At 40.5% G+C, this 106,032-nt stretch overlaps 11 protein-coding genes across 13 annotated transcripts; 5 read left to right on the top strand and 6 right to left on the bottom strand.

Moving 5' to 3' along the window:
- Positions 1-2,566: 2,566 nt before the first annotated feature.
- On the top strand, positions 2,567-6,686 carry dhrs1 (dehydrogenase/reductase (SDR family) member 1). Its single transcript, XM_063884972.1, has 9 exons — positions 2,567-2,792; positions 3,437-3,585; positions 4,382-4,525; positions 4,981-5,060; positions 5,278-5,410; positions 5,491-5,634; positions 5,716-5,785; positions 5,946-6,026; positions 6,120-6,686. Exons 2-9 carry the CDS (start codon positions 3,442-3,444, stop codon positions 6,254-6,256), a joined length of 933 nt encoding a protein of 310 aa, XP_063741042.1. The 5' UTR covers positions 2,567-2,792; positions 3,437-3,441; the 3' UTR covers positions 6,257-6,686.
- A 1,288-nt stretch (positions 6,687-7,974) lies between these two features.
- homeza (homeobox and leucine zipper encoding a) lies at positions 7,975-12,922 on the top strand. The gene is made up of 3 exons (XM_063885923.1): positions 7,975-8,401; positions 9,176-9,268; positions 9,663-12,922. The coding sequence occupies exon 3, from the start codon at positions 9,689-9,691 to the stop codon at positions 11,642-11,644; it is 1,956 nt and encodes a 651-aa protein (XP_063741993.1). The 5' UTR covers positions 7,975-8,401; positions 9,176-9,268; positions 9,663-9,688; the 3' UTR covers positions 11,645-12,922.
- A 208-nt stretch (positions 12,923-13,130) lies between these two features.
- LOC134866031 (RING finger protein 212B-like) lies at positions 13,131-17,757 on the bottom strand. Its single transcript, XM_063885924.1, has 13 exons — positions 17,628-17,757; positions 16,631-16,744; positions 16,195-16,247; positions 16,019-16,093; positions 15,693-15,799; positions 15,508-15,610; positions 15,401-15,429; positions 15,264-15,304; positions 15,131-15,155; positions 14,962-15,022; positions 13,578-13,635; positions 13,417-13,447; positions 13,131-13,309 (listed from the first exon to the last, which is right to left on the bottom strand). The coding sequence occupies exons 2-13, from the start codon at positions 16,728-16,730 to the stop codon at positions 13,234-13,236; spliced, it is 759 nt and encodes a 252-aa protein (XP_063741994.1). The 5' UTR covers positions 16,731-16,744; positions 17,628-17,757; the 3' UTR covers positions 13,131-13,233.
- Positions 17,758-19,368: 1,611 nt separating this feature from the next.
- Positions 19,369-21,863, bottom strand: LOC134865650 (zona pellucida sperm-binding protein 3-like). Its single transcript, XM_063885312.1, has 10 exons — positions 21,762-21,863; positions 21,504-21,670; positions 21,314-21,417; positions 20,674-20,762; positions 20,402-20,582; positions 20,187-20,292; positions 19,986-20,071; positions 19,707-19,798; positions 19,574-19,640; positions 19,369-19,506 (listed from the first exon to the last, which is right to left on the bottom strand). Exons 1-9 carry the CDS (start codon positions 21,856-21,858, stop codon positions 19,576-19,578), a joined length of 987 nt encoding a protein of 328 aa, XP_063741382.1. The 5' UTR covers positions 21,859-21,863; the 3' UTR covers positions 19,369-19,506; positions 19,574-19,575.
- Positions 21,864-22,832: 969 nt separating this feature from the next.
- On the bottom strand, positions 22,833-25,255 carry LOC134866638 (zona pellucida sperm-binding protein 3-like). 2 transcript variants are annotated; one of them, XM_063886896.1, is made up of 10 exons: positions 25,118-25,255; positions 24,856-25,040; positions 24,676-24,779; positions 24,511-24,602; positions 24,253-24,433; positions 24,073-24,178; positions 23,910-23,998; positions 23,226-23,317; positions 23,022-23,138; positions 22,833-22,940 (listed from the first exon to the last, which is right to left on the bottom strand). In XM_063886896.1, exons 1-9 carry the CDS (start codon positions 25,182-25,184, stop codon positions 23,035-23,037), a joined length of 1,020 nt encoding a protein of 339 aa, XP_063742966.1. In that variant the 5' UTR covers positions 25,185-25,255; the 3' UTR covers positions 22,833-22,940; positions 23,022-23,034. The 2 variants fall into 2 exon arrangements, with proteins under 2 accessions (XP_063742966.1, XP_063742965.1); XM_063886895.1 differs by having other exon boundaries at positions 23,034-23,138.
- Positions 25,256-25,781: 526 nt separating this feature from the next.
- nedd8l (NEDD8 ubiquitin like modifier, like) lies at positions 25,782-27,452 on the top strand. The gene is made up of 4 exons (XM_063886898.1): positions 25,782-25,968; positions 26,752-26,799; positions 26,891-26,973; positions 27,059-27,452. The coding sequence occupies exons 1-4, from the start codon at positions 25,951-25,953 to the stop codon at positions 27,177-27,179; spliced, it is 270 nt and encodes an 89-aa protein (XP_063742968.1). The 5' UTR covers positions 25,782-25,950; the 3' UTR covers positions 27,180-27,452.
- A 46-nt stretch (positions 27,453-27,498) lies between these two features.
- Positions 27,499-48,045, bottom strand: ap1g2 (adaptor related protein complex 1 subunit gamma 2). The gene is made up of 22 exons (XM_063886892.1): positions 47,913-48,045; positions 47,065-47,267; positions 45,501-45,625; positions 43,719-43,860; positions 43,436-43,532; positions 43,269-43,345; positions 42,581-42,676; positions 42,128-42,208; positions 41,705-41,803; positions 41,546-41,601; positions 40,130-40,243; positions 39,591-39,731; positions 38,802-38,856; positions 37,222-37,344; positions 36,643-36,732; positions 35,438-35,565; positions 34,651-34,755; positions 34,346-34,493; positions 32,198-32,351; positions 30,778-30,929; positions 29,707-29,805; positions 27,499-28,732 (listed from the first exon to the last, which is right to left on the bottom strand). Exons 2-22 carry the CDS (start codon positions 47,263-47,265, stop codon positions 28,640-28,642), a joined length of 2,376 nt encoding a protein of 791 aa, XP_063742962.1. The 5' UTR covers positions 47,266-47,267; positions 47,913-48,045; the 3' UTR covers positions 27,499-28,639.
- A 1,669-nt stretch (positions 48,046-49,714) lies between these two features.
- On the bottom strand, positions 49,715-61,536 carry slc7a8b (solute carrier family 7 member 8b). 2 transcript variants are annotated; one of them, XM_063886893.1, is made up of 12 exons: positions 61,359-61,536; positions 60,787-60,992; positions 57,337-57,541; positions 56,534-56,685; positions 55,464-55,589; positions 54,562-54,715; positions 54,080-54,203; positions 53,231-53,334; positions 52,023-52,119; positions 51,779-51,928; positions 50,838-51,015; positions 49,715-50,488 (listed from the first exon to the last, which is right to left on the bottom strand). In XM_063886893.1, exons 2-12 carry the CDS (start codon positions 60,944-60,946, stop codon positions 50,352-50,354), a joined length of 1,587 nt encoding a protein of 528 aa, XP_063742963.1. In that variant the 5' UTR covers positions 60,947-60,992; positions 61,359-61,536; the 3' UTR covers positions 49,715-50,351. The 2 variants fall into 2 exon arrangements, with proteins under 2 accessions (XP_063742963.1, XP_063742964.1); XM_063886894.1 differs by having other exon boundaries at positions 60,787-61,015; positions 61,359-61,452.
- Positions 61,537-62,634: 1,098 nt separating this feature from the next.
- Positions 62,635-68,460, bottom strand: prmt5 (protein arginine methyltransferase 5). Its single transcript, XM_063886925.1, has 16 exons — positions 68,305-68,460; positions 67,879-67,997; positions 67,159-67,244; positions 66,662-66,796; positions 66,460-66,572; positions 66,313-66,362; positions 66,035-66,198; positions 65,788-65,949; positions 65,626-65,703; positions 65,252-65,310; positions 64,490-64,612; positions 64,233-64,408; positions 63,925-64,128; positions 63,716-63,826; positions 63,575-63,639; positions 62,635-63,299 (listed from the first exon to the last, which is right to left on the bottom strand). Exons 1-16 carry the CDS (start codon positions 68,400-68,402, stop codon positions 63,147-63,149), a joined length of 1,896 nt encoding a protein of 631 aa, XP_063742995.1. The 5' UTR covers positions 68,403-68,460; the 3' UTR covers positions 62,635-63,146.
- Positions 68,461-69,844: 1,384 nt separating this feature from the next.
- psmb11a (proteasome 20S subunit beta 11a) lies at positions 69,845-70,645 on the top strand. The gene is made up of 2 exons (XM_063885886.1): positions 69,845-70,198; positions 70,301-70,645. Exons 1-2 carry the CDS (start codon positions 69,845-69,847, stop codon positions 70,643-70,645), a joined length of 699 nt encoding a protein of 232 aa, XP_063741956.1.
- An 835-nt stretch (positions 70,646-71,480) lies between these two features.
- On the top strand, positions 71,481-79,239 carry psmb5 (proteasome 20S subunit beta 5). The gene is made up of 3 exons (XM_063886618.1): positions 71,481-71,739; positions 73,982-74,288; positions 78,582-79,239. The coding sequence occupies exons 1-3, from the start codon at positions 71,515-71,517 to the stop codon at positions 78,863-78,865; spliced, it is 816 nt and encodes a 271-aa protein (XP_063742688.1). The 5' UTR covers positions 71,481-71,514; the 3' UTR covers positions 78,866-79,239.
- Positions 79,240-106,032: the final 26,793 nt, after the last annotated feature.

Raw genomic sequence — 106,032 nt, 5'->3', positions numbered from 1 at the left:
GTGCCATCTTCTTTGGTGTCGTGTGCTGGGGCAGCAGACGCCACCAAGATCAGCAGGATCATCAGGAAGGCTGGCTCCGTCGTGGGGGTCCAACAGGACTCTTTATTGGTGGTGTCTGAGAGAAGGATGCTGAGTAAACTGCATAGTATCCTGGACAACAACGCTCACCCTCTCCAGCAGGTGCTAACCTCGTACAGAAGCACCTTCAGCAACAGACCCATTCCCCCCCGGTGTAAGACAGAACGCCAAAAGAAGTCCTTCCTTCCTGTGGCCATCAGACTGTTTAACTTATCTACCTCAGGTCAGAGGGACAGTGGAGACACTGCGTCCTGAGGCCAAAATGTCCACTGTATCACTTTATTAAGTTTATACTTATTTTATTCCCATTTGCATAGTGTTCTTTTATGGTTATACAACAAAGGTTCAAAGGTTTTATTTGTGATATGCACAGCAGATACAGCGTATATGTTGGCAATTAAAATCTTATATCCCAGGCTCCTCCAACAACTCAACATACACAGTGCAAATAAGATAAATAAAATAATGCAACAATTAGACAAGAAAAAAATATATAATATATAGATATATATATATATATATATGTATATGTATGTGTGTACTATAAACAGATGTGAGTAGACATTCACACAGCTCAGGAGTTCAGCAGTCTTATAGCCTGTGGTATAAAACTGTCCCTGAGTCCGGTGGTCCGGATGCTGCGGTACCGTCTGCCAGACGGCAGCAGACAGAACAGATTGTTGCTGGGGTGATGGGGGTCCTTTATTATCCTACTGGCCTTCTTCCTACACCGCTGGGTGTAGAGGTCCTCCATGGATGGCAGCTCCGTCCTGGTGATGTGCTGAGCAGTTTTCACCACCCTCTGTAGAGTCTTACGGTTGAGGGCGGTGCAACTGCCATACCAGGCGGTGATGCAGCCAGTCAGGATACTCTCGATGGTGCACCTGTAGAAGTTGCAGAGTATCCTGGAGTCCATGTTGAACTTCCGCAGCCTGCGGAGGAAGAAGAGCCGCTGTCGAGCCGTCTTGGATATGACCCTGGTGTGATGTGTCCATGTCAGGTCCACACTGATGTTTACCCCGAGGAACCTGAAGCTGCTGACTCTCTCCAGGAGTCCCGTCGATGGTGATGGGTGTGTGTGCCTCTCTCTGCCTCTTCCTGTAGTCCACAATCAGCTTCTTTGTATGCTGACGTTGAGATGGAGGTTGTTGTCCTGGCACCAAGATGTCAGGGCTCTGACCTCCTCTCTGTACGCCGTCTCGTCGCCGTCTGTGATCAGGCCGATGACGGTCGTGTCGTCAGCAAACTTGATGATGGTGTTGGAGCTGTGTGTGGCCACGCAGGCGTGCATGAACAGGGAGTAGATGAGAGGGCTGAGAACACAACCCTGAGAGGCTCTTGTGTTGAGGGTCAAGGTGGAGGATGTGATGTTCCCCATCCGCACTGCCTGGGATCTGCCTGTCAGGAAGCTCAGGATCCAGTCACAGAGGGCGCTGTTGAGCCCGAGGTCCCTGAGCTTAATGATGAGCTTGGCGGGCACAATGGTGTTGAATGCTGAACTGTAGTCAATGAACAGCATTCTCACATAAGTGTTCCTCCGGTCCAGGCTGGAGAGGGCAGTGTGGAGGGTGAGGGAGATGGCATCATCCGTGGACCTGTTTGCTCTGTAGGCAAACTGCAGGGGGTCCAGTGAGTCAGGGAGGGAGGAGGTGATAAAAGGTTTGACTAACCGCTCAAAGCACTTCATGATGATGGAGGTGAGTGCAACTGGGCGGGAGTCATTGAGGCAGATGGGTTTTGTCTCTTTGGGGACAGGGACAATGATGGACTATTTAAAACATGTGGGGACTACAGACTGGAGAAGTGACCTATTGAAAATGTTTGCCAGCTGAACTGCACACACCTTGAGAGCACGGCCAGGGACGCCATCAGGTCCAGGAGCCCTGTGTGTGTTGATGCTTTTCAGAGATCTACACACATCTGCACTGGTTAAAACCAGTGAGCAGGGATCCTGGGCCTTCTGTGCCTCCACAGCCGGGGGCCTCTCAAAGCGTGCATAAAATGAAGCAATATGCAGGGTAGATCCCAAAACGGCAGCTTTTCTTATGTATTAAAGGCGTATAACATGAAACAATCAATATATTCCAAAACAAATACCCTTATTTATTCTTTCTACTTGGCTACTGTTTTCTGCATTAAACAAATAGGCCCTGAACTACAAAAGATGTCTTTTTTGCAAAGACTCTAGCGCCATCGTGTGTTGAATGTTTTAAATTAAACCAAAGACAACCTCAAACATAAGATACCTCACGTTCAAGTATTCAAAACTACACCACAACAGCCTAAAACAGCCTATGAGTTCAAATTTGAGTTTTACTTATCAGGACAGTAGATTGTGTGTAAAACACGACGACAACAATAGTTTATTTTAACGAAATAGTTGCAAAACTCAGGTTTAACACCGTAGTTGCCTAAACTCCAGGCAAACCGTAGCAGGAAGTTAGCGTAAGTGAGTCCTCAGATACCTTCTCCACTCTCTGCTCATTCTTGCGTCTTCTCGCGATACTATACTAGATATTGAGCACGTCTTGGTAGCTGTAACTGTCCCATAACATCGCTCACATAGTTGCAGCCTGAGACACTATTAGTAGGAGGCAAAAACAGCAACACACAACAGCCGTGATATTTGTATCGTCACGTTTCCTTGTAACTTTGCTCCGAATAATATAATTGGAACTTGACTATCTATAGCCGGCGCTTTTCTGTGGAATAAGGTAGATCTTTCTGATGTATTTTATGCAATTTTGTGAATTCAAGTGATTTGTAAGTGTATATATGTGTGGAGAATACAGTCTATGGTGTTTTATAACAGCCACTCTTATTAATTATATCAACGAGACGTCAGTTTCTCCGAAAATAATTGGGATTCGAGTCACGTTACAAAATTATGTTTGTTATAATAGCTTAAGCACAAAAACGTCCTAATGACAATAGCAAGCTTGTTATAAGAGATTGTTGTATAATATTTTTCAGGTTATATATGAAACGTATACCTTCTTTAACATGTATGTCATTTCCTACTGTGCATGCATACATTTTTTTGTGATTTAGGCAATTTATAATCGTTGAACCTGTTGCCTATAAGCCATGATCACTTTTGTCATATCTGGGTCACTGCACACATAATGCTGAGTAAGAGTGACTAGATCAAATGCACTTGTGAAATAGCTCCTTTAGATCTCAAGTGAACTCTGGACAGTGGGAGGCGTTAACTCCCACTAACCATGTTGTAACTGTTCAAAGCTCCAGTTGACCTTTGGTCATATTTAAATGAGCTCTATTAACCTTATACAGTCCTAGATTACATAGTGTATTTGAGCTTAGTGCTTATTTTATGTCATGGTGTTATTTCCCACAGGGAAAATGTCCTTGTCTGGCTGGGTGTGTTTGGTAACTGGTGCCTCCAGAGGCATTGGCCGGGGCATTGCCCTCCAGCTGTCCGAGGCAGGAGCCACTGTCTACATCACAGGGCGGCAGGAGGAGACTCTGAAACAAACCGCTGCACAGGTGACAACTTGAGCACACATTTTCAATAAATGGCTAAATTAGAAAGCTAGGCAGCAAGGCAAAAGTAATAGGCATTAACCTAACTCTTGCTGACATATATATCCATCAATGTTTGACCCATAGGTCAAACCTTCCCTAAATGATTGGTCCCTATACTAATGTACACTCTGATGTAAACCAGTGGTGCCGCGAGCACTTTCCAGGTGTGCCGTAGAATCTTTTTTTTTATGTTCTAAATTTCCTTTAATCCTCTCTCATTAATATCAGCCACTATTTTAAACAGCAGAGCTCAGGATGAACTCGCAGAGCTATCTATGGACCGTTCCCTGAAACTGAAGCACGGTGACTTACGTCTGGATATCTTTTTGCTGCTTGTGAGACACTAGTATCCATCCCTCTCAGCCATTATGTGCTTTTACAGTTTCCTACCTCCTACTTGTGCTCTGCATTACCATTGTTAATCTTCAGGGCAACAGTATTTAGTAAGTCCACACTGTCTAAGGTAGCTATGATTTGGATGGTGCACTTGTCATAAACTTTGTGTATGCATTTAATTGCTTTATTCTAAGTTCATGTAGTTTGTTGGAGTTTGCATCTTTTTTCACTCTCTGTCTGAAACCAGAGCCAACTCTGCTCTTATTGGTAAGCTGGCCGGATCTGTTGTGTTGGTCAACCGCTTAGAGATGTCTCGCTCCTTAGCCTATTATCCGCTACCTTATGCTGGCAGATGACCTGAAATGTTACAATCAGGATTTGTCTCCAATGTTCATAACGGATGTGTTTGTTGTCGATACAGGTTAAGGAGAGGGGTGGAGACTGTGTGCCGGTAATCTGCGATTCCACGAATGACAAAGAAATTGAAGACCTGTTCGAGCGGATCAAACGTGAGCAGAATGGCAGGCTGGATATCCTGGTCAACAATGCCTACGCTGGAGTGCAGGTAGATATAAAGAACTGACATGAAACACAACTCAATGTATCGTATACTTGAGCAATATTGCAATCTGGAATGGGATCACACCAAATTGAACCACGGTTGTAAGATAGTGGAAGCCTATGGCCTCTTTCTACTCCGTATTTCTGGCATCCTTGCTGGATCTGTTTCAAACAAATCTTCCATTTTGATCCCAACATTACACCTGGAAATTTCCGAAACTGCATCATTCATGGTTATGACGACATTAGGGTGACAAACCTGCTCACAGACAGACGGAAAAACATCTGGCAAAGTCACAAGACCATATTGTGGTTGTTCCCGCTACACTCGTTGTCACCATGACCACATTTTGCCTTGATGACACACACAATAATAGCGTTGTTGTTGTTGCAGCTGCTACGACTTTAAAGAGCACCAACCATAAAAAGCCAGAATTCTAAAATGATGTGTTATTCCAGGCTATCTTTGGGAACATGGGGAAGAAATTTTGGGAAACCGATCCAACCATTTGGGATTCCATAAACAATACAGGCCTCAGGTAAACTTTTTTTTCTTACTGTATGTCTGATGTGTCAAATGAGTCATATCTTCGTGTCTAGTTACGATTTCACGGACATCAGCTGTTACTTAATATGTTTGTGTCTCTGATTAGGTATGAGTTCAGCATGAATGTATTGCCAGTAGAAGCTCAGAAAATATACAAAGTTTGATTCAAAAATGTTTTGACTTATATTTATTCATTATTTATCTGGCAGAGGACACTATTTCTTCTCAGTTCATGCATCCCGGATGATGGTGGCTCGAGGTCAGGGTTTGATCGTCACCATTTCTTCTATGGGGGGACTGCGGTATCTATTCAATGTGCCATACGGTGTCGGTAAAGCAGCAGTAAGTTCTCATTTTATGTTCACATTAATACATCTGCTGTGTAAATAGGTCAGTGTCATAAAAAACGGTTTTAATTCCAGTGTGACAGGCTGGCAGCAGACATGGCTGTTGAGCTGAAAAGAAGGGGAGTAGCTTCTGTCAGTCTGTGGCCCGGAGCGGTTCAAACAGAGTTGATTTCTCAGCTCGTATTGGAGAAAGGAACCCTAGAGGGTGAAGAATCCAAGGTAAACGCAAATCATTGGTATGCTAAACCATATTGGCTTCTTTGAGATTTTCACAATATCTGTATTCTCTTTTGCTCAAAGATGAAAGATGTATTTACCAACGGGGAAACTACAGAACTGAGTGGGATGTGCATTGTCAACCTGGCAAAAGGTAGGATAATGTCAGATGGTACATATGAGGTTAGGGATGCTGTGCATAAATCCTATTTGCACATGCTGTAACATGCATTCTTGAAAAAATGTCCTGGTTCGACAGATTTCGTTTGAGTTTTCTACATTTGCGTACTTTTGGTTTCTTTCCTTCCTGAAAGATAAAAACCTGATGTCGCTGAGTGGGAAAGTACTCCTCACTTGTGACCTGGCAAGACGCTATGGGTTTCAAGATGTTGATGGTAAGTTTTTATCAGCTGTTTTGTTTTTGATTTGAACTTACCGTGACGTAAAGCCCCATGATTATAATAATTTGGTCTTCTGTTTATTTCCAGGGCGGAGTGTAACTGATTACACTTCCCTAAAATTCCTCCTGACCCAGGTCCCATATCTCTCCTGGCTGTCAGTCGTTACGCCTTCATTCCTACGCCTGCCACGCTTTGTGCTCACCCTGGCTAGTAACCGGTTCTAAACATTTCCTATATCTGCACTAAAGATGCAGTATAATGTTTCCACTACAAACAACTGACAACCGACAACAATATTTTTGAAGGAGTTTTTTCTAATCACTAGGTAGAAATATACATGAACTCTTAATTGATTATGTAATGAAGGCATTTATATGACGTTTGAGGTAGATATGAAGGATACTCAATTAACACTATTTTCAACTTTGGGGAAGGCAAAAAATCCAATAAATGTGAAATCATTATCATTTCTAAGTATGTATTTTATTATGCAAAGGTATACAATTCCCAACTATCTAAAGATGATATCTACTATATACAACTATAAATGTCTTGTTTTTATACTGACACGCACATATTTTGTAGCATTTGATTTAAATTCAATGTTTATTCATTTAACACTACTTTTATTAATAAACATATTTGACCAACTAAGTCATTTCCCATTGTTTTCTCTTTATTCATTATTGTGAAATATCAGAACAATAGCATTTTCAAACTGTTGACCCTACAAAAAATACATCTTTCATAAAAAGGGTTAAACCAGGCAGAAATAATGAATGAAATTTGCTACCTCCGACTCTGAAAATGAAGAGACCACTGCAGCATTATCAGTTTATCTGGTTTTACAATTTATAGGTGTTTGAAAAATAAGGTTTTATTGTATTCTACAAACTACTGACAACATTTCTCTGCGTTGGAATACAACAGACACTGGAATGGCTGCCATAAATGTAGAGATTGAGATTTAAGAAAAATGTGGAGTTCTTCATTTTTCCGGAGCTGTATTTATAATACAGCTGACTTGTTTTCCCTGGTAGAACATCATGTCTGAAGCATCTTGCTCAAGGACACACGATCACTGGAAGTGGGTTGATTGTTTGCTTCTTATATGTGCATAATATAAAAAAATCCAAAAGGCCGTAAAGGATTTATTGTTATAACTTTGGTATATCAGCACTTCCTTATCTTTGTTTTGGTTATACATTATGAATTGATGCTGGGCAATAACCACAGTTACAATATACAGATTACAAGTGACCCAGTACAATTTAAAATGGTTCTAATGATTTTAATGTTTACATTATGTTTATTTATTGACTAAACTATCATTTCAGTTTCCAAAAGGTGTATTTCTCAATCATTTAAATACTGTCTCAAAGTCTTTTATAAACTTCCTGCAAAAAAAGGAGGTGGGAAAATAGTCTCCTTATTTAATGGTTGTTGGCTAAAAAGTAGCTACTGTCTAAACTACAAGAATATGTCTAAATACCATGATCTTTTTTTAATGTAAATTGTAACGTCTTAATTATTGCAAAAAAAAAAACTTATTTCCAGAATATTTGGAGTCTTCAGTGGGGTCAATGGCACTGGGCGAATAACTTAAAAGCACTTTAAGTTTGGTCCAAGAGCCCCAAGAAATCTTGGCTACAATGATTTAAAACTAGTGTTTTTTATTTAACTAGTGTTATCAATGCTCTAAGCTACGACAGCAGTAGATGGATTAATGTAACGTTTGAATTTCAAAACTATAATGAGAGTCGGTGGTGAAAAATCACTAAACGTTTGGGGCCTTATTTTTGTGGGACTCGTGGGTGGTTGACGTGCAATTGTTTAGCCTACTGCCACGGACTTATTATACAGGCGCCTCCTCCCTCCAATCCACGCTCTGCTATCCCAGACTGGCACACCCACCCCGCCGTCACTGTGGGAGAGTCAGTTGGGCCTTTCTGGGCTTCCTGGTCCTCAGCTCCGCCTCGCCTCGATCTGGCCGGACAGCGAAAACACTTCTCAGTTAAAGAACAAAAGCAACAACGGATGGACCGAGGAGGACGAAGTAACGGCGACTCAAATTGAGACCTGAATCTCCCGGATTGAGGGATTTGTGCGCCTTACGACCGACGACTGAACTCCTGCGAAAAGGAGACAAACTTGGTCGCCTCGCATCTTTGTATCCCGACAGTAATCCATCGAGGCGCTTGATAAATAAGACAAGGGTCAAACCGACAGACGGACGGCATTGTTTCCCAGGTCTTCCCCTAAACTTCGGCCATAAAGGAGCGGAGTGGCAGAGGGGAAACTCCGGGTTTCTTCTCCTGTCTTTGCGCTGAACCGGACCAACGGGATAACGGGTTATTTTGGCATTTTCGGTAAGTTTATTTTTATGTTTCAGTGAAGCGTGTCTGACGGCGAAGTGCGCCTGTGCAGTGTGAAGCGTTTTAGTTAGTACGCCATAAAGGGGGAGACACTGGGCTGCTATTGTGATGGACACCGAAAGCAACTTTTATAGCTTTTTTCTTAACGCTAAAACAAAGATAATATGTTTAAACCCTTACAGTGCTGTGAGGAAATACATGAGACACGGAGAAGGCCACCCCATGATCTCACCCCCGTGGGTTTCAATGTGTCACGAATGACTAATACAGTGGTTTCATAATTGTTTTGCTAATGTTTTTTTGTAAGTTTCGAACATTTCTTGCGTGGCTCAAGCGACCCTAATCGTCAGCCATGGCGTAACCCAACTTAAAAGGCATTTTCCTCTGCTGTTTCAACTAAAGAAACTCACAAAATAAAGCCAATGCTACATAGCTACTTGTAAGAGACTGTCCAATAAGTAGTTAGAAACTCCTATTCATATCATAAAGTAATGACTGAAATGGGACACAAAGGTTATTTAAAGTGTCTGAATCACAATTCCCTTTTATTGATCCTTTTAAGTATAAAAGTGACATCTCACTGCATAATGTGATAGCTTAAAACCTGTTGCTGAAGAAATACATACATTTATATTAATTTAGTATTTCAAATAATACTTAATAATGAAAACAAACAAATGAACTTGGTGTTTGATAATGTTGAAGTACTTTGAGTGGCTAGACTTGGACTTGAGTGTGACTAATCCAACTCATTTTCTCCTTCCACAGGTTTCTCTTGTGGTATCTTGCCATTGTGAAGGGGCTACATTCGTATTTCGGGACTGAGAACTTGGGAGTGGAACAAAGGCAGACTGGGAAGGGGTGAGAAAGTAGACTGTGATGGATTTCTCATAGATCCCCACGCACCCACCCTTTGCGACCAATCCCCCCACTCACACAAAACAAAAGTCAGGCACTACACTTTGGGGGAGGGGAACCCAGTCTCGACAGAGTATACGACAAGTTTCGCTGGGAATTCAGAATAAGAAGTGCAAAGTAGGGGGGAGGGGGGATCCAGCTGTCAGATAATTGACTTTGAGAATGAATGAGACCTAACATTTCTGATAACACCATAGTCTTTACTTTCTGCTACACTTCTTAGAAGAACTGTTTAATCTCTCCGCAGGGATCTTATCTATGAAGTAAAAACAGTTTTGCAGCGGAGACAACTATAAAACATCAAAGACTAAATCAGTGTTTTGTTTTGTTTTTCTAGGTGAAGAACCTATTTTGATATCCCAGATGGCGACCTACAGTGAACATAATGGCAAAAATGGACTACTCATGGGCATGAAGGGGCCTTTTGAAGGAAAAGTAACAAAGACAGAATGTGAAGTAAAACTTGAACCCAAACGCCTCTCCAAAGATCTGCGCCACTCTGCCAGCTCAGCTGAAAACGAGAGTGGCGTGGCTAGTTTCACCACAAACCACAACTCTGTTGTGTGCCTGCCTCTAGTGTCAGAGGGACTGAAACTGGTGTGGACTCAGTCGGATCAAACCCGTGAACTTGACACAATCCCAGAGCTGGTCCAAGCCTTTAACTTATTTCCATACCCATCATCCTGTGAGGTAACCACCCTGGCCCGGGTATGTGCCTTGCCACTGGACAAAGTAAAGGTGTGGTTCATGGTGCAGCGCATTAAATATGGTATCAGCTGGTCTTCAGAAGAAATTGAGGAGACACGTCAAAAGCTGGCAGTGCCTGAACTAGGTGATGACCTTACTGAAACAAATGAGGATGCCAAAATGAAGAGCAAGAGCAGCAGTTGTGAGGAATTGGTAATTGAGGATAAAGATATCAATGAAGTAAAGGGGGCCATCGGTATCCCCCAGAAGAAGAAACCAAAGTGCGAGTCCCCAGATTCCTATAAACCAGCCAAACCTAATGTCCCGTTTTTCAGCTCCAGCCTCCCACCTCCTCAGGATTCATACTTCTACCGCCCACCAGCAGGCACGCCAGCAAGTATAGCAGCTGATGTCTCCCTTGACCTTTCAGAGTCATCTTCACGACAGCACCGCCATGGGCGCTACAAAAAGTCTAAAGTTCAGCTCGCTGCGCTTCGAAAAAGCTTTTTGAGAGAGAATTGGCCTGCAGAGGTAGAGCTTAGACGTTTGCAGGAAGAAACAGGGCTGAGCCGTAACGACATTCGGAAATGGTTCAGTGACAGCCGGTACCAGCTACGGGTCGGTAGAGGAAGCCTAGCTGCAGCCCAGAATCACTCTCAAAACACTGGAGGTAAACAAGATCAAGAAATTCAACCTATCCCACTTATCACGGAAAAGACTAGTCAGCTGAACGGTGTGAAGGGCCAGGACGGAGCCCGTAGCAATGGAGTGAGAAATTCACATTTCTTTCAGACCTTCTTAACAAACAGCCTTGAATCATTTGGGGAGAGGGTCCTTAAGGCAGAAGGGTATGAAGTTATGCAGGAGCTTTCTGGTGATGGGGACAGTTTGAAAGACGAGGAACAAAGTGAAGAGCAACCATTACAGCTGACAAAGACCTGCAAGGTTGAGCCAGATGTTCCACAGGAACCATCAGGTATATTAAAATGCTCTCCCTACTCTTCCCCCTCTGGAAGCCCACCACTGACTGCCTCGCCTCATAAACCGCCTTCAAACAGCAACGGCACATCAAAGAAGTCAGCCAACTCAGCCAAAGCCAGTCCTGCACAAACACCTTCAAAGGCTCCCTCATCCACATCCCCTGCTCTCACTCCAGCTGGGCGACCAAGAAAGACCAAGGAGCAGTTGGATATGTTAAAGGAGCACTTCTTACGCTGCCAGTGGCCCAAGAGTGAAGATTATACAGAACTTGTGAAGCTTACAGGTTTACCCCGGGCAGATGTCATTCAGTGGTTTGGGGACACACGGTATGCCGTTAAAAACGGCCAACTGCGCTGGGTGAAGGGAGTCCGCGACCAGTTCTTGGCAGAACTTGCAGCCCAGCAAAGTAGCAGTGGTTTAAGTAACGGAAATGGCTCTGGGACCTCTGCTCGGGCTGGGGGTGGCCGCAAACGAAAATCACAAGCAAATGCAACAATTGCAGATTCCCCTGATATCCAGCCGTTGCTGACATATTACCTTTCAACAGGAAAACTATACGAAAAAGACCTTGACACTCTATGCAAGAAATCTAAAATGAGCTACCAGCAAGTGCGAGACTGGTTTGCAGGTCAGGAAATTGGGAGGGACTGAACAAGAACCCGTGGTTGCTGATTTAAGACCATGGAACCAGACATTTCTAAAAGGTGTTGGTGTGCTCCTTGCATCCTTTGCACCAACAAGCATAGACACTACTTTGGTTTAAATTGCTTTATTTTGGCAGATTTGTAACATCCCATCTTCCCAGCACAAGCCCAAAGTGAGGTTTGACTTTTTTTATATGCTGCATTTCCTGCTTTTCATAATATATTTGGACATGAGTTATAATTGTGCTGCCTGTGTTGCTGTAAATAGGACAGTAACTTGTACACTGGTTAGCTATATTTCTTTTGAGCTACTTATTTTTTGTTTAGATATCACTACTGCAGATTTGTTTAGTATGCTATTGTAGCAGTTTAATTTAAACTGGTGTACTTCTGGTGTCTGACTAAAGCAGATAAGTTAGTGCTCCAGAAAAATGTATATGTTGATAAATTGGTCAAAAGTTTTATCATTCCTTTACAGCCAATAATTCCTTGTCGTGAAAAGCACACTGGACATGATCACTTTAAAATTGACATGTTGCACTTTGGTTTTAGAGGCTGCTGCCATATTCATAACATGCAATTTGTTCACAAACCCTTAACACTGAAAGTAATAATCATGCCTTTTACAAAACAGCATGGTATATCTAATTCTACTAATGTCTGACACACATTCCCTGATTCTCCTTTACACTGCTATAAAACCTGATTTACTATTTATAAACTGTCATTTGCGTTCAACTGCACATTTCAACAGTCCTTCGAAAGCAACAATCACATCAACATTATTCAGAATTGCCAACTACAATTCAGTTTTTTCTCACTAATTTATCAGTCAGTATTTTTTTGTCTATTTTGTCTTAATAGCTGTAGGGGAGTTATACTTGATGGACAGATATAATAATAGATGGGGGGTCCACGTACTGTATAAGTAGCAATGGGTTTGAATCCAAAGAAAAACACCTACAAATACTATACATTTTGGTTATCAGTTCAGTAAACACAACGTTCTATCTTAGTAGCCCTCCAGTGGTTGAAGCGGGTTATTAATGAAGTCAGTTCATTAGAAATATCTGGTTAACGTTTAGCTTCCAATAAAGTCGATGAAGCGGTGTCACTTTGTCATTGTATTAGTAATGAAGCATTAAGGCAAGTTTCGTGCTGATGGAAAATGTCCACGATGCGTAGTGTCTTCCTTTGCAGATGTCTTCCATGTATTTTACCCCGTTTAAAATGTCTCATTTGCACAATTGTGTCACTGGAAACCAGTAAAGGATTTGCCTTTCTATTGATGTGTGCCAGCAATGTTTTTTTGTGTGCTGTAATGACGCTAACTGATTCTGTTGGATCACATATATTTTTTCATCAGTGTAAAATCTAAGCAAAAGCAATTGGTAGAAACACACACAATTGTACTGCCATAAATGGAACATTTGTCGACCTATGATAATCTTGAACCACAAGCTAACGTCAATAACACAATCCATTTCAGCGGAACAATTATAAATTCTCAGTGATATTAAATCAACATTCAACTGTTACTGGGGGAAACGTGTTTGTCTCTAACTAAGAAAAAAGTGCTGACGTGGGCCAGCTTCATCAGTGCCTGGGAGACTGTAAAGATAATCCACTCATAAACGGGAACTGGAAGACATTCGGAGTCTGACGGTGAGTTCTGGGAAGGACAGAAGTGAACTGACTCACAAATACACGAGAAAACCTGCCCTTTTTGAAAATGTGATTCAAAGATTCATAACAAGCTATTCGGAGAGCCTTTCCTACCTTGTAGGAGTGTTGTAGGATGCAGGAGTTCCTTTTTTCAAAGACGGAGGTGAAGGGATAAGGATTAGAGAGGGAATGCATGTTAGGTGATTAAGCGTAGTGTATGCAGGTCCGTTGCAGAATCTATGGTTACACTACAAAAGCGTCTCTACAACACTTACTGTGTACATGTCCATGAAGTGAACTGTGGCTGGAAATAGAGGTAGCTGATCCAGGAGTCTGAAAGAAAGAGGAACCAGCAACATTTTAATAGATAGCTGAACATTAATTAGTAATGTCCAGGGTTCGGAGGATTACTTATACAAATGTATTCCGTTACAAATAAGTTTGTTAGCTATAATCACATTTAATCAGTAACCTGAGTATCAAAATATAGAAGCAATGTAACTTTAATACCTTCTGTTACTTTGGATGATCTCAAGCAAAGCAAATAAATGCAAGAGAAAATAAATATCAATAAGATGTTTTTTACTCGAGACAACTGTAAACTTATATTAACCTAGAAAATAAGAAACCAAAATATTTAGTCTCAAAAAGGTACGGTGGTGTATTGCTATCACACTAAAAAAAAAAATAAGGCTCAGTATCAAGTAATTACGTGAAAGTTTCTTGTTATAACAAGATCTTTTTCACGTTTAAACAAGATAAGTATCATGTTATTACATGAAATTATCACGTTATTTCATGATAATTATATTTTCACGTTATAACGTGATAATATCATGTTATTTCAAGATAATGACATGGACGAAACAGCGTTCGCTTCAAAGAAATAGCCTATAAAGGAAGTGAAACGGCCCGACGCGCAACCGAATTGCCCGAGATGGATGTTTCTGATAATATATGCTTTTATTTCCTACTTGCCCTGAGACACTGGGAGATATTGGCATTTCTTAGGATGGACGGAATTATAATAAGCATGCCAACGCTAAGGAGGCGACTGAAGTTCTTGGGGTTGTTCAGGAGGAAAGCCCAGTCAGACTTGGTGGATTTCTTATGTCAGAATAACGTGATAGTTGCATATCTTGTAAAAACGTGAAAATATCATATCTTGAAATAACATGATATTTTCACGTTATAACGTGATAATTTCATGTAATAACATGATACTTATCTTGTTTAAACGTGAAAAAGATCTTGTTATAACAAGAAACTTTCACGTAATTACTTGATACTGAGCCTTATTTTTTTTTTTAGTGTGATAGCAATACACCACCGTAAAAAGGTGCCCTCTGCTTAGAGATTTTATTTATAGGGAAACCTCCCTTTGATTAAGCATATTCAGGAAGTAGCCTATTCACCAACAATGAAACACATGAGCACATACTACAGTTTAAAAAATCTAATCTGACAGCAAGTACTTTAATAGTTTAATACACACAGTTAAGCTCACACACACTACTTTATACACATATAGGTTCAGCTGGTGAATACAAAAAAAAGAACAAATGAAGCAAAAAAATTGAAATCCGTAAAGCAGATTCAGGCAGTAGGTGCATTAAATACATTCAGTACATTTACCAATACTATAATTAGGAGACTTACTGTGAGTGAGGATAGACTGGGAACTCTGGCCCACACCTGAGACTCCGCTGAGCCGATGTAGCTGAGGACAACATGTTTGAGCATTACATATTTAGACTATTAAGTGTAGATTTGTTATTAAATTGCAAAAAGAGAGGGAAATCCGCCCGTATAATGATGCAATACAGACCTCATGGTTCTTGGACGAGGGGTAACTAGCAAAAGGAAGCACATGCACTCTGCTTATTACCTTGAAAGTCATTGAGATATAGAAACAGCAAAAGCATGAACCGTAAAGATTCAACTTAAATCATAAAGCTTACCTGGGGAGGTGACAGCCACAGGGAGTGACATTCTTTGATGTCTATATGTGAGATAAAACATGATTACTCAACTGTTTTTCAAACATTTGAATAGTAGAAATTAATGAGGATAGTCCTGATGTGAGCGTTAGTTTTACCCATCTATTTGAAAATGTCCTGGAGAAACCTGTGGAAGATAAAAAGCATGCAGGCTATATTAGATATTTTACTTTTCCTGAACATTCTGACAACTTGGAACACTTACCCGCCGCTGAGAAAGTGGCTTTTTTAAATCAGCAGTCTCCCTTTTCAGTTCTGAAAGCTGCTTTTTTAAGTCAGCGTTCTCTCTTTTCAGCTCCGAGAGTTGCCTTGGGATGGGAAGAATAGCGTTGCGATCGGGGTTTTTATTTTTCACAGCCACAGAGGAACAATAATAGGTTCTGAAATCACCTGTAACCCTGCTCACTGACTTCCTTCAGATGCCTTTCCAGCTCCACAGACTTATGCTTGAAGTGTGCCGTGACCCTTTCCATCTGTGTCCGCTGAAAGAGTGCAATCTGAGGAGCATGAAGACCTCACTATTAGGTCATCTTTCAGTAAAAAATGATGGATTATAGCTCAAGGACACTTTTAATCTGTCTCCTCTAACTCTAAATGAAGTCATCTCTTGTTGAACTGACTGACTATTAATTGACTGACATTGAACATGATTCTTTAGCAATTAAAAAGGAGATGAGCAAGGGCTCTTGGGGGATCTCTGCACAGAGGAGACAGACCTGTGAGATGTGCTCCAGCCTGGACTGGATGAGCTTCACAGGATCTTTGAAAAACACCCTTTCTTGAGGCTTCATCTGAAAAAGACAAGGTAAAATAAGCTGGCTGGATAAAATAAGGTCTTCTCTGTTGGTGGTTTCAGACAGTAGGCTGCAGTGGAGATGTTAAACTCACCAACCTGGTCTGTGATGGGCAGATAACTGCAGGTGGCTCGACATACACCGCACTGCTCTGTGGGTAAATACATAATTACAGGGGGCTGGAAACTGTCTAATTCAAGCCATGATGTTAAATAATTGTACTTAAAAAGTGAAAGCAAATTGGTTTAGCATTTATAGCGTTCTAATAAAAATCAATATACACTATTAACTTTAACATTTATTGTAAAAAATGTATCAAGTAATATTTTAATAGCTTATTGTGTGTAGAAATTAATGTAAGCTTTTTTGCATGGGACTGTGATATAGTGTCATATCGATGGCCTGCAACTTATTTTAATCAATTGAAAATCCTGTTGTGGCAGACTTTGTGATAGCAGCAAATATTGTATAGTTTTCCAAAGAAAGATACAATATCTGATCATGTTGACACTTTTGATTCACACCCCTACTTACTAGATTTAATGCATGCTTCACAGCAGATGTGGCCACAGCTGGACACGGCAAACTTGGACCCACTCCTTGTGAAGCACTGATTACAGTGGAACCAGTCCATTTTAGATTACTCCTCTGCAAACACAAGATGACAATACACAAATGTATTGCACACTGTATAGGACTATTAGAATAGTGATTTTTTCCCCCTTTTGTGGACTTCCTGTTAAGTCCTTTTCCTGTTAAACGACAATAACCACCTGAAAAAAAGTCAAGTCTATTAAGAAATGGTTTTCCCTGTTTGGTTTGAAAGAACCTGACTATATTAGAGCCATGACATCACCCATGTACACCGCAAAACAACAACAACCCAGACCTTGCTCCCCAGCAGTAGTTATTCACCCCTTAAAGACTCTTGAGGCTGAATGGAAGCAAATCAATGCAGGCCGGTTGCACAATCTTGTGGAAAGTCTGCTAAGATAATTAGAGCATATGAATGCCAATGCTTTTGACATGACAACTTGCAATGTAGTAAACCAGTATGTAAATAGATTAAATTTGACCTATTTATTGGTATTTTTACTGATTTTAACCGGTTGGATTTTTGAATACAATGTATATATTTCTCTGCACAGCACTTTGGTCTGGATGTTTTAAAGTCTTTTAAAAATAAAGCCGAATTGTATTGATTTATTTTTTACTCAATATTTTTACATTAGGGCTTTACAATGTGTTTTTTTGCCAACAATTATCACACACACACACACACACACACACACACACACACACACACACACACACACACACACACACACACACACACACACACACACACACACACACACACACACACACACACACACACAGAGTTTGGTACGGCAGCTTAAAGTTAAGACAATGTTAGCTTCTCATTAACCATGCTAACAGGTTAATTAATACTGTTAGCCACCAAAGTGTAAACTAGCATTAACATTTGCTACTGACAAATATTTTGGTATGAAACTGACTCAAAACTTACATTAAATATTACTGAGAAGATAGTTGCTCTCTTACGTTGTTATTTTGCGTCTAAACATCACCTGTCGCCCTGTTTAGAAGTCGTTGAAGTTGTATGCTAACAGAGGGTGTTAGCCGGCCTCAAAGTCCCGCCCTACGCGCAAATAGCGGTTTTCTGTTCTGATTGGCCGAGAGACGTTTGCTGATTTATGATCGGCAGCGTGTTAAAATATGAATACGGGTCTGCTACCAGGCTACAGTGAGCATAGTGCTAATTTTTTATCATAGTATGATTGTTAATTTGAGCAATTTTGGCTCTGGAAACACTCCAGTTATACTGTTCAACATATTAAATATGCTTGGATAAAGTAGGCCTATTTTATTAAGGGGGGGGGGGGGGGGGGGGTCCCAGAGTTTGTATTTATAGGTGAACTTAATCTGTTTTAGTCTTAATCTCAAGTGCTCGTTTTTCTGAATACATAGTTTTCATTAACAGTTCAATACATATTGGGATAAATCATAGTCTCTTTAGTCATGAACAAAACAGCAACATAGTTCAATTAAGGTGGATAGGGGTGATAGAGTGTATTATTTACCAAGAGTCAGTCTGCAATTTAGAGTAAAAATGACATGTTGAACCTTATGGAACAAGTAAAACTTTTTTTTTTTTAAAGGGCCAACTGAGTGCTGAAAAGCTTGGATGATCCAGAAAAGGATTGGGAGAATGTCATATGGTCAGATGAAACCAAAATAGAACTTTTTGGTAAAAACTCAACTCGTCGTGTTTGGAGGAGAAAGAATGCAGAGTTGCATCCAAAGAACACCATACCTACTGTGAAGCATGGGGGTGGAAACATCAAGCTTTGGGGCTGTTTTTCTGCAAAGGGACCAGGACGACTGATCCGTGTAAAGGAAAGAATGGGGCCATGTATCGTGAGATTTTGAGTGAAAACCTCCTTCCATCAGCAAGGGCACTGAAGATGAAGCGCGGCTGGGTCTTTCAGCATGACAATGATCCCAAACACACCGCCAGGGCAACGAAGGAGTGGCTTCGTAAGAAGCATTTCAAGGTCCTGGAGTGGCCTAGCCAGTCTCCAGATCTCAACCCCATAGAAAATCTTTGGAGGGAGTTGAAAGTCCGTGTTGCCCAGCGACAGCCCCAAAACATCACTGCTTTAGAGGAGATCTGCATGGAGGAATGGGCCAAAATACCAGCAACAGTGTGTGAAAACCTTGTGAAGACTTACAGAAAACGTTTGACCTCTGTCATTGCCAACAAAGGGTATATAACAAAGTATTGAGATGAACTTTTGTTATTGACCAAATACTTATTTTCCACAATCATTTGAAAATACTTTTTTTTTAAATCCTACAATGTGATTTTCTTTTCTCATTCTGTCTCTCATAGTTGAGGTATACCTATGATAAAAATGACAGGCCTCTCATCTTTTTAAATGAGAGAACTTGCACAAGTGGTGGCTGACTAAATACTTTTTTGCCCCACTGTACTGTGTTAAGGATTAAGATTTGAGTGGAAACTTAATAAAATAACGGAATTCAGTTCTTGTCAACATGTTGTGAATATTTTTGGGAAATTGGCACACAAGTTCATGACAAATGTTCCCAAAATAAACTCCATTGTTTATTGAATGTGTGCATCTTTGTTTTATCCAGGAATAAGGTAATTAAGGGTCAGTAATACAACTCGCATTAAACCAGAACGCACAAAAGGCAAGTCAAATTCAATCATTTGTGGACTTCAATTAAGTGTTTCAGATACATTTTTTTATTGGCCACAGACAATCTGAAATGCAAAGAGACAGTCTCGCACTAAGCTTAGGAAACCAAGAATAAAATCCCAATTCAGATTGAAGAAACCAGTCAGAAAGATGGATCCATTCCTGTTGGGAGAACAAAGTTTAATGTAGCCGTTTAGAATAAATGTGTATTGCAATACGAAACCCTTACCTTCAGGAATTCACATCTGTGATGGTAAGTGGTCCAAGGACTGCTTTTTGTACCATTCCATGTTTCCCTGAAAGATATATTTTAGTACAAGTTTACCAAAAAAAGTGTATTACCGCAGCAGTTGTGTACCTACCTGAGGCAATGCTCCTCTGCCTTCTTGACTTGCATTTCGATTCACAGCAGTCACAAAGACTGTTATGGGCTAAATTGTCCAGCAGCTCCCAACTGCGTTCATGAAGATTGGATGAAAACAGAATCATTAAATGCATCTCAACTCTTCCAAATAACGAACACAAAGTTTTAATGGGATCTGACTAACATCAGAAGACTGGGCAAAAGCTGAATAAGTAATTTCATGCAAGAAAAGTAAACCTACAATTCAAATTCTGATATATTGAAGTGATAATCTTACCCACGCCCTTTGACATAGTGGCATGCTTTCTTAGTGCTGTCAAGACCATTGGGATCCCAAGCCAAAAGTTTGCAGTGGATAAAGACCTGTTTAGTACAGGACAAATATAGGAGTCGTGGCATAGATCAAGCTCAGTTTCCACAATACCTTAAATCTTTAAAAAAATTAACATGTACAACTTAGAGAATGAGGTTAATTTACCTCTTCTCCCAGCGCAAACTTAAAGGTTTGAAGTGATAGGCGGATCTCTGATGACTTTTGCCTTGGTTCGAATTTTGTTCGTGATGTCATACTTTCCAAAAGACATCTGTTGGGTTGAACAAAATTCATTAGGGTTACTACCAATGTCTCAACCAAAGACCGTTTAAAAAAAAATAAATGTTTTTTTAAGTCAATGCTTGTTGCCATGAAAGTACCCTTTATTGGATATTATTGGGTACATGGTGCTTTCAGGATGCAGCTCTGGTGTGGTAGCTGCTACGCATTCATCAAGAAGCAGCAACAAGGGCTGATGGGTCTTCTGGTCCACACTAGCCATGATGGGGATAATGGAGCCCAGAGGAAAGCGTGTAGATTCAGCGGGGCCTGAGAAGTCATCTAGGGCAGTAAACAGGAGACGAGTAATTAAGTTACAAGAGTCAATGTGAGAGCTGCCATTTGTAGAGAGTTCCTCAAATTGTATACCCACCATTCATAAGCCCAATGTTAAACAGCAGATCTCCTAGACCGTAGGTTTTAAACACTGGGTCATATATCGAAGGGTACCAGTCTTTAGGCCTGCACAAAATAAAGCAGATTGGGTACAGAAAAATGCTGCCACGTGAAACTGTAGAACTTATCCCAGTCGCTTGAAGCGCATAATGAAATGTTACTCTTATGGTCTATGACAGTCGAAAATAAGTAGACATCTAATTTGTCCAAAATGAGTGATGAAACTTACATTTGTGATGTCAAATCAAAACTATTTGAACAACTCAATAGACAATTAATTGGGAAAAACACAGAGTGCACCTTGGGGAATCTTCTCCGTAAATGGTAAAGTAAAAAACGTTTTTTTTTTGAGAACACTACAACAGATAGAACCCATTTGGGAATAAAACCTTAACTTGCTGTAGATTCACTAAATCAGTCTCCCATTCATTATCCATGTAGCAGCTTCATACCCGATGCTGTCACAAGTTTGGGATGGAGTTCCATGGTTTTTGGCTTGGAGAGGGAGAGGCTTATTTTCAAATTGAACTTTTCCAGGCCAAGGACATTACAAATTGAAATTGCTAGTTAAGGTGGTTTCACCCTTTAGCACTTAATGTTGTAGTAAGAACACCAACCTCTCATATGCACAGACAACTGGGTGAGTGAAGGCCAAATTGTGAGAGCCGGGAGCGGGAACGTAGGACAGATCATTGGTGTAGAACAGTGCATCCCCAGTAACCTGTTAGAGAGACAAAGGTCCCTGTGAGAGCTGTAGGAAATATAGCAGACTCACAGCTTGCAGGTTTGAAATATATATAGACTTACCACTCTCCTAAAGTTACAGTCAGTGAGGTCCACGTAGAAATAGGCCTCTCTTGCCGAGAAGCTGGTGGGGAAACAGCTACCCAAACGGAGAAGCGACGTGTCGGCCTGGGGTCGGCTTTCTGTCCAAACCAGCGTCATGAAATCTGGCCCACAGTCCAGTTTCATATCTGTAACACAAACAACTCAAGTTTAGACTCAACCGTTTGAGTTTAAGATAATACAATTACATAAGAACACTGTAATTGTTTCCAGTAATACCTGCAAATACCGCAACGGCAGATGCAAGGCTCAAAAGGAGTGCACATTGCCAAAAGGAAGCCATTTTGACTGAATGCTCACTACTGACACAGTGCATGTTTTTATCCCTTGTTCCTGAGAGGCATTAATCAAGATAACGTCTTTCACCTGGGAACTGGCAACAGTCCCAGCTGCGGCAACTAGAACACTGATTACAGCATGGGGAGCATCCATTCACGTCAGTCATTACCCCCAATTCATTTTCATTTAGCTTCATCAGCAGCACAAAACTACCATTTGTTCATTTATTGTCCTGTGTTACTGCCTTTGATTCTTATTTGAAACACTTGATCAGTTGTGTTAAAGTTTGTAAAGTAATGTTTTGATTTAGTTTTGCTGTTATATAACATTAATATATCTATAGGCCTACTTTGGGATGCTTTGTTCTACCTCAAGGCATGCAAGAAAATATAGGAAACCCATGTAATGGAAACTTAAGGTGAGGGGGAAAGGTCTATCCATTTCTCACTTCGTGTAGGTTAAGTTGTAACTGTGTGAGAAAATATCCACACACACCTGAATACGAGTTTTGTTGCTATGATGTTTTCTTTTATCTCCATAAACACTTTCCCATGTAGTTCATGCCTTTTGATTTTATATTCATTTCCAGGAAGTAAACTATGCTACATTCAACTGCAGGCAATAGTGCCCAGAAAATAAATTCAGATCAGAATTCTCTTTTAAATGAGGTGCAACAAAATGCGATGCCAGATGATCACTTTAACAGGTTTAACATTTAGTGGAGTGTGTAAGAAATGCCTGAATGTGTATCATCTGCAGAGTAAAATGGAAAGTGAAAGATAAAGTCAGGGGCTATATACACTCAATCTCACATGGCCATTACAACTTGTCTGAACCTGAAGGATTCCTTGATAATTGACAGCATCCTCATTGCCAAAAGTTGCACCCAATTGGAACAATTCTACTGATGACATGACATATTCCACATTGACCGATACTAATGTCTCAGGATAAATCTCAGATGGACACAATTGACCGTAGGGCTTTAATATGAAGTCAGGATACTCAACATGAGTTTGTAACAGTTTTATTGATACAGAGATTTTAGAATGTTCATATGCATATGGATGTCATCCGCTTCTGTGCCCTACTGCAGTCTCCAAGCTTATACTGGACTTCCTGTTGAGAAAATGTTTAGCAACATTAGTCCTTATGGCAAGTGTTGAACCAAACTTCAAGACAAATCCCTTGAATATTTACTCATTATTAAACCTTAGGCAGCAATGGAAACATCTGATGCATTGTGGGCATATTGTTGAGATGGATCTATTATGATCAGGGGTCCCAACACAGAAGTGTGCCTGAAGCCATGGGATTCTGACAGGTGGAAATAAAACAATAAAGACTTTATGATGAGAGAGACAAAACTATATATATATTTTTAAGTTAGCATAAACGCGATACCCCATTCGACTCCTCTCTTGGAGCGGGTGTTGCAGGTATTAGAGCAGCAGTCACACATGGAGCTCTGCAGGGGGTCATCCAGGAGTTCCCATCTGAGGACACAGCAATAGTAGAGGCTCTAAAATATTTGTTTACGCAGAGAAAGAGACCATAATAATGATATTTTCTATCAAAAAGAGGTAAAACATTACTAGAAATATCATGTTAATAACATTTGCTAAACGGGCCAAAAGATATATTTCCATTTACAGTGCAGAAAAAGGAGTCACACATTTTACAAAAGCTCAGGGCTTTTTAAACATTTTTTAAAAATGTTTTAATAAGTTTCATTAGGTTGGCAAGTCATTCCATTTCTCCCCTCCTTTTAAAAATATATTGTTATTCTTAAACTTTTTACAATCATCATTTGTGTCACAATTTTGTTTTTATACCACCACTGCACATTTTGGGAAATATGAAAAGTAATTTTGTACTCCAAAGAAAAGGTTAGTAAGCGGGAACTCATTTTTTATATACATTAAAAAAAGCAGGATACTGATCAAAGTAGACCACTTCAAGTGGGATATGTTAAGCTAAAATAAGCTAGCCGCTTCTTGGTACACATAGCATTAATCTTATCAAACTGTTGGCAAGAAAATGTTCACATAATTCCAAAATATCAACAGTCCCTTAATCTGGCATTACCTCTCATTTTTCTTTATATAGTGGCAGGCTTTCTTGCTCTCATCCAGAAGTTCAGGATCCCATGCGACCAGTTTGCAGTGAATGTACATCTGACGAGCACATGAAATGGCAATTTTTGTTAGGAACAAAATATTCTTTAGAGCACTTTCCATTTAGCCCTCACCTCCTCTCCGAGACCAAACTTGAAGGATTGCATGTTGAGGATGATTGCAGACGAGTGGTACCGAGGGAGAAACATAGAGTTTCCCTTCACACTGTCCAAGAGACACCTGAAAAAAATTCAGATAAGCAATAAGAACCTAAATCCAGAAAACAATTAAAGAACTCCGAGAGTTGATCTCACCCCTTGTTGCTAATGATTGGGTACACATTGCTGTTAGCCTGCAGCTCAGGTAAAGTCGCTGCCACACATTCCTCCATGAGCAGCAGCAATGGCTGATGGGACTTCTGCTCCACTGCTGCCCATATTGGCATGAACGAGCCCAAAGGGATGACATTTGTAGCCGCCGCTGCTGTTAATTTTTCTGTAAGGGGGAAAAGTTAAAAAACTGCTTAGCATTTGTCTTTTGAGTAGTTTGCCTTTGGAAGCATGACCCTTCACCATTTAGGAGCAGCATGTTGAACTTCAGCCCTCCTCGACCTTCGGTAACACCTGACCCCGGGTTCAGGAAAGGAGGGACCCACCCCTCAGGCCTGAAAAATATTAGGAACATTTATCCCACATATCAGCTTTAAACTAGAATTTAATTAACAAAGAAACTCCTACCTTGGATAAACACACTCGATCGGATACAAATAAGCTGCAGGACTCGACTTTGGTCGTGGCCTGAAAGTTAGTTCATTTGTGAAGAGGAGATGTTTCCCTTTCATCTGTAGAAAATAAAAAGCTCATTATGACATGGAACAGGCTGAGAGGTATTTTGGTGAAACATGGCAGTTACATTACCAGTCTTTTAAACTTGCAGTCATGTAGTTGGTAGTTGAACTCAGCTTTCCCCTCTCCGCTGGGCAGAACATTAAACCGAGATGGCATGCAGTTTCCGAGGAAAAGACGAGCTGCATATGGCACCACCTTCGGGGGGATCGTCCATGTGATGCTTATGGAGCCTTTTTCACAGGTAACTTTGATTTCTGCAAACAAATCATTGTGATATATTTCCCTACATTCCCCATCAAAGGCAGATTTGACATGCATGTGCTAAGAATACCTGCGTTAACAACAGTTGTTGCAAGAAGAGCCAGGACTATCACACATAGGTAGAGTTGAGTCCCCATGACTGAATGATGTAGATCACACAGGAAGTGACACAATTTGTAGACTTCCTGCCAAATTAGCTGAATGAGCAACAACTGTGTGAGAGTAGGGCAGCACTTGGTCATCTGGTTACTTATACTGGGGTGTAGTGTGCATACTTGCAATTTCATTGTAGAATGGTTATTTGGACAAGTTCTACCTTATTCAAGTACTGTGCTTATGTACATTTTATTTATCTGCCTAATTGATTTTCTTTTTACTGTACTGAATTTATTTGTCAGCAATTAACTCATTATTTTACATACAACACTATTTAACAATACAACAATTCAGATGAAACCACCGAAAAGCAATTTTCTAAAACCAGCCCAACCGTAACAAGCTTTCTAATTAATATACTTGCATGTTATAATAGTTCTCAAATAATTATAAGTGTTATTTTATTTAATCAATGACATTATTTTACTTTATTAAATTTGTATTGTAATGCATTATTTATTATGAGCCTGCATTGCAACATATGTGTAGTATCTAAAAAGATATATCTATTGGTAAGTTAGTTGAGTTTAGAAAAAAATACAAACCAATTCTTTTGTTTAATGCTTGTTTACCAAAGCGGAACCACCTTTCCTTGTGTCTGACTCCATCGTGTCCGGAACGTTTAGCTTGGTACACGGGAAGTAAATTCAGTTTAGCCAGACAAGTAGGTTGTAATTCGCTGGCATATCAAGTGTTTTGGTCCGTAAACAATTATCATTAAAAACTGTAGTATTTTGATTATTCAAGATGCTGATTAAAGTAAAGGTAAGACCATGTTATTTTAAAATCTACGCTTACTTTTGTTCGCTAGCTCCTAGCTGCTGTTGTTAGCCCGCTAACATCAAAGACCGGTCCGCTAGTTTATTTTTGGGGCAGTCATTTAATATCATAAGTCTCACGTTTCTCCTTCTGTTTTAAAACAGTTTTATTGTTTGTCTTGTGTTTGGCCTGGTGTTTTCTAGGGCTACCAACTAGCTTATATAGCAACATGCAGCTCTTTGGTTAATATCATTCAATCGCTATTTAGTAGCTGTTATTTGATAGCTTGCTAACTTAAATACACTCTTCTAGCAGGTTAGCTAACTCTTTCGTACATTTGTGACCTTAATCAACAAGAATAGTTGGGGCCGTACAGATAAAAACACCTTAATGTGATTGCTAGGGCTGGACTTATTTTAATCTAACCGAGGCCTAATAGTTAATTGACAAATAATAGAAAAATAATTGTTCAGACATTTAGGGTAACTATAAGGGAGTGCAACACACTCTCTGGACCATTGGTCGGTCAAAAAAAAGAGGTTTGAAGACGTCACAAAACTGAATAGTAGATAGATTTATCAATAAAGAGAATTATCATTAATTGCAGCCTTGGTATTGCAGTTCTCCCCATCAAAATATGCCATATTGTTAACTATTATTGAAAACAGATTTTTGTTTTTGGTAGCCACATGTGAAATTCCCCCTTGTGTGATTTAAAAATGATGTTGCAGAATATGTTTGCATGTTTAGCAAACATAGCTTCTACTAATGTGATGTACTACCTTTCAGACACTCACTGGAAAGGAAATAGAGATCGATATCGAGCCCACAGACAAGGTAAAATATAAATCCCGTTATAAGATAGAAAGCCTGTATTTGCTTCACTCTCAAGGCACCGTATCATTTGTTGTTTTTGTGTTATTAAAAGGTGGAGCGAATTAAAGAAAGGGTGGAAGAGAAGGAAGGGATCCCCCCTCAGCAACAGAGACTCATCTACAGTGGAAAACAGATGTAAGTGCCTCCATTGGATCTATCTCCACTCTTCGCTGCGAGATGCTCTTATTTATTTTCTCTAAATCATCTCTCATGTTCCCAGGAATGATGAGAAGACGGCAGCAGACTACAAGATCCAGGGAGGCTCTGTGCTCCATCTTGTGTTGGCGCTAAGAGGCGGCTCGACGCTCCACAGGCGCACACACTTCCCCTCCTTGTCATGAATCGCTGTTGTCGTCAGTGCCAACGCTTAAGGTGCCCGTCAACGTCTCACCATATTTCAGCAGAGAGAATCCCATGCTCCCGGGCCGACGCAAACAAAATTTAAAAAACCAACAAGAAGCAAGAAGAGAGAAAAAAAAGGACGTCCTTATTTCTTTGTAGATGTTTTTTTTTGTAAACCCACATATGACCCGTTGATGCAGGCACCCATGCAGTACAAAAGACAGTTGGAAAACACTGTGGTCTTTTTGCTTGTGAATAAATGCTGAAATTGATTTGAGTGTTGTCCTGAATACACTCACACAAAGACAAGTCGCTATGGACGGTACTGAAAACAGATTTTTATTAGAAAATGCCAAGAAACAGATTTTAACCACCGGCGAAAACAAGAATACTCATCCTGGTCTTTCTTTTACATTTGTATGTTAAGGTAGTGATCTGTCAGGTACACTGAAATCCATTTAGAGCACCTTTGTTGACGTCCAGTATCCAGAGTGTTTTTTTAATTAGAGATCCATGATTATGAGATGAGTCATCAAATTACTGAGGTGATTCAAGATTTTCCAAAAACTCTTCTTATTGTGCTAATATAATGAAAATCTAAAATATACATCTCGTAGACGGTATCATGCCCATTCTTCTGTCACTGTACACAGTCTTCAGAAAAATAAAATAACCTCTGTAAACAATAGACGAGGAGATACTGGTCAGGAAAAGCATGCTCGGGTTGGAATGATAGACACATGTTAAATGACTACATCACTCACATTTAAACCATTTCTTTGCCACCAAAAACCAAATATAATTGCATTATTTTTGTACATGAGATAAGGAAACCTTGTTGAGGGGATGAAAGGCACAGGGGGATTAATGAGGTGGATTTTCCGAGCTGAATGAGGCATGATAAATCTGCAACACCTAAGGTTGTTTTACGATCCTAAACCCTTCCATCTGTAATTTATGTCCCTGCGTTTAACCGTTAAATCAAGTGTCCTGGATCAGAGCGTTTCATGGTGATGCGTCATTAGTACAGCAAAGTTAAAATGGTAAAAGGCAAATACTTCATAGGAAAAATCACTTCAAACGTGAGGACAATAGATCTAGTGTTGCAAACTGACAGGAACCGCATGAAGGGACATATTTATGGAGTGAAACAGTTTTAAAAAACGTGAGACTTTTTTCCGGACAGATTTGTTTGCAAATATCCCAGAAAAATCTACTCCTATTTTAGTATTACACGGGCAAATTCTAAAGCTTGTGCCATATTAAATAATGCCAATCGGACACATTTGCACGTGGATTCTAGGAGATATGGTGAGTTCAGGCTCATGTGGGATTCATCAGCTGTAAAAACACTTAAGAAAATCAGGCATTCTTAGAAACAGCAGCTTTAGGCGGTAGTGCGCCATCTGTGAGGTTCCTGCTGAGTTTTGTCGTCGTCCTGTTCAGTGACTGGCTGCTGTCAGAGTCCGGGGAAGCTGTCGATCTGCACCGTGTCCTGAAAGGTCGACCCTCGGCTGCTGTAGGATATGCGGACCTTCATCTTCAGGTTCACCTGCAGCACGAGGAAGGAGTTATCGGTGGGATTAGTACGTCGGCCGACAGGTGCAAACGCGCTTCAACACTTCCATTAGGAGAAACACGCTGCATATTCAAAAACCTAGAAAATATATAGATATATAATTCCCAAACGACTGTTGTAATAAGTTTGCACCTGTGGGCCACCGTAGATAGTGCTGCTAAAAGTACAAGTGTTACAAAACAACATTAACGACTGCTAAATGGCACATTCACTCACAATATGTTGTTCTTGCCAAATATAACAGGTTTGTGGGAGTTATGTGAACATTCGGAGATAAGGTGTAAAAATGTAATCTAATGTTCAGATTTTTTAAAATATATTTTTCTATGCTAATAGGAATTTGGATTTGCAGGGGTTTTCTTCTCTTGTTGAGAAATCAGAACGTTCCGTTACCGTTTTATCCATCCTGATAACTTAAAGGGATAAGACATGACGTTTAAATTTGCTAAAAGTAATTAAAACATAAAATGAATAAATAGTTAAAGCGACAATCGTGTTGTATTGAAAATATAAACATCTAAAATACCCAAATGTACCAGGTTAGATTTTGTTTGTTAACCGGGCACCTTATACTTTTACCCTCTTGCTCCTAAATTCTGGCTTGCATAGTCCAAAACACGACCAAATGCTTGTCGTCCTGGTGTTTGACGGTTTACTGCGCTGATATATTATGCTCTAGTACATATGAATTTATTTCTGGTATACTAAACTAAAGTATATGGGCATTAACACAGGCGCTGTATTCACATGTAAATCAGTTAGCTAATAGCGAGTGACTTGTTGTTGTTGGTAACGTGATATTGGATTGGCGCTTAGACTTACACACTTGTAGATACATCTCCGATAATGAACATCTGTATCGATACAGCGTGATCACACTTCAGATTAAGATCACTGTGCTCTTTTTGACAAACATGAGTCATCATTTTCGTGCTTGTCATACTGACCTTGTTTGGGTTGTTCAGGACGACCATCTGGGTCACCTTAGCTGCGCCTCGTGCAGGAAGAGAGTCCCCGCTGGGAGCCTTCATGTGTAACTGGACACTCTGAAAGGCAGGGAGGGGGGGGGGGGGGCGGGGTGGAATAGCTTAGACCAAAACACATGCCAGTGGTACGGGAGCAAAACAGGAAGTAACAACCGACAATGTGCAAGAAGCAACAACGTGCGCGTGTATGTGACAGCATTTTAAATACAGTGGTACAGGAATGAGTCATAATACCAGGGAATGAGTCAGCATTTTATCACTTCCAGATCCAAAAATGGCGGTTGCTTACAAGTGACTAAATGATACTACTAAATGTCATCAAGCCCAACATTAGTCACCTTTAGCTTAGCGGTGGTGACTTTAAGTAATGCGGCTGCGAAGTAGTTCGTTATTAACCTAACATTAGTGTAGTGGCTTAAAACTTTCTTGAGCCACTTACGGGGGTAGGATTTCAACGCACAAAAAAAATCCACAGCGAAAATACATCGCTCCCTCCGAGTGTGTGTGGTTGAACTGGTTTAGCTTCGCCCGTCTAAAACCGACCCCTTCCCCACAAACAAGACATAATGTAGAAAATAGGAGGACCAAAGGCTGTCAACAAACTAATCAGGGGCGTTAACAACTAAGGTAAATAGGTGAATATTCAACACATAATGTTTGTAGGCCATGTATTCTAATAAACCAAGGAATGTTAAACAATTACATAAAAAACAAAACTTATATAATAAACTCAATTAATGGCTCCTACAATTAGCTTATCCACTCCTGGTGATTTCATTTACGCTTCCAAAAATTCTAAAAGTGGTGTTAATAAATGGAGCTAATCCTGCTGAACTTAAGAAAGTATCATAAAAGTGTGTTTACCTAAGATCCCATTTTTCTGCAATACTTTGAAACCCAAAATCCCATTGCTATTTGTGTAGGAAGCCTTTGTGTTGCTAATTTCCAGGTATGTCTTCGAAAATACGTCCTCGCTGCACCACTCTTTAATAATGAGAGCAGATCATTTTGTATCCGGCTAGTGAGACAGACCTTAGGCACGGCAGCCTGCAGGGTGAAGCTGCTGATGTCTGCGTCCGTGGAGTTGGAGGCTGTTAGCGTGACCGTCAGGGCGACGTCTGACTGCTTCTCACAACTCAGGGTCAGCGCCACACCGTCTTTATCGTACACCGGCACGATGGGAGCTATGGGAACACATATCAGGAAATGGTATATTAGTTTATTAGTCTATCCAAAATGTCACGACTAAACGTTTTGTGAGGTCAAAGTGACCGGCAGTGTAATCTAATCATACTTGAGTCATCCGGAATATTTTGGAATGAAGTCAAGAGAAACCTTTTTTAACAAATACGTCAAAATTACAAGAAAAAGTTGAATAACAAATCCATAAAAACTATTCTCAGAATGTGGTTTTATAAACAGAGAAGTCATTATACTTGGGTTGCCAGATTTGAGGAAATTCCCACGGGGCCTTCTTAAGATATCTTTTTGTACGAGCAGTAGGACAACACGTGATACGAAACACACCAGGTGGCTCAGGAAATCATCAAAACTGGAGAAGATTTAGAGAGATAATTCAAGATTCAAGATTCAAGAATTCAAGAAGCTTTATTTATCCCGAGGGAAATTGAGGAATTTGGTCCTGATTCAGAGAAGTGAACATTTCTTCATTACAACTAAACTGGAGGAAGTGTTGGAATTTCCACCAGTCCCAGGGCTTTTTTATGAGGCCGTGCCTATTTGCAAACCAGTTTTTCGTGTTTCCAATTCAGCTACGCCGGCTCTCGGCCAAAGAAACTGGTTCAACTCTTGCACCAGCTAATGGCTAGGCCGGCAACAATAACCGACAAGCTGCGTACGTCAGAGGCTGGGTGGTTGGGTTTGGGCTACAATAACAACAGCTTAGGGCGAGTGCAACCGAGAGTAGAAAGTTGTTGCGGAAGCAGAAGCAACAAGATGGCGAAGTGGCTTAAACCGAAGTATACTGTATATAAACGTCACTCCACATTAACCAGGCACGTGTGACGTATTATTTAAGGTGTTAATTAATTGATATTGGTAGACAATGAAATTACTGATTCAAACATTATGGTAAATCATTATTTTGCCGTTCGTTTACTCTGTGATGTTCTGCGATGTGGAGTTTTATATAATGCATGATAGCGTTCTCAATAAGTATTATTTAGATTGATGGCTCTCAACCTTGTTATTGATCTGTCCGACTGGTTTTGGTGGCTATAATTACATCATCTATTTAATACGAGATAAACTTCACACTATACGATCCTTTATTTACAGCGCTATGTTGCCAAATATTGTCAATAAAAACAACTTTATGGGGACATCAGGGGGTGTACTTGTGAGAGAGTCAGACTGAGTTACTGCTTTGTTGAGCTGCTAACCAAATGTGCCTGAGCACGTTATTCAAATGGAACTGTGGAAAAAACCCCACCTGGTGTGAGGGGTTCAGGCTCTAAGTCCCCCAGCAGATCCAGCAGGTCTCCCCCTGCAGTGCTGGCGGTGTTGGTGAGCAGGCCCGGGGCCGCAAAGGGGCCGGGCTGCAGGGTCTCCTCAGAGCCCCCAAGCAGGCCCAACAGGTCACACACCTGAGGGGGAGCAGAGGCGGTTAGTCACCTGAACGCATCACACTGCATATTCAAAGCAGAGACAATGAGGCTGTGTGGAGGTATTTGAATGCAGCGATATCTGCCCGGTAACCACAGGACAAGTATGGGTTGAATAAGGAGTTTGATAGGAGCAAGTTGAGGATTTTGGATAATGATTTTTATATTTGAATTACATTTACATTTTTTGACTTATAGGGGCCCTGTTGTTTTGCCTTTCCTGTTGTGTGATGTATAGGTTTGGTGCATGTTAATAGTGTGTAAAAGTAATCTTTATATGTTCCCTCATCATTTGTTGTAAAGTCATACCATGAGTTGATCATTTAGTTTTGGAAGGGCCCCTCTGAACTTTTGACACTCAATGCAGCCTGTGTTATCTATAAAGGTCATGTATGATGTGACTTCACCGTGAAAGGGTTCAGCGTATCTTGTTTATTATATGACTTTGTAACAGAGTGGACGTGAGTTAGCATTTTACTACTTCCGGTTCTCTCGTCTCAGAGTCAATGGGATTTCTCCGTAGGGTTTTGGAAAATAGCTCTAAATAAGGTCTGTGGTTGACACAAATTTAAGAGACGGATCCCGTTTTGTTCTACGACATCAAACACATCAGCAGTGACCCTCCCCCCCACTGGTGAGTTTTGAAGAGTTTATGTGTCTGAAAATCGATGGTTGTTAACAAGTGGCTGAATAGGACTACAGAAGTTGTCAAGGATGTTGTACGTCATTGCGCCGAACACGTACACACTCCCGCTAAGTTTTTTAGCTCATCTTTGTAAAACGATATCAGACTGGTGATTGAAACAGCCATGACTTCTAGTTAAACTCAGTGTGGCTAAAAGGAAAAGCGTTGTTAAAATATGCAAGCGTGCGAAAGTCATTTGAAACGATCTTAAGTTGGCGTGACATTGAAGTCCTGCGACCCTGCTGGTACTCCTCTGTAGTTCGTTTATAGCATAACGTTAGCATTTTGCTTCTGGCGATTAGATTTACGATTCGAAAATGATAAAAGTAGGGTAGACATGTGGAGATTATTTCGGCTGAACCAAACGTGCATTTATCAAACAGGTTCGTTTTCTACAGATCTTATTTTTTTTACAATATTCCAAAATCCTTTGGAGAAATTGCATCACTTTTTTGTCGAGGGAACCCATGCGCAGCTTACTTCCGGGTCGGCCTACAAAAATACATCATCCCTGCACCATGATGTAATTCCAAACATGTTTGTGTCTGTGTATAAGTACTGAGCTACTTCTGTGCTTCTTTAGATATTACTCTCGGCTCTTTTGGTGCAAAGGTAACCGTCTCTTATGCTGTTGATCAACAATATCATATTTCAACATCAACCATTTCTGTGTCTGAGCTTTAATGTGTTTTCTATTTGCTTATGTTGTGAGTGTCTAAGGTTTCGCACCCACGACAGGTGTGCTAAGGCTGTCCCTTTCTCCCTCACACACATACCATTTTGAAACCTTAACGTCTTTAACACAGTCTGGATTTATCAGAAATCTTTGGGACACACAAGCAGGAAACATCCCTAAAGTCTGAATCTATAAATACTATAATATACTAACTATTATCATCCTTACCTTAATGCTGGAGTAAACTCAATTACAAGACAATAAAATAAAGAAAAAAACTGTCATTGTTTGAAGAATATTCTAGATTCAAATGTCAAAGTTATAAATGAGGCTTTATTCCCTAGTTACTTCAAACAGGAGTATGATAATGTAACTCTAAAATACTTAGAACAAGCCCATCACATACAGATACACAGCATATCAGGCAGTTATTTAAATTGTTAAACACCAGTTCCCTTAGTTTTCTCCTCTAAAGCCTTCACATCGCTCATATTGATCCCCGGTATTAACATTTAAAAAGTCATCAGTAGAATCTTAAACGTGAATAGAGGTCAGATAAAGAGTGTTGACAGACGCATTTATATATGAAAATAACTCAACGTGAGCGTGTTTCACCTGGTTAGCAGGTTGTGGGAGCTGCTTGGGCTCCGTTGGCTTCATTCTGGACCCCTGGGTCTCCTTGAGCGCCTCCCCCGTTGACTCTCCGTTGGTATGACCCGGTGAGTTCTTCTCAATCACAGGCATCCTCTCAAGCACGGCTGCCCTGCAGAGAGAGAGGACGACTCGACACTTTTTGACCAGAAAAAAAAAAAGTTTGCTTCTGATATCATTTGTAATCATCCCCAATATAGCAGAAAAAGAGAAATGTAGTGTATTCAACCATTTTAGAACAGGAACCTCTATATCGTGTAGTTGCATACCTCATGTGGTCGTATTTTTTGAACAGAGCGTTGTATTCAACCGCCCTCTGCTGGAGCTCCACGTCTATACAGCTGCCGTAGATGCTGACGACGCTCCTGATGCGACTGGCAGGGGGGGGAGTTATGAAGATAAGTTAGTAAGACGGGTGAAAAATGACTTCCACTACTCTAAATCAGCATTATTTTCTAACCCTAACCCTGAACAACTCCTTAAAATGGTCTGTTAGACCCTTGCGACCAATCCTCTGTTTATGTTGTTGTGAATATTCTTTCCATTTTATCTTTTTTTTTTACATGAACTGTACCATGGAACAATTCTGCTGGGGAAAATCCTTTGTTTTATTTTATTTTTTTAGAAAAATTGTATTAAAAAACCACCAGGAGGCCTGTGTCAACATTTCTATCACTCTTTTTTATGCGTCACATTATAAACATATGTTGCCGTTACCATTTGCTGTGTGAAAACGCTAAATGTTTCTACCCGGTTTTTCTATTTATTGGTTTCTTTTAACTCCAGAATGCAGCATTAAGCCGTCACTGAAATGTGTCGCAATGTTGTAGCACTCAAACTGTAGGTTTACAGTTTTGGGGAATGTCAGTGAGTAAAGGGATTTTGTGACATAATACATGACAAAGTAACCATTGACCGACATACTTTCCTGACCACACAAATACTAATCTGCATAGTTTATATGTCAAATAAACAAATAGGATTCTGCCTTTAGCCACAGGGACCTGTTGCTGTGCTCTAAAAATATCTAGGTCTGCTGTGAGGAGAGTTTCTTACTCGACGTTATCGGTGATGCGCGTGCTCAGTTTCATGGTGGCGGTGAGAGCAAATCCTCTGGTTGCCGGGGACGACATGTGGGACTGCAGAACTGTTTCCAAGGCGTCCAAGACGTCATCCTCCGTGACCTGATAGAGACACGTGTCAGTGCAGGGTCTGATAACTCACATTTCATTTTTTGAATTTGAAAAACTAGGGATAATACGACACATTCTGACCTCTCATTTATTTATCTGGAAAATACAAGACATGAACTGAATGTTTAAAAAAATACATAGTTTTGAATAGTCAGAGGACCTGAGAATTCATACAAATAATTGACTTGGACTTTGGGATTGGGTAAATTCCTACATAGTTTAAGCTCAAACTAAGTAAATGCCAAATTCTAAATAAAATAGACTGAAATTTGCCATTACCATGTGTACAGTTTTACTCAAAAAGGTATTTTCGGGCCACAGAGGACCTAGTCCTTGGAGTTCAAAGGGAGACAGAGGGGAGGACATTGCCTGAATGTTCAGCTGGCATGGGATTCGTTCCTGGATACTGCTTTAGTGCGTTCCTCATACAAATACATTAGGAATGTAAACAGTGCTTGTTGATGTTTGGGGATTAGTTTGACGGTTGGCAGAGATACTCTGTTTCATAGTTGTAAGTGTATTGTCAGTATATTTGAAATGACTTGGTTTGCTAGGCTAGCTAGCTGACAGCAGATCTGAAACAATATTGAAAGGAGTCATGTGACCACATTGTTAAAATAAGCTAATAAAACGTATATTTCGAGTTAACAGTGATTGTTGGCCAGCTCTATAATCCCTGAACGGCAACAAGTGTTCCGGTCCCAGCTCTGTGCATCACTTTTTAGTGTCCCTGTGTCCGTTTCATTTGGAGCTTCTTACAGTGTTCCTTTTTTATTTGCATTTTTTTTCTCCATATGCAGTGTTTTTTATTTGCAGCGTTTCGATAATGCAGCGGTTTCAGTAAGCACTGGTGATTATGTTTTTTTATTTGCATGTGTTTTGGCACATTTGTGATTTTATATTAGCATCGTTTTCTTAAACTGCAGTGCGTTTTTAACAATGGAAAAGTAGTCGGCCACCACAGTTACTGGAAATGAAAATATAAACCCTTTAAACATCTAGTAATAGGTTGAATCCCTACTGATAATATTATTTTGTATTAGAAGACAGTGTTGGTGCTGCGTGTACCTGCACAGGCTCAGTCTCCTGACACTCTCCTCTCAGCAGCAGGTCTCCGTACTCTCCTATACACCAGCACGACACCTGCACCAGGGATTGCTGCACACACACACACACACATTTTACACTCGCACAACTGCGTACCCACATTACACCCACACTTAGGTCTCATCTTAGAGAAATACATTAGCAACTTCTCCCTGAATTCACTGGAAGTTGATGTGCTGGAAGAAGGGTGATTGCGCCACACTGCAGATGAGAACCCCGGCTGCTCATCATCTGACTTCTTAAAATAAACCTGTTGGCGTCAGCCAATTTTTTTAATGAAAGCAAAGCTGTCTCACTGCCAGATTCACAAGTCACAGACTTTCCTTTTTAAAAAAAACGTTTTTTAAGCGGTAAGGTGAAGTCAGGAATCTTTTTCCAACATTACATTTAGTCTTAAAAGTGTGCTTTTTTCCTTCTACTTGAAATGTGAAAGTTTAGCAGGAAGTGCGCACGCACACGCGCACACACACACACACACACACACACACACACACACACACACACACACACACACACACACACACACACACACACACACACCGTGGAGATGTCGATGAGCAGAGCCCGGTAGAGCTTGTGCACGGTGTAACAGTGCAGCTCCGATGCGTTGGTGATGAGCTGGATTAAGTTGGGCACAGTTTCATCTCTCACGTCCCCCCCTGCCTGGAAGAGTGGAAATCAGAGTCAAAACACATTCACACACGCTCCATTAGACAGCTGGCAAAGTATTTGGGTCGCCCTACATCTCCTGCCAGACACAATGACCTCACATGGGGAGGCTTCCATCACAGTTCATGGACATTTACCGATATACATTAACGTTTAGTTTTTTTAAACGTTACCCTAATCGTGGGGATTTCATTTATTCCCTTTCACCCAGCATAAAATAAAAAGTAGGAATGGAACAAATGGAGAGGTTAGTCGGGGGAATACAGGAACTGGGGTCGAATGTGTGAAAGTTTGCACAAAAACATGTGGCCCCTAAGGTGGCCAGCAGGTGCAAACATGCTACAACGGGCCCAAAACACGTCCACATGGAGAGACGCGATGCAAATATAAAAACACAAATGTGCCAGAACACATGCGAATAAAGAAACATCTTCAAATCACATTCGCAGCATTTAGAAAACATTTACAAACTTAACAAAACAGCGCTTACTAAAATCGCTGCAAATAAAAAACGTTGCAAGAAGCTCAAAACATAATGGAAAACTGGGGACACTAAAAAGTGATGCACACAGTTCGCAGCGGAGAGGTTGCTGACGTTTAGTGATTATAACGTTGGCAAACAATTACTGTCACAGAGTCATCTTGTTTCATCCTTGTATGTGCTTTGTCAGTATATATATAGCTACGTTAGCTAGCTAGCTTACATATACCCTGTACAACAAATCACCATAGCCTTGACATATAACATTCACTGTACATTTTTACATTTGTATTTCATTTAATATTCAGTCCTTGCACTCAACTGTATATATTATTTTTTACTCTCTAATGCTGGTTTATTTCTATTTTGAGCTGTTTCTATTTTTAGAATTGTTTATTTCTACTCTTTTAATTTCTAATCATGTGCATTGCCTTTTGTTTTATGCTGCGTCAACGTAAACATTTCCCAGTTTGGGATCAATAAAGTACCTCTTATGTTATATCTGCAATAATATTGGAAGGATTCACGCAATCACTTTGTGAAAATAAAACATTTTAGGTAAGTTTCCAGGGACAGTTGACTTTATAACCGAACTCCAACAAGGACTCCGGTCCCAGCTGTGTGCATCACTTATCAGTGTCCCCGTTTCTGTTGTGCTTGGGGATTCCTGCAGGGTGTTTCATCTTCTCTTTTCTGCAGCGCTTTTAGAAAACTATTGGTGGTGAATGTGTTGTAAATGCTGCCCATGTGTTGTCAAGTTGCATGTGATTTGATGTGTTCTTTAGTTTGCAACGTTTGTTTTTTAATTACACCACGTTTCTCCTAGTGGAAATGTTTTTGTTTTAACTCGTATGAATCTGTCGGCCACCGTAGGCCCCTGGTATCTGAGCACATTAATAACTTAAAAACAGGTTTAAAGTGAGGACCCCAATGTGAGAGGCAGCAGGTTGGAGGCTCAGTGTGTAGTTACCGTGGTGAGGACATGCAGGATGGTGTCAATGTGCCAGCGCTGGGAGGGGGCATACCTGACAGAGACAGAGACACACACATTCAGTGGTGCAGTGGAGTCACACACGCACACATATCCGTCTGCAAGTCCATACACAAGTGCGTACGTACAGTAAAAACATAGAGGACTATTGATCGCCACTTAAAGAGACATGGGTGTCATCTAGAGTGGAGACAGACACAGAGTGATGCATGAAGCCACACACATAAAGCACTTTCTGTAACAGCCTTCACACTTACAGAACGTCACATTAAATGAATTGACATGCACATTAATGAATGTGTGCTTACATGCATAGATACAGTCAGCAATACAGTGTAATTCAGTCAAACTAATGTATTAAAGAAGGGGTACAATTCATAAATTTGACACCAGCTCCTCAGGTTGACGAAAAGTTTTCTCACCAATGATCTGCCTCCTTTAAAATACAAAAAAGAACCAACAACTGGGAGGCAAATTATTTTTTGGTTGTTAGTTTAGAAAAACTTGATGTTGAAAAATAAGATAAAAAAAAACAAGGAAGCAGCCACACTTCAAAAATGGAAACGCTAAAAAAAACGTTACTTAACATGAATGTGTATTATTTACAATCATTTTACATCCTTTTTTGTTCAAGACAATACACTTTAAACGTAGGTTATTCAAAACCTTACTCATCAGTGCAAATACAATTAAATATGTATAATTAGAAGACAGTCTGTAATAGAATCCTGTCTGTGAACATTTAACTGTCTGCGGCGTGTCACTCACCTCTCTGCAGCGTTGAATATGCCACTGGCAGCATGAGACTTGAGCTCGACGGGGCAGGAGGAGAGGAAGATGAGAAGCTCCTTCATCATGGAGCGGATGTTTGTCGCCGACACCAGCGCCAGGGAGAGCTCCAATGCGCGGCTGGAGAATTGGCCAGGAAAGGGTTAATGTCTGTGATTATGTATTGGCCCCTTTAACCTGAAAATGCGAGACTGGTGCCGTTTCTCTTTTTAACATAGATTAAAACTACGGATCATTCTGTGTTGATGCGGCGCAGGTCAGTGTTCCTAACTGACCAGACAGAAGGTGTATGTTCACATATGAAAGAAAATATCCCCAAACATAAAATAGGGAATATGTTGATTTCTACTTAAAAATGTACTGATCCCTTCGTCTACAATACATTTGAAAAAGAGAATGAAATCATGATAGATGAGAGTTAAAATAAACATTTAAAGGAGACATTGGAAAAGATTGATTGTCAAGTTGGCTGAACATTTGAAGCTGTGCCTGACAGGCAGAGGAGAGGGCACAGTTACCGCTTGACTGAAGCATCCTGGTCCTTTAAGCAGTCCACGATGGTTCCCCGGTGGCGCTGCACTGCATTGTGGTCCGTCCCAACAATCTTTTGAAGAGATGTCATGGCAATGTACCTGAACACGCATAAAGAAACAGACAAAAATGAAGGTCTTTATTTTTCTCATCCTGCCTGTGCTGCAGCACCTCTTTTCACCCTCTGTCTGAAACCAGAACCCAGTCTGCTCTGATTGGTTAGCTGCCCGGCTCTGTTGTGATTGGTCAACCGTTAAAGAGGTGTCCAGTCCCTTAGCCTATTACGTACAATGTGTTGGAGCGCTAGCCAATAGAAGAGCAAGTTTTACATAGTCATTATGTTACTGGTAATCAAAGGAGTTCAATGGAGGCGTTAGAGTGTGTGATGGGGGGGTTGTGTGTGAGCTTTGGGACTTTAGCCTTTGCAGACCATTTACATGCAAAAACACCTATAACCACACTACAGGAAAGGGAATCCTGAAAAGCATAATAAGGACCCTTTAGGTAATTAGAGTAGTTGAATATGCTTTTATTTGAAGGCAGCTTTGGGCACTGGCTGATTTAGGTATTTAATGGCAGACAGGTTGAGGTGGGATTGGGCAGATGAAAGGCATGTGTTTTGTTTATATGGGCAAGTCCCAGGACAAGAGAAGAGGTAAGAGCCATGGTTCTGGTAGATTTTAAACACTGAAAATAGAATAAACTGCATAAAGTCTATTCTTGCCTGGGCACTAGATTTATCCATGCATGAGATTGCGACCTGGTGCCTCAGCGGAAGTTTGAGTTTGTTTTCTGTATTTGTTTGATTTCGGTTCAGTTGCTACAGAATGTACAAAAAAAACACAACCAAACCATCAGCTTACAATAAGATTAATTCACAGCTCTGTATAAACTTTACTCTTTCAAACTGGCAGGATAAATAATTCATCATTTCAATTAAAATGTCTCCTCGACTGTTTAAGTATTAATGTATGCACGGAGTGGAGAGATGTTATCTCTCCAGGGAGGACAAAAAAAGCAGCCCTATTACTGTCAACCAGCCAGCGAGAGATTCAAGAGTGCTGAAGGTAAAAAGCAGACCACACAACCGCTATGGAAACACATTTAAAAACATAGCAGCAAAAGAAAAAGGAAATCCCTAGAGGAACCTTAAAAAATAACAGGAAACATGACACGGTCCCGAAATAGAGAGATCAGCATTAACAGCCAGACAGTGACCTTCTGGTGTTGCTCAAGAGGAACTGCTCCGGGGAAAGTGATTAGTGAGCATGGACTGATAACAGCCTGTTGGGGAAGTTTCTCTCTCTGGATGCCATACAGTTTGCTGTGAGGAATGAAAAAGCTCAAAATGACCCTGAGATGAGGATGAGGAAGGATGATGTGGGAGGAAAACAAACACTAACCGAATGTTTCTGTCGTTGTTCAGGAGAAATCTTCCCAGGATGTTCACCGCCAGAACCTGGGGAATAAGTTAGCTTTTTTTTTTTTTTTTAAATGAAGTGACATCATTTACAGTATATCAAGGTTTTTAGACACAGTGAGAAGTGGTGCCAGAGTCTCACCCTGAGGCCGCTCTCTGACTTGATGTCTAGCACGGTGAGAACAGTCTCGTACAGGACAGCGTTACCCACAGTCTTAGTGCTGTCGGTGTTGGTGGCCACCTGCACGGAAAGTCAAAGGAACATCAGTACATTACTCATACGTCAACTTATAATCATGTTTCCTTTACTCATTTTTGGGAAAAGCTTTCCAGAGAAATATTGACATTTGCTGTTTTATCACCCAGTTTGGGAAAAGAGGAACATACTCTGGCACACAGGAAGAGATGTGCTCTACATGTTCCAGTTTGCCTGTATTAAAACAATTGGGTGACTCAGCATGATGGCTCAAAAAAGGGAGGAGGGACACCACTATTTTGAGTGAGAAGGACAGAACGGTCTTCAAAGAAGGATTATTATTATTATTTGGGAAAGTGGAAATCGGACCTGAGCTAGTAGGTCGTTCATGGCGTCACTGGCTCCTTCGTTGTTGTGACCGAGGATTCTCAGCAGCCTCAAGATGCGGACCTGAGAACGGAGACCGGAGGGAGGGAACAGATGGACTAAAAGTTATTTTGGAACACGGAATAAGCGAAAATAGGAGGACGGATGATAGGGTGATAAATCTGTGTGTGTGAAAAAAAAAAGATACTGAAAGAAGGAACAACCTGAACACTTAACAACATAACATCTGTTGACTGCATAACAGTAATGATCTATTACAGCAGATCAGTTCATAACCAGTTTATAAAATAAGTTTAAGGTTCTTGGTATTAACTTTAAGTGCTTTAGGGTCAATGTAAGGCAGTGCAGAATTCCATCGTCCTGCCAGTAAAGCACCTATTCAACATAATTAATAAGAATAAACAGAGCGATATGATGCATTGAGTCCCCACTGACCTGTAGAAAGGGATCACTGATTCCTGCCACGTCATGCTCTGGAGAATAACCCGAAAGCACCAGACCCTTCATGATCTGAACCAGATCTGGCACCGTCTGAAAAACAAACCACAGAAACACTACAGCAGTTACACGTGTGTTTATGTTACTAAGTAAGTAAGTAGGTATGAATATCTAAAGAAGCTATAATATGTGGGCGCTGATCTTGATAGAAACCAAGCTGTCTATGCAAGTCTGACGGTCTATTTGACATGATTTTCATATTTATGGAGCGATTATACAGTTTTTGACGAACAGAAATATTGTTTTCTGGCAACACTTTAAAATTTGACAGGGCCTTTTGGTATGAGGGCGCACGCCGAGTAAGTATGTAAGTAACTAGGTCAGTAAGTAAGTTAATAAGTAAGTAAGCATGAAGGTAGGCAAGTAAGTAAGTTACTAGGTAAGTAATTAAGTAGGACAGTAAGTAAGGATGTAAGTAGTTAAGGAAACTAAGTTAGTAATTAAGTATTTAACTAGGAAAGTAAGTAAGTAATTAAGTTAGTAACTATTTAAGTAAGTTAGTAGGTAATCATACAGAGGGGGATGGATGTATGGATGGATGGATGGATGTACGTACAGTATGTAGTGATGTATGTGAAGTATGTAGTGATGTATGCACGGATGTATGGATGGATGTCCCTCACACCTTTCTGAAGCGCTCCAGTGTTTCTGGGTTCCGCTCACACAGCTCAATGATAAGCACCACAGCGCCATGCAGCACACCTGCGGATAAAAGGGAGTAACCATTGAGAATAGTTTGAAACGGTAACTGTGAGAAACCCATACAGTTATGAGTCATTAGGGTCTACTAACCGTGGTTCTTCTCAGAGAGGAGGGAGCGAGCGGCAGGCGCAAAAAGCTCCCCGAGTTCATGGACTTTCCTCACAATGTGAACAGCACACAGAGCAGCCTGGAAGAAGAACAGAGGAGCGTTACATCACCACTACACTGAGCAGATGGAGAGTGGTTGATGATGATGGATAGACAACAGTGTAACTGTTTTACAAAGCCAGAATTAGGCTTAAAAATTACACCACATTATACTTATATGGTAAGAAGTGCAAAAATGAATCAGTAAAAAGGTGGGAAACTGTACCTTCTTCTTTATGTAGGAGTTGGAGGCTCGTAGCAGTCTGTCGATCTCTGGTGCCAGATCCCTGCACATCTCGGCTGAACCCATACAGGCCAGCGTGCACAGAGCCAGAGACTGAACGTACTGGTTACTGTGAGAGAGGTCACTGGAGAACACACATATGGGGAATAAACACGTGGGAGTCTAGATCAGAGTGCAAAAATGTTAAGCATTTTACTGAGATCTTTCAAGAAAATAATCTAATCTGTTGACTATTTTTTATTCTGTTGACATGGAAGTGTATTATCATCAATCATGACAATTACTTATTGTCAAACAAAACAGTACGATGTCCTTAACCAATAATGAGAGTACCAGTAATTGATCTTTTGATAGTAGTCTATGAGAACTAAACATAAAACACATAATACTTTGCACCATGTCATTTTAACCCCACCATTTAACACTTAAATTCTGGATATGTAAAGAGCTACTACACACTACAACAGCTACTAAGATTCTAAGACAACAAAAGAAAACGTAAGTCCCAGGCTCCTCCAACAATGCAAAACAAAATACAGCTCCGTAAAGAATTAAAAGACCACTTTATCAGCTTTATCATTTCCTCTTGTTTTATTATTTATAGGTATGTCTTTGAGGAAAATATATATATATACATATATTGTATTCTATAAACTATTGACATTTTTTCTCTCTTACATGTAGACATAAAGATTTAAGAAAAATCTGGAGTGGTCTCTTAATTTTTTCCGGAGCTGTATATATAGAAGAGAATTTTGCTAAATGTGCAAGTAATTCAAAATAAAATTGAAATAGTGCAAGAAGAGACTATATACACACGTAAATGGAATATGATATATACATCAATAAATTACAAGATGCAAACAGTTATGCATTATAATGTGTTTGCTATGCATTGTAAGATATTTATCAATCCTGTATCAGTTTAGTACAGAAGACGGACTGTTAAAAAAAGGGTTAAATAGCACAGAGATAGTGAATTTTTTAATTCCACGCCTTCTATTCCCTAGCCAAAACGTGGCGCCTACATTAACCTCAATGCAACTGCCTGTAGTTTTGTTGGAGATTAAGGTTAGTAGCAGCTAATGTTGCTGCAAGCTTATAGCCTTTATCAGAGATGAGGAGTGGACTGCAGAGGTCTGGTAAATGTACTTCTTTCCAACTCCACTCCCCAAGAAGTTTTTCCCCTTAAACTTTTAGAATTCAGACCCAACAGAAAATAAATTGACATCACTTGAGGCAACTTAACATGTTCAGTAGTACTCGCAAAGTGCTGTAAATATTGCTGTGGAATTGGTGGAGTTGCACTTTAGCTGTTTATAGTAAATTCATTCATTCTTGTACACTAAATGTAAATAATGTCCTACTTTTATTTTGTGTTAGCTGTAATTTAGCCCTTCGATAGTGTTTTATTTTTTTTATTATTGTTATTTATTTATTTTTTAAGAAGGGGCAGGTAAAATAAGATTTACTACTCCTTTCCACCATGTGCTAAAACATTTGTGTTGAGTGTACATGTTTTGTTTTTTAAAACTGCCATGAGTGGAATAAATAAACAAATAACATTTTGAGAAGTTTTTATTCTAGAAATTGTTTATTTTCAACTCTTTTTTATTTCTGATTATGTGTTATGTGTTAGTTTTACATGCTGCTGCAACAAAAACATTTCCCAATTTGGGATTAATAAACTATATCTTATCTTAAATACAGAGGTTGTACTAATATCTTTTAATCCAATTTCAAATTTCAAGTGTCTGCTCTTACTTCTTGATGGAGTTGGTGATGAGCAAACTAGCATCCTGCTTCTCATCCAGCAGCATCATGGCTCCGAGATACCCCACACGCTTCTCGCTGTATCGAGGGCTGGCTATCATCCGCACACACTCCATCTAGACGGGAGAACATCAACTCCTTTTAATGTGAGGTGACTTGAGATACTGTACTCACACTACAGATGTCCCCGAGGCAAATGAACAGCTCTTTGCCCTCTCTGATGCCGTTTTTTCACCGACCCGGAGCCAGAGCTGGAGATGGAGCTGGAGCCAGAGTCGATAAAGATCTGGTTTTTCGTGTTTCCATCGCAGCGGCACCGGCTTTAAGCACCAAAAAACGGGATCTTTCTGGCCCCACTCGGCTGCCCGGCAAGATCCAAGATCCAATACGAACCAATACGTCACGCTTACTTCGGAGGGGGGAGATTAACCTGAGCAATAACAGTTCATGGCGAGTACAAGTTGTAACAAGCAGTAGCGCTGAGCAGAGTGACTAGAACGCGACCACGCACTTATAAATCACACACTTTATAAAGTCAGGCAACACTAACCAGACTTAGTGTCATGCTGTTGATTTTACTTGAATCACCATCCGTTCACTGTTATTGATCATTGGGAACAGCAGGCAGACGTTTTCCTGATGTTTGTATTATTGCAGCTATCAGATGGAATCAATACATGGGCTACACAGGTTGCCATCAGAAGTAAAATCATAACGAAAACTACACCGGTAAAATATGCCTGTAGAAAACGGCTTATGCCACAATAGGATAGCAAAATAGTCAAGCTAGTCAGAGTAACACTTTCATAACAGCGTTGTGATGACAAACTGCGTCAATTCAGACTGAAACACATTCACTTATGGGGAGGGGGGGTTTGCATCAGCTGCTCGTGTGACAGTCAGACAGAGAATATGAATCAGTCATAAGAGGGCACGTAAACGGTTACGTCCTGATGCAAACGATGACACAATGACGCAGTTCCACTTGAGCTCCACTCGGCCTCTGAGCGGTGGACACAAAAGGGGTGCTACAGGCTAGAACCAGAAAAGCAAAAGATCAGATCTTGAACTGAATCCGGTTTGGTGGAAAAGGGGAATGAGTGGAGGTCAGCTTGAGAGCCGCAGCCTTACTGGAGCTGAAAAGGTTTCAGTGGTTTACAATGCTGCAGAGGAGACTTTGCTTGAGGGAATTAACCACGATTCAAAGCATTCTAATGACACAGAATGTCAAACAAGAGCAAGGAGAACAAGTTTCCCCAGCAGAGACTTACTTATATCATCATAGCTTTATGTATTTAGCTTGCTATTCCACAAGTTGCCCTCATTTCTCTAAAGCTTTGTCATGCAATCACACATTTTGGTAAGCAGCCAAATCATGTCTATGTAGAATCTTTGTTTAACACATAGTGGTTGGACATTGGGCCCCTATCTTACACGAGGATAAATCAGCGATGAATTGAGCCCAGATCATCCAGCAGCATGATGGTTTCTCACCCCAGCTAACCCCCTTAACCCAAGCAAACCCATGACGGGCATTAGCAAAATCCCCCCTCACCTGACCGAAGTGAGCTGGGTAGCCCAGCATGTGCACATAGAGCAGCTTGGCCAGGTTGTGCGATCGCCCCCCATTGTCTGCCTGTCTGAACTGTGCACGGATGGCCGCACACTCCCTCTGGATGACACCTCGCTCCTCACACTGCGTCCTGGCTGACCTGATGGCCCGGATCATCTCCTGCAGGGGTACTGAAGGAGACATGGCTGTGTGTGTGTGTGTGTGTGTGTGTGTGTGTGTGTGTGTGTGTGTGTGTGTGTGTGTGTGTGTGTGTGTGTGTGTGTGTACATGGGGTGTCATAGATTTGAGAAATGACAGAAAAGAAACAAAAGAGTTATACTACAATTTGCATAATTTCACTTCCTGTTACTGAAAGATCCAACCTATGTGTGTAACGTGAGGTTAATGACGTAAAGCTATTACTACAACATAATAACTGAACCGATAAATGAGCTGTGGTGTCAACTAAAACAGAAACCAAAATGTAAATATTGCATACAGTTCAAACTACTTCAACTACGTCTGGTAAGCTGAATGCTGTTCCTGGTGACATATTGGCATAGCGTTATTCACTATTCACTAGATATGGCTTAACTTGTCAATTACCTACCTCTATCTTCATAATGTACGTTGTAAAAAAACATTTAGGTATCAAATAGAATCAAGTTAGCATGACACTCCCCCAGTCGATGATGCAGGTCAGTGAAACGAGGCAGTGGCTAGCCAAGTGACCGAGCAGAGCTAACCTTCAGATGCTGTCAAGCCTGCTCAGTGAGAGAGCTATAGAGCTAGCTAAGTTAGCATGGAGGTGTGTTTATGTGAATGGTTTAAGCTACATAATCACTACGTACCTGTTCTCTGTGCAGAGAGTCGCCAGTATTTGAAAAGTAAACTGGTTCAACCGAACCCCCTCCAGTACACGGCAGCAGTCAGTTGGCTGGAAACCCAAATACTGTGGATCCATGTAGTGTCAATGGATGAGAGTTTAATCACACGACTTCCTGTCACACCTTTCAAAATAAAATACGCCTTTATCAAAAAAATACATAAGATTCAAATGAGATAGAATACATCAAATAGTGAGTTAATTTCATACTATTTGATGAATCTTTTACAGGGAAGGCATTTTCTAACAGGCCTTATTGATATAACATTGGTACATAGCAGGAAAAGCACAGGTGCAACTAATAATAATAATTATGGTAACATTTAATTTAGGTACCCAAGATACAGGGCATTGTTTTGTCATAGCTGCCTAACCAGTAAGGCTTACTTTATTGGAAAAGAGATAGGACATACTAGAAATATTGAGGTTATGAATCTAAATGTTGCCACCTGTCTTAGAAATGTCTGGCTTGATATCAAAAACAAACATTGTATTGTTTTGTATCCATTTTCTATACATTTAATTGTTTAACTATGTTTTCTTTCTTACTGTTATCCCTGTTAAATATCTTAACACTGCTTTATATTACTATCATTGCTGGGAGTATAAAAGGCTTTTTTCCCAGCAGAATTTTTGAATTTTCATAGTAGAAAAAGCACAGGTGTTACATTAACAGGGGTATACAGAGCCCTCGTTAGTGTTATTAGGAACAGTGATAATTCCAGTTTAGAGTTTCAGATATGAGATAAACATCTTAACTCAAGCTCGATCCACTTAAGCTGTGTTCATGTATTTCAACCACATGTTATGGTCTTCATCAGCAGGTGGACAGAAGGATTAGAAGTGTGGAAAACAGTTTGAATAAAATGATAACCAATTGAAGACCATCTCTTATGTTGGAAATTGTCAAGTTTGATCCTGTAAATATTGAAAATGACATTGAAATGTTCATAATAGAAATACATATACCCTATTTATTAACTTTGAAAGCTGTGTAAGAGGATGGTGGTGGCCATTTCTTGATTTGAAAGAGTGCATACAATTCTTAAGAGGTTAAAAAGGTTACCCTATCTTATTTTAACGTAATCGCTCTCCCTGAACCATAAGAGTGCCAACATAGACCGACCCAAAATCACTAAGTAGTGCAAATACTGGATTATTAAACTAGCAGAATGTGCAACTGCCCGAGATTTCCACAGACCCAAGCACCTAAAAGCTCTAGACTTACTTTGTGTCCACGTGTTATGCCCTGGATTAGAAAATACTTATTTTTTCCACAGTGGTTGTGGACAAGATATAGCCTACAACACACATGACTGTCTTTAATCTAAAGTGTTGCCATGCATGGTGAAGTACATGTGAACAATTCAATGTATGATATAGGCTAAAGGAATTCAATGCTTGATTTAATACATCCACAACTTCTCACTCATGCAGTGTTACTTGGGTACAGATTTAGGCTTTTATTTTGAAGGAAACTTCATCTACTTTCCTGTCCATTTAATAGCGTTGTAAAATAGTAACCCAGCTCGGCTCGTCATAGCTCAGGACTTCCGCAATTTGATCGCTTACTGTGCGTGGACTCCGCCCCTTCTACGTCAGGTGTTCCAACAGGTAGATAAAACATTGATGGAAAGGTGCAGCAGGCAGCACAGTACCAATACTACAGCAGTGTGCACCATAGTCCCCTAGTATCATTTTAAACCGGCATCAAACTTGTCAAAAACACCATAGGAGGTTTTAAGATTTGAAAAAAACAACAAAAACTTACGTTAACCACATGCTTAATATGCATTGGGTTACTTATAGTAATATTTTATTTTCAAGCAAAAGCTTCTGTTAATTTATAAATTAAGAAAATTGGAAATAGCCGTTTCTGTTCTTTCCACTCAGTGCCCAATTGGACACGTTTTCCTTTTTTAGGAAAAGGTGCATGGTCAAGGAAAATAATAATGTTGAGTTCAAAAAGCCAAACCTCTGTACGAATTCAAAAGGGAACATTTAAATGAATTATTTAAATACTTTTCCATATAACAATATGTACTCCAATGTGAATAAAACCCATTATTCCACCTGGAAAATCTAATTTTAGTGTTACAATAGTGAGGTGATAATAAACACAGATTTTGACAATACAAACAACTTGCATATTAAAATATTTTCCGATAGTCTCCCAACCTCGAATACCAAATAAATACAACATTTTAAATCCAATGTGAAAAAAATGTCATAATTTCATGTTCAGTGTTTCACAAGTTAAACATCAGTGACTTTTCAACAACGCATCTGTGCCCGTCCCAATGTCTGGAACAACAATTGCATAATGATCTTCTTTCCAAGAGTCTTTCCCCAAGTGCCTTTTTGCCCCTCCTGAGGCATTGTTGGGTATTGTTTTTGCATATTATCAAGATTCAGCTGGCAGAGGGCTTCCTCCATCTTCCTTATCTCCATCTTTGTTTGGAGACCCTTGGGGCTCCACGTTGTCCCCCATGTCCGGATAGACCACCGAACAAAGCTTTTGGCACAGATGAGTAACTTTACCTGGATACAGTTGGGGAAAGAAAACAAGGAAATGATTCAATATTCAAATTGCTTGTAGACATTTATCCTGATGAACATACCTTTTACAATTTGATTTTTAAATGATATTTTTCACCCTAGGATCACTTTGAGCAATCCTTTAACTTTTTCCTTAATACAGTGATGCCTATAGCATATTTCCTTTAAAAAAAAAAAAAAGGACCTTACTTTTAAGTTGCTTAAATGACCATACAAGCAAAGCAGGGTCACCTTTAAAGCTTTCAAATGCAACAAAACTGAACCCCTGTGTTCTTTAGTTGTCAAATAACATTTTCATCTTCTATTTTGAGACACTACAATGTTGCCTTACCCATCCAACTATCAACACACTGTGGCTTCTTTTTCCAGCAGACTCCCAGTAAGTAGACAGGGATGCCGGTCATCATGATAGCCAGACCGATTCCACAGACCAAAGGCTCAGAGTAGAAGGAGAAGGCCAGCATGAAGGCCCAGAACAGCAGGTAGATCACCGGCCATATCAGGCTCACCTGGAGGACCAGAGAGAGACAAAAATTAAATGAAACGGTCTCATCATTAAAGAACGTTTTTATGCATACATCAGGAACACACTGCCAGAAATTGCTAGTCCACTGCAACTCTAAATGATTTTAAAATCAAGACTCAAGTCTATTTACTACTGCCTTTTATTAAATCAAATACATGTTGTATTCTCTTGGCTAATGGGGATTTTAAAATGCCATTTATGTTGGTACTTTCTGTTAATGCTTTTAATGTTTTTGCAAAGCACTTTGAATTGTCTCGTTTAATTCTGCTTGCCCTAAGACAGCTTTTTGGGTCACATATACCGTAATGATCAAGCCTTGTTTTAAAGATTTGTAAAATTTGATTGTTGGTTAAAAAGCAACAAAAATTATACATAATAAAAAAAGGTATTCCTCTGTACAGCATTTCATTTTAATTTTTTATCTTATTCCATTCATCATGTAAATCCTTGACTTCATTCTGAATTTCCTTGCACATTCTCTTGCAGCATATTGTTGATATTTCTTCTTTAAATATTTCTATTGTTTTTTTATATTATGTATATTTTTGTGGCATTGTTGGAAGCCCTGAAACTCTACTGTAGCTTTTGTGCATTTGAAAATACGCCTTAGAGTCCTTCTGAATCTATCAATATACCTGTCCTGATTATAACTGACATGTTAAAAAATTGAAATTGACACATTTAACACATAAGTGTGTTTTAATCTTTTAATTGGTTTTCTTTTAAATATCTATTAGTGTGCGTACCTTGATGGGTCGATACCTGTTGGGCTCTTTAAAGCGCAGGACAATCTGCCCAGCGACGGTGATGCCATAGAATAAGTAGTTGAGGAAGCCCACGTAGTTTATGAGGGTGTAAATGTCACTGGTGCTCAACATCACTAGAGTGGATATCAACTGAAAATGGCAACAGGGAGGGAGGGAGGGGGGGTTATAATTTCTTCAAAATGTAAGGACAATAAGTGGATGTTTTCTTTTGATAAGGACTCACAGTGAAGACTAAGGCAGGGATGGGGGTGCAGCGTTTGACGTGAATCATGGCCAGCAGACGTGGGAGATGGCCTTCCCTCGCTCCGGCGAAAAACAGCCTGAGACAGAAGAGGAGACGGTGAAGTCCTGAGAGCAGAGGCAGCTGCGGTCTATTTACCGTTTGCACTCAGCAGCTGAGAGCTCAGGAAACACAGCTCAGGTCATTATTGTGGAGACAGAGTGCACAAGTCAGAATGTCAGGGTGGAAAATGTAACAAAGCAGGAGTACTGTGGAACGTGGGGTTACCAAGAGAGGTGAAAGAAGCACTTTGATGTTTTATTTAAGTAAAAGTAGCAATACTAACTCAAGAGCGATTTACCAAACAAGGGCGTCACCTTGTGTTAAAAAGTCGTGGGGATATATGGTGTCAGACTTTTATTCAATTACATTTTTGTTACTGATCTGTTCATGCTTTTTGAGCTAATATAGCATTGCATATTCATTTATTTTTCAAATTAAAAGCTTTTTTATTTGTGGTTACATTTTTTTGGTTCAAACTCAGAACATTTTTAACATATTATGCTTTGATTCTTCCTTTTCAGTTTTTTTCTTCATGTTTAAATGCACTTACTGCAAGTAGCTCAGGATAAAAGGTTCTGCTCAATGAAAAGTAATTAAATAGTAATGGGGACAAAAATCTGCCATTTCCAAAAGGGGAGGGGACATGTCCCCTGCATCAGTCTGAATGACATCTACACTAGAAACTATGACTTTATGTCAATGTATGAATTTGTTTATAATATTTTGAGTTAGCTTATAGTCTAAGTCTATTAATTAACTAAAGCTGTCAGCTAAATGTAGTGGAGAAATAAAAAATATACTGAGTAGCATCAAATATGAATACTTAAGTAGAACAAGTACCTCCAATTAAACTAAAGCACAGTACACAAGAGGGAATATGCTCCTTCAAATTAAAATAATGCTATATTCAGGTTTTTCTCCATATAATCCAAAGAAACTCATTTGAGCCCTAATGATGGGAGTTGTTTACCTCACACATTTTAAAAATGTCTGTGAAGCTTCCTTATTTTTACATTGCCTACCCAGTTACTCCATGTACATCTACAGATAAGGGCTTGAATATCAGCAAAGGAACCGGAGTCATCTAAAAAAAAAGAGAAGTACAGCAACCACAGAAGCTGCGATGACAAGAGGGAGGAGAAACTAACCGCGACGATGTGAAGAGGGAGCCGTTGACCCCCCCGAATGTGGAGAGCGCCACAGAGATGGGCATGATCCATGACATAACACCGAGCAACTTCTCTCCAAAAGTCTGGGAGAAACATTTGAAGTAGAGAGGAGGAGAGAACAGTGACTAATACAGTTATTTTAAATGGAGTAAGAATGGTTGACAGACTAAAGGTTATGCTAAAATAATGAGTGTGCGTCACAGCTATGTGGTCTCTTTAATGGCTGCTGGGCAACACAACTACTCCATCTGATTAGCCTCCAGTCAAGATTCATGCATTAGCTACATTTGATTGAGACTTAATGGTTGATTTACTGCTTTTTACACAGTTTATCAATAAATCGTATTAAAATATGAAATGGACTGATCACGAATGACAAGTATTCTTTTTCATTTGAATTACATTTCAGGAATATTTCACTAATAGATTACACAAAATCATGTTAATGACCAATTCTTTATTAGTTCCGTTAACAAATAATATTTTCTAGAATATAAAAAACAGTTTTTCCTTTTAATTTAATTGTTAAAAAAAGATCATATAAAAAAGGTCATGGTTAATTGTATTGTGATCTGTATATGACTTACTTTTCTCCTTTTTTAAATGTTTAATGTAACATTCAATTCACCGTCTGTACATGACTTTACTAATTCTTATTTTTTCTCTTGGAAATGATCGTAAAGTTTGTGGATATTTTGTCATAGGATCTCTGATGTGCTTGGAGTTTAGTTAGAATGTTTTTTAATAAGTTAAGCTTTTCCCTCCTGCTTGACCCGACTTTGCTTTCTTGTACTTTGTCTGTTAAAACATATGGGTGTGTTTCCTCACCACTGCCACAGTGTTGGAGGCCAGCAGCTCCTGCGGGCTCATGGCGGTGATGTAGGCTATGTTGGCAAACACGTAGACGAAGGTGACGATGGGGATAGAGATGAAGATCGCAAGAGGGAGATTCCTGAGAGGACAAAAGTCAAGATTGAGGTTTATGTAGATATTGGTGGCATGCGGGATAGAATAAAATAGTCACATTTAAGTTAATAACGTAATAAGTAAATAGGCTAAACATATAGAAGTTTGGTGGGGGTTTCTAACATAAGGGAGAGAATAAAAAATATATATGCAACATTTACTTTTAAACGCTACATTTAGGTAGGAATAGATAAAGTTAGAATTAAATATTTAAATGTGTGTATTGGTTGCTTTCCTTGAATGACGGCAGGGAATGAGCATTTATTTTTTTCCTTGCAGGTTCTGCCCTTAAACCCTTAATGCATTTTGTTATTTTTGCAGGTTGGGTTGCTTGTGCATGTTACCTGTACGGGTCAACCAACTCCTCTGTGACGTAGTTGAGGAAGTTCCAGCCTCCATAAGCGAAGGATCCTTGTAGGAAGGACAGAGCTATCTGACCCACACTGTAGTCTTTGAACGTCTCGAAGGCGTGTTCCGGTTCCAACCAGTAATAGTGACCTGAGAACGAGGAAACGTCAGAGCTCATTTAAAGGACTTCAAATTTGGCGTCAACTGCGTTTCAATACCAAAGGCTGAGCAGCAGAGGTCCCCAAACGTCATCCACGAGACTAAAGAGACATATTAATTAGTCTGCATCTTCAGTTTATACACCACGCAGAGTAGGATATAATGAGGGGGCGAGTCACATGAATGAGTGTGTGAGGATTATGAGTGGGACGAAGGGTTACGAGGGAATGTAATCCCTCTTTGACGCTGGAATCACACATCTCGTGAGAGGCACAAGGTAACCTATATTGTGTGTGATGGTGGCTAAAGCGCTGATGCCCCCCGCCCCTCATTTTGGAATCATGTCTTCGGTCAATGATTTCCAAATTGAGGTCGGGAGAGAGGAGAAATAAGACTTAAAATACACATTATTTTGAAATACTGGATAGTTTTAACTCTTCAGACATATTTACTATTCAAATGAAAATCTCTGAGAAGGATGTCAACATTATGCCCATTTTTTATTTAAATATTTGTTTACATTTCGTTTTAGTAGTTAATTGGTATATTACAGTATTTATTCTGTATATTTTATATTGTGTATTTCATAAATATTCAACCTTTTTTTAATTAAATGTTTATTTGTGTGAAAAGGTTAAAAACAATTAAAATAAAGACTGATAATCATCTCCTTACCAAGAGAGAGACAAACATGTACAGTAAATAAAATGAAATAGTTTAAAGAGACTGAAAATCCTACCTTTGCATATTTGGACAATTCCCATGATTATGATGAGAGCCAGGGCCAAAAGCTTGCCAGCGGTGAAGATGTCTTGGACACGTGTGGCCCAGCGCACACTGTAGCAGTTTACCCATGTCAACAACACTACAGGACGGCAAGAGAAAAAAAAGTTTAAATGTTGTCAATGGCCCTGTGAGGAATACTTTTGTCACATTCCACATTCAAAAGAAATAAAAAATACAACTTAAACATTGTACTTCATTCCCAGTCTTGCTATATTGCATATGAATACTTCTCCAATCATCTGAATAGAAATAAACAATCCCGGTAAAAAACAAAAATACTATTAATAAGTAACTTGGCCGACATGTTGAAAACAGTCGAGCCAAAACCAAGTATCCGCCAACTCTCATTTTAAAGCTACAGTAGATGTTTCCGTGAACATTTAAAGCTAGAAATAGGATAAAATAATAGTTTATTAGTGGTTTGATACGAGTTCACAAGCAGTGATTGATACTGGGTTAGCCATAGCCACCCATGCTAGCAGCTCTGTAAGGCTATGCACAGTGGTGCTTTGAGCTAAATGCTAACATATCAAAGTTAAGCATAGCTGCATGCCGACTCCTGCTAAATGTGATAATCCTACTCTCATAGTTTTTGAGATAATCCGTCATATTTTTTCCCCAGATGAGACAAAGCTCATTAAATATAGGAGTAGGGGCATGGTCACATGTACAAATGATCATGCATGATCCATTGACTTCCGTTCTATGTCCACAAACGGCCCAAAAAATAAATATTTGCTTCCTTCGCCTCAGGTAATTCAGTGTGGCCATGCTCTTAATCTGTTTTCCAGACTGTGTTATAATCTTGCGAGAGCCGAATTAGGTGAAGAAAAATAGATGCTGTACTACCTCACCCACAATTAATTTTGCCACCTACAAAAAAGGCGTCTTTCTATACTATAAAGTGTTTGAAAAACCACTGAAGAAAGTAGAGTAGAATGAATACACCATGGCGGCATTTCTCTCATCATAATGAGTCTTGATCTATGCTAAGCTAATTAACAGGTTAATTCTATGACTCACACAGGCAAACGGCAGCCAGCAGGCGGAGGCTGCTGTCTGGGGGGAGGCAAGAGGGGAAGAGAGGCTGCAGGATGTAGTTAGAGAAGGTGAGAGCGATCACAGCCTGGTTAGTGGGGTACATAACCAGCAGAGCGATCCACAGCCGCAGGAACCTGGACATAAAGACATTTGTGTCACATAACTGCACACACAGTACGGACACATCATGCTACTCTTGGTTAGCGCAAAATGTAAAGGGGAAACAAAAGAAAAATTAAGCACACAAGCGGAGTGTATTATACATGTACACTAGGGCATTGTTGTTTTAGACAAGAGACATGAGTGGAACTGGGTCAGGGACATTCTGGGATGCTGGGAACACCAAACATAAGTAGGGGCTTACATTTTTAGACGAGGGGTGAGGGTGCAGATTTACTTCAAATTCCCATTAATTACAAAAACCTTGCTATGTAAAGTCTCTGAAGTTTAGTTAGTAGAAAAAAAAAAGGGACAATATTAATTCAGCCCTTTTTGTCAGTATACTCCTTTTAGATTTACAGCTCCAGAAAAAATTAAGAGACCACTCCAAATTGTTCTTAAATGTATGGCAGCCCTGCTAGATTCTGTTGAATTCCAATGCAGAGAAAGATTGTCAGTAGTTTATAGAATACAATAGCTTTAAAATAAACTCAAAGACATACCTATAAATAATAAAACCAGAGAAACTGATAATGCCACAGTGGTCTCTTAATTTTTTCCGGAGCTGTACGTGGAAACTCACCTTTTATCCGTATTTTAAAATTAATCTTAACATTTGTTCTCACCCAACCAGGTCTCCAAAGATGACCTTGACGTAGGAGTAGTCTCCCCCCGACTTGGGGATGGTCACCCCTAGCTCGGCGTAGCAGAGGGCCCCGATGGCCGTGATAACTCCGGTGGTAACCCATACGATGATGGCCACGCCCACCGAGCTAGCGTTCTCCAGGACCCCTTTAGGACTCACAAAGATCCCTGATCCAATGATGTTGCCTGGGAACAGACATGCAGGACAGAATAAGAAACTAGATCACAAACAGGGCAGGATGCTATAAAACAATAATGCAGGAATTATGCTTATTTACAGAGAGACAGGTTAATGGTAATGATACAAGTTCCTGTTACATGCCCCATTTCATGCTTGCCAATGGGACTCTAGGCCGTATGAAATGTCTTAGCATGGCCCAAACTACCATCTCAGTTTTTTTAGAAACCTGATACTTGAATACATATAGACTGGTTGATCAGGTATCCCAAGTTTCCCGATGCACATGCCAGCAGTTGGTTAGCCCATGTTGGAAAACTGGTCGTGTTTGGCAATACAGGAAGACTATTTAAAATCAAGCAGTAGAGACATTCTTTACTTTTGAAAGCAGTGCCAGGCTGTTACACTGGTAGCAACAACACACCATAGACAATATGTAGCTTTAATATTCGTTCTTGATTATGTTTGCAGTGCCATTTTGATTTAGAAGAGAAAATGCGTCTTAATGTTTGAAGGGATTTCAGAATTAGTTCATATCGTCTGTGTGACTCTAGGAACAACAAACAAATCCAAGTCTGATAGAAAACAAAGGAGTGAAACTTTGTTGGAAACGTTCACTGTGAGCTTTCAGTGGATGGACAAAGTTAAGGAGGCATGCAGTACAGTTAGAACATGGCCTACTCCGATAAAATGACATTTTGGTAATTGCCAACGCAAGTAGTAACTGGGAGAGTTGTGGAGAGCAGTCAAAACGAACAAAAGGAAACCAAAACGCAAAGATAGATATGTTTGAGTGTGAATAAATCAAATAAAAAAAAACACAAGGAAGTGGAAGTTAGATTTGAGATTATTATATTATTGGGTTTAAGAAATACTATTGGTCCATTGATCCCAAATAAGACTATTAAAAAACCCTTGATTTGAGTGTTATCTTGTGTACATTCAGCTCCTGAAGGGCTTACATACAGTTCTTAGATGCCTTTTGTGTCTCCTGAAAAGTCACTACTGACACTCTTAAGATTTACATCGACTTTTTTTGAGTTTATATAAAACGAGTACTTCAATTTCTCTACTGCTGAAATTACTTTTATTCAGTGCCAATTCCCAATTCTTGGGCATTTGCAAGAGTATTTACGCAACATTATTTTATTCAGGGACATTTATAATACTAATAATGAACAAATCAGCCAATCTCTTCTAATTTAGGATCGAGTGGGATTCATAACTCAGCCCACTTGAAAGAAGATTCAAGATTCAAGATAAGATGAAAGATTCAACTTTATTGTCATTGCACAGAGTACAAGTACTAGGACAACGAAATGCGGTCTCTGCATTTGACCCATCCTAGTGTTAGGAGCAGTGGGCTGCCATTATGTACGGCGCCCGGGGAGCAGTGTAGGTAACCAGTGTCTTGCTCAGGGACACCACGGTGGCACTTGGTCTTTCGGGGACTTGAACTGGTGATCTTCCAGTTCCCAGGCCAAGCCCCTATGGACTTCGCCACCACCGCCCTGGGCAGTGGGTAGGAGCATTATTTCAAAGAACATTTGGTGCTTCTGGAGTTGATAAGATTAATTTAAGAGAAAGCCCATTGTTCTTCAGATGTCACCACCGTTTAATCCCAGTAAATGCCCACCATGTCAGGCGGATAAGGGCTACACAAAGGGATTCGGTTCAAACAGACATTTTGAGAAATCTGGTAGATGACTTATGAGTTTTTACACTCACTTTTCCAGACATCATTATGGAGCCAGGCACATCGAGTAAATGAAGGTACAGCTGCTCCTTGTCTGGTTTAACAACCACACTCAAACCATGTTTAAGGTGGACAAAATGAAGTATGAACATCATTATAGCATTAGTAAGCTTGCTTGTTATCGATGTCTCTCTTTTTTTCTTTGCATGCGAGGTAGCCTACAGTTCCCTGGAAACATTAAAGTTACAATAAAAAAGCATGTGAAAGATGTATGATGCTGGGAGTGCACTGAGGATGTGCATCCATCACAACATAGAGAAGGCTCAACCACTTAAAGTGCAAATGGTTGCTTTTCTTTAATCGTTGCAGCTTGATTCAGCTATATTCTTTACACATCTAAAAGGAACATGGCTTAATGAAAATGAAGTTCTTTCAACGTGCTTGTATTGAGAAAAATATGACTTTAGTAGCTGGGATATACACTACAATTGAATGATTGTTCATGCGTCGTACTGTTAATGACCTTTTAAGTAAATTCAAAGCGAGACTAAATATGCTTTTTGGTGTTTTGATTTATTTATTTTTTTGCCACAGTTCAAACAATGTGTTAGTCAGAATCAGTCCTCTTTATTTTCCCGGGGGGAAATTGGCTTTTGTGACAGTTCTATTTTTGAACAATGAATAAAACATAGGGAAAATGGTTTTATAGATATAATAAGATAACGTGATAAATATATATATATATACTTATTCAATTGTTAAACCAGACAAGGAGCAGCTGTACCTTCATTTACTCGATGTGCCTGGCTCCATAATGATGTCTGGATAAGTGAGTGTAAAAACTCATAAATCATCTACCAGATTTCTCAAAATGTCTGTTTGAACTGAATCCCTTTGTGTAGCCCTTATCCGCCTGACATGGTGGGCATTTACTGGAATTAAACGGTGGTGACCATCTGAAGAACAATGGGCTTTATCTTAAATTAATCTTATCAACTCCAGAAGCACCGAATGTTCTTTGAAATAATGCTCCTACCCAAGTGGGCTGAGTTATGAATCCCACTCGATCCTAAATTAGAAGAGATTGGCTGATTTGTTCATTATTAGTATTATAAATGTCCCTGAATAAAATAATGTTGCGTAAATACTCTTGCAAATGCCCAAGAATTGGGGAATTGGCACTGAATAAAAGTAATTTCAGCAGTAGAGAAATTGAAGTACTCGTTTTATATAAACTCAAAAAAAGTCGATGTAAATCTTAAGAGTGTCAGTAGTGACTTTTCAGGAGACACAAAAGGCATCTAAGAACTGTATGTAAGCCCTTCAGGAGCTGAATGTACACAAGACAACACTCCATACATACATACATACATACATACATACACATTTAAAATTAAGAATATATGTAGTAAAATAACATTCTATTTATTATTCTAAATAAATAAATCAGACAACAAAAAAATACATGCCGGATATAAAAAAAAAACAAGAAGCAATTCAATTGATTTCTACTTCAAATATGATGATTGGAGATAAACATGTTTGTAGGCTTCTTACCGATTATGATGGCACAGGCGCTGACCAAGCCGATCTCTTTTTTCAGAGCCACGATGCAGCCTTCTTCATCTTTCCCCGCTCCCGGCTGTGTGTCTGCGGGCTCAGAGTGACTGCACCCGCCGCTACAGCTGCTGCCCCGCTTCCTCGGACCCTCGGCCATCCTCTGTCTCCCTCTTCTGTGGGCAGCGCCTCCCTACTTAACCCACCTAAAAGTATGCAGGTGAAATTTCTAACACACGTTTTAAATAAGGTGAACAACTCTGCAATGCTTTTCCCGGACACACTTGCAGAGCTACTTGCTCAACCACTTTCTTACGGGCACATGTCATAAATGCTGATGCAAGTGCAGTTTCTTTAGTTGGCTGCAGTAGCCTGAAGCTAACATTGTGCGGCTTTGTCTGAAACGTTGTTGACAACAACAAAAATGAAGTAACTCCAGTTTATTAAGCAAAACGAGACAACGTTAACTTTTGAAAAAAACAAGTTATTGTTGACTTTTAGGTTCAAATTCACCAATTTAAAATGTTTTGCTGTAAACATCTGGAGAAACAGCTAACAAAGTGAGGACTCACCTGTTAGGCACCCGGCAGTGACTTGTACACCCCCTGAAAGCAGCTCCCTGTTAAGTGACGGACTTCATGTTCGGCATTATTCTGTCGGCTGCCCTTTATAACAAAAGACCTACAGCTGATAGCCTCGATAAATAGAAAAGCTAGTTATTGTCAACCAATCAGCGCAGTCCAATTTGTCAACACATCTCAGGCACCGCCCTGAGAAACCAGTGCACAGGTTTTCCCATTGACACATTATAAGACCTGCTGGCTGTGAGAGCAATGATATATATCAAAAAGCCTAAATAGACCTTTTAACCTTTTTTATTTTCTTTAAAAATATAATATTGATAAAAAATAAATGTGGATGTAGGCCTTTTTGCCATACCAACAAAGGCCTACATCCAAAATAGTGAATATTTCTAATGAAAGCCACAAACATAATTATTGTTATAGCAGTTTAAGTTGCTCAAAATAACAAATAAGATGACAAACCCCTTTTTTTAATGTATAAAGTTGAAGGAGACTCATGAGCTGACAAATTGACTGAAAATTATATTTGCCTGCATGAAAGATTTGTTACAGTTAATGGTTTTCATGGATGAGTCAACTGTCTGGCTTTTTCAACTTACGGATTGCTCAAGCAGGAAAACACTCTAGCCATGTCTTGTTAGTTGTGTGTGTGTGTGTGTGTGTGTGCACATCTAATGTTAAGCAATTGCAAGACATGAACAAACGAGTGTGTGCAACATGATAAGATCTGGTTATGCTTGAGTACATCATCCATGGATATTAGGAGGTGTCGTTTGTCAGGTTCAAGAAATCCTCATACTGGCATTGTTTCACATCAGGATTGCCATCAACTGTGATTGACACACATATTTAGGTTCTTTGTAACCTTTATATTGACATGTGCACCTGTGCAAAAATGCATTTTACACTAAATGAGTCAACTTAAGAACTGAAGTTTTGTTACATCTGACAGGTCTGTAAATTCTTAACTGTGCTATGTAGTTCCACTCATGAAAGTAAATTCCAAAATATATCTGCCAGTTGTACCTATTGGTCTACCCCAGTTAAGTTACAGCTAGCTAAAAATGCTACCGATTTCAACTACCGTAGTTGTGTTCGGGTGGTTGTCATCTAGGGCTGACATCTACTGGATAACTCACATCATTACGTGCTAGCTTACCTCTAAAAACTCTGCTTCTGCCTTCATTAAAACATCTTTAACAAATGGTTTGAATTGCAATCTTCAGAACTTGCTGGAACCAAACAAAGAGCGGAGCATATGGAGAACATTACAGTGATGTTTTTATTGACACGGTTCAAAACATACAGAAAGAAAATAACAAAAATGTATGAACAGACAGCCCCCCTGAAACGATATGGTATATGTGACCTGAATAGCCTAACCTTCCTCAGACCCTCTTTGTTTTTAGAAGTGTGTTTCATCAGTATGTAGGTATTGGTGTGGAATGCGTGTTTGATAAGGCAAAGGTTCTGTTGGATTGAGTTTTTATGTCTCTAGGAGGGGAAAAAGGCTTCAGAAAACCCAACTGGTGTCGAGGTGTTTGATCTAAACTGAATGAGCCGTGGCTACAATACACTTGTTTTCAAGTGTTAGTCCATGCCCGCCGAACAGACCGGCTCAAAAAGTGCTTATCAGGGGTAATTCTAAAACCCAGAACACACTTAAGGGTTTTTTAAGTCCAGGTTTTTAACTGTGCGTGTACAAAAATGAGCTGTGACACCTCAACATTAACTGCCACTGAGTTTTACAGAGATGTGTGTGCGAATGTGTTCTCTTCACAGGCCGATGGTGTAGGAGCGCCCTGCTGGATTGTGGATGGCGGAGCAGGAGGGCTCAGTCACGGCCCATTCGTACCACACCTTCTTCCCGTTGTTGCAGCGCCAGAATCGCACCGCGACATCGTCATCTCGGGATATCGTGATAGGTTGCTGTTGGTAGAAAAGAAAAAGAGAATTAAAAAGGGACCCTATTATGCTCTTTGGGGTTTTCCCTTTCCTGTAGTGTGTTATTTAGGTTGTTGTGCATGTAAATATTCTGCAAAGGCCCATCAGAGCAGACAGGGCTCTGGTTTCAGACAGAGGGTGAACATTAAAGCATATAAACATCTACCAATATAGGCTCAAAATATGAACCTGAGAATTGAATGTGCAAAAATGCAAATGTAGAAGAGCAAACAATTTCCCTAACTGACCGTATAACTTACTTTGAGGGGGAAGAGGATGGGGAACCAGGAGAACATTCCAGCTGAGTGTGTCTCTGGATTTATACCTGCCACAAACAATACACACGTCAATATTTTTAGATCCTATCATGACATCACTTATTCTTAATAAAGATGACTTACTGAGTGTGACATCTTTGTACAGCGTAGTCTCAAAGTAGCCAGCAAAGCCGTGGAGCACCGTGTTACATCCCACCGAGAATCTGAGGCACTGATACCGGTTATTGTTCATGTCTGGAATAAAAAAAAGAGGAAGGTCAGCATATTTCAAATCACATCATGTAAAAAAAAAAAAATTTTTTTAAAGTGCTTGTTTCTTTACACAAGTTTACCTTTTGTGGGGTGTCTGAATGTGAAGCACGGTTTGGGCTCAGCCAACTGGTGGAAGTTGTGGAGGCGCACGACGTAGGGCGTCTCAAAGTGGCACTCTGGGTCCTTGTCGCGCTCCCGGCACCCCCGCACTTCGTTGTAAAGCTTTGAGGAGGAGAGGGGAGCCAGGAAGGAAGTGTAGGAGCAGGGGATGCTTACTCCACCATCTGAGAGAGAAATCATTGTCCCAGCATTACATTAAATGTCATTTAGCTGACGCTTTAATCTCAAAGTATCTAGCCTTATTCGCCTTAACCAGACATTGAAGTACCTTTGAGGAAGTGCTGCGCTCCGTCTAAGCACTCAGGGGAAAGTTCGTTGTCCCCGAACGATCCCAGCAGCTCGCTGACGATGATGTCGGCTTTCTCAGGTGCTGACCACTCCCGCATATCACATGACACCACTGTCACCTGATCACCCCACTCCTCAAAGCGCCAATTCTCTAGCCTGAACAGGTATAGAGCAGTTTTAATGTTTATGCATGGAATCAATACCGCACACACAAGCTTTGACATGTGTTCCACTCACGTGATTACAGCATTGGGATTTTTCTCCACAGCGTAAATCTTTAGCTTCCTATCGGCCTGTCTGGCAGCACGCAGGGACGCATTGACCAGGGGACCCCTACCTGCCCCCAGCACCATCAACACCCTGTGACAAAGACACATTATGTTTGAGGTTGCTGCAAATCCTGATGTATCTCACTATAAGTATGTTACCCTGTTCAACTACTGTAGGATAAGGAAAGTGGAGTTGAATTATTTTTCTGGTGCAGTCCATTCTGCAAGCACCAAATGGTTGGAGTTTATTAAGACATGTTCAGACAATTAAAAAAGAAGTAGCTAATTCAGCAACCTGTGCCGGCAGTATCACAGCCCTAACGAAATATGATATGATACAAATAATACTCAGTTTGTCGGTAAATGGATAGCCGGAACTGCTAGCGTCAGGCTGCAATTTACAACCGAGCCGAAGTGGTCGTCAACATGAAGGAGATGACATTTCAGTAGAGTTGTTAAGATGCGTACATTGTGTTCTACTTTCAAAAAGTTCATATTTTTCTTTCGGTGATGCGACCAGAAATGGCTGAGTAGGTCTCACAGAACCTAAACAAGAGCGCTAGACCTCCGTGCTTGCCACCATCTTGGAACATTCCAAGAAAAGAATCAGGAAAAAAAATGATAAAATCTGAATTCTAAGCCAAGTGCGACACCTAGTGGTCAAATCCAGAACATCAGTCGTGTCCAATAAAAAACGTTATATAGTTATTGTCTGTATACAGATACTCACTGGACGTTTGTGTCTTTCTGCTCCTCTGGAACTCTGTCAAGCAGACACTTGTATACAGCCTGTAAACAAAAGGACAAAACATGTTGTGGGTCAGTAGTGTGAGAATGCTACACAAGAGAAAACCTGTCCTGTTCATACAAGCTCTTCCTTCAATTAGAAATGCAAACTTTGACTGGACATTAACTTAGTTTAAGAATGATTTAAAAAAAACTATAATAATTGTGCTTCTGTTTAGATTTTGTCTTGAGTATGTTATCCAGCCAATGCTACACAATATGCCTGCTACCTAAAAAAAGTTTAGGGTGTAGATGTTTCAAAATGACATAAACAAAGTGGAGTGTGTGTGATTTGAATGGCTGACTTTAGGGTCCTACCTGTTGGTACTGAGAGTATTTAATTGGATCCTTCTCAAACACCTCATACGTCTGAGACTCCAGGTTGTCCATGAGTGGCTGCAGAGAGAAACGAATACTGTTGGTGTATATCATAAAAGCTTAAAAAGAATAACACCTTTCAATGAGAGGAGCACTCCTTACCTGGAGGGGAGACTGCAGGTAGTCCTCATAGCCTTTGGCGAAGAGCTCATATGAATTAGGAGCAGGACGGTTCTGGTTGAGGTATTCCAGGTACTGCAGGTAGGAGCGGAAGTCCTTCTCAGTGTGGCGGCTGGTGCCTGTGAACACGAACTGGGCCTCCAACTAAGAAAAAGACATTTGTTTATTATTATAAAACTTCCCTTATTTGTCTAGTGATTTAATTCCACTTGAATATGTGGTGTTATACCTTGAAAAGACTGAAGATTATGCGCTGATGAGCTTTGGACAGAACAGGGAAGCCCTTCTTATTGGTTAGGAAGATGCTAGTGGGGAGTATGGCCGCTTTGATTGGTTCCCCGAGCCACTTATCGATCACAGCTTCTGACGGCATGTCTGCTCCGACTTCAATAGCTTCAGGAATACACAAAAAAAGGGGAGTGGATTTCAGTAACAGACACAGGGCATAATTATTTCTCAATGCACTGACTTTGCCCGGGGCTGGTGCTTCACATTGTGCGTTCTCACCGAGACAGATCCTCTTGTTGTAATCACAAAGGGTTCTAAATGAGTGCCACCTAAAAGAGAGCAGAGGCGAGTAAACAAAAAGGAAATCAATGGCGGCTATTTTTAGTGTGCAGACAGCTGCTGAGAGTGTGTGTGTGTGAAACTCACCAGCCCCAGGTCTTCTCGTCGACACTTGTGTCATCGACGCAAGGGCTCGCTTCGTTCTCAATCAGGTCCTCCCGCGTGTCCTCTGGTGCCATCAGCGGGACACGAATCCAGAACTACATCAGAGGGAGTACAACAGTTAGAAGATGAATTGAGCTTTTAAGAAATCTAAATGTGGCTGTGGAGATGTTTAACGCTGCCTTACATTTGAGGTGTGGTGTCCAGTGTGGATGTGGTTAAGCAGCAGGCGGGCTAGATTGGCACAGTGAGGGCCCTTCAGGTGGACCATGAAGACAGGCAGTCCCAGGTAGGCAGAGAAGTTTAACTCCTGTGCCAGAGCCTAATAGAAACACAGGGGGAGGAGAAGGATGAGAGGATGACGGGGCATTTGTGGCTCAGGGGGGTAAATGGACCACGACTGTCAATATGCAAGTGTAAGCAAGTTGTTTTGGATAAAAATAAAGCTAAAAGACATGCAATGAATGTTATCGACAATCGCATGTGCAATATTTTAAAAAGGCTGAATATGTTAAAATATCATTATGTATTAAGTGATTTGGTCCTGAAGAATTTACTGCATTTGCAAAAACATCAAAACATTCCCAATAAGTTATTTTTTCAAAATCATGCAGCCCTAATAAACATCCCTGTGTACTACTGTACTGCTACACTTATGTTTGTGTACTAAGTTGAGGATCTTACCGCTTCTGAGTTTCTGCGCTGGGCCTCGACTTCTGAATCGGGATCGATCCATTGAGAGAGCTTTCCAACAATAAGAGTATTCCAATCTAGATAAAGCCAAATGGAAAGTTTAACAAAGCATCACATGAAAACTGATTTTTTTTTCTTGATCACTTGACTTAAATAATATCTCAATAATAACAACAAGTTAATCACCCCACGGTTTAGGGGTAAAAATAATAATCAAAATCTCAGCATCTCCCAGGGCATGTCATGGATTTAATACAAAATAAAGAAATGTGACTTTTTAAAATGTTATATCTCTAGTCAAAATGCTTTTTCAAGTTGTGGTTTTTCTTTAGTGGGAAAGTGTTCTTCTCATTCAGGTCTTTAAGGGTCTGCAGCATTTATTACGACAAGGAAATCTCAAAAATATATAACTCCATTGGTTTTCACTTCCCATAAAATGTGAAACAACTAAAAAGTATTTGCAGTAGCACTACAGGATTTATTATCAATGTAATAGAAGTTTCACATTATTATAATTTTTTTTAAAAGACTATCTATGACGTTAGGAGGTCTTGAAACATCCAGCTTTGTGTTGCTATTTAAAAAAAATCCCAATCCATCATGGGCCTGGCGCAGCATACACACTGTACAGTATTTCTCTTATTCATGTAGAATAGGTAAATGACTTATCACGCAGGACGTTATGGAAAATAAAATGGAATAAGCACTAACCCCTGCCACACAGCAGCAGGTCTGACCGGGTATGGGCACCGGATCGGGTTTTAGCGGGCTCCAACTCAAACTCTCTCTTGAACCTCGAGTGGAACAGGGGCATGCACAGGAAGTCAAACCTGCACAGCAAAGAAAGAACAGCGTTTTAACATCGGTATGATTTATAATGACAAGTAGTGCAGCCAGCCCCCAGCCAGCTAAATACTATCAGAAAAGCCTATATGAGTATCATAAACACTTCCCAACAATAGGAAGCATCATTGTGATGGGCACGTGTTGGCAATTCACCGGCTAGCTTAGCAAGCGTCACGCACAGGCATGATGCTAGCAAACCCGTGCAAGGCACAGTGCCAGCAAACCACAGGTCACTCCAGGAAAGCTAACTTCCCCTTAACAATGATTTGCAAAGTACAACACTCTCCTTACCCTAGTTTGGCAACCGCAGCTAAGGTGTCAGCTACCTCCGGCACACAATTCAAATCTCTCCCGCAGGACACCCTGCTCCCGGTACTACCACACGCCATGGTTTTAGCAGAGTGAACAGATTCGGCTGGGCCACCTCGTAGCTTGAATTTACGAGGAAACTGACGCCATCTTGGATCTGCACACACGTAAATGCTCATTCGGCAGCAAGATGGAAGTAGACCCAAAATGGCTTTGCATGTAGTACAGTTACATATCTCGTAAAATATCGCGATACCTGCTCTATAGTTTATGAACCTTGAACTTTTTCATGTCAAACCCAATTTATGAATTTTCTTTGTACAGAAATATTCTGCTTGTGTATAGTTTTCTAATACGGTTAAATATAGTAACAGTCACATTTAGTATTAATAAAATCTATTGTCAGAATGATTTAATAAAAATGATTAGGCATATTACCCTGTATAGGGCCTAACACACCTTGTTGTTGTAGCGCAGTGATATTCAATTTCAAACATTGGTTCACATTGGGACATGTAATGTCTAAATATTGTACTAAAATATATTTTCAAAAAGCATCAAAATAGGCTAATATACAATATCATATATAACTTCTTTTTTAATTTTTTTTTTAAAGTATCCACCCAGCAGAGGTCCGGGTTAAGCCTCAATGTTCCTATCTTATAAACATAATACATGTTTGTTTATTAACCAGCTCCTGACCTCCAGTAATTTTGGAAAAGTGTACCTCAAAGCCGGTTGAGTATCCCTGTAGGGCATATTTTACAATCCACAAGCTGCTGTATAGGTTTGTCATAAGATCTTGCTGGTGTTTTGTGCCTTTTTTTAACAGCAAACTGAAAATGATGGAAGACATATGTTCCAACTTGCACATAACTAACAAAATGACTCTGTTATTCAGCAAAACTTATAAGATGTGCATAAAAAGGCTTCCCTTGATATTATGTTCACAGCATGGTAAGATACAATATCACTTATGTCATCATCCAAGGATTTTGAAGATCAGGCCTAATATGTGTTTATGTGCAAGGTGTCATATTTGGGAGGTCTATAAAAAGGGAAAAACCGTGGTCTTTCAGACTTTCGTTAGATGAGACTGAGTCTAGGTGGGAGCATTACAAAACAAAACTGGATTTTTAAGGTTTCTCATCTTGTTTGACCAGTTTTTAAAGATGGACACTGTTTTAATGTTGTTTTAAGGAACACATTTGGCTGCCAGTCTCTGGGAAAGACAATCTGATTAATTTATCAAGATATCTATCTGTATTTTCCACATTTTTAAGTTATGGCATTGGAAGATATCTGTGGCTTCGAAGACACTCCTTTGCATCGCAAGAGCTTTCCTGCCTCTCATTTTGAGGACACAGCCACCTTTTTCGACTGTTACAATGCAGAGTTTAGGGGACTGAAGAAATCTGTGAGAAACAGTGGGATCCCGCTGCAATTTTTCCTACCAACTTTACCGAACTCTCCCCTTTTCAACCAAAAATATAGATCCCCTTTTTCACCATACAAACATTTAATGACGGTCCGCAGGCCTTTCCCTCTGTCTCATGGAACAACAACCTTGGGTTTCATCTTCCAAGGTGGGGTCATTGCAGCTGCAGACACACGTGCCAGTGCTGGGGGACTGGTTGCCTGTCCAGCTGTTAACAAGATTACTCCTATTCACTCCCATTTAGTAGTCACCTCCTCTGGGAGCGGTGCAGACTGCATGTTGTGGGAACGAATTCTGGGCAGAGAGATCAGACTCTACCAACTCCGGCACAGGCGTTGCCTTTCAATACGTGGCACTGCCAAGCTCCTCTCATTCATGCTTCACCCCTTTAAAGGGACTGATGTGTGTGTGGCTCTTACACTCTGTGGCTGGGATAAGGAAGCAGGCAACACTGACTCATCCTTTATTACTGACGATAGCTCCTGTACTGTTTTGAGTAGCCAAGACGTTTCTGCGATGGCATATCCTTCATCCTCTAACAGTGGCCCAAAGCTGATATATGTGTGCAGCGATGGCGCCCGACTCCAGGGGGACATATTTTCTGTGGGCTCAGGCTCTCCTTACGCTTATGGAGTCCTGGATGGAAGGCTGAGGTGGAACCTGAGCAAAGAAGAGGCCGTCTCCTTGGCAAGAGAAGCAGTGTTCAGAGCCACTCACAGGGACGCCTACTCAGGAAACAACGTGGACCTCTTTCACATCACAGCCCAGGGATGGAGCCAAAGAAAGAGAGAGGAGCTGAAAGAGGAATATTATAGAGACATGGAGAGGAGGGCAAAGACAGTGGAGAAAGGAAAAAGAGAGACTGTACTGGATGCTTTAGGATGAAGCAAAACAGTGGGGGGTTCAAATGAGGCTAAATTACGGCTGGATTATATGAGAAAATCACATTTCACCACATTTCAGAACAATATCACAACATTACACAACAATATCACAACCTTTTTGACTACATAGCTTACCTCAATATGGATTTGGTGATATTGTACAGGATGAGGAGAAACAGTGGGTGGTTCAAGGGAGGTTAAAGTAGGGCTGGGTTATATAAGAAAACCCAAATCACAACATTTCAGAACATCATAACATTTTTGACCAAACAGCTTACCTCGATATTGGTCTTGTGACGATATTGTAGTCATGACCATTGACGCTTTCACACAATATTTGCACAGTGAGGATTTTGATAAATTATCATCTGTAATTTGTGTTTTTTGGACTAAGTGGTAAAAGCATGGGATAAAGTCTAGTAATTTTAGACAAATACATTACTTTACTGTAATACAGCCTTCACAACTAGGAAAACAAAGCACTTGCGAATTATAATCTATCCTTATGTAAGAAGATATAGTCTCATAAAGGATATTGATGTAAAATCGATATTTGCACAGCCCATGGCTAAGTATAGAAATATTTTCAACCACTTCTTTTGGAGTTTATCTACTTTTGTGACCTATATATTTTGTTCCTAACTCTAACAATTAAGCATAGTGGCTTTTATCAAATTGTTTTAGCCTTGAAATGTTATTTTTTGTTAATGTGTGTGTTGTTTGTTACACTTTACACAGCTTTATGTTTGTCACCTGTCGGCTACATCTGTGCAGCCCGCCACAAATACAGGGGGCGCTGTTTTATTTCCTCACCATGACTCAATAAACGTTACCCGGCGGAAGTTGCTTGTTCATCACACAGTTTCAAAGATGGCTCTTGCTAGTGTGTTGAGCAGTGATTGTGCGAAATTTTCTTTTGATAATTGTGAACCTGATAGTTTTGATTATGCACCCGGACAGAGCGGTCTTGGATTTGACGCTACGCCGGGAGACGGTCTGAGTTTCTCCGTCAGAAACCCGCTGTGTGCAGTGGACGAGGATGGCGTCGAGAGGAAAATAGAGTTCCTGCATGGAACCACCACCTTAGCATTTAAAGTGAGTTAAATAGTTGCCAATTGTAGTTAGCTGCTATCGTACAACGCTAACTTGTTGTATAGTTTTCAAAAGAGGTGTTTGTTACATCACTCAAAGTCTAAACATCAAGACTGAGGGTTTACGTAACGCTTACGTTACATGTCCGACGGTTAGCATGCTAGCACGGCTACAAAGCGCTATCTCATTGCAGATGTTCACTTGAAGTTAGCTCTGTGATGATTTGTGTTGGACTTTTGTTGCTTCAAAGGCAATTAGCTATACATAGGTTTATAATTTGTTTTGTGTAGCCATGGCAGTTCTTTATTTTATAAGTTTCAGAAGACTAGGTATTTAGCTGTATTTGCAGCTGCTTGAATGGTAAGCAAGATGACAGTTGTGTTTACAGCACCAACACATGTCTTCTGTCTGGTTCAACTAGATAAATACAGTTAGCTACTTTCTTAACACAGTAACATAAATATGACCTTAAATTGAATTTAACAACGTTTTTTTTTTTGTACCAGGTCTGCTTCTAGTAGTACAGGCTTTATTTGTGTATTTCGGAATAACAGTGAAATATATTAAAGAGCTGTCTTTTTTTTAAAGAATAATATACCATGTCATTCATTTTTTTCATCCTTAATATTACATGATATTTAACTGTACAGCGAACAATCAAAATACAAGTTAAGGTATTTAGTAATAGCTACGTCTTTTACAAATGTAACATTTTTAATTTTGACATAAGTATATCATAGCATATTACGTTCTTAGTCACAATTATTTTTCTCACAATGTAATTGTTCTATTCTGTAAATGCTTTTTTCTTTTAAACTCATATCCCAACTGTCAGTTTCCATCATTCATACCAGAGGATATCCATATTGTTTCAGAACCAGGCATACCTTTTACTGAAGGATTAATACATGTCTTGTTTCCCTTGAAATAGTCCAACTTCAAGATTTAAGCATCCTTAACATGTTGAGTTAGAATAGTGATACATCACTAGTTTATACCACCAAAAAATATATATTTTGAAGAACAAAGTAGGAAACAAGTGTCTTTAAAACTTCAAGCAAAATGCAAAGTATTGCTATTAATATTTAAAAAATGCTTAAAGGTAATTAAAGTGATACCAGATTGTTTACTTTCCACTGAAAGAATAGTTAGATACTGTCATTTTGAAACATTATCAAAAAGTCTTGCGAAAACGCCAGAACCAATATTTGGTTCTGCTACTAACGAGATAAAAGCTTAATATAGGAGCTGCTTTTATGCTGACAAATCACCTTTGTTGCCAGAAAATATTACAAAGACAACACAAAGAGGCATACTACTGCATTTGTGTGATTATATGGTTTTATTGGCTGGAAAACAGCCAGCTTTTTCCACTCCGTCAGGCTCAAGTCCCTGCAGTTGGGTTTGGTCTCTTCAGGGGATTTGTTGATAAAAAGAAAAGATAAAATAACGCCAACTTTATCCCTTAATCCCTGAGTGCCAGTGGATGAAAAGCCTCCCCGGGAGACATTTCCCAAGTCTGTTGTCTTCACTTTAGTGCTATACAGCGACTGTCTCTTCAGTCCTAGAGGATTTTAGAGGGGAGAGCAAAGGTCTTCCGTCTTATTCAGTGGCTTTCTGGCAGAGCCATATATTGTATCACTGACAGCAGGATCACACATCTGCTTTGTCTGGAATTAGTTCATACAGTGGTGCACATTCATGATGCTTACACGTTTTGTTGCTGGATAAAAACGTGTTGGTAGGATAATCCTCTCTCATTAACACTTCTTCATTATTTTTGAAGCATTTTTGAAATAGCCAGAAGTAAAAACGGTAGGCTTTAAATGTACTACATCATGGTTGCATGACTTCACGTCACCACTGCTAGGCTAAAGGTGGAATCGTGTTTTGCGGGACACTGTTAAGTACTCTCATTTATTCACTAGATAGCAACAACCATTTTGGATGGAATGGAAACTTCAGACATTCATGAGTTGGGCAATCATTGACGTATTTTATATTGTGTAACAATTTTAAACCCTTATTTCAGCCATCTAACAAAAACACTTCCAAAAAACAATTCACCTAAACACGAGGGAATCAGAAGTGTTAAAATGCTAACTTATTTCTGGGTTTTACGACTCACTCCTGCACCACTGTATTGGTAATCAAACTGTACATAATATCAGTGATTATTCTACATGTGTTCCCCTCCTGCTGTACCGTGCTTCATTAATGTGCTCCCCCTGCTGTTTACTCTCAGTTCCAGCATGGCGTCATCGTAGCGGTGGACTCTAGGGCCACAGCGGGCTCCTACATCGCCTCGCAGACGGTGAAGAAGGTGATCGAGATCAACCCCTACCTGCTGGGGACCATGGCTGGAGGAGCCGCAGACTGCAGCTTCTGGGAGCGCCTGCTGGCCCGCCAGTGCCGCATCTATGAGCTCCGCAACAAGGAGCGCATCTCCGTGGCAGCCGCCTCCAAGCTGCTCGCCAACATGGTGTACCAGTACAAGGGCATGGGACTCAGCATGGGAACCATGGTGTGCGGCTGGGACAAGAGAGGACCAGGTAACTATAGGAGCTATGTATGGGCATAGGTACCACTTAGGTTATGAACCAAAATCAAGAATCAAGAAGCTTTATTTATCCCAGGGGAAATTGCTGTGCAACAGTTGCAGTACAAAGTGAGAGGTAAAATCAAACTAACATAAAGTAAACTAAGTAAAAGCAATACAATTACAGTTAATACGTAAGTATATACAATATACAACAGTACGCACTGTGCAATTTAGCAGCGTATATAAAATAAAACAAGTATAAAGTGATACAGTGGAATTGGATAAAGTGACATTTTGGCCTCAGGACGCAGTGTCTCCACTGTCCCTCTGACCTGAGGTAGATAAGTTAAACAGTCTGAGGGCCACAGGAAGGAAGGACTTCTTTGGCGTTCTGTCTTACACCGGGGGGGAATGGGTCTGTTGCTGAAGGTGCTTCTGTACGAGGTTAGCACCTGGTGGAGAGGGTGAGCGTTGTTGTCCAGGATACTATGCAGTAGCAATCACATTTTTACTTGTATGAAAACAAAGTATAGTATGTTAAATATATAAAGAAATTGAAAACCCTTCTAACAGTCAAAGCATAGTATGTCCATGAAGTTATCGTTACAGATTTGGTGATAATTAATGCTACTGAGGTAAGGAACCATTTAAACACTTAACTTGTATAGAAACACTTGGTTAAATGGATGATACCTCTTTAAAAACGGTTGCTAATATATTTCAGATAGCATTAGTTTTGCAAACTTGATATTTAATATCTTTAATTTTTGTTTTTTTAATTTAAGTTTTAGTTAGAATTTTACTTGGGCCACATTTAAAGGTTTCCAATGTAATTTAGGATTTAAAACTAAATATACCATGTGTTCAACTTTCTAATAACTTGAGCATCATAATATCTTAGACCCCAATGCGCATATTTAATGTCTTGTGGTGTCTAAACAGTCCAAAATCAAAATATATTCATTTCGCTTGACAAAAAACTGAAAATCCTAATTTTTCATTAATCATAAAAAATAATTGGGTATTGAAAAAGTTGCAGATTACTTTGGTCTGGATAAATAGTCAATTTCCTTAATGAACCTAATCATTCTAATTAGTTTTAATTAACAGTTTATTTCACTGTCTTAAGGATCTGCTGTTTAACTCCAACCTCAAGAATTTTGCAATTATGTTTTGTCGGCTTTTTATATACTTAACTTCTCAGCAATTTTCATTTATTCAGTTAAGTTTGTGATGATTTTTATAATAAATACTTCAGATTTACAGCTCCCTCAGTGAGCACAATAATCAGCTCATTTTAAAAGCTATCTTTAGTGGTGAAACACCTGGCATATTCTTTAGTCTAGAGGAATTAAATTGGCTGTTTAATATAAAGCTTTATGTGTGTCCTTACGTTTCAGTTAATCTTGATTATGAAACTATTTTCCATCCCAATTGATGGGTACATTATATTCTATTAAAAGGCAATGATCCCTTGTTTAGGAATTATTAAGTCATGTGCCATGTAATTAAACCCTGTAGTTGCCAGATGGCCCCACTAGATGGCACTGCAGCCTCTTTAATTCTCTGCTCCTCTGTGCACTTGTGAGCTGTGTCTTTGGGATGCCACGCAGTGTGGGGCCGTACATCACTGAAGGTGTGTTTTTAAAGAGGCCGCCACAGTGACACAAGTAATGAGAAATCGATGATGCTGGGACGACGGGGCCCAGCGAGAGCGTGGCGCCATGATGGACGTTGGGTCTCAGCCTCGGACAATTGGGTCGCATGCATAATACCATCACACCCACCGGGATCGATGCCGAAATTTGTGTGGAAAGCAGACAGAGCCTGTGTGATCAACAGCCTGGCCGTATGCCATTGAACCTAGATGACACAAATTAAATCACAAAGCAATCAATTGCGGGAAATAATGATCCCTGTGTAAGTTCAATAAGGTGTGGGAGCTGCGCCATGGCCCCCCAACAATGCCTTATGATTGAACGGAGAGGTAAATGAAATCAATCGCGATTAAACGGGGGAAGCTCATTAGCCTGCTACAATCATGTCAAGAGCACTTATTCCCATGATGGAGCGTCTTTAAGCCGCATGTAAATACAAATGGAATGAAAGCCGCGTTGATGAGCTTGTCAAATACGTTTCTGTGTTAACATTAAATGTTATGACACTCGTAATCAGTGTAGAGTTGAGGCTTGATGAAGACCTTGCGGCACAAAAAAAGCCCCTTCATCGCTACAAGGCTAAGAAGGGTGGGTGATATGTAATTAAATCAAATGCATCTAACTCAACTAAGCAGTGTGAGATATGAGACCTCGTCAGAGAAGACCCACGTGGCCGTCAGTTTTACAGCCACTCCAAAGAGCGTCCCTGGTGCTTTCTTTTAAACTCCTGATCCAGTGGTGAAGTCTGGCTAAGGGGGGAAGGACTCATTTGGTGCTAGTAGCCTCCCATCCATTGCACTTTGCTCCTCGCCCACCTTCTAAAAGCTGACAGTCCAGCCAGTTGCACCGGCCTCTGTTTAAGAAAAAAAAGAAAGTCCCCTTAAGCACCTGTCAGTGGATTGACGGAGTGGAAGGAGTCTCTCTTGGCCGCCACTGCTGTAATGCTAAACCGTCCAGGCAGCCCCCACCCTCTCTCCCGTTTCTGTGGGCCTCATAAATTCAATTCCCTCTTTTTATTTTCGGAGTCTTCATGCGTCAGTGTTTGAGATGCTAAACGATACGGCGTTGGGCTACACAAAGACCCAGGTGGGAAAGGAATGGATGCGGGAAGTGCTTTTCTCTTTGGCACGCTGCTTCTAAACTTGGACCTCCTAAAGAGTCCTCGCGCACCTCCACCAACCGTGCCACTCGACACAAGCCTTTACAAACCCTCTCCTCCCTGCCTATTATGTTTTTCAAATGAGTCCCTTTACAGTTTTTCAAGAGGAACAGACAGACAGGTCTCAGAATGGCAAATTACCCCTCTGCATAGACAGGCACTGGATGATTATCATGGCAAGCTAACGACAGGCTGAGGAAGCTGCAATTTTCCAGTTGAAAGCAATGTTGAGTTTTTTTTCTTCTCCTCCCTCTCTTCAGAAAAGCAAGTGGCTCTCTACCCTTAACAGACAAGTCTATCTGAGGAACTCTGCAAGCGGGGATGTGCAATCTGGGGGCATTTTGAAGTGTTTTTTAATGTGCGAGATGAGCGACAGCGGCGAATATTGAGCTGTTTCGTATGCATGTGTCCCTGCGTTTCTGAGTATCGTTTTTCACAGGTTTCCCTTTTGTGAAGCGCTATGAAAAAAACAGGCCTTTTTTTCTTTTTCACAGTCTTTTTTACCATCTGCGGGCTGGTTGTGGGCGAGCTCACAGGCTGGTGCTAGTCACCCGTTCCACGTCACTCTGGGAACAGGGCCTAGCGAGTGTTATCATGGCGCTGAACACATGCGTCCACAAAGTGCGGCGTGGAGCAAACTCCCTCACAGGTCCTTCAGAGCAATCGCGCGTCTGCGGTGCGCGTTGGATTACATGTTTGACCGGTTTGGTCGGCCTTTTTTCTCCATGTGTCATCCAAGAGGTGAAGGAGATGTGTGTGTGTGTGTGTGTGTGTGTGTGTGGAAGGATATAAATGTGCTGTACCCGTCTCATGTCCGCAGGATGGGAGCACAATGTATTATTATTTTCTCTGACCCTCCTGAGGTGCGAGGTGCAGCTACCTGTTCAGCTCAGGTTGCGGGTCGATAGTTAATTTTTAGCGTGTTTGCAAGGATCAATAAAGCCCGGAGCAGGGCCCCCGGGCTCACAGCGATGTACCCACGCCTTGTCAGCAGGTTCCGTGGCCGGCTTCGTTTTACTTGAAGAGGAAGCAGCTGTTCGTGCTGTATCTGCCACCCTTACTTCACTTGGAGAGGATGCAGCTGTTCATATTCTTTCTCTTGAGGACATCGTGTGTATGTGCGAGCTTACAAGTTTGTGTGTTTGTTTGGGCCGTATTAGATGTACACCATCTCAGTTTTCCAGACAAAGCTCAACACCTGAGTCAGGAGAATACTTTTATAGCGAACACTTCCCCCTAAGGGCAGTGTCACCTCCCTCACCTACTGTAGGGACTCCAGGAAATACAAAGTCGCTGAGAAACTGAGGTCGGGCCTGGTTGTATTTTCCAGACTCGAAAATATATCCTGAGATGCAACAATGCGTTGAACAAAATCTTAATTTAATGAAAATGATCAATTTAATATAACGTGCACAAACAAATAATCCGAATTATCCGGCCATGACGAATCTCCTCCCTCACCTACCTATTTGTCCTTCGTCCCCAGGGCTGTACTACGTCGACTCCGAGGGTAACCGGGTGTGCGGCGACCTCTTTGCTGTGGGCTCGGGGTCCATGTACGCTTACGGCGTGATCGACAGTGGACTGCGACAGGACTTCACCGTGGAGGAGGCGTGCGAGCTCGGCCGCCGCGCCATCTACCAGGCCACATACCGTGACGCCTACAGCGGCGGGCAGGTCAACCTGTACCACGTCCACAGCGACGGATGGACCAGGGTCTCCCAGGATGATGTGCTCATGCTGCACCAGCAGTACAAAAATAAGGCATAGTGGGGACAGGAAAGTGTGGAGGAAATAGGTCGGGTTAGGAGTGTATTCTAGTATCTGTTTAAATTGTTCCGTATGTCCATAGGGGGTGACACATGAATAAAAAAAGGACTCTCAATTGATTTCCACTTCTGTGACCTTTCTTGACTTGTTGCCAGCTTCCAGCTTTATATTGTAAATTCTTTAACAATGCCAGCGAGCGCCACTCTCCCCGCACTCGGTTTGATTTGAGGTGCTGAAGCGAAGGAGAGCGATGACTCAAACATGCTTTAATGCAGTGTGGGAGTAGTGTGCTGCTTTGCCCTACATATGTACATTTAATTTGGATCTAACCCTGGGAATCTTATTTCTCAATAAAACCTGTGATGTTCTTTTTTTCCAAGAGTCTTGTCTTTGTTTAGTTTTTCTTACCTTGCAGGTTTAAAGATGGTAAATAGCTATCCCCAGAATGCACTTGTAACATAAAAGTGTAGTCTCATCGCATCATCTTCCTTTGATGTAGTCGTTTTGCCGCTGTTTTTGTTTACATGTGTTCCCCCAGATGTTGGGATTGGGAGGTAAATCCTTGTTTTCTCTCCGCTATATGTTCTGCATTTATTAGCGAAGAGTACCACTGTCTAAATAGCACTATTTAATTGCATACCACCAGCCTCAATAATTGTGCCTCCTGAGTTGTAACAGTGTGTTTTCTTCCCCTCATTGATATTGTTCCCTTGCTCCGCTCAAGTTGCACAAAATACGTCTTTTAATTGGAAGGGGAAATGTATTCTTTTATTCCTCTCTGACACACTTAGCTTCTCACTGCGCAGTATAGTGTGACACCCTGCCATGGTGTTTCATTAGGTAACGACCTGCACTTGGAAGTGTGTGCCCCTCCAACGGTTTTTATGGGGGGGAATAAACACTAATAAAGGGGATGGGGTAGACATTTGAAGCCAGTGCACTTTGCGAATCGTGGTTAAAAACTAGTTTCACAGGTGACTACTTTGCAGATGGAATAGAAATGGGATGCCGATAAATGGAAATGAGCAGGTCCCGTCTGAGATGCTGCTCTTAGTAAATGAAGTGATGGGAATTGGACCATCAATAGAGGCAGAAACCGACAGCGCCTATGCCCATGGAGAAATACTGAAATGGAGCAAATGTAGATTAAAGTATTACAACTTTTTAGAAGTTAACCCATTAACCATCCTCCCGGGTTAAAGGGATTGCTCAGATTAATTGATGAGGGATTGTATGAAGTGCTCATTAAAGGTCTGTGTATGGATGACGCACCCTTTTTGGAGAAGTGGAAGTATTGGCACTTCAGAAATCAATGCAATGTAGAAGCAAAACATTCTAAGCATCATAAAGGCCTAACTTAAAAAACAAATCAGTTCCAGTGTACCCAATGTGTAAAATAGTTTCACTGTTTACATTAATGTCAGAAAGACCAACAGGCAATACGAGCCATTACATCCATCTGGGGTTAAAATGGACTTTTCAATGGTGGCTTTAGAAGGAGCATAGCTGGAAATAACGGGTTCAGTTCCCCCACCTAACAGGTGCAAATAAACTGTTAACCTACATTAAATTAAGATGTGAACTGGCTTAAATAAATTTGGCTGTGTGCCTCTTTCACAGCACTACGATCAATCAATCAAAGTTTGTTTATATAGCCTAATATCACACATTAAACATTGTCTCAGTGGACAGATTTGTACAGAATATGAATACGACACCCTCTGTCCTTGGACTTTCACATCAGACAAGGAAAAACTTCCAAAGCAACCCCACAAAAATGGAAAAATGGAAGAAACCTTGGGAAGAGCAGCAGAGGAGGGATCCCTCCCAGGACGAACAAACGTACAACAGATTGTGTGTAAATTAAAAAGATAATGCATGTACAACAAAGGTAATCCACATGCTTGAAAAATAAATGCATGTGTCTATAAATAAGACGATGAATCCAGGTGGATGTCAACAATCCTTTTGGGAGCCATCAAAGAAGTAGTCTGCTACTCAGGATCCCAGCGTAGACAGAGACCAGAAAGACATTTTGGGTGAAGCTGGGTTGCTTGGTTTCTCCTGTCTGCCTCTTGAGAATAATGTTGTGTTGACCGCCATCCACTGTAAGTAACACTGATGATGGATAAGTACCTCATACTAGCCATCCCTTATCGCTTTAAGGGGTTGAAAGAATATTTTTTTCACAAACTGACTGAATATAACCCTTAATTATATGCTCTGAAAAGTGGATAAAAGCTAGGTTCTGCAGCGCCATTAATTGGCCAGCGTTTTGCATTGTCATTTAAGTGAAGTGTAGGAAGCATTGCCTTGAAAAGAAAAAGCCAGGCTTTAAAAGGTTACAATTTTAGTCCATAATTGCTTGATTGGATACTAACTGAGAAAAAGTACACTAACACTGAGCCCACTTCCAATTCTATTTGTATCAAGGAGCCATCTGTAGCACATGTTGAACAAGAAACCAACACATTACTCATGAACACGCTAACTAAACAGCTCCCAGTGGTAGAAAGTAACAAAGAACATGTACTCAAATACAATTCAAAGTACTTGTTCTTGAGTATTTCCATTTAATGCTACTTACTACTTTTACTCCACTAAATTTAAAAGGGATATAATGGAATTTTACTTCAATTTATTAAACAGCTTAAGGAACTTATCAGATTTGCATTAACAAAAATGTGATAAACCTTAGTAAATAAAATGCATCCTTCAAAATAAAACTAGGTGACAAAACAGTCAAATTATACAATATATTGCAACACTTGTTTTTCTACAACAGTAAAATGCTGTTTGATGCAACAATTTTACCAAACTAATAATGTTATACGTATATAATAATATATCACATAAAAATGCAGAATTAGTTCTGCTTTTTAAAACGTAAGTACATATTCTCTGGATAAAACCTCTGTACCTTTACTTACGAAATGTAGGACTTTTACTTGTAATGAAGTATTTTTACATTAATGTATTGCTACTTTTATTCAAGTAAAGGATCTGAGTACTAATTTCTCCTCTGATCATAATCAAGTCATTTCATATACATGATTCTGAAATGGGTTTTTACGCATTATATGTACTTTTACTTTTGGTACTTTAAGTATATTTTGATGCCAATACTTTTCTACTTTTACTCGAGTAACATTTTGAAGTTAGGACTTTTACTTGTAACAGAGTATTCCTTCACTCAGGTACGTATACTTTTACTTAAGTGCAAGATCTGAGTAGTTTTCCCAACTACTGACAAGCTGGATAGAGGATTGATCAGTCACTTCAGGGTGGCTGTCGTTGGGAAAATATGGTGGCATCTTTTTTTTATACTGTCTATGTCATGTAAGTGAGAACTTTCAAACTTTGTCTCTTTTTTTCATTCCTGACTTTCTGCAGTCCCTTTTTAGCTATGCTATCTGTCAGTGGATTGCAGTTTCTGGTCGTCATTCGGAACACACTTTCCAAACTGAACATCTCATTTTGCAAAAACATAAATGGTCTGTAAAGAAAAGATGTTAAAGACTTTCTATATCCTTCATATATCAAGTGTTACTACTACCAGCTCCGCAACAAATATTACACTGACGTGAAATGCACTTAAAAATGATTGAGGAAAGTCGTATCGTATTGGAGACTTAAACAGGAATAGTAATACTATAATGTATTTAAACGGCTTTTTGAAAGACCTGCACATATAGTCATCATTTTCTTTTTTTCTTTAAAGCAATTTGTCGTGTGGAAGGGCTTGTTTGTCCATTAGTCTGCCTAATTGTATAGCCTACTATACGTAAATAACAACAGAATGACTGAAAGCCTGTTGATTCACGTTCAGCAATCACAAGCCCACACAAAGTATGATTATCTGGAAAGTACTCACATGGGAAAAGATGTGTAAAACATAAACATAGGATCAACATTTTTCTATACGGACATACATTTAAATGAGACAGCAAAGACTTAAAGGTCCCCTATTATACTCTTTTTCAACAATATATTATAGGTCTCAGATATATACTAAACATTTCTCTGAAGTGTTTGGCTCGAAATACCAAACAGATCATTGTAGGATACCATAAACCCCTCAGTTTCAGCTCTGTTTCAAAAGTGCTGTTCTGTGTCTGTAGCTCTAAATGCTAATGAGCTGCTGCTGGCCACGCCCCTCTGATAGATGATTGGTTAAAAAATAAACACAATGGTGCTTTAGTAGGAGATTAAGGTGATAACGTGGGTGGGTGTCACCTTGGTTGGTTATTGGCTTATAGTTGAACAACTCCAAAAAACGTTGTGACATCACAAAGTGGACAAAACCTGAGGTGCTGAGGAAGTGTCTGCATCTCTCCCAGATGAACTGAACACATTTTATGCACGCTTTGAGAAGCCCCCGGCTGTGGAGGCACAAAAGGCCCAGGATCCCTGCTCACTGGTTTTAACCAGTGCAGATGTGTGTAGATCTCTGAAAAGGATCAACGCACACAGGGCTCCTGGACCTGATGGCATCCCTGGCCGTGCTCTCAAGGTGTGTGCAGTTCAGCTGGCAGATGTGTTCACAGACATTTTCAATAGGTCACTGCTCCAGTCTGTAGTCCCCACATGTTTTAAAGAGTCCATCATTGTCCCTGTCCCCAAAAAGACAAAACCCATCTGCCTCAATGACTACCGCCCAGTTGCACTCACCTCCATCATCATGAAGTGCTTTGAGCGGTTAGTCAAAACTTTTATCACCTCCTCCATCCCTGACTCACTGGACCCCCTGCAGTTTGCCTACAGAGCAAACAGGTCCACGGATGATGCCATCTCCCTCACCCTCCACACTGCCCTCTCCCACCTGGACCAGAGGAACACTTATGTGAGAATGCTGTTCATTGACTACAGTTCAGCATTCAACACCATTGTGCCCTCCAAGCTCATCATTAAGCTCAGGGACCTTGGGCTCAACAGCGCCCTCTGTGACTGGATCATGAGCTTCCTAACGGGCAGATCCCAGGCAGTGCGGATGGGGAACATCACATCCTCCACCTTGACCCTCAACACCGGAGCCCCTCAGGGTTGTGTGCTCAGCCCTCTCCTCTACTCCCTGTTCACGCACGACTGCGTGGCCACACACAGCTCCAACACCATCATCAAGTTTGCTGACGACACGACCGTCATCGGCCTGATCACAGACGGCGACGAGACGGCGTACAGAGAGGAGGTCAGAGCCCTGACATCTTGGTGCCAGGACAACAACCTCCATCTCAACGTCAGCAAAACAAAGGAGCTGATTGTGGACTACAGGAAGAGGCAGAGAGAGGCACACACACCCATCACCATCGACGGGACTCCTGTGGAGAGAGTCAGCAGCTTCAGGTTCCTCGGGGTAAACATCAGTGAGGACCTGACATGGACACATCACACCAGGGTCATATCCAAGACGGCTCGACAGCGGCTCTTCTTCCTCCGCAGGCTGCGGAAGTTCAACATGGACTCCAGGATACTCTGCAACTTCTACAGGTGCACCATCGAGAGTATCCTGACTGGCTGCATCACCGCCTGGTATGGCAGTTGCACCGCCCTCAACCGTAAGACTCTACAGAGGGTGGTGAAAACTGCTCAGCACATCACCAGGACGGAGCTGCCATCCATGGAGGACCTCTACACCCAGCGGTGTAGGAAGAAGGCCGGTAGGATATTAAAGGACCCCAATCACCCCAGCTACAGTCTGTTCTGTCTGCTGCCGTCTGGCAGACGGTACCGCAGCATCCGGACCAAGACCACCAGACTCAGAGACAGTTTTATACCACAGGCTATAAGACTGCTGAACTCCTGAGCTGTGTGAATGTCTACTCACATCTTTTATAGTACACACATACATATATATATATATATATATATATATATATATATATATATATATTATACACATCTGCCATACACATCTGTTTATAGTACACATATCTATATATTATACATATCTGCCATATACATCTGTTATACATAATATATGCATCTGTCCATACCTCCTCATTCAACAGTGTAAAGTGTTTAAATACTTTCAATGTATTCCACATATGTATATATTTCACATCCTCAAATCCTTATTGTCGATATTGTAAATATTCTTCTCTCTTTTTGCACTATTTTATTTATCTTATTTGCACCATGTATGTGGAGTTGTTGGAGGAGCACGCGACATAAGATTTTCATTGCCAACATATACGTTGTATCTGCTGTGCATATGACAAATAAAACCTTGAAACCTGATCAGCTTAATTCTGGACAAACACAGACGGGACACATATTTATGCATAAAAGACATGAAAAAGTGGATTTTGCACAATAGGTGACCTTTAATCTAAGCACGGTGAACTGGGACCTCTCCAAGTAGCAGTCCACTTTCCATATTTCAAGTCTGTTCGGGGACTTGAACCGGCAACCCTACGATTCCCAGTCCAAGCCTCTACTGACTGAGCCACTGCTGGACTTTTTTTTTGTTGTTTTTAAATATTGTTCACAGATCTGGATTTTTAAACCTGGTTACTGATGTGGATTTTTCCTTTTGCTCATTTGGCCCGTCTAGTCATGTGTAGAGGAAACACTTCTCACCCGTGGATTTTCACCTTGTTAGGACCCTGACAGTGAGTGTGACCTTGGCATTGGACCAGCAGACAGTAAGCAGTGTGCTGCCAGAGTCGGCGGTCGTCTATGTCTGGCACGGAGATTGCAGGTTGTCAACAAGTATAGCCGCTAGTAAGTACCAGCTTTCAGAATACCTTCACAAAGCTTTACACTCAGGGCAAGATGGTGACACTCTGGAGAGGCATGACAAAATGAAGAAAATAGCTTTCTTTTTTCTGCCTAAATTAGACGGAATGCTTTGGAAAAGACCAGCTGGCGGTATTGAAAAGTGCCAGCGTGATGATTTTCACACTGTTAGAAAATAACCCCTGTGCCCACATTAAACCATCTGTCAGGTGATCATCTGTGATTTCAGTCCGAGACACCACATTATATCTGAACCCGGTCCTAATGGTTCCCTGACAACCTTTTTGGGATTCACAAACACCTCGTGTGAGGCGTTATTTCTCGTGATTTAATGCCCGGACTTTTGTAATTGGATCTTCACCGAAAAAATACCCACCCTCTGTGTACGCATTTGATGATTGAGTATCTATCAGCCATTGTTTATTCCTGTTGATGCTTCAACCCGACGGAAAAATAAATGAGAAGTCTATTTGGTTTGGGTAATGACTCCCGGCTGGCTGCCTCTTGTCCACCCCAAAGGCTCTCCGGGTGTCATATAATCAGTACACCCAAGTCTTTTAATGCGTGCCAGTTCTGACAAACAACAAAGCTGGCGTGAAGATAATTGCGTTCGTGGTCCCTGCGCATCCCCTTCCTCGCTGGCGCAAGAGGCAGCCGCTGCCTCGCCTCGTCAGAGAGGTGCTGTTTTTCATCCCTCGCGATGACAGCAATGCTCTTGTCATTCCCGCTGCATGCTTGCCAACGCCGCCTCTCCCTATTCGTGAATGTTCTTTTTTTCCTGCACGCCCCCCCCCTCTTCCCAAGCAATGTTTTTGGCAATTGGCTTTTTTTTGACTCGATTAATTCAGTGACACGAATGAATGCAGCCCGGAAAGTAAACAGTGCAGCCCTTGAGTTTTGTCCAATCAGAGGCAGTACTCGTCCGCTTCCCAGCAGGCACCCAGGAGCTCTTGCCAACACAGCTATTGCTGCTCTTGATGATGATGATCATGAGGGTGATCTTGAGGATGAGGATGATGATAGCCCCCGCTATTATTGTAGACTGTTTCTCAAGAGGCCCGAAGCAGGCTGGCTGTTTATCCCTTGTCATGACACCTGACTGTATAAATGGGGCCTGTCTGTTTGTTTTATCGTCAACAGCACCGGGCCTTGCCTCGCAGGCAAACACAGACAGGGTCATGGAGACTACAGCTAAAGACGTGGCAGTAAGAGCGATGGTGGCTGCCACGGTCACTCCACTTACTCCCGTGGGGCTCGTGGCTTTTTCTGATTTTATATATCACTGCGTCCTTTGACACGTGGTGACTAAGTCCCTCGGGGTGGACGAAAGTGAATTGTGGATTATGTTGTTTCACAGTGTCAATTGGCTTTTCCCCCGACTTCTTGGTGTTTTAGTGGAAGTGCAGTTCTGGTTATGTGAGCACTTACATTTGTTAAGGTGACGCACCATTACAAGGTTTGGTTTTTTTATTTCAATGACCTAGCACAGCGCCTGATATGCTACTTTGCTTCTATAACTTTTCTGAGATTCTATTTGTTGATATTTTGAATAGAGGGTTGTGTTGTCAGCGACAAGCAGGAAATCTATGAACTCTATAAAGGCAGCTTTTGGGTCGCACATTGTTCTCCCTCTAGAAGTCTCTGCTCTAGTATCAGATAGAAGAGCACAACAGTGTCACTCCGAGCTGAAGGGTTTTTGACAGAGGAGCCAGCCCCAGCGGAAGACCTATCTCTAAAGGAACAACTCTGCCAGGCTTAGAACAACCTTCCCCCCCTTGTCTCTCTAGCGTACACCTCTCAATCCATCCATCCCTTTTTTCAATTCCACATTTTGACTTAATCCCCCCTGTGGTGCCCTCGGCCTGTTGCCCACTTCCCTCCGGCCTGATCCCACTCTGATCAATGCCACATCCCCCCCTGACAATTCTATCGGGGAAATGGAGGCATTAATTACCCACCCCAGAGCTTGTTACCAAGGCTCAGCCCTTTCAGCTTCCTGGCTCTTCACTGACTCTGCAATTGTAATTCAGCTGTGGGCCAAAGACGTGAGGGTAATAACAGAGGGTACCCGTCCAAACGGACGGTCGCCTACTGATAGATGATCCGCTAGGCCGGACGTGACGGAACTGACGTGAGGGGGCCGGGAGTGACTCCAAATTGATTGACACACGGCTTTGGCACTGGGATTACGTGTGAGGGAAATAATTTATGACTTTCTGTTCCGGAGCCGAGACGAATGCCAGAAATGAGTAACGACCTCTTGGAAGTTCAGCTTCTCTGATCGCAAACAATAGCCCAGGTTGTCACTGCGGTGGAAAATGACAGAGTCGGAGATGTTTTGAGAATGAGAAGCTAATGGACTAAATCACAGAAATGGCAGTTTAATTAAATATCAGGACTCTGCTATGAACAACATTGCGAAATTAGAGACACCCTTGCAGGTCCATAGTTTCCCCTGTTAGGGAACAAGGACAAATACGGTAAATTGTTATTTCTTTCGTTAACTGCCTTTCTTCGTGTGCCCTGATAGTCAATCTTTTTTCTCCCTTCCCTATTGTGTTATGATTATAGTTTGAGAGCCAGAGTCTTGAGTGCCCAGCAGTTGGCCTCCTTTCACTTGAATCTGAGTAATTCAGTATATGTTTCCATGTAAGCAATGTGGTGGAAAAATAAATGGTTTTTTTTGCCAAGCTGAGTCAAGCATTTCACACAAGTCCCCATTATTTCCTATAGCCCCTTAGTCCTTATCTCTTTAACTGCAACTTCTTCTTCTCCTCCCATGCTTTATCCTATATCCATTTTTTTCTTTCTCTCTGCCCCATCACTTTACTTCCATCCCCCCCCCCCCCACTATTACTCAATGTAACCAACTCTCTCTTACCCCTCCTTGCCTTTTCTTTGCTCCGGAGCGATCTGCCCTCATTACATTGATGGCCATGATGATTCAGTTGAATGGTGCACTCTCTCCCCAGTGCCTCTCCAAGGCCTTTCTCTGCAGCCTGCTAAGGCAGCAGCACTCAGCAGCACTCGGCCCTTTCTCTGCTGGCACAATGTCTGCGTGGCACCTGCTACTCACTGAACTCTTTTTATCATCTTATAGGTCATGGAAAAATGTGTGTGCTTCATTTAACTAGGAGTTGAAAATGTTGTCCAACTAAGAAGATACATCAAACAAAGAGATGGTGAAGTAAGGACATGTTGGGTACTTGTTGTGAGGGAATGTACAGTGTGTGCATAGGCAGCCCTGGGAGTATTAAACAAGGTTGATGTACATTTCTGTTTAATGATTCTCACACTAAACCAGTTTATTTCAGATAAGACTTCCACTTTTTGACTATGAGAGCCAGCTCTGCAAGCTACCTGAACCCAAACCACCTTCTATTATTCATCCTTAAAGGCGCATGTTTCACACATTCAGATTTACCCGCACTGCAGCTGACTGTGGTTTGCCTCCTCTCCAAGTGACTCTCACTACTATCCCTGAATTTATTGCTGAAATGCAAATGGTGCAGACTCATCTTACGCCGTGCCCCATTTCTTCCCTACGCCCTTAGCCTCGATGCTTCCTCATCGTACGTACATTCATGTGAAGTTAAATGTTATTCCAATACAGGACTTAATGTCGTCGGGTTTTGAAACAGCACTTACATGAGAGCATATACTTTACCCCTTAAAATCCAAAATGTTCCCTTTCCGAGCCCCTTACGTTATTTAAAAATAACATTTTAATGGTTCAGCATGGCCTTTTCATAACATAATTAGACTCATGATTGACAGAAAAAAAGGTCCAAAATGTATGCAGAACTAGAGTTATGAAAGATATTGATTTGTATTTCCAACGACCATAATAACTAATGTCCTTTTGGCTTTGCCATCTTGTTAAAAAAAGGGTTAAAGACGACAACAGACACAACAACTGATTTGGAAAACTCTGCAGTGACGAAAACCTAATCAACAAGACAACGACATCGTGAAGGATACCCATCTTTGTCGTCTTTTTTTTACTGTAAATAGGACCATAATCGACCATGACAACTTCATGCTGTATTGAAGAAGACTTGAATCTAACAATTGGAACCATAATATAGTAAGAACACTGTCTACTGAGCTAATAATTGAAGGAATGTTTCATAGACTTTTATACAATCTGACTGATTTTTGCAACCAGTGAAGTCACCCCTTCCCCTGCTGGATACAAATCTTCTGCAATGGCTTCAATTTCCAAACCAGTATGTTTTTCATTACTTAACTTATACGTAACACCTATATTACTATCAATGCAAATTTCTAAATGTTCTGAATTAATAACCCACAATTGTTTTCATTTTCAAAAAGAAAGTCTTCTATTTCGACTTAATTAATCTGGAAGCACTTGCTCAGGTTTCAAACAACTCCCCATATAGACTTTAAAGGACTTTAAACAACCTTTTTCTCATACAGTATATCATAGCACTTCCCGAAGCAAATGTTGATGTTCTACTCAGTGGAGTTCCCCTTTAAGGCTGTAATAGCTATTTTATTCCAACCTTTCTGATGCCAGCACACAGTATATATTCTTTATTAGCATGTTCCAACTCTTGAAAGAAACTACTGTAATATGATATTTATCGAGTTAAATATTTAAACCCCAAGACGGAATAATGTCATTGCTGCACTCATATATGAAATGGAAATATTCACAATATCTAGTGCATTATTTTGAATATATTTCTCCTCATTTTATCTGTGATCCAAGATAGAAGGCCAATGAACCATGGTATTGAACAATGCTTGACTGCAGTGCATGAACCAATGACTGTCCCACTGGTGAGACCAGGAGGAAAAAGGGAGATGAGTTAGTGTAACATTAAACTGGATGTGATTGGTTGTTAAATTTTCCATCTATCCAAATAAAATAAAAATCATCTACTGTATGCTGATGTTTTGAAAAAGACCCTGTTGTTGAGTTGTTAAACATTTCATTTGTGCTACTGAGACCAATAACAGTCGTCCGTCTAGGTAACATTAAATTATCTGCAGACCTCACATTGAACTGTTTCCATTGAAACTTCTTTCTACCGACGAAACAGTCCCAGTGAAACTACAATAAGAACTAGAAGGAAGAAGGTCCATTGTTCAGTTCAGTGAGAGAGTTGCCCGGAGAGTCAGCTATTTTCCAAAGACAAGTTCGCTCCACTGCACTTAATATCCAACTGAGTTAAGTCCCAGAAGTAAGAAGCAGTGAGCATTGATTAGAAGTGACGTCACTCAATTTCCCCTCAACTACACTTCAAGAGAGTACAGTATCACATCAAGGATACATCAATGCATTGCTGCCACAGAGAAAAAAAGTTATATTTGTCAAAGTATCCTGTTATTACTTTAAGCCTCTCAGAGGGGTTTCTCATAAAAGAAAGATTATTAATGCAAGATTTAATCCACAGTTAGAAAGAGAATAGAAACCACACTGCTGGCTGTTAGGGAGAAGATGAGAGAACAAGCAGTCCTGCAAGAAATAATGCAAAACCTGGAATTACCGCAACAAAACTGCAGATAAGACATATTTCATGTACTGTTCTCTTACTGACGAGTTTCCCACTTCTAATGTTTGACAAGAGGAACATTTCGTAGTGTTTTAAGTCCTAAAATAGAATAATTCCACTTCTACTAGTTGATTTCTTCACTAAAACTGAAGAAAAACTTTCAACTTTTCTTCCAACTTCTATTCTATAGTATCTAAGTATAGTATATTTTTATTAGCTGCAGCTGTTTTCCACAATATGAGATCCCTGTGAAAAATGTTCCCCTTAGAAGCAAATGTAAGCGCTGTCACACATTCGTATATCGCACAGTTCAGACTATATTATTTACTGTTTGGTCCAGAAGATGCGCCAACCGTGCATGCAGCCTGTTTCAGTTGCTCATGCTATATTTGTACTATTTACAACTGTTAGATTTCGTATTTGATCTTGCTTGTTAATAGTCTGATAATAACTTTTATTCATAACTTATTAAGCTTCGCCTACTGTAAACTTTCTTGGGCAGAGAGATTTCGTTTGTTTATTTTGCCATTGAGTTGCTGCTGTTGTTGCTTATTGCGCGAAAGCCGGCTAGCATTGTGATCGTAACAACCGCTACTCCCACTGAAATCTGAAAAAGGCACAGGATTCAGGGGGAAACCGAGGAGTCAAAGGAGGGATGCAGGGTCCACATTTATGGGGAAAAGTAGATATTTAGGCCATTTCTCCCCCTCTCATCAAAGGCAACGTAAAGATCACTGGCTAATGGATCGTACGAACTAAATGTATCGACCAGAAATCAGACGGAATATCTGGAAGGTAGTTACAGTGCTTTACCAAAACATGGCCGCACCAGGATATATGACAACTTTTCAATCTATGGCTTCCCAACAGTTTGGACAATATTCCAATCAAGAACGTTTCCATCAACAACTTTTCCAACATTTCCTTTGATGATTATTTGTTCCGACAAGGATTGCTTCGAAAGCTTCGCCATGTCTTTACCACGAGTCTTCAGAGGGTCCCTGTGCTGTGAAGGCTGTCTGCCTCGTTCCTGTGCCTAAACGCTGTGTCCCTGTGGCTACAACACCTTATATTTGCACATTTTTAATTCAACTTATTTTTATATAAATACATTTGTATTCTAATAAGGTGTAACTTCCACCAAACATAATTTCCCTCTGGAATTAAAATGTAATTTTGATCGATGGGTTGATTGATTGATTGCCACATGGCTCTTCATAGTGTGACACTCCAAACGAAGGTGACTTTAAAATTAGGGTGAGTACTGGGACAAAGCTCATTACAGACTAATGTCATACAGTGATATGTACTGTCACAGGGGTGGCCAACCATATGCCATGGAGAGACAAAAGTCTGTAGGTTTTTATTCTAACAGATCTCCTCAGCAGGTGACTGATGATGAGTGTCTCCCCTCTAGTGCGGACTGTAATTAGTGTCCCTTTGACTGGAATAATGAAAGCCTGCAAAATGAGTTAGCTACATTTGTAATTACAGGTATGTTTATAATCGACATTATAGAAAGTGTTACTGGGAGGAACCTATATCAATCAAAATGCAACTTCACAGAGAACTTTTGCCAATTAGACTTATGGAGACAAGAAAAAAGGTTTTTAATAGTTTGTTTACTCGGATTCTCCTGGATCTGTCCCGGCATCATCAGTAAAATGTTATATTTCTTTCCCCCATCATGAGCGGCTCCTCCATTCCCTTTGATGTGCATTTCATTGATAGTGTCCATCAAAAGCACACTCAAAAATCAAGCAACCGTAAAACACAAGCTCATACATTTCAGTATACACAATTTAGTATTTTGTATTTTGTGGTAGCGTTTGTTAATAGTCGTGTTTCTGGCCACCTTATGAATGTTTGTCCATCATGTTCATCAGACCTTGAAAGATCTGCCAGCTGGAAATAATGCTCATAAGTGTTGAGAGTGAATTGAAAACTGTAACGTTGAGCTGAAACAAGCTTTAAAAAAAAGCTGTGTTGAACTGCACACTGCAATTTAGCAACCCTACAGTTCAGAGTGATTCACTTACGTATAAACTGCTAGCTGGCAGCACGGCTAACTGCAGGCTAACAGCTAACTAGCTGACGATACTGATAGCAGAGGTTAGCGTTTAGCATTACTTTAGCAACAGAAAGCTTTTGGTGTCTTTAGAAACTCTGTTAATCACAGAAAGGTCAGGCCTTAGAACTTTAAAGGAATATCCCTGCCAAAAAGTTCTTTATAAAATAGCATGCCACAAAGCCTAACACTTCCAGGAGATTATCGTATGAAAAGCTAAACAAAGTTACAAACTGCAAGATCATGTGTTCAATCCACACAGTGGGACTGACAAAGAGCCCTTACTCACTATTATAAATCAGTGTAGCATAAAAAAATATATATGTTGAAGCCTCTATTTTAAAATAGTTACATAATGTTGCTTTAAGATAAAGGCCACATTTAAACATTTTCATAGCTATACTCACCTTTCTCACTATGGACAGAAAATACACAGGTGTAACTAATTACACAACTAATGGCTTCATTATATTTGACTGTGTTAGTGTACCATGACAGGGAGCCAGCTTCCACAAAAGCCGCTCCCTGTAACTGGAACACATAAACAGCATGTGGCTGTCATTAATGTTATTAGTTATACCTGTGTGTGAAAATGTCCAATTTGATAGGGGTCTGTTTTTCAGGGCAGATATTATGACATGTCACAGAAGGGATAATACTGCTGTTGTTTACATTGATAATAGCTGCACTCTATTGAGGTGTGCCAGTTCTAGTGTCCTCATATTGCTGCTTCACTGCCAGTAGCTTACTGGGACACTGCTATGGGACATCAATAATGTGATTACTTCCAACTTCTATTCTCCCTCATCAAATCATCTGCTGTGAAATAAAAGTTTTTGATTCCTGGGTTATTTTTTTTGTACTACCGGTGTATTTTTCTGATTTCTGTTTTTCAGTGGACAAACCTAGACACAGCCTCTATGGGTAAGAGTACGAGGGCTTTTGTCTAGACTTCCCTTTACAATGACATACAGGTACGCAGAGATACCAATTACTCCACCATAGTGGCCTCAATAAACTGCAGTGCAGCAAAGACTCTAGTGTATATTATAGTTTAAGGATTTGGAGCAAAACCTTTCACCCTGACAACATTTCTTTCACAGTATAATATTGCTTGTCAATAGTATTACATTTTATCTGAGAGTATGTGTATTTTTGCTCTAGTGTGGTCTTAACCAGATGTTAAAATTCTCACTGTGTCTGTGCACTTTTTATTCAATGTCCCATCTGTTCCTCCAAGCCTGCTTGGCTCTTTTCTTCCCTTTTTTCTTTTGTTAAAACATATCAGAGTAAGCCTAGTCTTTGCTTCGTCTTTGCCTGTAATCCCTGTAGTGCTTGTTACTACAACCCCCTTCATCTAACTATTCAGTGGTGGGGTTTCTTATTGCTTTGGGAGGGTCTTCCAGCACCGATGCTTGTTATGGATATTTACTACAGCGAATCACTGCTGCCATGCATTGCTATACTTCAACACAACCTTGTAAAACTGTTCAGGTGTATTTATATAGTGTCTCCTCCGTCTTAAGCGCTGGTGCCACTGTCCCAGAACATAAAACATTGAAGTGTTTTTTCTCACCTCTGAGTGTGTTTGTTGAGTTTTTATGTTCATAAATATATTTTTGTATGACCCTAGCCTTTATCCATCGTCAACACAGATATAAACCATTCAATTATTTTATTGTCTCAATCTTTATCCCTACCTTTTGATTGTTATTGTACCTTGTTTCCTTCTTCTAAATTAATGTAAGCTGTTTGATGAACCAAGAAGAAGAAGCCCTTAGAGGGACCTTTTTATGCTTGTGTTTTATTTGTTTTTGTGCTTGTAAATGGTCTGCAAAGTCCCCAAAGTTCCCTCCAGAAGGAGTTTCTCTCCCGCATGCTCCCCTACTGCCTCAAAACCCCTCCATTGAACTCCTTTGTTTACTTACTTAACACAAATGCTTCCAATGGCTAAAAGCATGAAGACATGTCACAATAGAGGCAGCAAACACAAAAATCCACCTGAAAATGAACATAATATTTGCTCATTAAAGAAACTCCAGGCTTCTCATTGTCCGTCCCTCCTCTCAATCTGCAAATGATATCACAATGATTTGCAGCCCTGAATTTAATTTGTTTGTTTGCTTGTTTCACTGCTCACCTGAGCCTTGATAATCTCTCCTCTCCGCCTGTGATCTGGAGGCAGCGTGGGCTTTCATCTTGCCTAATTGCTTTTGATGGCCTCTGTAGGGAATTCCAGGAGGTAGCTGCTGTGGCGCTCGCCAGGCGCAAACGACGATGGGGTTAAACTGCTCTGTGTGGGATTAATGAAGGGTTAAAGCAGCAGATGACACAAGAGGCCATAAGGTCTGACAGGCATGCGAGGCTACATATCCCAACTGCTCCTCTCTTCTTCCTCTTCCCTCTTCCGTCTACTGCCAAGACTCCAGGCGAGGCAACGGAGAGGAGTTGATGGCAACTGCGGGGTACACTGTAGAGCATTATTATGGTTGTCAACATGTGGGATGCATTTTGCTCACTTGTCTTTGCCTGTGGGGGTGTCTCCAATTTGTTTGTATCTGGTGGAAATTGTGTGCATGCGTAGGGTAGCATCTGTGCATGCTGCGTGTGCACAAGTGGACGGCATCAAGGCGGCCCTTCCTTTTTTTACATGTGGCTTCATCATGAGTGTTCAGGGACTCGGGTTTCTGATTGTCTTGCACTTGAACACAGTTGGCCTGGTGCCCGTTACAACCCCTGTGACCTTGTTATTCTCCCTCCTTCCCTACTTCCTCTGCATTGTCTTGCGACACCTGAGATCTCCAGGCGCATCCCCGTTCTGCCAGGTGTGTCCCTCATACCAGCTGAGACACACATGCTTAAACAAACTCATACCGAGCCCTGAGAGCGTGTTCATTCTACATGGATGCAAATATATACAGGCAGTGGAGGATTCCTTTCCCAGGCGTGCATTTCATGTTGTTGTCTGGCCTTTTATTGAATATTTGAACAAGTAGAACATTTGAAGAATCATCCTGTCACTGCACTCGCTATTCTCTCTTTTCTTTCTCAGGAGACTGTGATCATATTTGTGGCATCCCTCTTCCATCTCTGAGTCAAATATCACTGTCTCCACACTAGAAACACACATGCTTAGTGACGGTGAAGGTTATGTGGGTGTATGTGCCTTCTTGAAAATGTCATAATTCTGTTTGTCTTTTCAGTTTTAAGCCATTTTCTTACCTCTGCTTATATATTCAAGTCAGGGTAAGGCAGCAGGGGCTTGCATAGCAAAATACCAGTCAGCCTGTCCGTCTATATATATGCGCGATTGTCCAGCATGCCTGTCAGAAGCTCTGCTTTGCCATTTTCCCCGCTTTCTGTTATTCCCCTAGTTGACTCTTGCCACATGTGTCCAAAGCAATCACTCCCCTCCTCAGGCTTATTCTGTTTATCTCCCTCTGCGCCTGATTTCTTTCATGTCATGTGTGTGTGTTGGTGTGCGTGTGTGCTCACATGCTGTTTGTGCCTGTCCATTCACATGTGTTCTTAGGGTATGTGCGTCTTCATGTTTGCACGTCAATCTCGGTGTTTGTGTTAGGCTGCCTCATGCCAACCTGTCAGTCAAACGTCTCTCAGCAGAGTATAAGCTATCTGTATTGGCAAGGTCAAGGTGATTCGGGACACACAGAAGCATGTAGAGCTACTACAATGCACTTTAATGCAATTGTATAGTGCTGTTTTTCCCTTTCTCTGAAGAGGGGAGCTTTTATGTAACTTGGATCGAATTTTTGTTGTTTGTTTAAATCGGCCAGGCAGTGAGCCAGAGGGTAAAATTATTACCTACATTTTTAGTTTCAAACATCCATTACAGGTTTATAGACTGACTTCATTATTGCAACCTTGATATACTTATTTACCTTAGGGCACACAGTATTTTTGGTGCAGTGATGCATTACTGCAGATGCTTTTGTGAACACTCATTTTAGTTTTTACCTATAACGTGGCTTAACTGACATTTAAGTTAACTTACTAACCAGTGCTTTGTGGTAAAAAATAATAAAACATGTCCTATTTTTCCAGGGATGACGAATTAGAAAGAAACCTCACATTCTTCTTATCACTGTTGAGGATTGAACATTCAAACCAATTATTGATTTGTATGATAAATATTGTAACGACAAGTTGAGGATGTAAGCCATATTCCTGTTTCTGCCTTTTTGGATTTAAAGAGGCCCTATTATGCTATTGGGGTTTCCCCTTTCCTGTAGTGTGTTATATCTGTTTTTGTGCATTTAAGTGGTCTGCATAGGTTAAAATCCCTAAGTTCCCCCCAAAGGGAGTCCCCCCTCCCCCCACGCCTGAAACCATTCTCCATTTGACTCCTTTGTTTACTTCTGTAACATAATAACATCACTATGTAACACTTGTTCTTCTATTGACAAGCACTACAACACATTGCATGTAATAGGCTAAGGGGCGGGACAAGCAATTCACAAATCACAACAGAGCCGGCCAACTAACCAATCAGAGCAGCTCTGGTTTCAGACAGAGGGTGAAAAGAGGTGTTGCAGCACAGGCAGTATGAGACAAACTACAAATCAACCTGAAAATGTATATTATAGGGCTAGTTTAATCCAATAAAAACCCTCATACAAACTTGTCTATATATCTATATTATAGACAAGTAAGCTGGGGTTACTTCTACCTCTGCCGACATGACAGGACGGACCAGGGCTAGCTGGTTAATTTTCTTATTTCAGTATGTCTGTTCAACGCCATACCTATTTGACATAACTTCAACATTGGTACATCAGACATTATGTTGATATGTTAGTTAATTTGCACTTTGTAAACAAAAATTACTCATTGGACCTTAAAGCAATCTGCCAAAGATGGGCGTAGCTGAATAGAGATAAAGCAACGCTCACACAAATATCACATTCTCAATTTAAACTCAGGCAAAACACATTTTAGATTATAATCATATGAACACCCCCCTTAAATGCAGAAATACACCAACAGATGGTGGGTGTGCTGCAAACACACACTGTCAAATTTGGCTACCTAAGCAGATGTGTGCACAAACGCAACCACATAAGTAAACACAAGTTTCAGGAAGAGCCATCGTCAGAAATGGCTTCAAAATTAAGGCGACCAAACAGATGCGAGCAAACACGCAACCAGTGCAAGAGGGGAGCGAGTCACCCCTGTGAGTGCACAACGTCTGAAGGAACTGAGGGTCCTGTGTGAACACAACTTGGATCCCGACCACATGAAGAGCAGTGCAGTGAGGGAGGGAGGGAGAGACGGAGGTGGGGAGTGAGGGAAACAGGGGGAGCAGATGGGTCAGCCATCTGGTGGATGGAGGAAAAGCGAGGGAGATGAAAAGAAGAGGGAGGGTGCGCTGGAAAGAGAGAGAGAGGGATGTGTGAGGAGGGGTGGGGGGGTGAGTTTCATGGGAAATATCCATGTGTGTGTGAGTGGAGTAGGAGTGTGTGCTTTGTGTTTGCGTGGGACTGTTTATGTGTGCAGCAGAGTTGGTCAGCTGAGACTCAGGTGCCAGCGGACAGAGCAGTTGAGCTACCCTGGCATGCTGTTTAATACACTTATGTCACACACACACACACACACACACACACACACACACACACACACACACACACACACACACACACACACACACACACACACACACACACACACACAAACACACACACACACACACACACACACACACACACACACACACACACACACACACACACACACACACACACACACACACACACACACACACACACACACACACACACACACAGTAATTAGGACCCTAGACACACAGAAGATTATCTTTCAACTATGAATGCAAGCACCATATATCTCTCTTGGAAAAATGTAATCAAGGACTCATTAATTCTCATTGAAAAAGAGATAACATTACCTTGCCATTTACTTGCAAAAACTCCAAACCATTGATATTACTATACAACTGTTGAATGTTAGCTAAAGCTCATTAAAGCGTACTTAGCTGAGATCATAGAGCTCCATTGTTGTCCATAAACTATTAAAAATACATCAGTGAGTCACGCTGTTGCACTGGTTGAAATGTATTTTCACGAAGCATAATGTTAATTTGAGTCAGTCCCACATAGAGCGTCCTGCTGCCAGAACTACTCACTAGCAGCAGATGTATTATTACATAGATGAAAATAGGCCCCAACAACACTATATGTCCTATTTACCAGGATCACAAATAAAGCCACACAATTCTATCCTTTAAATCAGATTTGGTTAGTTTTAATTTCAAAAGTTCCATAGGCTAACAGCTGTTGGCTGTGGGTTGTTAGCTTTTTCGTAATGGTATTGTTTAATAATACTAATACTAATATTAAATAAATTCTCTGCCAAGAAAATCATGCTTTTTTCAATGTCTCTGTTTATCTGTATGTCTTGTGGATTATGGAAAAAACTATTGGCCACATAAAACTTAGAAGAGGATCCATTAATGGCCAAGGAAGAACCTATTACATTTGGGAGCAAATCCAAAATACATCTATATTATACAATGTTTTTCTTCAAATCTAGAGCAGATATAGACATATGATTGTGGAATTGCCTCCACACGTTTCTTAACACGGTGACGGTGGAGTTGGCTGCTAGTGGCTAAATTTGCTAACAGCCCTTACAAGAGAAACAACAAAAACAGTGCAAGCAGGGCTAACAGTTTCAACTTGAGGGGGAGCCGGAGGGTGGGTTTTAAGATTCTGTGGGTAACACACAGGGATTTACATGCGCAAACACAACAATTAAGCTAACAAATCAAAGAGAAGCTCAGATTAGGCAGAGAGTGTGATTTACAAAAAAACGTTCAACCTATTCCCATTTGTGAACTCTGTGTAACTTAAAATGTATCTGAATCAGCAAACATCTGGAAGTCAAAACTAATCAAATAAGTCTTATGAATGTCTGAGAGGAAAGAGAAACATGAATTTTGAGATAGTGAATGTTGAAGGACAGCAGATAGAGGCAGACACACAGGGTGTAATAACACTCAGGTATGCTTTCTGCTCAACAGCAACACTCATACCTTCCCTCACTTCCCCAGTAGAAGTATTTTTTATGGGTATTGCAGCCCCCAATTTACATTTTGACTTGTGTAATATTAAATGGAACTGACCAGCAGAAGTGAAAATAATTGCTACTCCATCTGGCCATCAAGTCTGCCCAATCCTCAGAGCTATGGCAACCTGCAGATTGAAGACATCGGAGCAGCGGCCCAGACCTTCTGCCCAGGAAAATACACACATTGGATATATATTGACTCAGGCCACGGCTGCTCTACTACACTTGGGCCCACATTATTCGGTTCCAAATAAATTAGTCATACCACAGTTATTTTTGTACATCCTTCTTACACTTATTAAAAAGGCTTCCATTTAATGACTAATTACATGACATTCTCTAACACCAACATAATTGTTGGTTGCATGTATGATGAGTTAATCACTAATCGGGCGCTATTAAAAGCTACAGCCGTGCGTAAAGATGGCTCTTCTGGCATTGTTGGAGGGCCTTAGTCATATGGCAAAAAATAATCATTCCTCTTTACCATTGTTTTAAATGTCAGGTCTAAAGAATTGTGTAGCTGACAGGGGGATTCCTATTCAAGCAGATGATTGAAAGTGTTCATTCATGGCTAACTGTGAAAGGGGAAATCAGGATTTTAGACATTTACACAATTTTACAATAATTGAAATGTATTCAAAAGCTTAGATACAGCTGTCCTTATTCTGGGTTTAAAACCATTTACTGATCGACAGCTACAGTAGCTTGGCCCATCAATTAGAAACACTGTTTCTAATGACTAGCTAGAAAGCAATCGAGAAAAGCATCCAAAACGAAAACTGAACAAGCAGCTCATTACTCTATCATATGATGTTAAGCTCAGCCAAAGCAGCTGTTCGTTGCGCTTTCACTATAGTCCAAAACAAACTTAGAGCCACTGAGAGAGTGTTGAAGCAGCATTTTAGTGATAATGTTTCATTATATTGTGAAACCATATACAAAGCTATACAGTATAAAGTTCAAAGACGTGCTGCCTTTGGGACATTAACATAGAACTAGGCTCTAAATGATTCAGGGATTATGTTGTTGGAGCATGGTGTGCAGATTTCTTCTCGCTTTGATGTTTATTATTCGACACACACTTACCTCCTGCTCAAGAAACAGACAAATTGCATGTTAAAAAAATGAAATGAAGATCTATACTTGAGGCAGTTACATATAGTTGGAGTACATATTTTCTCACTCTTTAGTGCTTCAACAAATCTAACACACATGCACTTTTAGAAATGGGTGTACACACATAAGTGTATAATTTAACAGTTTGAGAAACAGTTTTCACAGGTTGCGACCAAACATGCCTTTATAAAGTTTGTAAAAGTGGGTGGAGAATGAATACACACATATGCAGTGAGTAGCAAGATGCACAAAGCTTTTGGTGGTTACTAAGATACAACCAAAGGCATGACATGGTATGTTACAGCTAATGACAGCGACATAGCAAGAGGGAAAAGTTAAAGAAGATGAAACGAGGAGATAAGTAAGACAAGCGATAAAGAAACAGTGACAGGATTGGAGGGGAAAAAAAGAAAAGGAGAGGCATATAGTTTGATGAGACAGAGAGATAGACAGGACAAGAAAAAAAAAGAGAGCGACCGTGGCAGAAAGGGTGATGATGTAAAATGGAATACCAGAAAACGTCGAGTAGGGCTGAAAAGATCAAAGAAATCATGCTTCCAAAAGCCTGGATGTCAGAAAATGGAGACCAATTTATCGTGGATGGCAGGAAAGCCTGGCTCCACCTGTGATTTATACTCCATCAGATGGAGCAGTACCGAAACAATACCTGCCCCTGATGAAAGAGAAAGGGAACATGATGGGAAACGACTTTACACGGAGGAAGCACAAAGATTCCACTTTTACATTCCACCTTCGGCGAGACGACTTCGTATGCGTCTCACGGAGCACACTTTCATCACTGTGTGGAATACACTAACGCAATAATTATTGTTAATATGATCGCAGGTATGGACAATTTATCATTGTTAGCTGCTCAGCCACTGCCAGCTTGTTTCTCTTTGTGCGCTTGGTGGAAGAAAAATTAACCAGCATGTAATTTGTTCAAACTTTATTTTCTCTCTGCTTGAATAGTCAGTGATTATCGTCATTATTGTGATTATCACTCACTGGGCTCTTGTTGTGTTTGTTGTTCACAGGCACATTGTTTCTTGCATGCTCGTCCCATGCGACTGTGCGGATGTATTGCTTCTTTTTCTTTCTTTTTCTCCCTATTATAATTCTCAGGTTGTAATGCAGGTGTGTGGACTCTTTGTTGTCTTGGTATTCCAGTGTGGTCGTTTACCTCAAGGGACAGGCAGATTCTGAGTCTTTACTCGGGGAACGAAGCCTAGAAAGGGGGGAAAGCACAAAAGCCATCTATCAGTTGGCAGCTTGACATTGAGCCTGTATTCTTGAAGATGAAAGATGACACCACACGCACCCACACACTCATATTCAAATCACACATCTTCAGATGGTGAATACATTTCCAGACAGTTCACACATTAACAATGTGCCGTGAGACAATTCCACAAAAAATTCAGTTTGAAATTCAGACAAACTGTTCATTTATTTATTGCGGATCAAAGAGTCTCTGTAAAGGTTTTCGCTTGACGTGTTTTTCTAAAAGTTTATGATGTATTTATCAGATCCTCATGCAGAAAAGGTAAAATACATTTTTATATGTTTCAATGATGGAAATGGAAATGTCAAACATACAAAGGTTTCTCAAACTTGACTGTGGGTTTTCCCTCGGAGAATGGAAGAAGAACGGGCTCCCTCAACGTTCTTATTTACATGCTAAGTTACTATCAATCCATGGATGTCTATGAGATCATGATTATGATCCCATAGACACTCAACAATCCCTTATATTGCCGTTGCTTTAGACTATACCAAAAACATAACAACTAACTTTCAACTCACCAACATGAACTGAAAGCACGCTGAAGGGTTTAAGATCTACAACAAAGAAGTTAACAACACCCAGACAGGAAACATCATGGTCATCATCCCGCCTCGAAGCATATGCAGCTTTATTGTCTATTTTAATCTAAATAGGATCCTTATAAACAAATAATATCATGGAGAAGACCTCGATGTAAAAATTGTGCCCAAATTGAAGCAATAAATCAAGTGAGAATTAGAGGAATTTTCTCATAGACTTCTATACAACGAGACTATTTTTAACAAGTCACTCTGAGTACAGAGAACGCAAGTTTTAGGCATTAACAACTTTGTTACTTTTTAAACTTTGAAGTTGTGTGCTTCTCTTTCTTTAAAACACACACAATTAGGCTATTCTATGTGATCTTCCTTCGATTCCGAATGTAATAAACTAATGTCATATTTTTTCACTTCTATGAACTGATCCTCCATGAAAACAGGTTGGAGCCCTTCTTGGGAGGCCTGCCTCAACTTTAAAATTCTCTGTTATACACTCAACAACTTTCCTGTTCACTAAGGCTGAAGTTGCGTTCACATGATACGCGGTAAAACGGCTCTCCGCTGGCGTCGCTGTTGTGTTTCTATGGAGAGAGCGGTGTCGCAAGGCAGTAAGTGCTTTCCTCAGCGTGGTGCACCGCAGAAATCTGTGCTCAAAGTTCAAATCATTTTTAGCTTTGACCTTGTTACCAATGACCTTTTGATGCACAACCAATCTGATAAGAGCTGTATGTAGCGGCGCAGGCGAGCATAGGCGGTAACCGTAGATTTGAAACACACTGGCTGTTTTCCCAGCACGACTCTGCGCCCAACCTCGCGGTGAGCAAAGAGCAAATAGCGCATTATGTGAATGCAATTTAAGGAATGTATTATTTTCAGACTCAGAGAAAGTGTGAAAATCTGTAAAATAGTGCAGAATACTGTGCTTCTCTTTCATTTAATCACACACATTGAGGATTTTCTTTGTGATCTTAAGGAAGACTTTCAAAGCCTACTGATTTTTGTGTTTCATTCCTCATTTTTGTCTTTTTTATTGGTACATAAAGCAGTGCAACATAAACAAATGCTGGAGTAAACACATAAACTAGTAGGCTACAATACATCGGAATCGACAAAAGCGTGATCAGAACAACACAATTGCTGCGTGACAATTTATTTCTTACTTAATTATCATTTAGTCCAAGTGTTAAAAACAACACTTTGTTCTGACTATGTGGAATGGTGAAATTGAACATGTGGTATTGACACTGAAGCACAGAAGATTGGATTCCTTATGGTCAGCAATTGCCCTCTCAAACAGATGAAGGTAGTCTGTGAATGTGCAGTGTCAAAACACATGTTTGAAACGTCATTATTTTTGTTTTTTTGGAGGGCTCTAGGAGACGAGATTGGAATGATGTACCGCTTTTGTCCCATCACATGATAGCTGTTAAGGTGTCAGAAAGCTTCTGGCGAAGTGCTTGTGGGAACACACGACAGCATCTACAAAACTCTCCCCGTTCACCTTTCTGACTTCCAAATAAGAAGAGCTGAGTTCGACCATTTTCTGTGGCTTTCCGAAACCGACAAGCACAGCCACTTTATGCAGCACTTGGTGTGAGGAAGTAGGGCAAAAAGCTTTTTTTCATTCTTTACACAAATACCTGTCACTTTGTACCAATGAGTGCAACACCATCAATGCCTTAGAGAAAAGACTATGAAAGTGTGCTTGCTTTTACTCCAATTTAGAGGTTTCTGTTTCCTGTGTGTCTATGACAGCAGACCTTTAGACCACTTTTAGTGTTCCCATTTGAAACCGCTATTCACTCTTTTGCCTTCAGATGTAGATGTAGTTAAGACAGACACACTCCTTAGAATTGATACATTTAGTCCAAGAAATCCACCAATGTGCAATCCGTGATTCAATGAATTGGGTTTATAATACAAATACAACCCAGCCTTTTAATAAAGATCTAAAAGATCATGCAGGGAGTATGGTTTTAGATGGACTGTGAGGATTTAAAGGGGATTAATATTATTTAATGGAAAAGAGGTTTGGAGATTTCCCTTTTTCTTCTATCTCTCAAAACCAGGCTAGTTTTCAGAGGGAACTAGAATATATAATTAAATGTTTTTCTACATTACATCTTACTTTTGTTGACTGACTTAATGTCACCATGTAACAGATTCTGCAGGATCTCCAGGAGCTAATCTTATCAATTGTATACTGTTGGATTTTTCGATTTACCTAAAAAAAACAAAACAATGGATTCTTTTAAAAAATACTCATTTTAGGCAAATCCTCATCTTCAATGTCGAGGGGACGTCCTTTTCCTCACAAATCTCCTTATTGAGAGGAACAATTATTAATCTTTTATGTGCATTAGGTAAATATCCATTCAAGTACAAATACAATAGAAATGTAGCTTACCAATAAAACCCCTACGTAAAAATGACAAGTACCTCATTTACTTAGATACATATCGATCAAGTGAGATGTACTGGCAGTAGTGGCCACTTGTTTATTCCCACTTAAAACACAGGGTACTCTTTATTTACGTCTCAGATTTATTGTTGCATGTGCACCTTTAAACAAAGTGAACCAAGTTGACCCTCTTCACTCTTTCAGCTCCACTAGGCTACAAAAACTGCAGCAGCATCTCTACAGGCTAATGCTCGTCTGACAGGGAACCTCTCCTGTTGTTTGGACAGCAGTCTTTGAGGTCCAGGCTGTGAAGCCTTCCCCACCATGGGAGCTGGCTGTGAGCTTTGCCAGGACAGAGGCAATGGGAGGCTGGCATGACTCCAGCACA

Source organism: Eleginops maclovinus, chromosome 6 (genome assembly GCF_036324505.1).
Source record: "Eleginops maclovinus isolate JMC-PN-2008 ecotype Puerto Natales chromosome 6, JC_Emac_rtc_rv5, whole genome shotgun sequence".
NCBI lineage: Eukaryota > Metazoa > Chordata > Actinopteri > Perciformes > Eleginopidae > Eleginops > Eleginops maclovinus.
This window is presented reverse-complemented; position numbering and strand designations above follow the sequence as displayed.

What these genes read in the sequence shown, in the direction of transcription:
- LOC134865650 (XM_063885312.1), bottom strand. Translation starts at nt 21,858, where the DNA reads ATGCACTGTGTCAGTAGTGAGCATTCAGTCAAAATGGCTTCCTTTTGG. An exon ending in AGTTTGCGCTGGGAGAAGAG is followed by an intron (nt 20,072 to 20,186) that starts GTAAATTAACCT and finishes TGTACTAAACAG; the next exon opens with GTCTTTATCCACTGCAAACT. An exon ending in GCAGAGGAGCATTGCCTCAG is followed by an intron (nt 19,641 to 19,706) that starts GTAGGTACACAA and finishes TATATCTTTCAG; the next exon opens with GGAAACATGGAATGGTACAA.
- psmb11a (XM_063885886.1), top strand. Translation starts at nt 69,845, where the DNA reads ATGACGGTCCGCAGGCCTTTCCCTCTGTCTCATGGAACAACAACCTTG. An exon ending in CACTCTGTGGCTGGGATAAG is followed by an intron (nt 70,199 to 70,300) that starts GAAGCAGGCAAC and finishes TCATCCTCTAAC; the next exon opens with AGTGGCCCAAAGCTGATATA.
- LOC134866638 (XM_063886896.1), bottom strand. Translation starts at nt 25,184, where the DNA reads ATGGGGACTCAACTCTACCTATGTGTGATAGTCCTGGCTCTTCTTGCA. An exon ending in AACAACTGTTGTTAACGCAG is followed by an intron (nt 25,041 to 25,117) that starts GTATTCTTAGCA and finishes ATTTGTTTGCAG; the next exon opens with AAATCAAAGTTACCTGTGAA. An exon ending in CAACATGCTGCTCCTAAATG is followed by an intron (nt 24,434 to 24,510) that starts GTGAAGGGTCAT and finishes TCCCCCTTACAG; the next exon opens with AAAAATTAACAGCAGCGGCG.
- psmb5 (XM_063886618.1), top strand. Translation starts at nt 71,515, where the DNA reads ATGGCTCTTGCTAGTGTGTTGAGCAGTGATTGTGCGAAATTTTCTTTT. An exon ending in CCACCACCTTAGCATTTAAA is followed by an intron (nt 71,740 to 73,981) that starts GTGAGTTAAATA and finishes GTTTACTCTCAG; the next exon opens with TTCCAGCATGGCGTCATCGT. An exon ending in CTGGGACAAGAGAGGACCAG is followed by an intron (nt 74,289 to 78,581) that starts GTAACTATAGGA and finishes CTTCGTCCCCAG; the next exon opens with GGCTGTACTACGTCGACTCC.
- nedd8l (XM_063886898.1), top strand. An exon ending in ATATCGAGCCCACAGACAAG is followed by an intron (nt 26,800 to 26,890) that starts GTAAAATATAAA and finishes TGTTATTAAAAG; the next exon opens with GTGGAGCGAATTAAAGAAAG. An exon ending in ATCTACAGTGGAAAACAGAT is followed by an intron (nt 26,974 to 27,058) that starts GTAAGTGCCTCC and finishes TCATGTTCCCAG; the next exon opens with GAATGATGAGAAGACGGCAG.
- dhrs1 (XM_063884972.1), top strand. Translation starts at nt 3,442, where the DNA reads ATGTCCTTGTCTGGCTGGGTGTGTTTGGTAACTGGTGCCTCCAGAGGC. An exon ending in ACGGTGTCGGTAAAGCAGCA is followed by an intron (nt 5,411 to 5,490) that starts GTAAGTTCTCAT and finishes TTTTAATTCCAG; the next exon opens with TGTGACAGGCTGGCAGCAGA. An exon ending in TAGAGGGTGAAGAATCCAAG is followed by an intron (nt 5,635 to 5,715) that starts GTAAACGCAAAT and finishes TTTTGCTCAAAG; the next exon opens with ATGAAAGATGTATTTACCAA.
- prmt5 (XM_063886925.1), bottom strand. Translation starts at nt 68,402, where the DNA reads ATGGCGTGTGGTAGTACCGGGAGCAGGGTGTCCTGCGGGAGAGATTTG. An exon ending in AGCGCAGAAACTCAGAAGCG is followed by an intron (nt 66,797 to 67,158) that starts GTAAGATCCTCA and finishes TGTTTCTATTAG; the next exon opens with GCTCTGGCACAGGAGTTAAA. An exon ending in AATACTCTCAGTACCAACAG is followed by an intron (nt 65,311 to 65,625) that starts GTAGGACCCTAA and finishes TTTTGTTTACAG; the next exon opens with GCTGTATACAAGTGTCTGCT.
- ap1g2 (XM_063886892.1), bottom strand. Translation starts at nt 47,265, where the DNA reads ATGTCTCCTTCAGTACCCCTGCAGGAGATGATCCGGGCCATCAGGTCA. An exon ending in TCCTGCATGTCCTCACCACG is followed by an intron (nt 37,345 to 38,801) that starts GTAACTACACAC and finishes CCACTCTTCCAG; the next exon opens with GCAGGGGGGGACGTGAGAGA. An exon ending in AAAAAATACGACCACATGAG is followed by an intron (nt 34,494 to 34,650) that starts GTATGCAACTAC and finishes CTCTCTCTGCAG; the next exon opens with GGCAGCCGTGCTTGAGAGGA.
- homeza (XM_063885923.1), top strand. Translation starts at nt 9,689, where the DNA reads ATGGCGACCTACAGTGAACATAATGGCAAAAATGGACTACTCATGGGC.
- slc7a8b (XM_063886893.1), bottom strand. Translation starts at nt 60,946, where the DNA reads ATGGCCGAGGGTCCGAGGAAGCGGGGCAGCAGCTGTAGCGGCGGGTGC. An exon ending in ATCTTTGGAGACCTGGTTGG is followed by an intron (nt 56,686 to 57,336) that starts GTGAGAACAAAT and finishes CTTTATGTCCAG; the next exon opens with GTTCCTGCGGCTGTGGATCG. An exon ending in TCCCTCTTCACATCGTCGCG is followed by an intron (nt 52,120 to 53,230) that starts GTTAGTTTCTCC and finishes CTTCTGTCTCAG; the next exon opens with GCTGTTTTTCGCCGGAGCGA.
- LOC134866031 (XM_063885924.1), bottom strand. Translation starts at nt 16,730, where the DNA reads ATGGACTGGTTCCACTGTAATCAGTGCTTCACAAGGAGTGGGTCCAAG. An exon ending in CCTCGTCCAAGAACCATGAG is followed by an intron (nt 15,023 to 15,130) that starts GTCTGTATTGCA and finishes TGTTGTCCTCAG; the next exon opens with CTACATCGGCTCAGCGGAGT. An exon ending in ACTTCATGGACATGTACACA is followed by an intron (nt 13,448 to 13,577) that starts GTAAGTGTTGTA and finishes CTTTGAAAAAAG; the next exon opens with GAACTCCTGCATCCTACAAC.